Source organism: Aphidius gifuensis, linkage group LG5 (genome assembly GCF_014905175.1).
Source record: "Aphidius gifuensis isolate YNYX2018 linkage group LG5, ASM1490517v1, whole genome shotgun sequence".
Taxonomy (NCBI): domain Eukaryota; kingdom Metazoa; phylum Arthropoda; class Insecta; order Hymenoptera; family Braconidae; genus Aphidius; species Aphidius gifuensis.
Window position 1 is genome coordinate 13,960,922 of NC_057792.1, and position 110,863 is coordinate 14,071,784.

A 110,863-nucleotide genomic window follows, 5' to 3' on the forward strand; every position below is an offset into this window, starting at 1 on the left:
TCATTTTATTTTTATCACCGTTATTAAAACAAATTTGTTATTAAAAAAAAATTTATTTATATTTTTGTTTCTGATTTTAGTATTTCCCAATAAAAAAAATATATTTTATATGTGTGTATGTATTTATTTCAATGTATTATTTATGTATTTGTTTTTGTGTAAAAAAAAAATTTATCAATTCATATATATATATATAAAATTTTATTTTTCATTTTATTAGGAATATTTATTTCGATTATTAGTAATTTTTTTGTTTATAAATTTTTTGTTATTTGTTCTTTTTATTTTATTTATATTTTTTTTTTTATCTATATTTCTTTCGTGTATTAATTATTAGCAATTTTCCCTTCAACAAATTTATACCAGGTTTATAATATTTTAGATTCGATTTTAATCTCGCCCTATCTGGTCTACGTTCCCCCTTAAATTTTTCTACAATATTAATTTCTAATTTACCTTTGTCAAATACTTTATTTTTAAACTTCATCATATCCGACTTTAATTTTTCATCATATGTTTTCATTAGGTCATCTTGGGACTCATTCGCTTTAATATCTAATTTCTTCAGACTCATATTATTTTTCATTTTATTCTTTTTATTATTTTCATTAATTTTATTTAAATCAATTTCATTTAATACATCATCGGTTTTTCCATACGGTTTAATTATTACACTCTCAATATTATTATTATCTTCGCAATTTATTTTTTTATCATTAACTTCAAAATTATTTTTATCATTATTAGAACTTTTTTTATCAACGTAATCATTATTAACATTTTTCTCGATTTTATTCGCGTGTACGCGTATATTTTTATTATTTTTGACAGTAACTTCGTCATTTATTTCATTATTACTTAAACATCTAGTTTCATTATTTTTCGACACAAAATCGTCATTAAAATTATCATCAATAAAATCTTTGTCATTATCCGACTCATTATTATATTCATCATTTAAATCATCATTATTTTTATTATCACTTAAATTATTAAACAAAAATATTTCGTCATTATCGCGGAAAATCTTTGTTTGATTACGTTCATTATCAGTTTCTTCAATAAATTTAATTTTTTCGTTAACTTCTTTTGCATTAGTAATATTTATATTTCGCGTAACAATATTTAAATCTTTTTTTTCATTTATTTCAATTTTATTATTATTATTCGATGAGTCTTCCGATACAGATATTTCATCTATAAAATTTACTCTTTTTATTTCATTAACATTATCATTTTTATTTCCATTATTATCAAGTTTAGTATTAAATTTTACTTTTTCAGTTCGCACGATAGGTTCATAATAATTATCAACAGTATCTTTTGACGTTGATGGTATTGGATTAATTATGATATTATTATTTTCAAATTTATTTTCTTTATTTTCAATTTCAGTAATAGAATTATATATTTCATTTATGTCTGATTTTAAAATTAATTTGACTGTATTATTTGATCTGATTGAGGTATTGGCCATTCTTGTTTTCCTCCCTCTAGGTCCACCGGCCCATCCCCGTTTTTTTGAGCTTGGCGTTCAAGACATTTTCTCTGAGCATTTTGTAATTTAAAACAATGATTCATATCATGATTTGGTCTTTGGCAAAAACCACAAACTAAATTATTATTTGTTTTATTATAATCTTTTTCATCTTGATTAATATCATATGACATAAAGCCATTATCATTATAAACATTTTTATTCAAATTTTTATTATCAATTGAATCATTTATTGGCGCATAAGAATTATTAAAATCATAAAAATCATAATTATCATTGCAGGAATTTTGTAAATAATCATTTGTTGAATTTTCATATGAATTATAGTATGAATTATTAATATTATTATTATTGTTCTCGACTGGATTCGAACCAAAGATCTCGGGTAAATTTACATTTGAATTTTTTTGCGTATTTAAATTAATATTTTGACTTGAAACGATGGGTTCGTTTACTTCATAATTATTAAAATTGTTATTAAAATTATTATTATTATTTCTTGAAAAATTATTATGGTATCTTTGATTTGAAAAATTACACGAAAAATTATTATTTGATTCAACGACTACTTCCGACGGGTTCTCGATTTTATTTGCTTGCACGGTTTTAATTTCTTTTAATTTTCTAAGCTTTAAACTGTCAATATATTCATTATAAATTTTTTTAGTAATATTCCACACTTTCAAAAAATCTGTAGTGTCTATATTTTTACATTCAACTCTCAAACATACCTCAGGCAATAACCCTTTAATAAATTGACGTATAGTTTTTTCCTCAATTTTAGATTTACTCATTGTTCCAAAACCATCATTATTACCCTCATTACAATCGATTAAATCATTATATAATTTTAGTACTCTACTTCCATACTCATCCACATTCTCATTGTCATTCATTAATACGATAGATAATTCATTCCAAACTGACTCAAAACTTTTTCCCGTGTATGTAACTGTACGGAGCAATCTTTCTAGCTCGTCAAGAGATGAAAATTCTGTGTTAGCAATTAGACTGATTTTAGGATCTGTAATTTTATTTTTGATAGAAAGCATAAAAGCTTGTGTCCATTGTGGATCTAGAAGTTTCAAGGCTGATCGACAACTATTAATAAATCCGCGAATAGAATTTGTTTTTCCGTCATAATTAGGAATTACGTCAAGAGCATCCCGTAAAGAACATTTACCGACTATATTTGTTTCAACTGGCTCTAATATTTTTACTGTTTGATTGTTATGATTTATTACAGAATGTATTGGTCCATTTAATTGTGAATTTGGGCGTTCAATTTTTAAATTAGAATTTACACGATTATTATTAATAAAATCTGGAATAAAATTGTCTCCACTTTTTTGATTAAAATTTTCCGTAAATGAAATAAGACAGTCATTTTTAATTTGCAATTCTTTTTTCAAGGTCTCGTTCTCACGTTGCAGCTGATTAATTGTCTCACTCAAAACATTCTCTCTCTCACTTGACATATAAAAATTAAATGTTTCACGGTCATTCTCTAATCTCTCAAGTTGCTGACGACACTCATTCTTTTCCTCATTCAAAGTACTATTTCTATCTTTTAAAATTTTTACTTCCTGGTTCAAACCATTCACTCTTCTTTTCTCACCACTTAAACGTTTTGTTAAATTTAAAATTTCATTTGACATTTGTTCATTATCAGTAATAACAAGATCAGCAGCGACTTTTATTTTATCAACCGTATTAACCATATTATCTCCCCATTCAGCATGTTGCTTTATTTTTTTAATAGTTTCTCTAGTATTAGTATATTCAATTCCATCTGCATTTTTTTCTACATCAAATATTTCTAAAGTAGGAATTATTTCTAAAAATTCGCTAGCGCATGACCGTATTTCGGTAAGCAAAGTTCTTAAATTTTCCCCATCAATTTTTCTCCCCCGCATTGCTTCAGCGTGTAGGTCTATTTCTTCATAAATAAGAGAGAAGGGCGATCCCGCCCCTGACCGATATGATGACATTTTTCGCTAAGAATTATTTCCGACGGACAAAAGAAATGATAGAAAAAAAATTCAATTCGATAAAATATTTTTTTAAAAATTAATGCATATAAAATTTGACGCAATTTAATATAAAATTCAAGTTTGTTTGTTCATGTAAAAAGTAAAAATATAAAAGAGACATATTTATATTGATAAAAAAAATAGTGACTCCTGCGACGAAGTAAAAAAAATTTAATAAAATTTATAGACATATATATGAATATTTTTATTTTCTTTATGTAAAAAAAAATTATGTAAGTGTATAGTGTACCCCAAAATATTTTATACCTCAAAAAAAAAAAAAAATTTAATCCGCACTGAGTTTAAAAATCTACGTTGCACATTACTAATATCCCACTTCTGACACCAATTTTGTTACGTACCAAGTTGAAAAATTAAAATTTAACTATGAAATAACAAGAAAAAGAAAGAATATGTAAAATTAAAATTAAATAACCAAATAATCATAGAATAATTAAAATAAATCAACTTGGTATTTCACGTTAAAATTAAAGATCCTCTTATTTTGTTATTCCCTACAGGGTAACGGGTTAGGAGGGAATGTGTATGATTGTAGATGTACCTTGATGTAAGAATAATCCGAAACAATTGTTGAGAGCGTGTCAATCTGGATGGTCCCCTGTTGATGTTTGTAGTCTCGAATAATCCAAACGGTAAAATAAACTCGAAGCACAGAAAACAACACCCCGGAGAAATGTCACAGTCAATAATTTTTATATAGGATTAGGGAAGGTTAAATAACACAGAAATTAATAATTTATCACAAGAATTAATTAGTTTATTAATTCACTCGAAAAATGTTATTTATTTAAAACGTAAAAGTTCACTTGATTTTATTTAATTTTTATCAGATGTAATTGATTTAATTTTAATTTTAATTTTTAATTTTTAATTTAGTTTCAATGATTTGAATAGAACGAAAGTTGTCGCAAGAGTGACGCTCCTTAAAATTAAAAATAAAATTATTCCCATAAAAATTTAATTATTAGGTAGGGATGAAAAGTGGTGCCATTTCTTGAACCAATGAAATGCAATGGTTCCCATAGTAGTCAGCATATTGTAATTGTTTAAACATTTAATAAATAATAATTTAGCAACTTCAACGGATGTGGCATCTCGCGTTGCAGAGGTGACTTTGAAAACTGCTTACCAAAATTTATATAAAAAAAAGAAAAAAAAATAAATTGTTTTATAAAAAATGCAAAATTTGAATTTAATTCCGTGTGAAAATAATAAAAAAAAAATAAAAAGAAAAATTTTATTGCTTGCTCGGCATCCGTTGAATTTATTAAATGATTATTTATTATCGATTATTAACTATACAAATACCAAGACGTAACAATAGTCATATTCTTATTTATATTTTAATAGCTATCTGTCATAAGAATTCTGGCTTCGAGGTAAAGTTTAACATTTATTTTTTATTTTTTATTTCATTAAAATTTTAGTTAAATTTTCAAAAAAATCAACTCGGGGGGGGGGGAGTGAAAGAAATTTTTATAAAATTTGAACAAATTTAACAAGTTTGCCCAATTTTTATAAAATTTTTATAAAATAATTTTATAAAATGATTTTATAAAAATTTTATAAAAATTTTATAAAATATTTCCGTGGAGGAATGTCAAGTATTCATGGTGTAATTTTTTCGGTCAAATAAATTATCAAATATATAAACAAAAAGATTAAATTGTTTAAATAATTATCAATTTTTTTTTTTTTTCAAACTTTAATAATTTTTTGAAAGTCACGGCATATAAACTTGTATACAACTATCTATGTTTGTATACAACCATTTTTGAATTTGATCTATAAATTCCATATATGGTTGTATACAACTGTATACAACTTTATAAATTTGTATACAGAAAATGGCGATACACAACTGTATGAGTTTGTATACAATCATACATGGTTGTATTTGGTTGTATATGGTTGTATACAAACTGTTTTTTCTGGGTAAATAAAATGAAATAGTTTACACAAATGAATTTTTTTTCTTTTGGTATTTCCAGGATCACTGAACTTAACTAAATATACAGGTTGAATTTTGGATCAATTGCTCAATTATTTAGAAAAATATGACGAGTTAAACTTGAAGAAGCAAGTTTTTTTTTTAACTCATTAAATAACGCAAAAAAAAAAAAAACTTATCGATGAAAAAAGATAGGTACTCTTATTTTTCATATGGTTTTATTTTTTTTGTTTTTTGAGCGTTTATAAATTTTCATATCAGCGACGTCGCCATATTTTGGGCTTCGAGCATGCAGTCGGTTATTGCATCCGGACCCTTAATTAACGGAACATAATTTTTTTATTTAGCCCTTATTATTATTATTATTCTTTGAAAATAATTGTTTCATATATGTATATCTAAATAATGTCATGTAATTTGAATTCATAACTATAATTGTTAAGGCAAATAAGTTTAACCCTTCGTAAGACGCAGTTTGGCACTCAGCATACGTTCTTTAATATTGAAATATCACTGCTATTTTCGATTACGCTACAAGAGACTTATTTTTCGATGTTTTGGGTTTTCTTGACATCGTTATGGGTAGTTTGGGTTTTTATTTCGGATTTTTTTTTCTATTTTTATTTGTTTGCAAACTATGGTTCTAGTATATTAGAAAAAAAAAATAGTGTTTTAACCATTTTTCACTAAAGTGATGATTTTTTTACCTACCGAGTAACGTATGGCCTACCGTGAAATGGAATTTTTTTTAATTCAATAAACAAATCAATAAATAATTATATAAATAAATAAAATCATTTTTTTTTTTTTTAAATTTTCTGAATTTTCTCATGAATATATAGTTAAAAAAAAATAAAAATATTATAATCAAATGATAATTCATTCGAAAAAAAAAAAAAAAAAAAGTACTCGATACTAAAGTATCGAGTACTATTTTTGGCCGATGCATCAATTTTCCGATTCTTAAAAAAAAAAGTATCGATACTCCGATTCCGATACTTTTTTCAAGAATCGAAGACCACTACTAATGTTGACTTATAATACTTTTTTTTTTTCCTAAACTAAATATCTAAAGACGGGGATCGAACCGAAAACCTATGGGGCGGGAGACGAACGCGTTTTCCGATTGACCGCGAGATCGAATATAGAAATCGAAAATTAATTCTGATACATAAAGAACTTTGGAATTGACAGAAATATTAATTTTTTTATTCAAATAATAACTTGTTACTATTTAATTAATTAATTTGTTAACATATTTTCTTTCAAATAAATGATATTCATGTACAATTATTTAATGAATTAAAAAATAAAGTTTAATATTTTTTTTTTAAAAAAATCTCGGTTCGATCCCGTCTTTAGATATTTAGTTTAGGAAAAAAAAAATCAATCAATCACCTGAAAATTGATTGAATTAAGGTATAACTTGCCAAAATTTTTGGGGGCATGTCCTAAATATACTGCCTATGCTTTTACATGGATAGTTTTTGCGTTGCCAACCCCAAATAACTAAAAAAATGGATCTTTCTCGGTCGTTTGTGGCTTATTAATAATACTTTTTACTAGAGAATCTTATCATTTCGTCTATTTTATTGCATAATAAATCATATTCTTGTAATTTAAACAATTTTAATTAGTTTTTATTTTCTTGTGATGACCCCGGCAATAGTGCTTTTTTTGTCAGTTTGCAACACTGATCTTGACGCCATCTTAATATCTATTTCATGAATGCATGTGTGTGTATGCTGTGTAAAAGCTAAACATGGATGCTAAATTTTGCTAAATTTGTTGTTTAAATTTTCCCGCTTCAATGCGCTGTTGCCAGAGCCTCAATACTTGTTCTCATAAAATTGCTAAAAATCGTGTTTTTAGCTTATATTTTTATTAATTACGTGAGATTTAGTCTTATAAGCCCATTTCATCCTGATATCAAAAAATTCCTTATTTTTTCTTTTATTATCTATTAGTTTTTGGGATAGGTGAGACCAAAACAAGTATTGTTTTGTTAAGTTCGTAGATATTTTCTAACACCTCCTCCCATAAGAGCCCATGTTTAACCTCTCTAAATTATGTCAACTTTGAATAATTATTAAAAAAAAAAAAGTATTATAACATAAAAACTGAATTGACAAAAAGATGCATTATTATTTCATTTATCTAAATTATTAATTTCATGAGCCTCAGACTATTTTTCATTTTGGCAAGTTATACCTTAACAACAAAATAAATAATTAACTACGAAAAAAAATAAATTTTTTTTTTTTTAATTTTTTTTTTTCACATTTTCAACATATCATTAGTTTGATTAGAAAAATAAATCGTTTGTATCAAAGGAAAAAATTAATTCCTTGAAAACGCTTTTTTGCTTGTAACAAATTATAATTTATTTAATTCATTACTTTTATTGTTTATATTAAATCATCTGTCATTTGACACAAACATTACATCGTTTTAAATGACGATTTTTTTTTTACAAACAGCCACCGTTTGAATAAAAACACCACGTGGCATAACTTTAGAAGTTTATTTCTTAAAAAATACCCCTTGCCGTTCGAAACAAGAATGTAGTCTATTATAGGGAACGTAGTAGTGTTAGTGTCAAGGCGTGGTGGGGATACTTTTTAGAAGTTTTTTCTTGATGAAAACGATCTATCGTTCGACACAAAACGCCATTTGTATGAAATAAACAAACTTCGATTATTTCAAGACTTTTTTCTTTCTCCTTACAAAACAATTATAATTTATAAAAAAAAAAAATTATTTCTTCCTTCAAAAATTTTTTTGCCAAGAAGTTTATTTCTAAATGTCAGAAGTTTTTTTTCTCAGTGTAGACGAGTAAATTTGAAAAAAAAAAATTAACTTTTTTATCCTAATAGGATTGTGGTCCGGATTGGATCAGGTAAGCCCTATTAGTTATTTCTTTAGGTAAACCTACGTTATCTTGTTTAGTATCGGAAAAGATTACCCTATTTAGGTTCTCTTAAGGTATAATGATCTAGTCCGGATCAGAATTTAATCAAGTTTCCAGTGAGGTCGTTTAGATGATAATCATGCAGGACAGCCGCCTTACTTAAGAAGATGATAGTTTTTTCAGTAAAAAACTTCATGATTTCAGCTTGGGTTCGAACGATGAATATATCCACATTTAATTCTTCATATTATTTCTAATAATAATTTGCTGTTTACATACATATCTTGTCATGGTACAATATTTGAATTCATTAATTTTGACACAGAAATCCGATTGATTATTCATGGTCGAAAATTCCTTTCAATATTGTTTTACGTTTTTAGTCACAAACCAAGAAGTTTGTTGAGATGCGTGTGTTGATACATATGAGGTTGGAGCAACGACTGACCAAAAGGCATAGAGTGAGCTGGTGTCTTAAAGTTATGTAGAGGTGATTCATTTTGGTAAACACATCTATTTGATAATTCTTCACTTTCTTCAGGTACTGAACATGCTACAACTCCACTTTTGAGACCACCGGGATCTAGTTTGATGCTTTTCTGTTCAAGCTCCAAACGTTTTTTTATTTGCTTTCTGTTTTTTGCTCTCCGATTTAGAGATGCCGCGATACGATACGATACGATAATTGGCGGATTAAAATTCGTATCGTGTCGTCTAAAAATTCGACAAAAAATCAGATTATCGTGTCGTCTTATTATCGTATCGTCATAGGCGTTGTCGTATCGTATCGTGCGTTATCGACATTATCGACGATATTTTTTTTTTCGAGTATAAGTTACAGTGAAATTTTCAAATATTTTTGACATAGAAAAACATTATAAAAACAGGAAGAATCATCTTAAGGACAATAAGTAAATGACATGGCTGATCTGAGTAAAAATTATCATGCTAAAAGTTTATTACGTTTAAATTCATGGTTTAAAAGCTCATTGGCAAATGATATTGAAGGAAAACTTGAAAAACAAATAAAAAAAAATATATTATAGCACATGCAACAACGTTTTATATAATTTATATAAAATTATTATATCAATTATCATATTATTATAATTTATATTAATTTCATATTGTTAGATTAATATATCCAATGTTATATGTTGCAGTAATCTATTTTTTCTTTAATTTAACATTTTGTGGAGTTTAACAATACGAGAATTTTGGTTTGGTTTAAATGTATATTTTTTCCGACATTATCGCGATAACACGATAATTTTATCGGTTATCGTCAGTCAAATATCGTATCGTGTCGTGACGACGATACGATAAAAAATAGCATTATCGTATCGTTGTCGTCATTATCGTATCGTCTTGTCGCGATATTATCGATTATCGCGGCATCTCTACGGCGATTTTAAAACCAAATTTTAACCTGCAACATACATGGCAATAAATAGCAACAATTAAATATGAAATATGAACTCCGAAAAATTGTCAGCAATATGCGAAAGAAACATTTTATAAAGTTACTTTCCAAATTGATAACAGTATCATTTGGAAACTTCACATTACCGCAAATAAGTGCATGTGATTAGATGAAAAAGAAAAATTAGATTTATACAATAAAAAATCATTGATGTACACACTCCTCGCTGTTGAAAGTTTCAAGAGGATCGTATTTTTCTCTGAAAAGGATATACAACATGAGTGATTTTGATTTTATAAAGTTTGAGATGAAAGAAAATTACATTATTCCTCTTTTTGCTTTTCATTGTCTTCAAAAAAACGGTTCTTTCATTTTTTTACAAGACTTAAAAGCTCGTGTGGAGAATACAACATATAATATCTATCAACTTGCAAAAATGGCCCAGGGCCCGATGTACAACTGTTAACCATGATATTATGATGCCAGTGATGGCAAGCGGATTAATTGCCATACATCAGCCAATGCATGACTGCCAATCATGAAAACACAACGATAGAACGTTTTTTTGCTGAGTATATCTTATAATTATCCCATGCTCGGCTACCGAAATGGGTCACTCATGATACCCAGGTAGAAATCTAAGTCGATTTCCGACGGTCAACATCCAGCGGACATCGAAAATCAAGCTCGGATCGACGTCGAAATGTTACGCGAAAAACGCTCGATTGAACGTCGATCCAGAGGGAGCTCTGATACAATTCTGTAAGTAAGATTGAGAGACAAAGGGTTCTCATTGAGAACTTTCATATCAATTCAAATGAACAATTTAATTTATTATAATAATGATAATATGAGAATTAATTTAGAAATTTAATCTTGTCTAATCTGGGCTAATTTATGCATTTATTATTGTTAGATTTTTGATAAATAATTATTCTTTATTACTGCAATAGAATTTTATTGTTGATTTATTCATTTATTACGATTGATTTTATTCCTTGGTATTTCAATTTATTAAAATGAATTGTATTCATTTTATTTGTCAAATCAGTTATTGAAATACTAAGAAAAAGAAGTAGCAGAGGGAAAGATGTAGCTAAGAAATGAATGTTGCCAAAGAATTATGTTTTAAGGAAATAATAAAGCTTGAACAATAATTTTTTGGCAACCTCAATTCCTTAGCTACATCTTTTCCTTAGCTACCACTTTTCCTTGGACATTTTAATTCATTAAATGAATAATATACAAGCAATTTTATTTTTAAAAAATAAAAATGTCCAAAGAAAAGCAGTGGCTAAGGAAAAGATGTAGCTAAGGAATTGAGGTTGCCAAAGAATTATGTTTTAAGGAAATAATGTTGCTTAAAATATAATTTTATAGCTACATTTTATCTACATCTTAGCTACTTTTCCTTTGACATTTTAATTTATTGAGTAAATAATATACATGTAATTTTATTTTTAAAAAATAAAAATGTCCAAGAAAAAGCAGTAGCTAAGGAATTGAGGTTGCCAAAGAATTATGTTTTAAGGAAATAATGTTGCATAAAATATAATTTTTTGGCAACCTTAATTCCTTAGCTACATCTTTCCCTTAGCTACTGCTTTCCTTTAGACATTTTTATTTTTTAAAAATAAAATTGCATGTATATTATTTATTCATCAAATTAAAATGTCAAAGGAAAAGTAGTAGCTAAGAATAAGATGTAGCTAAGGAATTAAGGTTGCCAAAAAATTTTATTTCGAGCAACATTATTTCCTTAAATTATAATTCTTTGGCAACCTCAATTCCTTACCTACATCTTTCCCTTAGCTACTGCTTTCCTTTGGACATTTTTATTTTTTAAAAATAAAATTACATGTATATTATTTACTCAATAAATTAAAATGTTAAAGGAAAAGCAGTAGCTAAGGAAAAGATGTAGATAAGGAAAAGATGTAGCTAAGGAATTAAGGTTGCCAAAAAATTATAATTTAAGGAAATAATGTTGCTCAAAATATAATTCTTTGGCAACCTCAATTCCTTAGCTACATCTTTTCCTTAACTGCTGCTTTTCCTTGGACATTATGTTTTCTTACATAAATATATTACATCTAATTTACTTCAAAAAATAAAGTTGTCTAAAAAAAAGGAGTAGCTAGAAAAAAGATGTAGCAAAAAAATAAATGTCGCTTACCGCATAATTTTTCTGGCTACATTAATTTCCTAGCTACATCTTTTCCTTAGCTACTGCTTTTCCTTGGACAATATTTTTTTTTAGCTACATCTTTTCCTTAGTTACTGCTTTCTATAATTTACAATAAAACGTTATAAAACAATTAAATAATAACATTTTTAAGTTTTTTTCCAACTTTTTTTTTTTAGCCTCGTTTTAGTCTCGTTTCGACGTCAAATCGAGGCTAAAAACCGGTTACGCCGAGACTGAATAGAAAAATACTTTAAAATTCATTAATTATGTTGTTTTATAAATAATAATTATTCGGTTATCTATAATTTACAATAAAACCATATAAAACAATTGACTAATAATATTTTTAAGTTTTTTTCTAAATTTTTTTTTTTAGCCTCGTTTTAGTCTCGTTTCAACGTCGAATCGAGGCTAAAAACCGGTTACGCCGAGACTGAATAGAAAAATACCTTAAAATTCATTAATTATGTTGTTTTATAAATAATAATTATTCGTTTATCTATAATTTACAATAAAACTATAGGTATAAAACCAATAAATAATAACATTTTTGAGTTTTTCTTCAACTTTTTTTTTTCGAGCCTAGTTTTAGTCTCGTTTCGACGTCGAATAGCAAAACATTCCGACATCGAATAGAGCTCGCTTCCGACGTCGATCCGAGCGTGAGGCTAAGAATTGAGCCTCGATCGATGTCGATTCGAGGCTGAATTTCTACCTGGGTAAAATTAATACAATTTATTTTTAATAAATTCAAATACTAACGGACAAATTAATATAAATAAATCAATAAATAATAAAATTCCTTCGCAATAATAGTGAATTACAGCTATTCCTCAAATATTAATCAATAATAGACGGATAAAATAATCAATCGGACAACAAATTCATAAATTAATTATTATATTAACGTTAATTAGTTATTCAACTTACTATGAAAGTTCTTTCAATGAGAACCTCTTGCCCTTAATTTGGCAGTCAATCAAATAAAACAAAATATACAATATATAAAACAAAATATATAATATAAAAATATACAATATATAAAACAAAATATACAAAGTATACAATAAAACCTGCGCAACTTAGTATCAAATTTCCATTTTTCTTTATAAAATAATTTGAATAATAAAACGTAGACACTTTATACTTCAAATTTAACAAAAGATATGCTTGCTTGCTTTTTTTTTATATATATTATTACTATTATTTATAATAAATCTATTTTTTATTTATAATTATTCGGGGTCATAGCCCCAAAGTAAGGTATCATTCCCACAATTTTGATCAAGAGCTCGTTTATCATCAGCCCAGCTGAGTACAATTTTACTGTGTACAATTGTCCCCACTTGATGATCTTAACTTCTGATTAAATGTTGATTTTTTTTAATATTTGATGATCAAAACGACATGACATGTAATTATCAAAATTTATATCTTTTAAAACTGACCCTTATACACCTTTTGCTTTTTTGTAAAATTTGTCGATATCATGATCTTTGAGTTTTTTTTTTAATATAGTTGTAGTAAAAATCATAAATCCTAATTTTTGATAGGTCTAATATTGTATACCTGAATGAATTGTTTTATTAAAAATTTTTTTAACTCTTGATATTACAATAATTTCAATGTCACCTTTATAAATCGAACAACTGTGAAAATTTGGTTTTGCAATCAATGATTTGGCTCTGTAGTGACCCTTCCATTTTGTCACCAATTTAACATCTTTTTCCTTTCTCACATTTCCTTTTTCATTATTCTACTATACACACTGTTATTCATTCATTTGAAAAAATTTTTACCAAAATCAGTGGTTGCTTGCTGACGCATACCAGTATTAAGATCTATATATTTTTTCAGTCATGGGCTTCGTTTAAATTTTAATACTAGATGAATTTTATTTAACTTCATGCCAAACTCTAAATATGATTTCAATTTTCTATAATGTATCACATAATTTCTCTCGTCATGGTAAATCTTTATGATAATGATGTAAATATTTTGGATACTCTGAATCAATCTCTAATATATAGGGATCTGAACTATGGGCGGGGTTTAGTAGCACCTACACACACTCACCGTGTCCGTGTGCCACCCTGGGGTGCGTTCCGTAGAGGACCGCGGTCTACCAAAAATAGGCGTGGTTTATCATGGTGAATTTAATTTCGTTGTAGTGTCAGCACTGCTATGTATTAGAAAACGTAAACAAACATAAGCAAACGTAAACACCGAAAAATATGATTAACGTATTATAAAGAAAAAAATAATTTGGCATCAAAAAAAAAATTGTCAATTAAAATAGTAGGTGTATATTGTTGTTATCTCAATTATTTAGCCTGTAAATTGTATTTCTTTTCAAAGTTAATGCTTCAAAACCTATCATAACTCAAATGTAAGGTTAGGACAGCACTTATATTTTTGTTATCTTTCAAGATCTTAAACTGGCTGATGTTGCTGTTCATTTTCAACAAAAACAACAATTACTACCTACATCAGTCAATAGATAATGTGTTTGAAGTGGAATTTTTCTTTTCATTTTGTTAACTGTTATTAACAAATTTATTGTTTTAATAATTTTATTCAGTACAAAATTCAGTAAGCACCACATCCACAACATTAACAATACATACATAGAAAGGTGTAAAAAAAAGTATACATGAGACTGGTTATTTTTTAGGGATTCCTAGGGAGATTTTTAATTTTTATGGATTCACTCTGATTATGGCCAAAAAAGACCGCGGTCCCCCTACGGAACGCACCCCTGGCGCATTCCAAATGGTTTTTGGCGCTCTATTTGAATAATAAATACAGTATTATTTGAGTGTTATATTTTTATCATATTATTATCGATCATTTTTGATAAATCTTTCTACAATAACAGACGATCTACTGTTTTCAAGTTTTTGTTTTTGATTACGTATTTATTGGACTTTAAAAATCTATGAAATATTGAATTAAAATTTTTTCCAGTAAGATTGATAGAAATCTCTACTGAACATATTCCGGGAAAAAATAGTCTGTATCTGGTTAGATCTGTATGGCCAGATCTGATTAGATTCCCCATAGGGCGTGATCTACAGAAATCCCGGGGAATATGCCTAGATCTGATCTTATTTTCATTATGGTAAATATTTGTTGTATAGTATTTATAAAAAATTTCTAGTGAATAAGAGAAAACATTGCAAAGAAGTAAAATATAATTTTTCATAGATTTCTACTGTTGCATTTGTTCATAACAATGATAAACAAATTATTATTATTGTTATAAAAATGCATTAGTAGAAATCTATGAAAAATATTTACACTCTTTATTTTCTTATTCAATAGATATATTTTTTTTTAAATACTGTGCAACAAATATTTATTGTGAAAAAATTGTTTAAACTTATAACTTTTAACTTTATAATTTTTAACTGCAGCTCTTTGTATTTTCACAGTAAAAATTTGTTGCACAGTATTTATAAAAAAAATCCATTAGATAAAAAAACATTTCAATGAAGTAAAAAATATATAATTTTTTATGGATTTCTACTGATGCATTTGTTCATAACAAATTATTATTGTTATAAAAATGCATCAGTATAGTTCCACAAAAAATATATTTTACATATTCAAATGACTTTTAATTGATTAATATAATTAATATAAATTATAAAATTATGATTAAAATACTATGCAACAAATATTTATTATGAAAAAATTGTTTAAACTTTAACTTTATGATTTTTTTTTCACTGCAGCTCTTTTTATTTTTTCATCACAAAAATACCTCATCATCAACATCATAATCATCTGAAAATAAAAAATAAAATTAGTAAAAAAAATAGAATGCTAAAATAATATAAAAATTAAAAAATTACCATTGTCACGTGGAGGATTCATTGCTTCTGCAAATTCCTACGCAGCTGTCTCTTTACTGCAGCAGGCAACATCTAACCATCCTCTCCAAATTCATCATCACCGTCCTCTTCCACATTGAATCCTCTAAAAATGTATAATAAAATTAATTAAATAACCCATAAATTAAAAATAAACAACCTCCAACTAATAAATAAAATAAAGCGAATGAAAGAAAATAGAATCAATAAAGTATAAATAAAAAGATAGGTTAAACCATGTGCGAATCATGCAATCACACGCACATGTTTAACGAAAAAAAAAATATATATATCATAAAGAAAAACACATAACTAATTTATTAATAAAATAAATAAAAATTAAAATGAAAAGATAATTAATACAAATTAATAAGAAAAAAAGATAAATAAAATAGAATATAAAAAGATCAAAAAAAGATGTTAAACCATGTGCGAATCATGCAATCACACGCATGTTTAGTAAAAAAAAATATATATAATAAAGAAAAACAACACCACTAATTTATTAATAAAATTTATTTAATTAATCAATTTATTTTTTCTATTATTTATTGTTTTTGTATTTATTTATTTATTTATTGGTCAAGGTTTTTACGATAACATTTTTCTTTAGTGAACGTGTGCTTGAGAAATTGCATCACTCAAGCACGTGTTCTCACTAATCTTTTTTTTTTTGTTCTTATTAATTTGTATTCTATTGTCTTTTCTTTTAATTTAATTTATTCTATTTATTTTATTAATAAATTAGTGGTGTTGTTTTTCTTTTATTATATATTTTTTTTTTCGTTAAACATGTGCGTGTGATTGCATGATTCGCACATGGTTTAACCTATCTTTTTTGATCTTTTTTATATTCTATTTTATTTATCTTTTTTTCTTATTAATTTGTATTCAATTATCTTTTCATTTAATTTTATTTATTTTATTAATAAATTAGTGGTGTGGTTTTTCTTTTATTATATATATATTTTTTTTTTTTTTTCGTTAAACATGTGCGTGTGATTGCATGATTCGCACATGGTTTAACCTATCTTTTTATTTATACTTTATTGATTCTATTTTCTTTCATTCGCTTTTATTTTATTTATTAGTTGGAGGTTGTTTATTTTTTTAATTTATGGGTTATTTAATTAATTTTATTATACATTTTTAGAGGGATTCAATGTGGAAGAGGACGGTGATGATGAATTTGGAGAGGATGGTTAGGATGTTGCCTGCTGCAGTAAAAAGACAGCTGCGTAGGGAATTTGCAGAAGCAATGAATCCTCCACGTGACAATGGTAATTTTTTTTTTAATTTTTATATTATTTTAGCATTCTATTTTTTTTTTTTTACTAATTTTATTTTTTTATTTTCAGATGATTATGATGCTGATGATGAGGTAATTTTTTTTTTTTTTTGTGATGAAAAAATAAAAAGAGCTGCAGTGAAAAAAAAATCATAAAGTTAAAGTTTAAACAATTTTTTCATAATAAATATTTGTTGCATAGTATTTTAATCATAATTTTATAATTTATATTAATTATATTAATCAATTAAAAGTCATTTGAATATGTAAAATATATTTTTTGTGGAACTATACTGATGCATTTTTATAACAATAATAATTTGTTATGAACAAATGCATCAGTAGAAATCCATAAAAAATTATATATTTTTTACTTCATTGAAATGTTTTTTTATCTAATGGATTTTTTTTATAAATACTGTGCAACAAATTTTTACTGTGAAAATACAAAGAGCTGCAGTTAAAAATTATAAAGTTAAAAGTTATAAGTTTAAACAATTTTTTCACAATAAATATTTGTTGCACAGTATTTAAAAAAAAATATATCTATTGAATAAGAAAAAAACATTGCAAAGAAGTAAAATATAATTTTTCATAGATTTCTACTAATGCATTTTTATAACAATAATAATAATTTGTTTATCATTGTTATGAACAAATGCAACAGTAGAAATCTATGAAAAATTATATTTTACTTCTTTGCAATGTTTTCTCTTATTCACTAGAAATTTTTTATAAATACTATACAACAAATATTTACCATAATGAAAATAAAAAGATTTATTTATTTTTACAGAATGATGGTGATGATGAGAATGATGAGTCACTGATGGATTTTGAGGATGAATCTAGTGATGAAGATTCCAATGATAATGATAATAACGAGTTGTCAGATCTGGAGGTAATCATCATAAATATTTTTTAATTATTTTAAACTAATTATAAATTTTTTTTTGATTTTTAATCATTTTTTTTATTTTTTTAGGATGGAACCAGTGATGATGATGATGATAATGATGATGATGATAATGATGATGATAATGATGATAATAATGATGATGATAATGATGATGATAATGTTAATGATGATGATGATGTAACGATGCCTCCGGTAGATAATAGAATGGAACCATTATATTGTAATTTTTTTTAATTAATTTTTTTTTTTTTCGTTTAAAATTAATGAATCTTTTAATTAATTGTTTTATTTTTCTTTTTTTAGTAATTAAGGATACTCGTGATCAGCCTTATGAAGATGACTTGTTGAGCGATAATGATGATGATGCTGATACAGTAATTTTGGAAGAAGAGGAGCTGATTGGGAGGTTAGGGGATTGTGACTTTTACAATTGCTGCTACAGCCCGCTTGAGATGACCCGAAGAGGTCGAATCTGTCGTGATCCGATGTGGACTAGAAATTATGTATTTTTCGAAAAAGAAATTAAATAAATAAATGATTTTCCAATTTTAAGTATGTTGTTTTTCTCATTAATCCATATCCTATTTTTTTTTTATTTTCACATTTTTTTCTTGTTTCCGATTCATTATTTTTTTATCATTTTTCGTTTTCAGTCACATTAATTATTTTTATTGTTTCCGATTCATTATTTTTTTATCATTTTTTTATTTTTATTATTCATTATTTTTTTTTTTTTTTCAGTCACATTAATTATTTTTTATTGTTAAATATTTTTTTTTCAAGTAAATTTTCCTTTCCAAATATATTAGTTTAAATCATTTTTGTAAGTATGAATAGTAATCATTGAAAATGACGCTGTGTCGCTAAGAGTTAATGAAAAAATGAAATGGTGGCGCTAGTGTGATGATGTCGCTAGTGGTCATGAAAAAGTGAGGAAAAAGCTAAATAATCGTCAGTACATCTAGCTCATTCCTTTAACACATATCATTGTGATCTGCTGCCAGGACAATTTAGTCAAATAAAAATATCAGGTGAGTCTTAACCACAATTCAATAATCAATAAGTATTTTCATAATCATTAGATATTTTATAAAATTTCTTAATAAACTAACAGTAGATTTTCACTAGCTATCAATCTACATAAATATTTTTTGCATCTGATTAATATTTTTCTAAAAAAAAAATAACCTCAAAAAAAAATTTTTTTTTTAGTAATCCATCATTATCTTGTCAATTTTTGTTTAATTTTCGAAAGTTTTATGTTAATTATTCTCAGATTTTCACTAGCTATCAATCTACATAAATATTTTTTGCATCTGATTAATATTTTTCTAAAAAAAAAATAACCTTGAAAAAAAATTTTTTTTTAGTAATCCATCATTATCTTGTCAATTTTTGTTTAATTTTCGAAAGTTTTAAGTTAATTATTCTTAGATTTTCACTAGCTATCAATCTACATATGTAAATATTTTTTGCTGAATTAAATGGATCTGGTTGGAAACTGCATGAAATCCTCCATCTTGAAATCCAAATAAATGATTACATACCACTGCAAGGTGGTAATTCATCTTTCGTTGAAATGCCATCATGGATACTGAAAACTCACTCAGTTGTAAACGTCAAAAATTCTGATAATTTTTGTTTCCTATGGTCAGTTTTAGCATGTTTATACAAAGTGCCAAAAAATGGTGAGCGTGTGAGTCATTATACGAAACATCTTGATAAAATAAATTCTAGCGGAATAACTTTCCCAATAACATGGGAAAAAATCAAAGTTTTTGAAAAACAAAATAAGTTGAAAATTAATATTTATGGTATAGATGATGATGATGATGATGATGATGATGATGATGATGATGATGATGAAAGTGATAATGATAATGAGAAAAAAAATAAAAAACGTAGAAAAGAAAGAGTTGTACCATATTATATAAGCAAAAATGAATCAGATAGGGAAACGATTCATCTTTTAATGGTTGAGAGAGAAGTAGAAGTGGAAGACGATTATGATGATGATGATGATGATATTGTTGTTGTTAATAATTTCAATTCACGAAAAAATTTGGTACAATATCATTTTGCATGGATCAAAAACTTATCGAGATTAGTGAGCTCACAAATTTCTAAACATAATGGGAAGAAAATAATTTGTGATTGTTGCTTATGTCATTTTCAATCTCAAAAATCAAGGGATAATCATGAAAAACTTTGCAGTGAAAAATGTAAAAGTGCAATGAGATTACCGACTGCACAAAATAATATTTTACAATTTAAAAGTTATAAACATCAATTAACGGTACCGTTTATAATTTATGGTGATTTAGAATGTCTATTGAAAAAAGTGCAGAGTGAAGAACTTCAAAAAAATCAAATTTATCAAAAACATGTTCCAAGTAGTGCAGCATATTATTTAAAGTGTAGTTATGATGACTCACTTTCCAAGTTCAATCTTCATAAAGGTAAAAATTCAATTGAATGGTTTATTACAGAGCTTGAACAAATTGCTCATCAAGTCAATAAAATAATAGATGATATTAAACCAATGTCTCTCACACGAGATGAAGAATTACAATTTTTGAATGCTAAAAAATGTCATATTTGTGATAAAAATTTCACGAAAAATGACGTAAGAGTAAGAGATCATTCGCATTGGACTTCAGAATACCGAGGTGCCGCCCATCAAATATGCAATATAAATTATCAAGAATCATGTATCATTCCTGTAGTATTTCACAATCTCACAGGCTATGATGCACATTTCATCATCAAAAAACTGAAAAACCAGGTCCGAGGTAAAATTGATATACTTGGAATCAACAAAGAAAGGTATATTTCATTCACAAAATCTGTCAAAGGTACCCGCATAAAATTCAGATTCATCGACTCATATAGATTTATGGCTAGTTCCATAGATTCATTATCAAATAATCTAGATGATAATAAAAAATCAATAACGAAAAGTCTCTGTAAAAATGATGATGAATTCAATTTAATTACAAAGAAGGGAGTATTTCCATATGATTATCTTGATAAATGGGAAAAATTTGATGATACAACACTTCCATCGAAAGATCAATTTTATTCAAAATTGAATGAAGAAAATATTTCAGATGAAGCATATGCACATGCTCTGAATGTTTGGCAAAAGTTCAAAATAAAAACACTTGGGGAATATTCTGATTTATATTTACAAACTGATGTTGCCCTTTTAGCTGATGTTTTTGAAAGCTTCAGAGCTGATTGTTTAAATACATATAAGTTAGATCCAGCACATTATTATACACTACCTGGACTTAGTTTTAGTGCAATGTTGAGATATACTCAGATTGAACTAGAATTGTTGACAGATCCTGAAATGATGTTGTTTATTGAGCAAGGTATAAGAGGTGGTTTATCACAAGTCTCAAATCGATATGGAAAAGCAAATAATCGATATATGGGCAGTGAATATAATCCTGAGGAAGAAGAGTCATTTTTAATGTACTTTGATTTAAATAATATGTATGGAGCAGCAATGAGAGAATATCTTCCAACTTGTAAATTTGAATGGATTGATAACTTTGATATTTCAATATTAAATTCAACTGCTGATAACTCGAAATATGGATACATTCTTGAAGTTGATTTAGATTATCCTGCAAGTTTGCATCATCACCATAAAGATTTTCCACTAGCACCAGTACGCGAAAAACCACCTCTAGAAACCAGTAAAACTCCAAAATTATTGGCAACTCTAGATAATAAAAAAAATTATGTTATCCATTACCGGAATTTAAAACAATATTGTTCTTTGGGGATGATTATTACTAAAGTTCATCGTGTTTTAAAATTCGAACAAAGTGCATGGCTCAAATCTTATATTGATCTTAATACTGAGTTACGAAAGAAAGCCCGTAGTGCATTTGAAAAAGATCTTAGAAAATTATTCATCAATGCAATTTATGGTAAAACACTAGAGTCTGTAAGAACTCGTAAATCCATAAAACTTGTAGAAAAATATGGTGGTAGAGGTGGAGCAAGATATTATATCTCAAAGCCAAACTTTCACAGTCATTTAATCATTGATGATTTTGTAATAATTGAGATGAAACCAACAAGCATACTTTTCAATAAACCAATTTATCTTGGATTTTCTATTTTGGAAATGTCAAAAACATATATGTATGATTTCCATTATAATTTCATAAAACCAAAATATGAAGATAAAGTCAAGTATTTATATGGTGATACTGATTCTGCTGTTTACCACATATTTAGTCATAATCCATATGATTTGATACGTAATAATCCTGATAAATTTGATACATCTGATTATCCTGAAAATAATCAATATGGAATTCAATTAAAAAATAAAAAAGTTATTGGTATTATGAAAGATGAGAATAACGGAAAAATAATGAAAGAATTCATTGGTTTACGAAGTAAATTATACTCATATGTTATAGCGAATGAAAATAATTCATTAAAAAATCGTGTTCATATGAGAGCAAAGGGTGTAAAAAGATCAACTGTGAGGCAAATAACTTTTAATGATTATGAAAATTGTTTAATTAATCATGTTATTTTAAAAAAGCAACAAAATATCATAACATCTCATAAACATGAAGTAACGATAAGAATAACTGAAAAAAATTGCTCTCAGCTGGGAAGATGATGAACGTCACGTAATTGATGATGAGACTAACACTTTGCCTTGGGGTTATATACCTGTTGAACGCATGTGTTTGAGTAAAAGTATATATAAAAGAAAATATGTATGATGTAAATAAAAGTTGTATAAATGTTTTTAATAAAAAAATAATTGTAAGAAAATAAATACGCATTGCTTTTTTATTTATTAGTTTATTGATTATCTATCCACTGATTATGACTATTGTCAAGTCCAAGATATTTTACATACATTTTATTCCCTCGTCTTTTCAAGACTTTTTCAATCAAATAAATGTCAGAGTGTCGAACTTTTTGTAGCTCTTCAGTATAAAAGCTTCCTTGTATTGGATTTCCTTGATAGTCTTTAAGCTTATACGTTACAGGTGATGTTTTATCAATTTTAGTAATTGTGAATATTTCGTTTGTCCAATTTGGTTTATATCCTTTATCAAAGACATGCTTATATTTACTTATTCTTACATGTTGATTAAATTTAAATTTGATTTTAACATGACAATGATTTAAACTTTTAAATACAGTTTGTTTTAATATTTTAATATTTTTACCAACAACTTCAATTGGTTTCATTTTCATTGTGCGATGTTTTGTATTATATTTTTTAATTAATTCTGGCAGCAATTTCAACCATTTATAATTTCCTTGCATGCTAAATTCAAAAAACATTATGTTTTTTAGTGTTCTATTGAATCGTTCAACTATTGATGCTTTTAAATGAGTAAATGTTGAATACATATGAACATTATATTTTTTTAACATTGTTTTGAATGTTGAATTATAAAATTCTTTTCCTTGATCCACATAAAGATTTTTGCATATTCGACCTTTTTTGAATATTGATTCCATTGCTGCTGTTACCTCTTTTCCAGATTTATTTTTGAGTCCAACAGCCCAGCTGAATTTTGAGAAAATATCAATGACTGTTAAAATATAATTATATCCAGAATTGATCTTTGAATGTTCAATCATTTCAACAAGATCAGCTTGCCACGTTTCATCCTTATCACGAATATCAACTTTACGCCGTACAAAATTTTTTCTTGCTGGAGCGTGTAACTCACGCACAACGTCTCTTTTATAATCAGTCATAGTTCACTGACGGATGTATACAGACTGATTTTTTATATTAATATATTAATCCACATTCTCTCAACTCTTCAATAATTGACATGATCTCATTATCATGATTCGGATTACCAGCTGCTCTTGATGCTACTAATAATCGTAATCGATCAACAAGTTCATTCGGATCGTCCCAATAGATATAATTGACTCTACTTGGATTTTTTTTTCTAAGAGTCATAACCGTTGGTAATAATCCAGTACCATAATGCTCATTATCATTATTCTTATGAGGTGCAATAAAATCAATGTATTTTCGAGATGCTGAATTTTTTATTGGCATATTAGATCTATGATATTGATGATGTGCATTTGTATTATTAATAATTTCATTATAATTTTTTTCATCAATATCAGTGATAGTTCTTCTGTCTGTTGACTTCATAAATAATAATTCCATTAATCCAGGTGTTATTTTGTATGGTGTATCAAAAATATTTAATTCATCATCGTTAAAGAAAATTTTCGCATTTCCAATTTTGTAGTCAGATTTTACTTTTTTTACACCATAATCTTTATCCCACTGTATACTATTGATTTTTCCTAAGTAATCATCTATTAATTCTTTATTTGATTCTTCCACAAATGTTTCCTCACCTTCATCAGCAGTATCATATTCACCTTCTTGTTCATAAATTGATTCTTCAATATCAGAAGTACTATAATTATCCTCATGTGTTGAATTATTTTTTTTATCATTCGTTTTTTTTTTCATATGGAAATAATTTATCATCATCAATTAATGATTTTTTGCTAACCGTTGTTGTTGGCAGTTGTGCAGCTAATTTGTTGAGCGGTGTGACAACAGGTTTAAGATATTCATTAGCAGCATCTGATATATTTTCTTTCCCTAATTTTATCAATTGATATTTTTTCCGAATAACGTCTTGTACTTTTTCAATTTCACTTAAAAATTTTGATTCATCAACTAGTTCTTGCTCACAAAGAGGCATGTTGATCCTTTGCGATTTTACAATTAACTGAGAAAATTTAACAAATTGTTTTGTTATTTATAGTTATAAAGCAGTCAAAATTTTTTCTATATCTCCCTTTATCTATATCTCTATCTTTATCGATACACAGGAAGCAATATTTTTCTTTCCAACAATCCACACACATCTGCCGGAATTTACTATACTCCATATCAATATTAACGTAATCGTGATGTATATGCTTTAAATTTGTATCATCTTGTGAGAAGACTATTAAAAAATTGATATTATCACGTATTAAATGTTTTGGTATTCGTGCATATGATTGACATAAATAAAAAGAATCAACAGCTTTGTGCCTTCCCATACAAAAAAATGCTTTTATATGATCCTGCTTTTCAGTTGCAACATCATCAAATATAAACAAAGAATTTGGTTTTGCTTAGTCAACTGGTACAACTTGATCGTTGTCTGAAAATTTATAATTTATTTCTTCAAGTGGTTCTAGTAACTTTTCTAAATATTGATATTTCGGTTGGTATAATGATTTACTGTAAATATAAATATTTGCAAATCGTAAACCATTTGGATCAACAATTAAACTCATTAAAGCGTTCGTTTTACCACAATTACTTCCTCCAATTATCGCACATCTTATTGTATTTGGTAGTAAATCACCATGACGTTTTTCTATTAAACCATTACCACTTTTTGATGTAATTATATCAAAGTTTATAACTGGTAATTTTAGAGCTCGTTTCTGGTATTCCTTCGTGATGAGCACTGAGCTCAAATCATATAAATTCAACCGTTTTATACCAAAGCAAATCAGTCTGTTATAAGCTATGATTGAGCTTACATCAAAAAAGAAAAAGAACAAAAAACGTTGTGGAAAAGGAATACTCAATAAAATAATCAACAAGTTACCATTTGAACTTCATCTGCCTGGTTATTCATATTGTGGACCAGGTACCAAGTTAGAAAAACGTTTAGCAAGAGGTGACCCTGGAATTAATCCTTTGGACGCAGCCTGTAAAAATCACGATATTGCATATTCGAAAAATCGCAACGACATCAAGGCAAGAAACGCAGCTGATGATATTTTAGCTCGTGAAGCAGCTAAACGTATTTTTTCGAAAGACGCAAGTTTAAGTGAGAGAGCAGCAGCTACATTCGTTACTGGAGCAATGAAAGTAAAATCAAAATTTGGCATGGGTTGTGTTACTGAAAAAAAGAAAAAGAAATGTACGAGAAAAAAAAAACCATTATCTTCGTTGAAAAATAGAAAAATAAAAAAAAAGACTGGAGGAAAATTAATAAAAAATAAAAAAAAACGTGCAGTTAAAAAAAAGAAAATAACAAAAAAGAAAATATCATTTTCAAAAATCGTACAAGCAGCAAAACAAGCAATGAAGGGATCAAATAATTCATCAGTTGCAATTAAATCAGCAATAAACGGTGCGAGAGCAGCTATTTAAAAAAATGGTGGCAAGAAAGCTATTACAGTACCTAGAGTTTTACCAGTTGCTAAACATATCGGTGGTGCTCTACCGCTTTTAATCCCGATTTTCTCAGCTATATCAGCATTAGGTGGGTTAGTTGGTGGAGCATCTGGTGTTGTCAAAGCTATCAATGCAGTAAAGACAAGTAAAGAACAATTAAATGAAAATAAGCGACACAATAAAATGATGGAATCAATTGCAATAGAAAAAGGACTTTATTTAACACCACATAAAAGCGGTATGGGACTTTATCTCTCTCCAAAAAACTTCAACTGATGCTACCACAAAGAGCTTTAACTGACGGTGATTTATTAAAATTTGCTAAACAATCAAAAATTGCTAATTTCCGTGGAGTTTTTATGCGAAATGATATGCCAAAAGATGGACCATGGGAACAAGAGTGTGGAATCATCAATTTAGATGATAAGAGGAATCCTGGAACACATTGGGTAGCATATAAAAAACTCAATAAAAATTCAGCAATATACTTTGATAGTTTTGGCAACTTACAACCACCGAAAGATCTTGTCAGTTATCTTAATGTTGGTAGCATCACTTATAATCATAAACGTTATCAAGATTGGAATACGTATAATTGTGGGCATTTATGTCTCGCATTTCTCACAGGAAAACTATAAAAGCGGAAGAAAAGAAAATTTCTAATCAGTTATTTATCGACCTTGACAATGAACGAAACGTTCACTTTAACTCTCACCGGTAAATCTTCAGTCTTAGAAACTGATTACTTTCCACCAATACAATTATCAAGTGAAAAAAATTATTCATTAGCACTAATTTCATTTCTATCATTTAATTCATTGCCAAATATCGATCATGAAAATAATATAATTTCATATTTTAACGGTTTTGATAAAATTGAAATACCAACTGGAAGTTATGAAATAGATGATTTAGCTGCTTACTTAGAAGAATATGGAATCAAAATTACATATAATAAAAATACTTTACATTCATATATAACAAGTGAAAGAGATATTGATTTTGTAAAACCAAAATCACCAGCACGTTTACTAGGATTTACAGCTAGACTATTGAGGGCAGATACAAAATATGAATCAAACTACCCGATTAATATTTTAAAAGTGAATACATTGAGAATCGAGTACAACATTACAACAGGAGCTTACGTGAATCAACAAAAAGTTCATACAATATATAACTTTTTTCCTGCTGTACCACCTGGTTATAAAATAATTGAAGTACCAGCTAATCCAATCTCTTTACCAATTACTGTTAAAACAATTGATCATTTACAACTAAAAATTGTTGATCAAAACGGAAAATTAGTAAATTTCCGTGGTGAAACAATAACCATTACGTTACACGTAAAATCATAGGAATGGGAATTTGCTTCAATTCACGCGCTATAAAACGTGGGGCATCGTATAAAAGCAGCACATCATGGACACCTCCAGTCAGTCTGAATCGAGCAGTCAAGAAGTTGACACCTCAGACTATAAATTACTTGCAGAGTCTAGGTCTAAAAGTAAAAAAAAATTTTGGAACTTTAATTGGATAAATATAACTTGTCTTAATTGTTTTACACGTCAAAATGAGTGATGAAAATATTTTCGATATAAACGCGCCAGTTCAATTTAACAATGAAATATCCAACTATGAGCTACATGCTCATCAGTCATTTGGATCAACCAGCTTCGATAATAGTGATGAAATAAGAATATCAATACAGAATCAAGATTTGTTTGTTCTACCATCAAAAAGCTATATACGTATGAGTGGAAAATTAACGCAACAACATGCTGCTGCAAATGCAAAAGATCCACTCGCCCATATTTTTTCTTTAACGTTAGTAAATAATGCTATGTGTTTTTTGTTTGATGAAATGCGTTATGAATTAAATGGAGTTTTAATTGATAAATCAAAGAATGTTGGTATAACATCTACAATGAAAAATTATTTGTCATTAAGTTCAAGAATGAATTATGAAAATACAGGGTGGATAAATCAAAATGGTATGAAATTGATAAATGATGATGGATATTTTGATATATGCGTTCCATTAAATATAATTTTTGGCTTTGCTGAAGATTATCAAAAAATAATTGTCAATGCGAAACATGAACTCATTATGATACGATCACGTTCAAATTTGAATGCGATCGTACGAGATAATGAGAGAGTTCCTGATATGCCAGAATTTGATTTAAAACTTACAAAAATTGAATGGCTTGTACCGTATATAATGTTATCAAACAAAAATAAAATTGATATAATGAAATATATACAAAAAGATCCTGTCATTTCTATTGGATTTAGAAGTTGGGACTTATATGAGTATCCATTGCTGCCACAAACAACTCATCATATATGGACAGTGAAAACTGCAACTCCACTGGAAAAGCCACGTTATGTTATTCTCGGTTTTCAATCAAATAGAAAAAATGATTGGCAAAAAGATGTAACACATTTTGATCATTGTAAAATAACAAATGTTAAACTTTATCTTAATTCTCATATTTTTCCTTATGAGAATTTGAATCTTGATATTGAAAAAAATCAATTTGCTTTATTATATGATATGTATGCTAATTTTGCAGAGTCTTACTATGGCTCAAAAATAGATTTAGTAACAAAAGATAATTTTATTAAAAAATCTCCATTAATTGTTATTGATTGTAGTAAACAAAATGAGTTTTTGAAGACTGGTGCTGTAGATGTACGCTTGGAATTTAAATCAAAAGAAAATTTTCCTCAAGGAACGACAGCATATTGCTTAATTTTACATGATAAAATAATTGAATATAGACCAATAAGTGGAATAGTACATAAGTTAACATAAATTAATTGTAACCTATGGTTTTAATTAAATAAAAAACAAACGAAAATAATTCGATTTAGTGTATTTATTTATTTATTTATTCACATTTCCTCATCATCATCGAAATCACGTAGATCATATGTACTATCATCTAATATTACATCTTGGTTATTTTTACCATCAAGAACCATGGTTAGTGTTCCTTTCTTGACAGCATTTTCTAGCTCCTTAAATTCTTGATCATCTTGATTAAAATGTGTAGCAAATCTTTTTGGTAGATATGCATAATTTTCATTGATGATTTCAACTGTTAGCGCTGGACCATACTTTGATGTTGGAAATCTCGCTACTTTAGTAATTTTATAAACTACTTTTCTTTTCAAATCTTTCAATGATTTGCGTTCGTTAGCTTTTTGAAGTTTTTTTGCTTTTGCAAAACCCATTTTTAATATCTGTAAATGGAAAAGTTATTTTTTAGTTAACAAAATACATAATTGAAAAACATTGAAAGTATTGATAAGTTAATAAAAATTTATAAATATATGGTAAAACTTACTTGTTGGTTTCTAAGACTGGGCGCACTACAGCTGATGGACTGAACGATGAGTGATACTTAGTCTCTGTGCACGAGAATATATACTAAATCTCAGGTCCCCCACCAACGAAAAAGTTCCCTTTCCTCTTTTCACTAAGAGTGGGGGAACGTTGTGATTGCACGGAAAAAAATTTACATTTTTTTTTAATAGAATAGCATAGCAATTTTTGCGTTGTGTTACAGTAAGCTGGTACCATAAGAGCATCATATTAAAAATCGAGATGGAACATAGCAATTTTCATTGAAGAACGCCACCTATACTGGCCATGCGACCTTCCACGGTGTAACATAGTAATTTTTAAAATGGTCAAACGCAAAATTTGCTTTGTTTATAAACGCTCAAAAAAAATATTAGAAATAAATATTTTTCTTTGTTTTTTTTTTTTACAATAAATACGTAGACTTAAAAAATCGGCCAGGCTCAGGATTTGAACTCTGTACCTTTCGAGTACAAACTCTACTCGGCATCCGTTGCGCCACGATAACGCACGTGAAAATAAAAATTTATTTGTTTTACATCAACAATCGGAAAATAAGCAAAGTCACGCCTGCGCAGTCGACTAAAAAGTGGGGGCAGTTGACATTTCTGAGTCCGTCATCAATTTTGCTATGCCCCATCGTAATTTTAAATATGTTGCTTTGTATTTGTTAGTGACAACTACAGGAATTCCAAGAAAGTCAAATATTTACTATGCTACATTGTAAATTTTCAGAGGATCATTTTAATTTTTTCCACAACAACAGAGTAAGTTTTATAAATATACAAAGCAAAAAAAAACAAAATATTTTTTGCTATGCTACATTGTAATTTTGAGGCTGGATTATTTTAAATTTTAAATTTGGTTTCTGTAAAAATTTCTTTATGCGTTGTAACTTTTTCATCGGGAAATAGCAAAAAAAAAAACATGAGAAATTGCTATGCTACATTTTAATTTTTCAAGACTAGTATTGTTTTTTTTCGTTAAAATGATATTAAATATTTCAATAGTCAAAAGATAGTTCTTTGGTAATGTGGCAGCATAGTAAAATTTGGTGAAAATTTTTCTCCGTGTGGTTAATATTTTGTGGGAGAAGGGAAAAACAGGTTATGCTTATCCCTACTATAAGTTTTTTAAGAGTGGGGGAACGTTGTGATTGGTTGATATTTTGTGGGGGAAGGAAAACCAGGTGATGCTTATCCCGACTAAAATTTTTTTCTTCTTAGAAAATAGTTTTTACTTTCTATTATTCTAATCTCTTAATCTTTTAATCCTTTAATCTTTTTTCTGGAATTTATAACAATAGATGTGAAAAATATTCTTTTGAGAAAAGCTAATAATTCCTGTTTGAACATGTTTCAGTATATTTTCTAAAATTTAATCCATTGTTGTCAGATGATTCATCAATTTTTATAACAATGAAATCTAGTCAGTATTTTTTTTTTTTCCTGTTCAAACATGTTAAAACTTGTTGAAACTTGTTTCTATTATTTTATTATACAAACTAAATCTTTATTTTTTTATATCTTATATTTAAAGGAAGGAAGGATAATTCTAAAAAAATTAACAACTTTTAAAAATTTGGTTTTGCATCATTTATTCATGAATAAAATTTAATTCTCCATTATCAGTTCCTTCTTTACATTTTAAACAATCTTTTTCTAGTACATAATAAGATATTCCAACTTCATCTTCACAATCATTTTGTATTGGATGTTTTTTACATCGTTTTAATTTTGAAATTGTTGGATTTGAACGTTGTTCTACTGATAATTTTTCCCAAATTTCATCAATTTGATGTGATGCAAATTTTATAATAGCCATCACTGGAAGTGCAGCAATATCTTTTTGTGTCAAGTTATATTTTCAACTGCACAAAAATGTAAAATGGATTTTTTCATGTTGGCTCTTGTTGAAAATTTTTTAATATACCAGTATTTGTATCTCTGTGCATTTTCATATGCACATTTATAAGAACTGCATAAAGGATGTGAATTCACATGTCGTATTGCTGGATATTCCATCTCTACGATTTTTATATCTGGACATCCTAGGTCTTCCAAATTGAAAATTGTCATTGGATTAAAACGTAAAATAAATGTTAACCATTTTTTTTTATCTTCACCTTTGACAAATAAAAAATTAAACTTTCCAACTAATTCTTCAATGATTATTGTTGATACGTTATTATATTGATCACAACCAGCTTCCCAAGATATCCCATGATAATTGTTTTCACAATTATTCACAGTTTTTTTATATTCTTCTGTTAGATGTGATTTTTCACAAGGTGGTTTGAATATTTTTATAGTTGGTGAAGATCTTGAATTTATAGGTTGGATAACTAACTCTTTTACAACAAATAAACCTTGAGGTTCTTGAAATCCTTGAAAATCAATGAATGCTGACATTTTGTTTTAATATATTAACTCAACTCAACTCGACTGTATAGTGACCAGTTCTGAACTGATGATATTCCTTTTATACCTCTGGATATCCACTCCCCTCTTTTTCCATCCCTTCCACTTCCTATTTACCCCCTCCACAACTTATTTTATAAACATCAAATAGATGATGAAATAATGGAATTATTTACAATACTTTCTGTAATTTGTCTTGATGATGCAAGAGCTAACCTATAAAATGATTGGTCCTCAGTTCAAACCATCATCAAGACAAATTTTTTTTTTTTTTAATTCCATCAACATTGTTTTTTTATATGAATAAAAAAAAAAAAAAAAAAAAAAAATATTCCTTCGAGCCGGATTCGAACCAGCGACCTCTGGGTGTCTCTCATATTTTAATCAAACCAATTACAGTCCATCGCTTCTACCAACTGAGCTATCGAAGGCAATTTAGTTTTTCATTAAATATTTGAAGGAAAAGATGTAGCTAAGGAATTAATGTTGCCAAAAAATTATGTTTCAAGGAAATAATTCCTTAGTCACATTAATTCCTTAGCTACATCTTTCCCTTAGCTACTGCTTTTCCTTGGACATTTTTTATTTATTCTATAACAGAAACCTTCTCTCAGTGTATGAGATCACTGACTGAGAAATTACTCGTTAGTTGTTTAAGTTATTTAACAAATAAAATTAATGCAATTAATTTTTCCAAATAAAAATACCAAGGAAAAGCAGTAGCTAAGCTTTTTTAATATTTATTAAAAAAAAAAAAAAAAATGTAAATGGTAAGCTACATTGATTTCTTAGCTACTGCTTTTATTTGGAGATTTTTATTTTTAAAAAATAAAATTCCATGTATTTTATTTATTAAAAAAATAAAATACCCAAGGTCAACATTCATTCCTTATAGCTACATCTTTTTCTATTTAACACTAAAAAATCAAAGCAATTTTCTTTTTATTTATTAATATAAAAATATTAACGCTTAAATGATAGTAAATATCGTAAAAAGCTTTTAAAACCGTCTTTTATAAGTAAACGCAATATTGTAAGTAAGTTGAGAACCGTTGGAAGCCGCTTTTATTCCGGTATTGTACGAGTATTGTACAAGCATTGCTTACAACCCTTGTGCGAGAGTTGTACAATGCTTGTAACTTTCAACAAGTCTTGTGTGAGTCTTGTACAAGTATTGTATACATGGTTTGTACATTGCTCGTACAAGCAGAATACACGGGAGCGATAAACCAAATCAAAAACCATCGTTGTACATACATTGTACAAGCCTTGTAACCACGCTCGTACAAGGCTTGAACGAGTATTGTAATCGATCTCAGCGATTCAGTCTGTTAACACAGCCTTGTACAAGACTTGTTCAAACCTTGTATACAAGTATCGTTCAAGCCACGTCTACAAGGCTTGAATAAGCCATGTATTTTTGGACAAAACAAGCCTCGAACAAGTCTGTTTTACACGGGACAATTCCGTCAGGGCCACATATTCGACTTCCAACAGCATGCCAGATTCTGCCAGATTCTGTCAGCCACATATTTGATTTCCAACAGTCTGCCAGATTCTGCCAGCCTCATATTTGACTATTAAACAGTCTGCCAGATTCTGCCAGTTCAATTGATAAATATTGTTTTTTTTTCAATAAATTGTTTTTTTTTTGAATTAATACAACTGATTAGGAGACATCAAGTCGTCATCGAACTATTAGTACGTTATAATTTATTCTTTTATAGCTCATTTATCATTATTTTACGTTAGTTGTTATTCAACGATTCTCACATGTGCTCACGTCAGAGTTCATTCACATATATAGGAACTGAGATTATGATACTTATAAAAATTTATAAAAACATATTCAAGTTTAAAAAAAAAATGCAACGCTTCGAGATTGAAGTTTCTTGATACCTTACCGTGATGTTTGTAATAACCACAATAATTCGTCCAGAATTTTTTTTTTTTTTAGAATTTTTTCGTAAAAATAGTCTGGCAGATTCTTACAGATTCATACAGATTCTGGCAGATTCTGGCAGATTATGACAGATTCTGGCAGATTATAGCAGATTCTTACAGATTCTGGCAGATTCTTACAGATTTAGACTGGTTTTTGGAACAACTGTCAGATTCTTGCAGATTCTGCCAGATTCTTACAGATTCTTACAGATTTAGACCGGTTTTTGGAACAACTGCCAGATTATTCTGCCAGATTCTGCCAGTTTTTTTTCACCAGGGTAGTTTTTTGATCATGACTCAAATCAGATAAGAGTCTATCAATACTGCTTTGCTATTAAATCTGAATAAGTCAATGAATTGCAATTTTACAATAGTTTTATCTACTTTCTTTGTAAATGAGATATATTTTTCTTTGTTAATTGGTAAAATGTGTATTTGACCCTCGCATATCTTGCAAAACCCTTGTTTTAAAAAATGTGAGTCATAACCTGATCAATTGTGCATGACTACAGGTATATTGTGAGACCTTCACTGAGAGAAATATTAACTAAGAATTACAAACGTAAAAGAAAAAATTACAAAATAAATAGTAAAAACTGCGTTCCCCCGTCATTTATAAGAATTATTCGTATATTGATAGATAATTTTTACAATAAAATTATGTAAAAAATCTGGCCATTGACTATATACAATACTAAGCCATAAAATTTACACAATTTTATTGTAATTTCTGTTTAAAAAAATGACTAAATTCACGACACTCACAAGTAAATTTTAAGGCGTGTGGCCACTAGCATAGTTTTTCGAACAAGTTCTATGCCATAGTCCATTTATTACCAGAAACAACTGACTTTTTCAGTGATAACTGGGAATAATCTAGATGTTTCTGGTAATAAATGGACTATGGCATAGAACTTGTTCGAAAAACTATGCTAGTGGCCACACGCCTTTAGCAGGCTGAGAATTTACCCACTACCGGTTTTAGAATTTACTGAATTTTATTATAAATTTTATTTAAAAGTTGGACATTTTTTGTGTTAAGTTCGGCAGTTTGTGCTAGATTCACGGAGAATATCAATCAATTCCCGGCAACATTTTTTCTTTTCTGTTTACACGCTCAAAACTCGAAAACTAATTGTTAAATAGAAAAAAGTTATTCTTGATAAATTGTTTAGAAATAAATAACCAATAATAAACCTCGCTTAACCCCATACCTAGCTTCAACAGATAAGGCTGTAGAAATGCTTGAAATTACATGACAGTTCAATCATTTGTTCAATCGGTCGGCCATCTTTGTGTTATTTCGCCCCACAAACAGAATTTTTACAAAGCTATATAGTAAAAAATATTTAAGTCTATGCTAACTTTTATATGTGTACATGATAATTTTTATTATATATATAAGAATATTTATTAAATTGTGCAGTATTTTTCATTCAAACATTTAATTAACTCATAACTCATAATCTAAGAGATTAATCAAAAAAAGTAATTCTTCATAAATTGTTTAGAATTGAATTTTCAATAATAAACTTCACTCAACCCCATGTCTATCTCCAATGGATAACGATGTATAGAGGCTTGAAGTAACCTAGCAATTTTTTGACATTTTACACATTTTACATAATTTTATTGTAGAATTCCGACTCTCGCGGCCAGTCCCAGAATTAAAACAAAAATTACAAAGTACTATAGTAATTTCTATTCAACCATGATTTTAATTTTTAGTTAAAATTTCTCTCAGTGTTGTATAATTAATATTACACCTGGCATGGTCTGGGCTACGATATTGATGATTCTTCAGCAACATCACATGATTCTAGAATTAAATGCTTGAAAATTGTAAATTTTTGATTTCAACAAAAAACAAAACAGCCAATGAATTTGTTTGCTTAATTTTATTTATGATATTTTAAAATAACATACAAGTAAAACGTTGATTATAAAGAAGCTCAATGTATTGTCATCATTTGTCGAATCCATTTAATATGTAAGGATTCACTACTGTGAAGATCATTGGCTCATCAAGTTTATAAGACTTCAATGAGACAATTCCAACAATAACTCTATATCTTATCAATGAACTGCCACCGTCCCCCTGTAATCATGAATGATAATTATTCCCTAGCGGATAGCTCGACTCTCCAATGTAGCACTCAGTCGACAGCCATTCGACAGCATATATAAAACGTAATTCACGAGCACCGGATACTCAAAATGAGTTGGAAAAATATGAAATAAATATGAAATTATAATGAGAATAACTTAAACGGACTGAAACCTTGACTAGTACATGTATTCGATATTAAATAAAAGATTAAATTATACACGGTAGAGAGGTTAGATTGCGTGATTCGCATTTCTACTGGAGTCAGAAAGCTGTCGAGCCTCAGACCATTCATCGGTAATTGACTCGGTCATTATTACCGAGATATTTAGTCACTAAATCGACAGGCTTTCGACACCGAATTAAGAGCTGTCTAATTTTTTCATTTTTCATTGTTTTAAATTGTTTAAACAGTATAATGGACTTTATTAATGATAAATTTTTATTTTTTTTATAAAAAAATTGATAAAAAATATAAAAAAACTTGTAAAAATTTGAAAAAAAAAATTTTTTTTTTGTTTATAAATTTTACAAGTTTTTTTATATTTTTTATTAATTTTTTTATAAAAAAAATACAAATTTATCGATAATAAAGTACATTATAATCCCGAGAAAAACGAGTTATATATAAGTATATATAGTTATATATAGTTATATATAGTTATATATAGAGATATACTGCCACTTTCTGTATATACCTGTATATAGTTATATATAACATTATTTATATATATCTATATATATATATATATAACTATAGATATATGTATACTCGGGAAAAAAGGTTTATATATATAATTATATATAATTATATATAGTTATATATATTTATATATAGTTGTATATAATTATATGAAGATCTGTGACACATTATATTATATATAAAAAATTTTTTACGTAGGCGAAGCCTATAGTATTAAATTCATACACGTTTTTTTTAAAATGATCATATCTTGTAAAGTAATAAAGGTAGAAGGATCGTATTAGGACCAAATTATTCGTCTATGAAAATACTAAAACCAGGGACTTACTAAAAGTAATTTTAATTGTTAGTTAATTTATTATTAACAAAAAACGATCACCGTGTAATTTTCAAAGTCAAATAATAAGAAAAACTAAGAAATCATTGATGCGATTTTTTGTCAAGATATTAAGAATGACGGAATTTATAATAATTAAGTTGAAAATTGTTTTTAATGTCGTTGGAAGATTGTTAATAAACAAAAAAACAAAATTGCTGTTTTTTTATGTTTTGCATAACTCTTTAAAATTTTAACTTACAAGCTTTGTTTATATCAAATTAATTATTGATACTTTTAGATGTTCTCTTGATAAAATTTGCTCTGATCATTCGTTAATTAGATATCAGCAATTGTTTATAACAATCACTATCAGCCTTATACAGCGTCGAAAAATAGTAACGAAGGAGTGATTTTAGCGATTTTTATCAAGACAGGGTGGCTCTCAGGAATTTAATATCAAATTTTTTGAGCTTAATAAAACTTTTTTATGTTAATTTGTTCAAAAGTTATCCGAAATATAAACAATTACCGATTTTTATTTAAACATTTTCTTCTCAAAAGAGTTTAAAGCGCATGCGTAAAACTTTCTTTGCTGTGGTTACAATTTGCTTGATCGATAAAATAGTTATTTATATTACCATGTTATTAAAAAGAAAAAAAAAAAACTACCATGGACAAATTTTTATAAATAAAAGTAATAAACAAAATGGTTCTAAAAAAGATTTGTTTAGTTAAAAAAAAAGTAAATTGAACGATTTATTTTTTTTATATTTGTATTGGTTTCTTTTTTGAACGAATCTAATAAAATTATTAATTACAAGTGGTATAACCTCAAATTTTTTTCATCTGTATTTTGATTTATGTACATAATTTGACAGGTGAAAAACAGCGCGAAAAAAACAAAAAATATTTAATCATATAATTTAAAATTATTAATAAAAAAAAAAACTAAAATGAATTTGGAATAATCAAGAGGAACCACACGGGCTTTCGCCGGAGTTTTGAAAATTTTCAATTTTCAATAGAACGAATCCGTTACTAAAATTTTTTTTTTATTTTGTTAATTAACTGAAGAGCGATGCGCAACTTTGACAATTTGGTTGTAATCGCGGCTGTTTTTTTTTTTATTTTTTTTAAACCTAACACATGAGAGGATTCGAACCCTTGACCAGCGCAAACACGAATTCTTAATCTAACGTTTTCCCACTGAGCCACGAGCGCAACTACATGATGGTATGAAAATTTCTGTCCTCATAAAGCATGACTCTTCTTATTTAATATCAGACATGACTTATGTTAGTCCAAAAACGTAAAGTGGACAATTTTTTTTTATATGAAATTAAGGTTTAATTTGGACTTTATATATAATGATATAGAACTAGGTATAATTATATATAATTATATGTTCTTATATATAACTATGTATAATTTTACATAATTGTATGTCCTTATATACAACTATATACAACTATATATAATTATATATGATAGTATATAATTATATATAGTTATATATAACTCATTTTTCTCAGGATAGATTTCTGAATATCCATACAAAGTTATATATAACAGTATATATTTATGCATACTTATATGAAGTTATATATAAATATATATAATTATATATAGTAATATATACTTATATATAATTATATATAGTTATATATAACTTATTTTTCTCAGGATAGATTTCTGAATATCCATACAAAGTTATATATAACAGTATATATTTATGCATACTTATATGAAGTTATATATAGATATATAAAATTATATATAGTTATATATACTTATATATAATTATATATAGTTATATACAGTTATATATAACTATATATAGTTATATATATATAGTTATATATAACTCGTTTTCCTCGGGATGTTTAAACAATTTAAAACAATAAAAAATGAGCAAATTAGGCACCTCTCCATTCGGTGTCGAAAGCTTGTCGAAATGCTGTCGAAACGCGATCGAAACGGTGTCGAGACAGAGTCAACCGGCATATAGTGATATAAAATTGAAAAAAAATTATTTTGGCGATTGTTTGGGTGCGTGAACCTGGCCTGCATAACTCCTAGAAAAATTATCTAGGATACTCATTAGAAGCGTCTTGATTTGTACTAATTTGTACCACCATTGATTTAATTTGTACCTCAAAATTGAAGGGTCCAGAAAGGGTTAAAAATCGACTTCTTTTCTAGATGACTTAGGGGGGAAAAAAAAATTGCTACAGACGCAGAATAATTTGTACTAATTTGTACCACCAAGCCCGGAATTTGTACCTCAAAAATAACAACAAAAAAAAATTATTTACTCCAAAATGATAATTTACAATTGCATATCTACCTTAATTATTGAGGTACAAAATTATTTAATCAGGTTTGGTCACGTTCTGTTTCTTTTAAAATAAAAATTATTGAAAAATATTAATTTTTAAAGACGCCATGCAATTGTTAATAAAAATATTTGATAAACAATTGCATGGCGTCTTTAAAAATCAATATTTTTCAATAATTTTTTTTTTATTTTAAAGAGCAGAACGTGAGCCAAGTTGTACCGATAAAATTGAAATTTGTACCTCAATAATAATAATAAAGAAACGAGTTACTCCAAAATATCAATGTACAATACTTTATTATTATTATTGAGGTACAAATTTTAATTAAATCGGTACAAATTAGCTCTTGATTTGTTCTTTAAAATAAAAAAGAAATTATTAAAAAATATTAATTTTTAAAGGCACCATGCAATTGTTAATAAAAATATTTGATAAACAATTGCATGGCGTCTTTAAAAATCAATATTTTTCAATAATTTTTTCTTTATTTTAAAGAGCAGAACGTGAGCCAATTTGTACCGATAAAATTAAAATTTGTACCTCAATAATAATAACAAAAAAACTAGTTACTCCAAAATATCATACTACAACACTTTATTATTATTATTGAGGTACAAATTCTAATTTTATCGGTACAAATTAGCTCTTGATTTATTCTTTAAAATAAACAAAAAATTATTAAAAAATATTGATTTTTAAAGACGCCATGCAATTGTTTATCAAATATTTTTATTAACAATTGCATGGCGTCTTTAAAAATTAATATTTTTCAATAATTTTTTTTTTATTTTAAAGAGCAGAACGTGAGCCAATTTGTACCGATTAAATGAGAATTTGTACCTCAATAATTAAGGTAGATATGCAATTGTAAATTATCATTTTGGAGTAAATAATTTTTTTTTGTTGTTATTTTTGAGGTACAAATTCCGGGCTTGGTGGTACAAATTAGTACAAATCATTCTGCATCTGTAGCAATTTTTTTTTTCCCCCTAAGTCATCTAGAAAAAAAGTCGATTTTTAACCCTTTCTGGACCCTTTAATTTTGAGGTACAAATGAAATCAATGGTGGTACAAATTAGTACAAATCAAGACGCTTCTAATGAGTATCCTAGATAATTTTTCTAGGAGTTATGCAGGCCAGGTTCACGCACCCCGATTGTTTATACTTTAAATGCTTAATCATACTGTTTTATTATGTTTTTTACATGCAATTGTTATTAACAATTAATTTAAAAATTATAAACAAAAAAAAATTATTTTTTTTTAATTTTTACAAGTTTTTTTATATTTTCTATTATTTTTTTATAAAAAAAATGCAAATTTATCATTAATAAAGTCCATTATACTGTTTAAACAATTTAAAACAATGAAAAATGAATAAATTAGACAGCTCTCAATTCGGTGTCGAAAGCCTGTCGATTTAGTGACAAAATATCTCGGTAATATTCGAGTCCTTTCAACCTAACCTCTCTACCGTATGTAATATAAACTCTTATTTAATATTAAATACATATACTAGTCAAGGTTTTCTTCAGTTTAAGTTGTTGTCATTATAATCTTATATTTATTTTATATTTTCCCAATTCATTTTGATTATCCGGCGCTCGTGGATTACGTTTTATATATGCTGTCGAATGGCTGTCCGGCTTGGGGACGTGAGCGCCGAAAAGGTTCTGTCCAACCTGAGTAAACTTATAAATATAAAAGTCCCTGATCGTGGAATTTTGCGCATGCGCGAAGGTTACAACGAGTGTGATAAGTCGCAAAGTTTTTAAAACGAAAATGCCGTTAGCCAATAATTATAAAATAATGAATGAATAATTAAAGTCTATAAAAATTTACACGGCTAATAAGTTTAATGAAAACGTTTATCATAGTCGTCACGATTAGTTTTACAATATGATTTTGTTAACTTACTACATGATGTTTCTTACACAGTCTGTTTTTACAATCGTAATTAATTCTTGTTTATCGATAAAATTGTTTATTTATCAACAAAGTACCCAATCAATTCGTTTACAAGAATTCCGAATGAAGGGAACTCGTTGGTTTTACTATTTACTATTCTCAATCGTTGTAAGAAAATAAGTTATGTAGATATAGTCATTTTTATTCGTACATAATTAATATTAAACTGAATTGTTATCGTTGCTCTAGTGGTTTTTTTTTCGTTTTGAATTTTCTTAAATTCATTTTCATGGAAAATCTCAAAATTTTAAACTACCCCTGGTAGAAATATTTCTCCGCCGTTACTCCGGCTTTTTCCGGCTTTCTCCGGCATTACTCCGTTTTTGGCCCATTTCCGGAGAAACTACTCCGGCATGAGGTTGGTGGCGGAGAAATTACTCCAGCATGAAATTGATGGCGGAGAAATTATTCCGGCATGAGGTTGATGGCGGAGAAATTACTCCGGCATGAGATTGGTGGTGGGAAAATTACTCCGGCATGGGATCGATGGTGGGGAAATTACTCCGGCATGAGATTGATGGCGGATAAATTTTTCCGGCATGGGATTGATGGCGGAAAAAATATTACAATTGTTATTAATAAATACTATTTTTGAGCAGACAAACTAGAAGTATTTTTCATCGGTTGAACATTTTTATAATATGACAATCTATTCTTTTGTGTTCTTTTGGTTCATGGAGAACCACATCCAACCCCGCACATACACATGCTTTATAAAAAAAAAAAATTGTCAAGTTCGCTCACACATTTATAATCTAATCCTCGCCGAGTCGCCGGACGGCTGCCAGAAATACCACCTCTACTGCTCACCATCGCTACTCATATACATGTGTGCGCCACTGTAGCATAGCAGTGGAAGCAACGTAGATTGTTTTTATTCATTATCTTGTTAAAAGAAAAAAGTTGTAGTGTTGTGCCCTAGTATATAAGGCAATGGAAAATCATATCAATAAACAAATAAAATAATAAAAAAAGCCATATTGTGCCCAGGGCTAATATTAAAACACTCAGAATAAATGAATTCTGCTTGGATAAATTTGTGGTTCAGCAAAATGGTAGCAGCCGACTCACCAACGGACGACAGTCTTTATCCAATTGCAGTTCTGATCGATGACTTATAAAATGCAAATTTACAAGTAAGTACAATAATTATTATTTTTCAAATATTACCAAAGTTTTTTATGTTTGAAAAAAAAAAAATAACTCGATCTTAGTCAGCAAGTGTTTGTAACAATGAGGTTATAACTGGAGCGGTTTTTTTTGAAGTGAAACTTCTTTACGGAGGGTAGCAAAAAAATTCGAGGCCCTGCTAGCGTTACGCGCTCGCGTATACTCTGGCGTATATTCTGGCGTTTATATTCTCGCGTTTACTCTCCCGTATACTTTCTACTATACTCTCTGCTATACCGGCAAGCATTATACATGCACTATATATAGCGTATAAACTCGGAGCGTCAGTGAGCGTCAGCTTCTATGTGTGTATGCGTGTGCGACTTTTTGTTTGTTTATTTATTTAAATATTATTAAACAGTTCAACTGAGTTTAATACTTAAATAATTGATTTTTGAAAAAAATTCATTTGAACGTATCAAGCAATAGTTATCTCGCGGGTTTAAAGAATCATTATTATAATAACAATAAAATTATTATAAATATATATAAATGATAATATTATAACAACAATAATTTTGATAATATTACCAATTATTCACAATAGTATTAATATCAATAATAATATCTATAATAATAATATTTTGAATATCAATACTAATAATTATCAATATTTATATATGAATGTTATTGTCAATATTATTATTCATATTATTAATATCACTGATATTATTATAAATCGATAATATTATTGTTATTATTACTAATATTATATTGATATTATTATTATCGATGATTGTTTGAAATTATTATTTTATTTATACTATGGTTATATATGAATAATATTATGATTAACAATAATATCAATATAATATTAGTAATAATATCGATAGTATCAATTATATCGTCGCATTAAAGAATGAAGGGCGTAAGTGCCAAAAACGTCAATTTTAAAGGAAAAAGGGCGTAAGTGCAAATTTATAAATTTTCGGGTTTTTCATCTAATTTTAATACTTAAAAAAAAGCGAGAATGGGCGTAACAACCTTTGATAAAGGATAAAGAGCGTATGTCCAAGGATTTACGCCTTTTTTCCCGTTATCAAAATAATTTTTGATAAAAGATTAAGGGCATACTTTCAATTTTATTTGAAATTCATTTAATGGCAGGATTCTTTAAATTATTGATTGTTTACTGATAATTATACATAATTTATTATCAATGAGAAAAACATAAAAATAATTACAAATCTTCATCTTTTATTAAAAATGATTTTGAGAATGAGAGAAAGGCGTAAGTCCCTGAACATACGCACTTTTTTTTTTTCTTTAAGCCTTAAAATTGGATGCAAAGCCCGAAAATTTATAAATTCGCACTCACGCCCTTTTTCTTTTAGAAAAAAAAAATTCCTAAAAATGGCACTTACGCCCTTTTTCCATTAATGTGACGATATAAATAATAAAATTTATAATAATAATATTCGAAATATAAATACTAATAATTATTATTAACTAATAATATTTATATTTGAATATTATTGTCAGTATTAATATTATTATTATTATTATTATTATTAATATTCAGCGTGACATTACTTTGAAAGAAGTTTCACTTCCCCCGCGCGTACTCGCAACACGCTAATTTTTTTTTTTATATTAATTTCATCATATCAGTTGACTTAAAATTTGTTTAAAATGTAAATATGATGAACATTTTATTTTATTACAATTAATGAATATATTTTTATTTTATAGCTGCGATTAAATTCAATCAAAAAACTTTCAACGATTGCCTTGGCACTTTGTGCTGAACTATGAGTTGATACATTTTGTTCCATTGGTACAACGTTTGGCATCTGGTGATTGGTTTACGTCAAGAACATCGACATGTGGTTTAATAAGTGTATCTTATCCACGTGTAAGTACAGCAACAATAGCTGAATTAAGAAATCATTTTTGTAATTTATGTCAAGATGATACACTAATGGGGCGACGTTCAGCATCATCAAAATTGGGAGAATTTGCGAAAGTTGTTGAAATTGAGTATTTAAAATCTGATTCAATTCTAATGTTTGTTATACTTGCACGAGATGAACAAGATTCTGTTCGTTTATTAGCTGTTGATGCATGTGTTAGTATATTGCAACATTATTACAACGAGAAGATGTTGAACAACGTGTTATGCCAAAATTACGTCAATGTGCTGCTGATTTATCATGGCGTGTACATTATATGATTGATGATAAATTTATAGATCTTGGAAAAGCAGTTAATTATAAACGTACCACATTCCGAAAATATAATTTTAGTTTTTCTGAGTCATTAAATGTGATGGTTAGTTTAAATAAATATATTTGATAAAATTGATGAACATATAACATTTCTACATTGTTTTTTAGTAATCTCATGCCGAATTAATTACTCCGGCATTAATGTTATGCCGGAGTAATTATTCTGGCATAAGATGAATGCTGAAGAAAATGCTTCGGCATAAAACTAGTGGCGGACTAATTTTTCCGACATTACTTTCATGCCGGAGTATTTCAATATCATGGCGGAATAATTTTTCCGCCGTCAATCTCATGCCGGAATAATTTTGTCGGCATGAAGTTAATGTCGGAAAAATGAATCCACCACTAGTTTTATGCCGGAGTTTTTTCTCCTTCACTGATCTAATGCCGAAATAATTTCTCCTTCACTGATCCCATGCCAGAATAATTTCTCCGGCACGAATCCTATGCCGGGATAATTCCTCCGCCATCAATCCCATGCCGGAATAATTTTGCTGGCATTAATCCCATGCCGGAACAATTTCTACGGCATGAATCTCATGCCGGAATAATTTCTCCGCCATCAATTCCATGCCGGAGTAATTTTTCCGCCATCAACTTCATGCCGGAATAATTTCTCCGCCATCAACCTCATGCCGGAATAATTTCTCCGCCATAAATTTCATGCCGGAGTAATTTTTCCACCATCAACTTCATGCCGGAATAATTTCTCCGCCATCAACCTCATGCCGGAATAGTTTCTCCGCCATCAATTTCATGCCGGAGTAATTTTTCCGCCATCAACTTCATGCCGGAATAATTTCTCCGGCACGAATCTCATGCCGGAGTAATTTCTCCGCCATCAATTCCATGCCGGAGTAATTTTTCCGCCATCAACCTCATGCCGGAGTAATTTTTCCGCCATCAACCTCATGCCGGAGTAATTTCTCCGGAAATGGCCAAAAAACGGAGAAATGCCGGAGTAATGCCGGAATAATGCCGGAGTAATGCCGGAGTAATATTTCCACCAGGGACAATTTACGAATATAGGTAATGTATCGATTAAATAAGCTCTCCCTATGAAAAAATAACCGAAAAGAAAATGTTTTCCATACTATCATTATCTTCAAATTGTATTGTGTTAAAATTCAAATTTCCAATAGAAAAAATTCTTTACCAATTTATATAATAAAAATTTTAAAAAAAAGTATTGAATATTGCAAAGGAGTATTCAAGTTTTCTCTTCAATACACGAAACACGGACTCATTTCAGAATTTTTTTTTCATACTGAAAATTTATAGTACACCATCAATTTTGCAAAAAAATATGTATTTACATGACTAATGATCCATATTATTTGTATCCAACTGGGTCTATAGGGATCTGACCTATGGGCGGGGTTTAGTAGCACGCACACACACTTACTGTGTCCGTGAGCCAATATGGCGCATTCGGGATCGTTTTTGGCGTTTTATTTGAATAACAAACAGGTTACCGGTTAAATTGTTATCATGTTATACACAAGAAAGAGTTACTATTTAAGTTGAATGTAATTTTTGAGAAATAAGTTTATGATAATATAAAGGCTAAAACATTAGCGTAAGCAAGCAAAGCGTAATGTAATGTTAATGTTATAAGCTTTTGGGCACAGTGCATATCAACAAGTAAACCAAAAGAAAAACCTCATGATATCAATGGAGTAATTAAAAAAAATGGTAAAATTATTTCTGTCAAGTGTTCATGTGTAGCTGGTTTAGGTGAAAAATGTAAACATTCAGTAGCAGCTTTGTTGTTTATTTATAATATAATCGTGTTTAAATTATTTTTGATAAGCAGCGTAGTTAAAAATTCATTTTTCAGATCTGATAATTTAAGTATTCTTTCGTGTACTGATAAGAAATGTTCATGGAAAACACAAGAATATAATCATGCTATTGAAAATTTAAAACCAGTACCAATGACAGCTCATGCATGTCCTACCAGACCATTAAATAAACGTAAGAGTTTGACTGATCAAACAAATATTGATGACAAATTAAATTCAATAACAAGAAATAAAAAGAAAAACAAAGACAATAATATAAAAGTTAATGAACTGACAGATCAACAGTTGGAAGATATAAATATGAAATTATTGATTGATTTACCCAAATCATCACTGGTTAAAGATATATTTGGTCGTCATGATCCAGTTCAACATGTAGAAAAATCAATTGATTTAACACAAAGTGAAAAAGACATGATAATGAGAATATTTTCCAATCAAACAAGTGAATTAATGGAAAATATTAAAAATATAAAGTCATCAGTTGAACCAGATCCTTGCTGCATAAAAATATTGCAAGAATTGGCAAAAGACGTGCCAGAATTATGTTCCCAAACCGTTGCTACCATACTTTTCATGGCGTGAAGTCAGCATGTTGCAGAATAACTGATCAATTTGTCTTTATTTTAGTACAAAAAGTCATAATCAACAATGGTCACAAAAGTTTGTCAAGTTATTTTATCCAAAATCATTTTCATCAAAGTATACAAAACATGGTATAGAAACAGAACCTGAAGCACGTACTGAATTTGTAAAACAAACCCAAATGAAGGTGACTGAGATTGGGCTCGTGGTCTCACAACAAATGCCTGCTTTTGCATATTCACCAGATGGTATTGTTGACAATCCAACAACTGGTAAACTTGAACTATTGGAAATCAAATGCCCTTATAAGGGCAAGAGTAAAAATATCAGTGTTGCTGTTGAAAGTCAAGTTGGATCTGGTAAAATTTTTTCTAAGATAAATAATGGAAAATACATATGGAGAAAGAGTCATGCCTACTATGCACAAATGCAACTAGGCATGGCTGTATTGAACGTGGAAATTACAAATTTTGTTATTTATTGCTCCAAGGACAAGTCGATGGTAATTTTTAAAGCACCAATTGATGAACCATATCTTCGTAATATTTTACCTATTTTAAAAAACATTTATTATACATATTTATTACCTGAAATATGTATGAAAAGAAAGAATAATATCAAAGAAAATAATATAGTAAACTAAAATGTTATCATGTTTATATTTTTGTCAGCAAATTTTTAGCATCATACATGATTATTTATATAAATTTTATATATAAATATATAAATTTATTTATTATTATGTGATCAAATAGATAAATTATATATCTTATTATATCTATGTTTCTTCTCAGGTTTTTTTTTCATTTGTTAAAGATAATAAAAGAATTATTTAAATTACATCATTTCTTAATTAGAAAATTGTTTTTAACATGACAACACATGTATGGTATTTTTTTAAAAATATTACCATGATTTTATAATTACAATTTATAAAAAATAAAAAAAAAATTAAAAAGAATATCAATTGTATTCATTCCAGACACTTATACCATTTTTTTATCATTCGATGTCTTAATTCAATGATACAATTTAATTATGAAATTAGTTATATACAATTATAGTGTTTATTTATTTAACACATGAACATTCTTTCTGTCCTTAATGACCCATAAATTTATCATCACTTAATATTGGTGATGACAAATTAACAGTTGCACAAATTACTGAAAAAATTTCATCAATATTTTCTCGTAAATGAGAAGGTAAAATTGACCCAAGAATATCAAAATTTTTAATTCTTTGATTCGACCTTTCAATATGTACTCTAGCAGTTGCAATTCTTGATGTTAAAATAGCCTCTTCTGATGAAAATTGTTTTTTTTCTTTCAAAAATGGAGGTCTTATGAGTTTAATATTTTTTTGTAAACAAATTTCATCAATGAGGAATCCCTTATCCACCATTACTGCATCTCCAGGCTTCAACAAGTTCATAATCCCACTCTCTTGGAAAATATCACAATCTGTTGCTCTTCCTCCATATGCTTTACTAATAAACGTAATTGTACCAGATGGACTTACTCCTGTCATAAACTTAAATGTATAAAATTTTAATGTAAACGTAAGTAACTTCATACATATTATTAGGGAATTTGCATATGTATCTCAGTACAGTCGACTATAACAATAACATCTTCAAAATTTTCAAAACATTTAGGTATATTTCTTGAGTTTTGTTCCCTTGAAGGCCAACGAATAGCGATCCTTGGTAAACACTTGCTCAATATACAAATCATTTTTTTAAATACTCGTTGACAATGCCTTTCTGAATAAGCTTTAAATATTAAAGACAATAAAGCATATGATGCATTATGCTTCAGTTTCATGTAAGTCATAATTATTTGCTCCCTGGTGCTCATCCTCTTATTTTTATGCCAATTAGAACTTCCTACAATACGTTCAACAACTTCAACAATAAAATTAAGAATAGGGAATGATTCAATACCGGTCGCAGTACTCAGCTCAGCATCAGTATTAAGACTAAAAAGAGGAGAGACCAAACCAGTGTTTACTTGAACTCCAATATGTCGACTGTAACTGGTGTTGATTGACATGTCTAATACTTCATCGTTTTCATCAAGTGAAGTAACAGAACCTGATGTACATGACAAATTAAGCACATCATTAGTATCACCATCATTATCATTATTACATGAAGAAGAAGAAGTAGACAAGTTACAACTGGAAGAACCACTTGATTCCATTGAATTATCAAACATGTTGACCTCATTTGCATCACCAAGAGATGGAGAATAATTTGATTCCATTGATCTATCAACGTTATTAACCCACTGCATTGAGGTGTCAACTCTTTTTTTTTTCTTTAATTCTGAGCATGTTCTAATAATTTTCTCTTTTATACTCATGTCTTTTTCATGATTCAATTCAGCAATATTCTCATATATTTCAACAATATAATCAAGTAAGAAAAATGATTCTATACCAGTTACATCTTTTAGTTCAGCATCAGTACGACACATGAATGAATTTGGTATATTTTGACATTCATAATCTTGGTCAGTTATATCAGTAGAATTTAACTTCACTGACAAATCAATAACATCATTATAACAAGGTGGTGAATTTATTTGGTCAGTATTATCATCATGAGATGGTGATTCTGGATGAAGTGGTGAATTTAAAGATAATTTTTCATCATCATTTTCCAGAGAAGATGAGCTTTCATCTAAAGATGATGAATGTGATGATAGTTGTTGTACATCATTATACTCATTAAGCATCACAGGATCTGGCAAATTACACGATGGTATAGCTGTTTTTTTTAATTGGCTTTGTGATGAAGGAATATCTACACAACAAAAAAATCAAATATAATAATTACTTTACATAATTACTTCTGTTTATTTTTCTAAATGTTAGGTTAACCATCACAATTAAAATGTCAAACTCTTAAAAATATTATAATTACCTGGTAAAATGTAGTCAGCTTTTGCAAAATGTAAAGAACATACTCTTGTTGAGCTGATTACTTTTGTTATTTTCAATAAATTTTTCCACACTGAAAAACGATCTACTGTTTTTAAGTTTTTGTTTTTGATAAGGTATTTATTGGGCTTTGGAAAACGATGAAACCTTAAATTAAAATTTTTTTCAGCACTACTAAAACAATCCTCTACTGAACATAGATAATTTTTTTTTTTTATACGCTCTGGAAAAATACCAGCCTCGACATTCATTCTTCAATTATTAATTTATTTACTAGTTTATTTATATTATTCAATCTATATACGTATTTTGACACTTGGCTATTGACTGTATGTAGTATACTATTATTATTATTATTTGGATTCAGAAATAGTTTACTATTCGGCCACCAGATGCCATGGTGAATAGGTCAGAACCCTATACAACTATAGCAGGTATCACTTATTGACGATTTTGAGTAATATACACAATATTATACTTTCCGATTCTTCCTACAAACGAATCATTTGACTGACGTCTGTTGATAATATAGAATCTATAACTTTTCATGTGTGAGTGTGTGACGTCACCACTATTTCTTCTACCACGGCGATAGCTACCGTGAATTTAGATGCATATTATTTAAATTAATAAATTTAGTATTGCAAGATGAATTTTTATAATTAACATTTTAGTATGATAACGTATGATAATGTTTTTAAATTTAAAATAAGGTGATTTATGCCTAAGCTAATTTGAAATAAAAAATTCTATGTTTCTATAAGAGCATTTATTGGAAAGAATAATTGATTAGCAGGATAATCGAAAAATAAATGTAATAATTATATACTGATGAGTGAATTATGCATTAAACATTCTATCAAATAATTTACAAATAATAAATCGTTGTTGTTGTTGTATTTATTATATTTTTACAATGGTTTCGTATTTTATTTGTTATTTTAAGTGACTTATTTAACAAAAGTAACTTAAGTCCCTTGTGTTATTTGTCATTACCAAAGCCAGGATGTTCGTCGGCGAAACTGGTCGGCTGAGGGTGCCATGGTTACTAGTAACTTAGTTTGTTTATTTTGGTTTATTTAAAAAAAAAAAACAGATATACGAGTTTAATTAGTACGAATGAATTATGGCCGGTTGTTTTTTTTTTTTTTTTTTCATAAATTTTATTAACTCCGAGAGATGTCGTTAAATGTCTTTTATTTCACAGTCAATAATATATTTTATCAAATAAATTCAAATATAGATATATAACCCTGGTTGATAAAATGTTCGGACTTAATTTTTTTTTTTTATTTAGACAGAAATTTAAACATTTGTTTAAACATTTAATCCAACATTTTTTTAAACAATAAATTTAACATTCTTTTAAACAATAAAACCTTTACCTGAAAATAATCCATTTTTTGGATTAAAAAAATACATATTAAAAAATACACTTTTTCATAGAACTTTTTCTAGAACTTTTTTGAGAATTTTTTCTAGAAGTATTTTGAGAACTTTTTTTAGAACTTTATTTAGAACTATTTTGAGAACTATTATGAGAACTTTTTTTAGAATTTTTTTGAGAATTTTTTCTAGAACTTTTCTTAGAACTTTATTTAGAACTATTATGAGAACTTTTTTTAGAATTTTTTTGAGAACTTTTTTTAGAACTTTTTTGAGAATTTTTTCTAGAACTTTTTCTAGAAATATTTTAAGGACTTTTTTGAGAATTTTTTCTAGAAATATTTTGAGAACTTTTTCTAGAATTTTTTGTAGAAATTTTCTTAGAACTTTTTCTAGAATTTTTTTGAGAACTATTATGAGAACTTTTTTAAGAACTTTTTCTAGAACTTTATTTAGAATTTTTTCTAGAACTTTTTTGAGAATTTTTTCTAGAACTTTTTTTAGAAATATTTTAAGGACTTTTTTGAGAATTTTTTCTAGAAATATTTTGAGAACTTTTTTTAGAACTTTTTCTAGAATTTTTTGTCGAAATTTTCTTAGAACTTTTTCTAGTAAAAGTAGTAGTGTAATTTTTGTTTAAAAAGTCTTTGAAATTTTTGTTGAATTTATTGTTTAAATAACATTATTTTTACACTAATAAAAATATTAAAAATTAACACTCTTTTATTTTAACAGAAAATATAGTTTAAAAAAGTTATTTTTTTATAAAGCGTTGTTAAATTAAATTATTTAAATACTTACTTTTTTTTTCTTGATATAAATTCTAAAAAATATGCATAAATAAATTAAACACAAAAAAAAAAAATTAAGTCCGAACATTTTATCAACCAGGGTTATATATCTACATTTGAATTCATTTTATCAATATGATATATATTTGAATGTGAAATAAAAGACATTTGATGACATCTCTCGGAGTTAATAAAATTTATGAAAAAAAAAAAAAAACGGCCATAGTTTATTCGTACTAATTGAACTTGTAAGTGTTTTTTTTTTTTTAAATAAACAAACTAAGTTACTAGTAACCATGGCACCCTCAGCCGACCAGTTTCGCCGACGAACATCCTGGCTTTGGTCATTACATACAAATAATAATATCCAAGTATTTAATTTAATAAGTTTCATGTAATTATTATTTAAAATTTTGTTTATATCTTGAATTTTTATTCAAATTGTGACTTTGTGATGAATTTGGTGAATCATTTTAAATCTTCACATATCTATTTCTGATGTTGATGATTGTATTATTGCTTCTTTACCACCAAGTTCTTGAAGTTCAGCAATACGTCCAGTCATTTTATCAATATCAGTATCGGCTTTATTTTAACTTGCTGACATACTACTTTGTGGTGTATCTCTAAATGACGTATCCTCAACCATATTTACACTTTGATTATCCAATGATTCATTGTGTAGCATCAAAAGTTCATCAATATCTGATGAATCTGTTTGATTTGTGTCAGAGATTCTTCCTCTTGATACTTTCTATCTTGCCAACTAAATAACAAAAACAACGATAATAATAATAATAATTTTAACAAAGTAAGATAAAGATAACATTAACATATTAATAACAGAAACTTGTTAATTTTATCTCAAGTGTACTCATTTAAAATGATTTTATATTTAACTCGAACTTATTTTTTGAAATTTAAACAATAAATTACATGTGCTGCTTGGAATTAGCAAATTAATAGCACAGTATATTATTATTGTTAAGATTTTATAAATTAATTGATAATAATAAACATAATAAAATGAAAAAAAAAATATCTTAATAAATTAATTATTTACCATTTCTCTGCCGGCATCGAAAGAAGCTTTTTTTTTTTTTTATCTTTTTCTCATGACTGTCCATGGAGTTTTATTAATAAATACATACGACATATTAATAATTTTTCAACTTTTAATAAATCCACATCAGTTACACCAAGGCATGATGTACGATTTGACACAAATGCAACATAATTTGCTGGTGACCAATTGTTACAACATATACCATCATCATTATTATGTTGATTTAATTTTATTTCACAATTTAATGTAAAATATTTATTTTTTCGTAACATTGCATCAATATGACACTGTGCTAATACACCCTCTAATGACCATAAATTTTTGTCATCATTATCTGTACCAATGACAACTCTTTACATAATTACTATTTGGTGAATTACAAAAATATACATCATCAAGAAGATTTGTTTTATGCTCATTTATATTTACGATTGTATTTTTGTTATTTAATTTTATCAACTCTTCCCATTGATCATTATTTTTTTTTGATAATGCATTTTTACCAAATTTATTTATCAACTCATCGACAAATTTATCTTTCAACTTTTTGAGGCATCTAAAATATTTAAATTTATTAATAACAATTTGACGTTATTTATTATTAAAACAAGGTCAAACATTTGTAATTAGTATTTAATTTTACTACCTTCGATAAATTGTATTTGTTCGAAATTTAGCAATGTCTAAACTAGGAGCATGAGGTCGATGAATAATAAAAGCATCTGGCAAAACAATATACCTGTCAAATAAATATTTAATATAAAATAAAATTAAACAAATTTTATAAATACATAATTAATGTTTCAAAAACAAAAAAAACTTACTTATATCCAAGATCAGTCAAATGAGTTATAAATGAAACTTTGTTCTATCCGAAACCAATAAATCTTTGATTAAATTTTGGTGCTGTTTTAGATACAACAACGTAAGGCTCCCAAGTGACTTCATAAGGCACAACTGCCGTCTTCTAATTGCTGTAATTCGTTGCAGTATGACCTCATTCAAAAAAATATAAATGAGTTCGATAAACAATCGATGAGCCCATTGTAAATTTTGTACAATCATTAAATTTATTTGTCTGATAAGAAAAAAATATAACAATGAAATTCTTTTAAATTAATTCCTATAGATAGATTTCGTTTTTTTAAATTTAATTATTTTTTTTCATATCATTTTACTCACATTGTTGTCAACTTTTATTTCAGAACATTGAAATAATTGTCGTCGTAACAAGTTACCATCCATTTCAAGAAAAACTTTGTGCATTCTATTAAAATCAATTGCATGCTTATTTTGTACTTCCTGTTTACGAGGTGAATTCCAATGTAATATCTAAAATAAAAACAATTGTTAATGAAATTTCAATTTTAATTTATTGTATATTAATTTTATTTTATTTGTCTTTTTTACTTTAATTTGTTTTGAATTTTTGTAGCAAGTTTCACTTTGTGTATGATCACTCAATTGTACATTCCAAACACAATCCAAAGTAACAACAATATCACTATGTTTTTTAATAACTGAATTCATAATATCTTGATCAGCTAATACTGTTTCATGAACTTCCATTAATACTTGTTTTGTTATTCGTGTCCAAATTTTATTAAAATTAAATTCTCGCAATTTTTTGAGATTCGTCAACATAACACCAGTATTAAAACCACGTCCAATTGCGAGCCAAATTGATTGTCCATATGATAATTTTTTAATATACCAATTGCTTTGATTTTCTACTAATCCAAGCATATTATTATTTTTAAAATTATCAAATTCATCCCAGAGTAATGATATATCAGCGAGAACAGTTATGTCTGTGTCAAGTGCCAATACTTTATCCTGGCTCAATAGATCCGGAAATATTAATTTTAATAATCCATAAACACCAGAATAATGCTTGTTTGGTATCCATATCTCAGCTGAATGTAGTGATACTTTAACTTTCAAATAATAAAATTAGATTAAAAAAATTTTAATTGCATTAATAATTCAATCATACTAATTTTTACAAATATAGAATAAATTATTTTCAAATTGATGATAATTATAATTCTAATGTAATAAATGAATTTAAAATTTAAAAGTTAATTTTATTAACTTTATTTTTAAAATTAAATAAAAATTTGAACTTTTGTTCGACTAAAATTTACGAAATTTATCACAATTTCGTTTTTAATTATTGAAATAGTATTTTATAAAATTTTAATTGCATTAAGTATCAATACTTTAACTAACTTTATGAATTTAATGTAATTATTTGTCAATCATCAGGTCACATGTCAATTATATAATTTAAATATATACATACCTTCTGGTAAATTCTAGGTATCGAATAATGTTTTTAATGTTCTCAGTGATATTTCATCGACAAGTAGCTGAAAATGAATTGGTTTTGATTTATAAAATATTATTGATTTGACAACTGTCACCAACCATGGCAATATGAACGACATCACATTTTTTCTACAAATAAAATTTCATTATAATATTACTCCAAGTATCTAAAATAAAAATCAAAATTTAATACTTACATTATATTGACTATTGACAAGTTGATCTTTGGCTTGATGTATACCATCAACAAATACATTTGGTATACTTAATGTTTCTTTGGATAATTTTAATTCAGCCTCTCTTGCTGATAAATAAAACTGCTTTTAAATTAATAAAATTAAACATATTATAATTGAAAATTGAAAACTTACCATTAATAATTTTATATAAATAAAAATCACATAATAATAGTGAAATTATTAATAAATATTTCATCCATAATCGAGACATTGTAATACGCCATACAAGTCTATTGATTTTGGTAGTAAATGACATACCATTCCAGTGAGCATCTTTATTAAATATTAAAATCAATTGATAATTAATCGTTGTGTTATTAATACATTTATTAATTTATAAATAATTTTATAGTAATACTTACAATGTTCATTTATTTTATTGTGTTGTTTATCTCCAGTGTCAGTATGTCAACAAAACAAAATATCTCTATAAATCAACAAGTTTTATTGTTAAACTGTATCATTATATTATTTATACAATGGCAATCTTATTATGATAAATAATAGTTGTTAAAAAATATATCTTTGTTAATAATATTAATTGTATAAACACTGAATTTAACCCAATTTAACCATAACCTCAAGCAGTCACCAGTTACCAGTCACCACCTAGACCAACTTGGTTTAACTTATTAAATTATGTCTCTCTCTTTTTCTCAATATTATGATAATAATTTACATCAACTATTTTTCTTATCATTTATAAGACAATTATTTATTGGGAAACGCACAATTCACCACGACGTCTGGTGGTAAATTTCTGGAAACTATTTCATACACCCATTCATATGTGGTATACACAGTATATATGCTAAATTAATAAACGAATAATATTTTTACAAATTGTTTAAAAGGTCTGGTACAAAATTTTCCGCAAAATTGATTAAAAAAAATAAAAAACAAGACTTTACGTTTCTGGGTGCAACAGTAATTCCAGGAGAAATAGAGATCTGAGTTTCTATGCATTTTCGAGGTTAGACAAACAACAACCTGTCAAAGTAAAATCACATTTTGATAATATATCAAGTGGCAAACACATGATACTCATCACTTGAATCAATTTTTCCACCAATACTCGTAATATGTTCCGCATATATAATACGATTTTCTTCAAGGGAATTTCGTGAGGAATTCGTTTTTCGTGCCCATGAAAGTATATACTCAATAGTTAATAACATTTTTTTAATAAACAATAAAATTCAATGTTAATGGGATATACTTGGGTGTGTGTATTTAGTTTCTTTTTTTGCCAACTGCTTACAGCGATTGGCCACGCCCACAGTGCGTTTCCCAATATATCAATTTTCAATTTTTATACATGCCCATTTCTGATTATCAACACAATATATCAGCTGTTCGGATATATCGCCGAGTATGATCAAGTATGATGCAATTAGTGTTAGGAGTATTCTTCCAACCTAGAAAAATATAATCTCGGTGTTGAAAATGTATGTTTAAACCAGATAATAAATGCTCCAAAAAATATTATTAATAACAATAACCTAATACTCGAAAAATATTAATTAATTAATAAATTAGCAACAAATAAATTGGTGTAGAAATTTTTTTTTATTTAAAGAAATTTGTACAAAGTATTTTTCACATAATTCTCAATTAATTTTTGATATTTTTATATTACAACAAAAGCATTCACTTGAACAAACAACAAATGACTAAATAATAATGCTAAAAAGAATTTATATAACTAAATAAAACAAACTTAAATGAAGTAGATAATTAAATAACTAAATACTATCGTCTTTGATTATTATGAACATATTTTGATGATGAACTATTTGATTGTAATTTAGCTAGTGGTGGCATTAGATCAGAATCATCAACAAATCTTTTTTTAAGTATAAAATCAAGTAAAAATTCAGTTGTAATTGGATCTCTAATAGTTTCACAAACAGACTTTGCTGTTTCATATGAATTTGGAAATGATTTATCAGTTCTTTCACGCATAAGTACCCATTGTCCATTTTTATATTTACATTCAATAATTTTATTATCAAGTTCTTTAATTGTTTTATTAATTTTAATTTGTGCAAATGGTATTGATTGTGAACCAACAAATAATTGTCCAATTTTTTTATTAACAATACCGAGACCACTTTCCTCAACAATTTTAAGTTTAAAATCAACTGAATTTAATGATGGTGGTTTCCATTTTAATACTTTATCTGATTGTCCTGGACGATATGGTTCTTTTGATGGTTGAAATATAAGACCATCTGGTTCATGTCCTAATTGTTGTGAAAATTTATTACTTAATAAACGATCAGCTCGCATAACTGACCAGAATTCTTTTAAACGTATTGAAAATGGTTCTTCTTCTCTTATTAATTTACGTTCACTTATTGCTCTATGACGACCAGCCATAACTTTATATTTTATTATATCATAACGATCAGGATAAAAGGCTAATTGTGAAACATCTATTTTGTCATACATAATTATATCATGAGCCAGATAACGAGGATATTTTTTACCACCAACACGATCAATTACCATTTCCTAATTAACAAAAAGAAAAAAAACATATTTATATTTACTTTGTTTATCATATGAATAAAATTTTAAATTATTTATAATTACCCCATCAAGAAGTGTATCATTAAGTAATCTATGTGTTTCTTTGTAATGTGGAAATTTAATAACATCTATTTTAAAAACACTATTGTCACGATCAATAAAAAATGATTCACCATTTGCTTGTATCAACAGCATATATCTGTAAATAAATATAAAAGTTATTAATAAAAATAACTTATCATTTGTTTTTAAAATTAATTTACCTTGTTCCATCAGCTTTCCATGATACTCTGTAAGGTTTTTCATTTAGCAATTTTATATTATTAAGTCCCATTGATACTGGTTGTGAGCCTGGAAATCCAGATTTTGTCCATTTACATATATCTTGTACTCTTTTTTGTACATGTGATAATTTTGATCTATCTGATAATGGTGATACACCAGAAACACCATTTATAAATACTGGATTTTTATGTTTAAATTCAGTTTTACGACGTTTTGCTGGAGGTAGATTACTACCACCACCACCATTACATCCATTATCATCATCACAATCATCATTGTCATTATTTATTCCATTGTCATCATCGTCATTACTATCATATTCAAAACACCAATCTGGTTTTGGTGGTGGAGGTGGTGGTGTTGCACCTTCTCCATAACGTTAATATAATTCTTCAATATAATCATTTTTATAAATACCTGGTGGTCTTGCTATTGAAAATTTTGCCATTACAACATCAAGACTATTATAATCAGTTTCAACCAAATAACTTATTATTAAAAAACCAGTTCTATTAAAACCATGTGTACAATTTCTTTCCAATGGATGTTGTGATATAAATTGTTTACATTCTTCTATAAATTTACGTGTTGTTTGTACATCTGGCGTTTCACCATGTCCACGACATGGTAATTTCAGGTACTTACAGCCATATGATTCAATAACTTTTTTGTCATAAAAACGTGATGTATTTGTCAAGTCAATCCATGAACCGAGTTTACATTTATTTTTTTTTGCACTGTTAAATAAAAAATCAACACTAAAACGACATGCTTCAGATACTTCATCATCAAAATCTTGTGATAATGGTGTTTTGAAGGCTAAAAATTTATCATGAATAAGATGTTCTGCTCTTCTTGGACAATTTAACCAACGTTCTGGTATTGGATCTTTTATTGGACTGAGTGCTACATTGGAGAGTCGAATCCCGATCGAATAGGTGTCGACGCATCCGCTAGGGTTTATAAATTATAAAACAAATATATTTGTATAAAAAATACCCTGGTAAAATGATCCTTAATTGGATCCATTGATGTTGCACAACGTTGATTTTCATGAATACCACCATAGTTTTCATAAAGTTTTAGGCATGATTGGCTTGATAGTTCATGAACTTCAATTTTTTTAAGATACCGTGAAGGTTCATACGATGTTTCGAGACTTCCTCCCCATCCACTAATTCTAACATACTTATTCTTTGAAGATAGCCATACTTCTTTATAATTCCAACCGAATAAAATTGGTGTTGACAACTGAAAATGAGTATAATAAAATATAAAAATGATTGTTAAAAAAATTTTTAATGACAGTAACAAACCCTCAGTATGGCAATGTCATTTATTCAAAAATTTTTAGCATCATATTGTGGATGTATAATGACAAATTGTACTCTATTTATTTGACTGGAACCAGATTCTAATAAATCAGCAGTACCAGAAAAAACGTCAAGATTACCAAATATAACTAAATTATCCAACATTAAACAGCTGGCACTTGTGATTACGTGATTTTCACTCAAGATTGCACCACCACATATGTGATATGAATTACGTTGAATTGATACAACAGATGGTTTGTCTTGAATCCTACAAAATGCTCCTCCTTCAATTTTACTTGGTCCTGCATTTACTGCTGCAATAGAATTTTTTTAATTAAAATAAACTTGGAATTTGAAATTTTTTTATATAATAATTTTAGTTGTTACCAGTAATATACAAGATAATTAAATTTACAATCAGAATAATAAAATTCATTGTAGCTTTAATCCAACAATTCTTTGTAGAATATTAAAATCAATTGTGGAATATTTTGTCTAAATTTTAATCTTATACTTATTCATCTATTTACCAAGTTTTTTTTTTTTATCAGAATCCATTCCACCTAATAACCAGCAAATATATTTGCTTAGGTGGTGATCAGAGTAAATAATGTCATTGTAATTTATGATGATCAAAAAATAAAACCATCTTTTTAAATTCAAATAATGTTGCTATGAAAAATATCATTTGATAATTGTTTTAATTTTAATTTAATATTACTTTGTACAACTTTAAAATAATTGTACCATTTATTATCAAAAAGAAATATAAAATTATTCTAAATTAATTTTAATATCAAGGAATAAAATAAAAACAAGTTAATATATGAGAAAAATTATTAATTTTTATTAAATACTATTGAGTATGTAACTTATAATTACAATCACAACATTTTTTTTTTTTTTTCAAAAGTTGTATCACACTCAATTAAAAAATGCAAAAGAGAAAAAAAAAAAAGAGTACATGGTACATTTATAATAATAATAATAGTGTAATATTTAGAGTCTAAGAGACAGTCATTGGTTTTTTTTTTAATGGAGAATATAATACTGAATCAAGTATTTATTTTTTTCCATTTTGGGGAGCATCCTTCTTGTCCTTGACAGCTTCTTGTTTTTTTTCAGCTTCACGAATGGCTGGTTTACCAGTGTGTTCAATCTTGATGCTTCGTTCATTTTCAACAGCAAGTTCAGCTTTTTTTGGTGCTGTTATTGTGAGTACACCATCTGATGACAATGATGAAGAAACTTGAGCAAGATCACATTGTTCTGGAATCAAATATTTACGTTGGAATTGACGTGAAATCCAGCCATGCTCATCTTGTTTTTCTTCATGTTTAGCTTCAACAGTGACAAATTTGTCAACGACCTTGACATTGATCTCTTCAGGCTATAAAAAAACAATACAAAAACAAATATGTATTAGTACCAATGTATAATCAACAAAATAAACATTTAATTTAAAAAAAAAAAATTAATTAATCATAAAATAATCAAGTTACCTTAAATTGCTGAACATCAAGGATAACTTGGAACTTGTCCTTGTCAGGTTTGACTGTTGATGTTGCTGATTCAGCATTGCGAAGAAGTTCAGCCCATGGACGAAGATAATTAGATGGACGAGCCAAGACATGATGTCTTCTTGGTGTTGGAGCCACGTAACGATGAAACATTTGTGGTGTCATCAACTGATCATGATTCAATCCAACTCCAAAATCTTGATCAAAAATATGATGAGGATGATCCAAATCTTCCCACCAGTTTGAGAATAACATTGGTACGAGAGACATCTTGATAAATTAACTTTCTTTAAATTAACTTGAACTTGATACTGTTTTAAAGATTAAAATAATCTTTTGATTTTTTTTTTTTAACAATTTGTTAATGGCACAAATTTATTAATTAAATTGTCACTTTTTTAATCTCACTTTTATTTTTACTTAAAGATTGATTGATTTTTTAATGATTTTGTTATTATTTAAAAATAATAGCGTTGGTTTTTTATTTAATTCGATGTGAATACTTTGGTTGCTTTTATTCGACTGATGCCAGTTCATTCGCGGTGCTCGTATTTATACAACTTTCTCGCCGGCCGGTGCGCATCTAGAAAACAACAGACAATTCCAGAAAATTCTCATATTAAAAAATACAATTTCTTATTAAAATATATAAAAAATCTATTAAATTATTATTGAAATAATTAATAAATATATTCAACTATTATTCGGCAATTTTATTATCATTTTATTATTAATATTTTTAATTTTTAATTAATTATTTCGATGTAGAAATTTCTAGACATTTCTCGATGTCGAATTTGCGAGACGTAAATAAGCCATTGTTCTCTCCCCTTTAAAAAGGTGTATAAAAAATTGCAATGCCTTATTTTTTATCGTTTTATTTATTTAATAAATAAAATTATTTATTTATTGTCTTTTTAAAAAATAATTAATTATAGATTAATTAAATTAAAACAAACATCTTGAAAATTTTTTTTTTTTCTTTTTTAAAATAATTTAATAAATAAATTTTATTATTGTTCTGATTATTTTTTAACAAATAAAATTGCTTAATTTAATTAACTTTTATGTGAATTAATTTATCATTATTATTTTTTTATTTTAAGATCAATAAAATTATGACAGTAACAACGAAAATTCGGGAATATTCCTATCAATTTCTAAGAACATTCTCGTTGATTCTTTTTTTTTTCCTGTTTTTTTTTTTTATAATAATTAATTAATTTACATGAAAAATTGGATATATTTATTATTTCAAACGTAAGATCTATAAATAAAAATTAAAAATCATATCATACCATTTACAGTTATTAAAAAATATTATTATTATTTTGTTTTTGTTATTATTTACTTTCCATTTCATTTGACATCCAACAGATGGATTGTTTACATTCTCTCTCTCTCCAAAAAATAAAAAAAAATATTACTACTATTTATTTACTTGATTATACGTAATCTTTGCTAAAAAATGTTCAATTTAATAATAAAAAATAATCGTCAAATTTATTAATTAATTAGCTGACTTATTATTATTATTATTTTTTTGTTATTTTAGTTAAAAATTTGAGGTTATGATGTCATACGTATGTTGACATTTCAATGTGACTCATCAACCATATGTTTACATGTATTTTTTAATAATGATTCTTATCATTATGTGTCATTAAAATCATGAGATAAATTATACTGTCACACATTGTCAGTTTTTAATTAATTTTTAAGAAAATATTGTTGATAATTTAAAACCAGTGAAATTAAATTATATTTAATATTTGTTATTGTTTATTAAGTAAAATTTAAAAAGTTTATAAAAAATGGAGAGTAATCCAAATTATGTTGATAATGTTTATACTGAAATTGTTCAACGTTTATCAAAAAAACAAAAATTCTCATATGGAGTTGGTCATGTATTGAATGACATTTGTGCTTCAATGTGGTTTTCATATTTACTTGTATTTTTTCATTTTGTTTTGGGATTTGATCCAGTGTTATCTGGTATGTTAATGTTGATTGGACAAGTTGCTGATGCATTTGCAACACCATTTGTTGGATTACAATCAGATAGAATTGATGATTTTTGGTTGTGCAGATATGGAAAAAGAAAAACATGGCATTTAACTGGTAATTTAATGAAAAATTATTTATCTCTATGATTGATATTTATCCTAATACATTTGTATAAATTAATGATAAATTTTATATTTTTTCAGGAACAATATGTGTTGTTTTATCATTTCCATTTATATTTTCAAAATGTATACATTGTGGTGATGCCAGTCAATGGTCACAACTTGTTTATTATTCAGCATTTGTTATTATATTTCAAATTGGTTGGGCATCTGTTCAAATATCACATCTTGCTTTGATACCAGATTTAACACCAACTGAACATGAACGAACTGAATTAACAGCAATAAGGTAAACAATTTATTACTAAGTCCATTTAAATTGTCAATTAATTTATATATTAATTTACAGATATACATTTACAGTATTTTCAAATGTTTTTGTTTACATAATTGTATGGGCAATATTACATTTGACAAGTGACACTTCATCAACAAGCCAAATTGGTCCACATGATGCTAATAAATTTTTTCAAGTTGTTATGATTGGACTAACTGTTGGAATAATTTCATCAGGTGTTTTTCATATATTTGTCAAAGAAATACCACACTCAACATCTGGTCCAATTACGATTAATCATAGATCAGTATCATCATTTTTTAATGATCAAAAATTTTATCTTGTTGCTGGTGTTTATATGACAACAAGATTATTTGTTAATATTGCACAAATTTGTGTACCACTTTATCTTCATGAAAGTTTAAAAATGCCAGCAACAGCACTTGCAGTTATACCATTGATTATGTATTTAAGTAGTTTAAAAATGTCTCTGATTATTGAAAGAATTAATACTAAATTAGGAAGAAAAATAGCATACTTGATTGGATTTATTCAGGGTGCATCAGCATGTATTTGGATTTTTTTTGGAGAAGGACAAAGCTTTACAAATTATTTTATTTATCCATGCTCATTATTGTTAGGTAATTATTGACATATGATTTTTTTTAATTGTAATTTTTAAATGTTAATCAAGACAATGTTAATTAGGTGCTGGTGGCTCGGTGATGCTTGTCACAAGTCTTGGTATAACTGCTGATTTAATTGGTAAAAATACTCAGAGTGGAGCATTTGTTTATGGAGCCATGAGTTTTACTGATAAGATGGCAAATGGTGTGGCTATTCTACTCATTCAATACCTGTAAATATTAGCTACTTTTTTATACTCTATGTTTATATTTAAATATAAAAATTATTTATTGATTTGAATTAATTTTAGACGATGCCCAGCTGACTGTACATTTTATTATCGTAATGTTGTGAGTCTTGTTTGTGGTGGTTCTGCAGTGTTGGGTTTAATCATGATTCTTTGTATTAAAAATAATGAATCGGACAATCAAGGTAATTAATTTTTTACTCCAATAATTTACATTTTTAAACATCATTTAAATTGAATACTTAAAATATTATTATTATTTAATTTTAATATTTTAGATACCTCAGAATATCGAGGTATAGAAAGAGACACAACATATGATTCTGAAATATCAACACCAACATCAGCAATTGGTGTTAATTTCAATTAAAAAAATTTAATTATTTTTATAATAAAATCTCAAACATCACACTTGTTAAAAAATTCAATATAAATAAACAAATATTATCTAAATAAAAAATAAAAAAATATAGCTATTTAATTTTTACATATTTATTTCATGAAGAAATAAATTTTAAAAAATAATTTAAATCCTCATAATATAGAGAATAAAAGACTTGGATAATTTGTGTAGCGTGGGAAGTTTGGATATGAAGGTATGATGGTACGGTGCCTGTTCGTCAAAAGTACGGATGACCTGGATGCACGCGATATTATGTACCAGTCTCTGTGAACATCTAGCATAAAGCAGATTTAAATTTCCTTGGATTAACTTGAAAATTCAGTCTGGCATCAAATAAGATTGGCTATTGCATATTGCGTGTGTTGACTTGACTCGTTACTATAGTAATCAGGATATTTCGATTACATATACATGCAAACTCAGTGTCGTTGTACACCCTTTTATATAAATTTTTTATATTTTTTTTTTGTTCATTTATTTTCTCCCTAAAAAGATTGATTTTTATATTGAAGTCTATATGTAGTTGTAGGATCAAGTTTCATGTCATTATGAAAACGGCATGCTAGCGACTAACTACACACGAAATTCAGGATGTGTTGATATTTCATCACCATCATCAGTCTATTCAGTACGTCCAAAATTTAACATTAAATTATATCATCATAAACCAACAAAAATTAATTATTCACAAATTGATAATGCTGCTGCAATTGGACGACCAAAACGTTTTAAAATTCGGTAAGTTATTATTTTTAAATTGAAATCAATTTATTTAATTGTTAATTATTTGTATTTTTATTTTAGAAGATTAAATTCTATTGGACATACAATGGATTTATTAAAAAAACAAAAAATTCCTGATTACACTGATACAGCCTACAAAGAAGCTGTTTCGAAATTAAAATATTTATTGGCTGAATCATATACTCCAAGAACATCTAGGTATGTAAAGTCAAAAAAAAATAAATTCCATACTAATATTGATGTTAAAAACATTTGTAAAATATTACAGAAGAATTTATCAGGATAAAAATATTTATCCAAGAAGTACATCGAGAAATCGAGGATTATTGAATGACATTGATTTACAAAGTGTCATTAGTGATAATACAACATTACCAGATAAAAATAATCAACAAAGTACATCAATATTAACACAAGTTGATGATTCATCAGCTCCATCACGTGAATTAAAGACATTGATTATGCGTCAAGAAGAATATATTGAACAACTTGAACAAGAATCACGTTATTGTAAAGATGAATTAAAAAATTTACTTGGTAAAATACGTAATGTTGTTGCTGAAAATGAATTATTACATGATAAAAATAAAATGGCATTATTGAAAAGTTTTTTAAATGAACATAATAATGATAATAACAATGAAAATATTGATAATAAAAAATTAATACAAAAAAATTCATTAACAAAAATTAAATCACGTGATAATTTATTATTTGATTGTGGATCATCAAAAATAATATTTGAATCAAGAATAAGTGAATTAGAAGCACAATTAACACAATGTAAAATTGAATTAAAAAAAGCACTTGAAGATATTAATACTAAAAATATTAGTGATAAAAATACATCAATAAATCGTGAAAATAATGATACAATTGAACAAGTTATACGTGAAAAATGTGAGTTAACAAATAAAATTGATGATTTAACTAAAAATTTAAAATTATCACGTGAACGTGAAGCTGAAGCAAATCAAAAAATTAAAAATGCAATTGAAAATAAACAACAAATTGAATATGAAAAAAGTCAAGCTGAAATGGAAGTTCGTAGATTAAAAGATGATCTAGAAAGACAACGTCATAAAATACGTGAAGTTGGACAAGAAAATTGTCGTAAATTAGCTGAAGAAAGACATGAAGTTGAACGTAGATATGGACAACAAGTTGAACAGTTATCAGCTGATGTTGCAACTCATTGGGATGTTGCATCGAAATCACAATTAGAAATCGAAAAACAAAGAAGAGAAATATTCGATTTAAAACGTGAACTTGGACAAAAACAAGCAATCATTGATGATTTAAAAAAAGAATTATTATCAAAAATATCAAACCTTCAAAATGATATTTATCAGGTGACAACAGAAAAAGATTCATTGGAGCAAGAATTAGCAACAGCAAAATTAGCTGCTGATAGAAGTGAACGTCATGCAAGACAAGAACAAAGTCGTTATCAAAGTGAAATTAATTCTTACAAGCAAAGAATTGAAAGAGCTGATGCTGATATTGTTCATTGTCGTCGTGAAAATTTACGTTTATCAGAACAAATAGCATCACTTGAAAAAGAGGTAAATAATAATTTAAAAAACAATTAAAGCTTTAAATTATTATTAATTATTTTTTCAACTTTATAGCTTAGTATGAGTAAAATGATACGAACAACAGATACACCATCAGTTATAATTTCAACCCAATCAAAAACAGCTGAAAATGAAATGTCTGGTTTAATTAAAAATATGGAAGTCAAACATGGTATGATATATATTAAATTGTTGCCTGTGTTGGGTATATTGTCCCCCAATTTAATCAAGTAAAATTAACAATATTTTTTATTGATAATAATTTTTTCATTCAATTTATTTTTGTTACAAATTAATTTGATATTTGTGTGTGGGAAATTGGCATGTTGACAATGTGCTTAACATGGGCATTTAAGAAAATTAAAAAAGAAAAAATAAATATAAATAAAAAAACAGGGAATTAAAATGTTTCTCAGCTGCTACTGTGGGTGGTCTAGAAAACGCTCTCAGCAGACAAGCGATGCTCGTCTCACGATTGACTGCTGAATGCCAAATTCTCACACAACGTTTGGAAGCAAACAACCTCATGCACAAGTAATTCATATATAAATGGAAAAAACAAACAAACAAATACAAAAATTAAATTAGAAAGATAAAAAAAAAAAAAAAAGAGATAAAAAAAATGAATGAATATTCGGCTATTCTGTGTTGACAGAGGATCCAGTCGAGGTGGTAGATGATGGTGCTACAATAAACTCGATGAATTTACATAAAAAAAAGAAGCGTACAGTCAAGGTTGATCTTAAACTTGAAATAAAACCAAAAAAGAAGTCTGTTGGATTTGAAATGGTATTTCCTCTATCAGCACAGTAATAGCAGTAATTTTATAGTTAAAGAAAAATTGATAATTAAATAATTTAGATGAAAAAAAATTATATAGAAACGTATTTAGAATTAAATTTATATAGGAAAATGTAGCTTATAATTTTTGTGATGATTTTTCCAGGGAACAGATGGGCAACCTCCAAACCAACATAGAATATCTGTCGACTAAAATACGTGAAACATTTGCTCAACAACAAAAAGGTTTTTATAATAAAAAAAATTAATAATAATTATTTATTTTGATAATTAATAATATTTATATTTAATAGCACAAGAAAGCTACGTTTCAGAAACAGATAATTCATCAGCACAAATTGAAAATCCATCAAGCACCACAAAATCAACAGATAATCAACTAAAAAATTCACAAGAAAATAATGAAAATACAGATATAAATCAGGCAAATTATGAACAAGATAATAATCAAAATTACGAAACGTATCCAAATGATTATAATGAACAAAATTATACACAATATGAGCAATATGATCCATCAATGTATCAAGAAAATACTCAACCAGTTACCAATGAAGATGGAAATAATTATCAAAATTCACAGTATGATAATTATCCAACAAATTATAATGTTGATGATAATGTTGATAATTCACAAGCTCCTAGTCAATCACAAAATGATCAGCAACAATATGATGATCAACAAAAATTATAAACTCACCAAAAAAATAAATAAAAAACATTGTATCGTTATAATTAAATATCAATATATAAAAATAAAATTAAAAAATAATTTAAAAAATCATTGTTAATATTTTTTAAACTAATTAACTTTTTTTTTTGTTGTTAAAACTACCCTGGCTAAATTTTTCTTCGATATTTTTACATTTTTCTCTGAATTTCTCCGGAGAAAAAAATCGAAGAAAATCAGAGGAATCATTATCGCTGGAGTACCCTTCAACATTGCTCTTGAATTTACCATATCATATTTATTTTTATTTTTATATAAATATAAAATGCGCGCTTGCGCTTCCCTTATCATGATTTAAACTATTTTTTTTCTTGTACAAATTGAGTATTTCAGTCAGTGCTGGTGCTCAGTTGCATTAAAATGGACGGTGGTGGTGCTTACGGTGGTGGAAAAGCTGGAGCTCCATTCGACCCAATTACCTTTGTACAAAGGCCCCAGGTTATATTAAAAGGAGCATGTTTAGTAAGTTTTATTTTACAATATCTGTCCAAAAAAAAAATCAGCATAATTTACAATTAATTATTATTATTTAAATTATTATATTAATAATTTTAATATGTGTGCGCGTTAGAAACATCGATTTGAAGGTTTCGTGGTTTACACCCTCCTACACCCTCGGATATTCTTGTTGGGGTTGTTCTATTGATTTTTCAAAAATTAACACAACTCATCATCTGTATAATATAAATAAAATTATTATTATTAACATTAATAAATTTAAAATTATATTTTCTATATTGGTTAATTAAAAATTAATTGATTTTGATTTTTTTTGCTTTTCCAATGACATTGAGAAAGGAAATAGTAACAATGTAATATTTAAGGCGATCGGAAGATCGATACTTTGTGTGTTTAGAGGGAGGAGTTGGGGACATAAATTTATTTTTATTTTTTTTTTTTTGATGTCTCAATACAGCACAAATGAATATTAAAATCAATTTATTGTGATTAAATTTTTTTTATCATCTATTTATAGTAACAATGTCAAAGTTAAATTAAAAATATATTTCCATGAAGAAAAATATTTTTTTATTTCGATTTCCATTGACAAGATGATGCATTTTTTTTTTTTTATATTTAGCTATAGCTATAGATGTATGTCCAGGAATTATTGATAATTAATTGTTTAAACTTTGACTAAATTTACAGAGAAAAAATATATTTATAATTTGAATTTTTGTTATTGAAATGTAAGTCCTTTTTTTTTTTTTTTTCTAGCTATTTTCAGTAATTATATTTGGCTGCATGAGCAGCAAAGGATCCAGGCCAGATCCAGTTGATGGAAAAGATCGTTGTCTTTTAAATAATGACTCAACTGCATGTAGTTATGGATCTGGAATTGGTCTTTTAGGATTTTTGGCATGTATTGGTTTACTTGGAGGTGAATATTTATTTGAACAAATGTCATCAGTTAAAACACGAAAACACTTTGTCCTTGGAGATCTTGGGTAAGTTTATATAATAATATAAATTCAAAAAAAATTAATTAAACAATAAATAAATAAATATATATCCTATTTTTAGATTTTCTGGATTATGGTCATTTTTAAATTTCATTGGATTTTTTTATTTATCAAGTGCGTGGAGAAATAGTCCACGTCCAATTGATGATTATGGTACTAGCAGTATTAATTGTGCAATATTTTTCGCATTTTTAGCTATTTTCACCTGGGTAAGAATTGAAACATTATTAATTACAATTAAATTATTTATCACAAAATAAAAGAGTGACCTTTTAACAAATAAAATATGAGTCAATCGATTTTATTTTTTGAAATTTAAATCAGGCAATCAACATATTTCTATTATTTTTTTTTTTTAAATATAGGTCACTTGTGTAATAAATATTTAACAATTTTTTAAATAGGCTGGAAATGCATGGTTTGCATATCTAAGATTTAAACAAGGCACTGATTCAGCATTTGCAACGAGTTATGAAGCTGATCAAGTTGGAAGTGCTGGATACACAAGTTATCCAGATGCAAATGAATCAGCTTATCAAGAACAATCATTTCCACAGCAACAGCAACAACAACAACAACAGCAACGAGGTGAATATCAAGCTCCAACATATTAAAAAAAATAAATTACCATAATTTATAAATAAAAAAAAATATATTCATTTTAATAAATTTAAATTAATACTGCGAGATAAATAAAATAATAATCTTGCTAATTAATTTGGCAATTTAATTTACAACAATTTAAGAAAAATATTATAATAATTTGACAAAAATAGATATAGTTTTTATTATTATATTGTTGGTATTCATCATCGTTATTCCAAAATAGTATTATTAGTCAAAAAAATTCAAGCATCCTGCTTTTGTATAATAATTTATAAATAAAAAAATTTAAGCAGGCCTCTGATACAACTAGTTTATTCAAAAAGAAAAATAGTTAACTGACACAAATCCAAAAAAAAAATATACAAAATTGGATCAATAAAAGTTGCAATTATCATATACATATTAAACTTTTTTTTTTTTGAATATATTTAATCAGTAATAAATTATAATATAAAAAAAAAAATATCTGGATTATTAATTCGAGTTTGAGTAATTTGAGAATAAATAAAAAATAAAAAATTTATCTTGGTATAAATATAATGTTTTAAATGTTTAGAAAAATAAATTATTATTGTAGGATAAATTTTGATTGTAGCTAAAAAACAAAACAATATATAAAGTTCATTATTTTTTTTGTTTATGCGTGTTGAATAATCATTGATTAACGCCAAAGAAAAAATATATATACAATAAAAATTAATAAATAAAAACCATTGTAATCTATCATGTTTAAGTGTGACAGTGTTCGTAATTAGTAAAAATAAAATATTATTAAAAAAAAAAAGAAATAAAAAACAAAGAATATTGTAATTTTAATAATAAATTTCTTTCAATTTAAATATTAAAATTGCAATATTTTTTTGGGGGAACAAATATATAAAATATTTGGCATTTACATAATGTCATTGTACCTGAGTTTTATTTAATTAATTTAATGAAAAAAAAAAATCATTAAATAATTTACTTTTATTTTCAAATTTCACACAAATATATTTTTTTTTAACTCATTTTTTTTGTTGATAAATTATTAAATAAATAAATAATCATGTGGTAGTTATCAAATATAAACAATATATTATTATAAACAACTAATTAAGATAGAAAAATTAATTGTTTATAGACGTAATTAACAGCAGCTTTAATTATTTAATCAATTACTTTCAAATTAAATTAAAAATGTTTAAAATGTCATATGCGTTTTATTGATAAAAAAAAAAAAACGTTCTAAATAAATAAACAATTTATTTAATTATAATCCTGACACAATTTAAATATTGTTTATTAAATATTGTATTAATTAAAAAGAAAAAAAAGATATACCTATATTTTAAAATTTCATTTTGTTAATTTTGTCACACTCGAATTGTAAATTTGTTATAAAAAAAATAAATACAATATTTAAGAAAAAATATTGTTATTTATAAATGTTTGATAATTATTTGCATTAAATAATTACACAGCATGTGTTAAATGACTATGAATGAATGCGTGACTGAATGCTTTCATATCCATCCCAGAGAACATCATGAGCAAGAGTTTGTCGATTTGTAATGTGATTAGAAGTTTCATGTCCAGCTGGTTCACGTATACCAAGTAAAATTCTATTGATACGATCATGAATTGGATATTCACCAAGTAAACAAATGGCTCCACGTACCAAATAACCAGTATTAACTAAACGTATACATGTATATTCATCACTTGATTCAACAAGTCTTTCACTTAAACTGTAATTATGTTTATATGCCGTAACAAGTTGAACAAAATTGCCAGCACCATTAAAATTACATGTTGCAACTGGATAAGGTTTTCTACGATATTTTTCCATTTTATATTTTAATATTGACATCATTTCTTTAAATCTTTGATAATCATCAGCGAATAATTTTCTATCGTATTTATCTGGTATTATTTCATCTGGATTAATTAATAAATAATCATCATTAAATTTTGCACCAGGTATTGGATTATTAGCAATAAATTCTTTACGTATATCTAATGAAGTCGTTGGATCACTTAATGCAATAACTGTATCACGTAAATTATTAATTGTAATAACATATGGATCCGGTATGATTTTTTCTCGACCAGATAAATGACATTTAACTCTTTTTGGTTCATATATTACTGGACGAAATTTGGTACCTTTAAAATCAAAATAACCACTTGAATTAATAAGATCAGCAACTGGTAAAAATGATAAATTTTCAAATTCCGTAGCAATATCAATATTTGTATAATAATTTTGTATAGAAACATTACGTATACATGAATCAATAAAACCAAAATTAATAGCTAATGATTTTGACATTTGTAAATGATGTTGTGCTAATGCGACACGATAACAATTATAAACAGTACATTCTGATCTTTCAACTGATTTTGGATAACATACTTTAACTGATCTAAAACAATTATCAGTTAATAAACCAATACCACGTGTTGTTATTGGTATTAATGGTACTTGTTCTTGTCCAATATGTTTTGTACCACATGATAATAAATTACGTGGTACAAGTTCATGACTCCAATCTAAATAACTACGAAATTCATGACCAAGTGGTTGACGTATACCAAATATTCTTTCATCAATACGATTATGAATTGGATATTCACCTAATAAACTCAATGCACCACGTAATAAATATGGACTTTCAATATAACGTATTGTTCTAAATAAATGTCCATTATCTGGATCATATAATTCTGGTCTTAATGATATTTTATGTTTATATACTGTTACAAGTTGTGCACATGTACCAGTACCATTAAATGAACATTCACCAATTAATTTTAATAAATTACGTGATAACTGTAGTTCTTCAATCATTGTTTGAAAACATTTTTCATCTTCAAAAAATTTAATTTTATCATAATCATGTGGTATAATATCATCTGGATTTGTTAGCAAATAATTATCATTAAATTTTGCACCTGGTATTGGATTACTTGTTATAAAATCTTGACGTATTTTAATATCAGTATTTGGATCACTTAATGCAACAACTGTATCACGCAAATTATTAAATGTTATAACATATGGATCTGGTATAAATTTACGTTTTTGTTTACTTGGCTTGCATGATTCGTCTGGTGATGATGATACCTCATCACTTAATGCTGATGGATCATATATTATTGGTTGATATGATGTACCACATAGTGTAAATGGACCAGTTGAATTTATTAATTCAGCAATTGGTATAAATGCATGTGTTATATATTGTACACGTTCTTTTATTCCAAGATCATTAAAATAATTAAATTGAGGATTTGTACTACGATATATGTTTGTTAAATATTCTTGAGGTGATTTATGCTCCGATTCACACATTTGATTTTGATGCTGCGCCAATGCTATTCTATATGATTGATATATTGTAAAATTTACAACTGATTTTGGACATTGTTTTGATAATATTTTGTATGATTGGTTTGTTAGTAAACCAATACCACGTGTTGTTATTGGAATTGCAACAACTGCTTTTTTTGGTTGTAAATCCATTGTTTTTTCTTTACAATTATTCATTCGTATATTTTTTTTTTTATTATTAAATAATGTTAATTCTTTTTTTATAACACAAATGTTGACTATATTTTTACACACTCTTTAAAAATCCTATATTATTTTTAATTTTAATTATAATTTTTTAACATTTAAATTAAAATGATTTAATTTACTTATTGATTTACTATATAGTACGATTTGAATTGTTTATTTATTTATTTTTATTTATTTATCATTATCACGATAAACAGCTTATGCTATATATTTTTTTTCTCTTTTTATTTTTCAAGATGAACGCCACAAGCTAAAGACATTTTCTACTTTATCATTTTCGCTAATTATTATTATATTGAATTATTAAAAAATTATTTCGATTAGCGAAATGTATTGAAATATGGTGTACAACAATAGACACCATAATTATCAAACAGCTGTCATAATTTTATAATTTATTAATTGTTTAATAGCTCTCAAAGTAGTTTTATTTTAAAGCGAAAAAGTAAATAAATAAATAAATAATAAACACGTGAACACGTCAATTAATTAATTTATTGGTTATTCACACACATTTCCGGCATAAATCTAGCTTGTTACTTGGTTACTCGTGTCAACCAAATATGGTGAGTAAAGCTTAAATATTGTTTATTAATAAATAATTACAATGTTCTACTTGATTTAGAATTGAAATTTACATGTTATATTGTATCATTATTCAGGGTACCGAGAGAAAAGGAACATTCAAGGTTGAATACCTCCAGAAAATAGAGCAAGAAGTTCAAGCTAAATGGGAAGCTGATAAAGTTTATGAAGAAGATGCACCAGTTGAACCAAAAAAATCTGATGATGATAAATTTTTAGCAACATTTCCATTTCCATATATGAATGGTCGACTTCATTTAGGACACACATTTTCATTGTCAAAATGCGAGGTAATAATACAATTAATTATAAATATTAGCAGATTTTTTTAATGGTTTTCATAATTATTTATAGTTTGCTGTACGTTACAATCGTTTGTTGGGAAAAAAAGTACTTTTTCCATTTGGTTTTCATTGTACTGGAATGCCAATAAAAGCTTGTGCTGATAAGCTTAAACGTGAAATGGAAGTTTATGGTTATCCACCATTATTTACTGAACAAGTTGAAGAAATAACTGAAGCTGTTGATGACATTGTAATGAAAGATAAAAGTAAAGGAAAAAAAAGTAAAGCTGTTGCAAAAACAGGTAATGCTAAATATCAATGGCAAATAATGCAAAGTATGGGTTTAAAAGATGAAGAAATAAAAAATTTTGCTGATGAAAATTATTGGCTTGATTATTTTCCACCACTTGCTGTTGAAGATTTAAAATCAATTGGTCTTCATGTTGATTGGCGTCGTACATTTATAACAACTGATGCAAATCCATTTTTCGATTCATTTGTTAAATGGCAATTTATTCATTTAAAATCACGTAATAAAATTGCATATGGTAAACGTTATACAATATTTTCACCAAAAGATAATCAACCATGTATGGATCATGATAGATCATCAGGTGAGGGTGTTGGTCCACAAGAATATACACTTGTTAAAATGAAACTACAAAAGCCATATCCAAGTGTATTGAATATTGTTGAAGATAAAAATATTTATTTAATTGCTGCAACCTTAAGACCAGAAACAATGTATGGTCAAACAAATTGTTGGATACATCCAGATATTAAATATATTGTTTATTCAATTGTAAATGGTGATATATTTATATCAACTGAAAGAGCAGCTAGAAATTTATCTTATCAAGGTTTTACTGAAGTTGAAGGTAAAATAAATATTATTGTAAAAATTACTGGACAAGATATTATGGGTCAAGCATTATCAGCACCATTAACAAGTCATGAAATAATTTATACACTTCCAATGCTTACAATAAAAGAAGACAAAGGTACTGGTATTGTAACATCAGTACCAAGTGATTCACCTGATGATTATGCTGCACTTGTTGATCTTAAAAAAAAACAACCATTAAGAGAAAAATATGGTATTAAAGATGACATGGTATTGCCATATGAACCAATATCAATACTTGAAATACCAGAATATGGTAATCTTGCTGCTGTATTTGTTTATGATAAATTAAAAATTCAATCTCAAAATGATAAAGATAAATTATTAGAAGCCAAAGAAATGGTTTATCTTAAAGGTTTTTATGAAGGTGTATTACTTGTTGGTGAATATAAAGGAAAAAAAATTCAAGATGTTAAAAAAAATATACAAAAACAATTAATTGATGATAAACATGCTGTTATATATTATGAGCCAGAAAAAAAAATTATATCAAGATCAAATGATGAGTGTGTTGTAGCACTATGTAATCAATGGTACTTAGATTATGGTGAAGAGAGCTGGAAAAAACAAGCTGAACAAGCATTATCTAATCTTGAAACATTTCATGATGAAGTTAGAAAAAATTTTAATGCAAGTCTTGATTGGTTACATGAGCATGCATGCTCAAGAACATATGGTCTTGGTACAAAGCTACCATGGGATGAATCATGGCTCATTGAATCTCTATCTGATTCAACAATTTACATGGCATATTATACAATTGCACATTTAATACAAGGTGGTACATTTAAAGGTGAAAAACCAAATGCACTTGATATTAAAGCTGATGAATTAACACCAGAAGTATGGGATTATATATTTTTTAATGATGCAAAATATCCAAATACTTCAATTAAAAAAGAATCACTTGATTTAATGCGTCATGAATTTCAATATTGGTATCCAGTTGATATACGTGTTTCTGGTAAAGATTTAGTACAAAATCATTTGACATATTTTATTTATAATCATACAGCAATTTGGCCAAATCAACCAAATCTTTGGCCAAAAGGAATACGTGCTAATGGACATTTATTATTAAATTCAGCTAAAATGTCAAAATCAGATGGTAATTTTTTGACTTTAAGTGATGCAACTAAAAAATTTTCAGCTGATGGTATGCGTTTATGTCTTGCTGATTCTGGTGATTCAGTTGAAGATGCAAATTTTGTTGAAAAAATGGCTGATGCTGGTATTTTACGTTTATTTACATTTATTGAATGGGTCAAAGAGGTACTTGCAACAGAAAGTACATTCCGTAAATCACAACCAGATACATTTAATGATAAAGTATTTATGAGTGAAATGAATTTAAAAATTCGTGAAACTGGTGATAATTACAGTAAAATGTTGTATAAAGAAGCACTTAGAACTGGATTTTTTGAATTGCAAACAGCTAGAGATAAGTATTTACAATTGAGTGCACTTGATGGTGTTAATTGGAGTTTAATAATGCAATACATTGAACTACAAACAATATTAATTGGTCCAATTTGTCCTCATGTTGCTGAACACGTACGTGGTATTATTGGTAAAAATTCAATTCTTGATGCACGTTGGCCAGAAGTTGGAGCAATTGATGAAACAATTATTGAATCATCACAGTATCTTATGGATGCAGCACATTCATTCAGGATTATGTTAAAAAATCATTGTGCTCCTAAAAAATCTGGTAAAGGAAAAGGTGATGTGACACCTGTTGTTAAACCAACAACTGGAACTATTTGGGTTGCTAAAACTTTTCCAACATGGCAAGCAATTGTCTTGACAACAATGAAAGAATTATGGAATAGTGATACTAAAACACTTCCAGAAAATAAAATAATTGCTGGTGAATTGGGAAAAAAAAATGAATTGAAAAAATATATGAAAAGAGTTATGCCATTTGTTCAAATGACAAGAGAAAAATTAGACGCTTTTGGCATAAGTGCATTTAATTTGACACTTGCTTTTGATGAAATTGGTGTTTTAAATGGAAGTAAGGATTATCTAAAGAGTACACTTGATGTTGAACAACTTGTTATTAGTTATTCTGATGAAGCACCAGAAAAAACTAAAGAAGAATGTTGTCCTGGTTCTCCTTTCATCAGTTTTACATAAAAACTTACAAAAATATACATTAAAAAAAATTTTTTTATCATTCAAATAGATGATTAAATAAATTTTTTAATGTCTCTAATTTTGTATAAGTACTGTAAATGTTTTTTTTGTATTTACAAATAAAGCTTTTAATATCATGAATTAATGAATTATTTTTTATTTTATTTATATTCACATCTTCAAGATACGTATGGTTCTAGTATTGAGTAGATTCGATGACATAAATCACCAACATCCAGCTCACAATAAAGATCAAACAAACTGTTTTTTAATTTCTCACATATTTTTAAATTAATTTGTTTAACTCGATGAGCGGTAGCAACATAAATTGACTTATGATTTGGTGATATTTCCATGGCTTTTATCTCCTCATCTTCAGGACTTACTTGAAATTTATCTCGTAATTCTGTTTTAATTTTTTTCCCCTCAGTCCATTGAAAAATGTTATAAACTTCACCTCGACCTGCAAAAAAAATAATAATTAATAATGAGTTACAAATTAATTATTTAAAAGTATATTTACTTGTTCCAGCATAAATAATTATGAACTCAACATCAATGCCACAAACACTTTTAGTAATTTTATCAACAACAATTTTTGTCAGATAAGATTGTTCGTTTCTTAATTCAAAAATTGGTCCACCCATTACTGGCTGAATCACTGTGTTCATGATTAAATAATCTCCAGTTGTATTATGATAATTTGATAAATCTTGTTGACAAAGTTTTGGTCTTGCTTGAGGAATATCAACTGGATCTGAGGTAGCATTACCTCTATACTCTACTTTCATAAATTCACCATCGAATGCCTTGTTGATATCATCAATATGAAATATACAAATTCCTGAATTAAAGGTTGTCCTAAAATTATCATCAACTTTTAATGTTGAAAATATGCCATAAAAAAATGTATCATTTTTTTGTACTTTGTAAATGCTGTCTGTAAAAAAATAATTAACGAAATTAATCGAAAGTAAAATGGTTGATTTGTATATTTTTCTATCAAATTTAAATTACTCATCGTTTCAAATGATGGGCAGTTGAGCCTAGCTTTGGCATATGTAGTCCAGGTACGTGGTTTATTTAATGATCCATTATCATTTTTACATACTCTTGCTACTCGAAAATATATTCTTTCTTCTGGATCTATATCAGATTCTCCTCCTTTAATATAATTATCAAAAAAATAAATAAACTAACAAAAAAAAAATAGCATATTAAAAAAATTATTAACAATTAATTTATTTTTATTCAAAAAAAATGATTCTTACTGTGCTCTTCTGTAGACTTTCTGTCAATAGTTAATATTTTTTTTTTCTCATCAATATTCCCAGATTCTTGAAAAAAAAACAAAACTTGGTCATCAACATCAAATGATCCTACATAATCGTCATTGCCTTAAATTTGGAAAAAAATAATTATCAAGCAATTTTATCAAAGAATATAATGTATATAAATAATTACCATGTGGCCATATACGTTGATAATTTTGTGACGTTTGGATATCAATTGGATCCAATACACTATTATTTGTAATTTTAAAATTTGTTCGAAATATAGATGGTGAATGATAGTCGCTTTTATTATATTGAGGTACACCAGAATAAAAAGAAATTTTATTTGGATCCATCAATGCGGTTGCTTTACGAGTCTTGGCTTCACTACATTTAAGTGAGAAAGGTGATTTCCACTTGATGCCTTCATTTAATCTGACTTTAAAATTTTTCTACAAGTAAATTTATTAATTATAAAAATTTAATTATTAAATCAACATACATAATTTTAGCAATTATTTTCTTTAGTTTTATTTTTAAACTTACATGAATAATCCAATTTGTTGATGAATAATTTTTTACTCCACAAATAAATAATCTATTCATTCCAAACGGCTGAATTATTTTTATGTCAGTGTCATTAAAATCGTGCTGTAATTATATATATGTTAAAAGAAAAATAATATTTAAATCATCAAAAATTAGCACTTGGTATTTTAATTAAAATTATTTAAAAAAATTTTCTTACGTGAGTATTGGTACTGGTAATATCCGTTAAATTTAATTTAAAAATACGACCCCTTTAGATTAAATAAATACATAATTATTTATTTAGAAAATAATAATAATCCACAAATATAATATGGATTACTAAAAATTAAAAAAAAAACATAATACCTTCCACCAACAAAAAGACTATTGTTTTTGTTGTCCAAATAAAATATTGGATGTTCAATAGAATGCATATTAAACTCACGAACATATTCTTTTTTTTTAAAAAAAACAAAGGCACAATTATTAATAGTTATATTATAAAAAAAAAACATTATCAAATTGACTATTTTTAGCTATACCTTTTGGAAGTATTTTATAAGTTTCAAGAGCTACTTCACCACTGACTAGAATATTAAAAAACTTGAGGACTAGTGTATCATGAGTACAAGTTATTTTTATTATTACAAATGTTATTTCAATATTAAAAATACAGATAAAATTTTTTCCAGGCTATAAAATAGATAATAAAACACGAAAAACATCTAAATCAAAAGCAACACGCTTAGCAAATGAGTCTAAAGAAGTAGTTTATAATGACTAAATTTCGATTTGAACCACCCAAACTCACCAGTGTCATCTTGACTCAATGAATCAGCTAAAATATTCAAGATAATAAACCCAAATAATATCACACTGATTGTTGTGATCTCACATCGATTTTTCAACATTTTAATTTTTAATACTAATTACAAGACTCAATTTGAATTTTCTGATTTACTAAATTCAATTTATTTTATATTCAACAAAGAAATAATTTTATTTGTAAAATATTCTCATTAAAACTTGATATATTTGTTAAATGTCTTTGATATTAAAATACTCGATGACTACTGTTTTATAACTATCAATAATAACGAATCAACTAATGACACGATTTTATCACATGTTATTATTATTTTAAGAAAAAAAATATAATAGAAATATCATTGGTCATTTACTAATTTATATTTATACATAAACTTAAATTAGTTTTTATTTTTAAATTTATTTCCTATTCGCATTGATGATATTGGATATCGAAAAAAAAATATTAGGTCGTTATAAATAGAAAAAAAAAATATTGTCTTCATAAAATGATGGTATAATATTGTCGCTGAAATATTTATCTCTCTATAATTTTTTTGGTATATAAATTGATAATTTTTATGAATATTTAATTGTTATTAATTCGTCATTTTATACTAAACATTTTTATCATTGTTTTTATTTTTTTTTATACTTAAATCTTATACATGATGGATTTAATAAAAAACCATAAACAAAGGAAATTAAATTTATAACAATATATTGTCATGAAAATGTTTATAAAATTTTGCACGTTTTGCGAAATTTATAAATTGCTAAATATTTGATAGCTATCCCCACTGTTAACTCACAGAATTTCAGTAAATTGCAGTATGTGCAAAAAAATATAAATCAAGAATTTCTTTGACTTATTTTTCATTTTTAAATAATTTTTTTTTCAACAGACTTAAATTATTATTAAATTATAAAAGTATGAATTCATATATAATTTATGGTTTATTAATATTCACAGTAACTATTTCGTTGATCAATGGAGCAGCTCTCAACACTTCTGAAATACTTCCAAATGGTATTTGATTATTTTTTTTTTTTAAATTGATAATTAATATTAATAATTATATTTTGTTTTTTTGTGTTTTATTTTTTTTTCTAAAGAATATGTTCATGAGTTCAAGGATCATTCTATTGAACATCCAATATTTTATTTGGACTACGAAAACAAAAATCTTTTTGTTGGAGGAGGGTATTATTTTTTTTTTTTTAATTTATGTTCGTCGATTATTATTATTTATTTAATGTATTTATTCAATTTGAAGGGGTCATATTTTAAAATTAAAGCTGGCGGATATTACAAGTACCAACAAGCACGTAAGAAATTTTTTAAATAATTTTAATTAAAAGACCAAGTGGCAATTTTTGATTATTTAAATATTATTTTTCTTTTAACATTATATATATAATTACAGCACGATTTTAATGACACTGACATAAAAATAATTCAGCCATTTGGAATAAATAGATTATTTATTTGTGGAGTAAAAAATGATTTATCAACAAATTGGATTATTCATGTAAGTTTAAAAATAAAATTAAAGAAAATAATGATTAATTATGTATGTTGATTTGATAATTGAATTTTTATAATTAATTAAATTACTTGTAGAAAGATTTTCAATTAAGTTTAGATGAAAGCATCAAGTGGAACTCACCTTTTTCGCTTAAATGTAGTGGAGCCAGAACAAAAGCAACAGCAATGATGATCGCTCCAAATGGAACTACACTTTATTCTGGTGTACCTGAAACTATCAAAGGCGACTATGATTCATCATCTATATTTCGAACAAATTTTAAAATTACAAATAATAGTGTATTGGATCCAATTGATATTCAAACGTCACAAAATCATCATCGTATTCGGCCACATGGTAATTATTCATACGCATTAGTTTCTATGAGAAAATTACTTGCTAATTATTCAAATCAAATTTAAGGTAATGAAGATTATATAGAATCATTTGATGTTGGTGACCAAGTTTTATTTTTTTTTCAAGAATCTGGGAATATTGATGAGAAAAAAAAAATATTAATTATTGATGAAAAGTCTACAATAGAACACAGTAAGAAGTATTTTTTCAGACGAAAAAAAATAAATTGTTAATAATTTTTTTAACATGATATGTATTTTTTTTTTATTCTGTTAGTTTATTTAATTTTGTAATAAATAATAATTATATTTAAGGACACAGGTTTGATATAGATCCAGCAGCAACAATATATTTTCGAGTAGCAAGAGTATGTAAAAATGATAATGGATCATTAAATAAACCACGTACCTGGACTACATATGCCAAAGCTAGACTAAACTGTCCATCATTCGAAACAATGAGTAATTTAAATTTATAATAGAATAGAAAAATAGATAATCAAATATTTTACTTTCAATTAATTTCGTTAATTATTTTTTTTACAGACAGCATTTACAAAGTACATGAAGATGATACATTTTTTTATGGCACATTTTCAACATTAAAAGTTGATGATAATTTTAGTACCAGCTTCGACTCAGGAATTTGTATATTTCATATTGATGAAATCAACAAGGCATTTGATGGTGAATTTATGAAAGTAGAGTATAGAGGTAATGCTACCTCAGATCCAGTTGATATTCCTCAAGCAAGACCAAAACTTTGTCAACAAGATTTATCAAATTATCATAATACAACTGGAGATTATTTAATCATGAACACAGTGATTCAGCCAGTAATGGGTGGACCAATTTTTGAATTAAGAAACGAACAATCACATCTGACAAAAATTGTTGTTGATAAAATTACTAAAAGTGTTTGTGGCATTGATGTTGAGTTCACAATTATTTATGCTGGAACAAGTAAATATACTTTTAAATAATTAATTTGTTACTCATTATTAATTATTATTTTTTTTTTTTTGCAGGTCGAGGTGAAGTTTATAAAATAGTTCAATGGACAGAAAATGGAATAATTAAATCAGAATTACGAGACAAATTCCAAGTAACTCCTGAAGATGAAGAGATAGAGGCCATGGAAATATCATCAAATCATCAGTCAATTTATGTTGCTTCACGTAATCGAGTTAAACAAATTAATCTAAAAATGTGTGAGAGATTAAAAAACAGTCCAATTGATCCTTATTGTGAATTGGATAGTGATGAAAATAATTGCAAGCCTATAGAACCAAGGTTATTTATTTTTTATTAATTGATTTATTTAATAAATCATTGATTCTATTTGTAGATATAATGTTATTTTTTTTTTAGCCCTGTTTATGTTGAAATTACTACAAGCAATGTTGAAAGTAGCCCAAGCCATGTTGATGTCACCCCAAATAGATGTAATGAGTCCAGTTGCACACAGGTTGATGATCTGAACTCTGTTGGTTGTTATATCAATGGATACATAAAACAATTAGTTTGTCAAACTTTAGAATTAATTGAATTTGTTAGAAATAATTCTAACTCGACCTGTATCATCAAATTTACTTGAGAGATGTCCAACGCCAGTTTTAGAATATAATTGTGAGGATAAGCCCTATCTTTTATGCATAAAAAAAAAAAAAAAATACGGTGCCAACCCTAAGGAAATCGAATTAAAAAAATAACTAGTGTCCAAAAAATTATAAATATTTAAAATAAGTATTGTAAAAAAATTAGAATTTGTGCATTATTATTTAAATAATAAATAAGAAAAAAATGTGTACAAATTCAAATTAATATTATCTGGCTTTATTAAATACTTGTACAAAATTATATGCTGTTTAATTCAGATAATTTGTCTAGATTTAATCCCATTTTTCAGCAGATGAACCTCCCCAGTTTTGGGAAGCTGATACAGCTGGTGCAGCAGTTTCAGCTGGAGCAGACCAATCTTCTGATGGAACAACTGGAGCTTGTACAACTGGTGCTACTGGTGCAGAATCATCAGCCCAATTTTCAGCTGCTGGAACAACAACTTCAGATTCATTACCCCATCCTTGTTCAACTGGTTCAGCAACATATTCTTTTTGTGGTGGAGCTGCAATTTCTTTAATTTCTTCTTCTTTTTCAACCTGAAATTCATATAAAACAATTGTATAAATATTATTGGTATAATAAATTAAAAATCTTTTCATTGGAAAATGTGAATTAATTAAATTTTTGTTTTTATCAGAAAAGATTAAGCCATATGTACCAACAGTTTTAATTCTGGACATAATTTGTATCATCATATTAAAATATTATTAGCTATTTAAAAACTTGGGTGATAAATTAATAAAAGCAAAAAGTAACTCACCTCTTCTGGGTCTCTGTAGAAGTACAAATCAACGACAACGTTCCATTTGGTTTCACGTGCAATTGATCCACGAAGACGAAGAACTTCACGAGCCAAGAACCACCACATTAAACCAATGCTGTGATGTGATTTGGTGTTGCATGGAATAGCAATGTCAACAAAACGAAGTGGACTGTCTGTGTTGCAGAAAGCAATAACAGGAATGTTGACATAGCTAGCTTCAGTGATTGGTTGATGATCGGTGACTGGGTCATTGATGATCAACAATCTTGGTTCTCTGAATGCAGCCTATGTAAAAAAAAAAAACAAACAACAAAATTAGTCATACAATTTACAAAAAATATTCATCTACTATAAAATTAAATTATACAAAAATTCAGCAAAGATTAAGCCATTAAATTCAACACAATTTATTATGAATATGATTTGTCATCATTGTAGTTGTAGTTCTGGTGGAATTTAATTGTAATTTTTTTTCTCTATTTACCTGGATCTGATTGGTGAATGCACCAGGAGTGAAACGTCCAGCAATACCAGTTGCACCAGTGTGTGCTGCGAATTTAAGAACAGCACGTTGAGCACGAGCCCATGAACTGATGGCAAATACCTCAGCTGGATGTTCAATGGCAACAATAGCACGAGCAGCCAATTGAATTTTTTCCCATGTACGACGGAGATTAATAATGCTCACACCAGCACCATCAATACGTCTTTTGTAGACATATTGTTCCATTTGGTAGTTGACATTTTCACTACCAATGTGGGTCTTGGCGGCCAACATCTTGACGACATCTTCTTCTTTAAGCTGTAAAGCCTCGATTCCTCCCGACATCTTAACGTTGAGTTTGAGTTACGTAATACAACCTGGATAAATAATAAAATATAATAAAATTAATTATCAATTAAATATTAATATTCATGAAAAACCACGTTTTCGGCAATATTTATGATAAATTTTAGGTTATTATAATAATCATAATAGTAACAACAACACGAGTTTAAAAAATATAATCAAAATATATATAAAAAATTGGATTTTTTTTAATTAATATAATTAGAAAAAATTTAGTTTAATATTTAAATAATTTTTAGTTAATTAGGGATTTAATAAATATTAATAATAAATTAAAATAAAATCGAAACCCACGTTTTGTAATGCCACTTAGGAGTTTCCACAAGGAAAAAGAATGATTGGTAGACGTCTAGCGTAGACGTGCTTTTTGAAAATCCGTTTTAGGCGCTGCTTAATGCGGAATAAATCATAAAACTTTTCGCAAGTCATATTTATCAACAATCGACAATGGAGTCAACAAAGTTGTGTATTTTACATCACAGATGGTTTTTTTTTTTGTCACCATCCATGATTGTCCATGAATCATGATCCATGAACCGGCTCCAATGTGTTAAATAATTATACATACATATGTACATAATTGTTGAATTACATACCTATACATAATACATGTGCATTTATATTATTAAAAAATAAAAAACTACTGATAAAAAAAACAGTATATTAATTAAAACGCAAATAGATAACGTACATTCTTATCAGAATAAAATATAACCAAAAAATTTTCATCAATAAAAATCTTGTTTAAATTTTTGTATAAAAAATCAAATTAAAACCGGTGAAAAATGTCGGCTTTTTTATCAACAAAATTACTTAAATCTGCAAGAATTCTTAATAAAAATTCACACATTAGTGTGTTATCAAATAGATATCTTAATTTACTTGAATATCAGAGTAAAGAATTGCTAAAAGACAGCGGTGTGTCAGTACAAAATTTCACAATAATTGATGACATGAAAAAAGCCAATACAGCCTTGGAAAAATTTCGTAGGTTTATTTTCTATATTATTTAGCAAATTTAAAAACAATTAATTAATAATTATCATTTTAATTTTACAGGTGTTGATGAGTATGTTATAAAAGCCCAAGTATTAGCTGGTGGACGTGGTAAAGGATGGTTTGACAATGGCTTCAAAGGTGGTGTTCATCTAACAAAAGAGTAATTATTAATTTGTTTTAAAAATACACAAGATATCTAGGTATTAAATATTTCTAGCTAATTTAATTTTAATTACAGTCCTAAAAAAGTATTGGACATAACAAAACAAATGTTGGGTCATCGTTTGATAACAAAACAAACTCAAAAAGATGGTATACTTGTACAAAAAATAATGGTTGCTGAATCAGTTGACATAAAACGTGAAACATATGTTTGTATATTGATGGATCGTAGTTATAATGGACCAGTATTAATAGCATCACCAGCTGGTGGTATGGATATCGAAACAGTTGCTGATAAAACACCAGAATTAATTAAAAAAATACCACTTGATATTTATAATGGTATTGATGATAGTATAGCTAATGAAGTTGCTGAATTTATTGGCTTTAAAGATGATAATATAAAAGAAAAAGCAATTTATGAATTGAAAAATTTATGGAAATTATTTGTTGATATTGATGCATTACAAATTGAAATAAATCCACTTGTTGAAACAGCTAATAAACAAGTTGTTTCTGTTGATGCTAAAATATCATTTGATGACAATGCTGAATTTCGTCAAAAAGATATATTTCAACTTGAAGATGTTACTGAAAAAGATCCACGTGAAGTTGATGCATCTAAATTTCATTTGAATTACATCAGCATGAATGGAAATATTGGATGTTTAGGTAATTTATCATCAATCATTAATCAAATTAAATATTAAAAAATCATTTCTAATTATTAAATTTAATTTTAAATAGTTAATGGTGCTGGTTTGGCAATGGCAACAATGGACATAATCAAAATGAATGGAGGTGAACCAGCAAATTTTCTAGATGTTGGTGGTAGTGTTACTGAGGATCAAGTATTCCAAGCTTTTCGTATTGTTGCTGAAGGTAAAATACAATATACAAATTAAAATAAATAATTGAAAATTAATTTATAAATATTTATCAACAGATCCAAAAGCAAAAGCAATATTTGTAAATATATTTGGTGGAATTGTAAATTGTGCAACAATTGCTAAAGGTATGGTAAGTGCTGCTGAAAAATTGGGAATAAATAAACCAGTTATTGTTAGACTTCAAGGAACAAATATGGATGAAGCAAGAAATATATTAAAAAAATCAGGTTTATCATTTACCATGGAAAATGATCTTGATGAAGCTGCCAAAAAAGTTGTTAAATCAATTAATTAATAAATACTAGGGCTATTATTATGACAATCATTTAAATGTCAAATTAATATTAAGTAAGTTTACGACAACTTTTTATTGGCACAATTAATTGTTACATGTTTATTACTATATACATTTTTTTTTCTTATTTTATTTCTTAAATAAAATTCCAAACAAATACGTGGTAATTAAAAAATTTACCTGTTATAAATATTTTACCTTTTTTTAAAAAACCAAATATAGATATAAATTCCCTCATGATTACAGTGTCAATTAAAGGATTTTTGGCCTCACCTAGTTTTATTTAACTTGGATTGAACAAATGGTCCCAAGATAAAATAAAAAAAAATTTTTATAAAGAAAATAAATGATGACTCGTTCTATATTTCGTAATAATGTTTACGTTTGGAAGTTTGAAGGCCACGGATTACTCTCAGCATAAATAGAACACACGTATATATCATTTTAATATGTGAAAAAAGAAAAATGATACTTTAAAAATAGTTTGTTGTTATTTAAAATGTTATTTGTAATTAATTTTTATATTGTATATTATTTTTGATAATTTGTTAATCAAGTTATTTTATTTTTTTCAAGATAAATTAGTTGTTTTATTTTAAAGACAAGATGTTAAATAAGAAATCAGTAGCCCAGTATGGTCAACACTTGACTTGTTAAAACCATTCAAAGGTAGAAAGAAAAAAAATATATAAAAATTTTTTTTTAGTTAAATGTGTAAGTATGTGTGTAACGAGAGTACGATCAAGACTTCCATATACGGTTCGACATTTGAGACTTGCTATTGAAGGTAAAATTCATGTGGTTTACATTTTTTTTAAAAAATTATTTCTTTAATTTTAATGGGTTATCAGGTCAATTGATTCAAAAAAAAAATCATCAATAATTTTTCTATTTGATATATTTTTATCATGTTTTAAAAAATAATAAAAAAAAAAATTAAAAATTTGTTTTTTCTATTTTTATAATTAATTTATTTTATCTATTTTAGTTTTTTTTTTTAATTGAAAATAATATCATATATTTGTATGATAAGAATTGGTTTATTTTATAAGATTTTTTTTATATTTAAAAATTATTTTGTTGGTTTTATATATAGACTTGATACGTGTGTGTTATTTTTCTCCTACATTTTTTTTTTCTTAAGATTATCAAAAGTCAAATGCTTTTAAATTAGTATGTGTATATAGTTTTTTTTGGGGTAAAATAAGCAGTGGGAGAAATTACGACGATGCGGGGTGTCACACATAAGAAATGTAAAGCATCGAATAAACTATTCTTGGAGGGACTTACTCACACTCAAATCAGCTTTTGACTTTGCATCTTCAGAAAGTGTTAACAGCCACTTGAGAGCTGGACACCGGATCGATATTTATTTGTAAGTTATTTATCTAAATTATCATTAATATATTAACAAAAAAAAATAATAATTCATTTATTTAAATTTAGCTTTAAATCGAAATATTTCGATTCGAATTTTATTTTTTCTTGGAGAGTAATCATTTGTAAGATTAGAATTTAATTTGAAAAAAAAACAACTTAACAAAGTAGAATATAATGAGCTTAAAAATTTACAAATATTAATTAATTTATTTAATAATTTTTTGTTTATTAAAAAAATTTATTTCGATGATAGAAATAAAAATTATTTTTTTGTAATTTTAGTAAACATATATGACAGTTGACATTTAAAATATTTTTGAATAATAATAGTGTAATATATATAAAATGTATTTTTAGATTTTTCTTTTTCTTTTTTTCGTATGAGAAAATAAAAAATTGAGAAAGAAAAAAAAATATTTGGCTCACACAAATGTCAAGCGTATAATTTTCCAAGTTATTCTCATAGTTTTACAGACCTGAAAATAATTCAAATATTCATTTTTAAAAATAACTTGGCATCGCTTCTCCTACATTACACCAGTCTGGTACTATTAATTCAATTTTTTCGAAATAATATCATATCAAATTTTTAATAAATTACATCCCCTTAATTTAACAAAAAAACAAACTAATTTTATTTATTGTTTCAGCAATTTTATCAGAAAAAAAAAAAACTAAAAGTAGATTTTTACAAAAGATCCAGAGAATTTCGTGTATGCGAATGAAATAAATTTTTAGAAAATAAATAAATAATAAAAAAATTTACATCAAGGGAGTAAAAAAAAATTAAAAATAAATAAGAGGGACTGAGGCCCAAAAAAAAAAGAAAGAAGGCACAAAAATATTTAAGCCGGTTTTCGTTACAACTGGCAAAAGTGAATTTAAAGAAGAAATAAATAAAAAAAATTTATATAAAAATAAATAAAAAAGAAGAAGAATAAACAGTGAAAAAGTTTGCTGTCAGACAACTAAACACTGTCTAGTCTCAGTCTCAAGAAAACACTTGCTCGATTCACATCTACATTTATTGCATAAAAAAAATTTAAAAAATAAAAAAGTAAAAATTTAAATATAATTTCTACAAGTGTATTTGTGAGTTTATTTTGTGAGGTGATATTAATTATTGTGTAATAAAGTGTGTGTTTATTAACACTGTAATAATTTGAATAATTTTTAAAAATGTCGGAAAATGAAAAAAGTAAATATTCAAATCCCAATGGGGAAGAGGAAGATTTATTTGAGCGGGAACTTGCTGAAGATGCTGTATGGAAAAAAATACAACAAAATACATTTACAAGATGGGCTAATAAACATTTAAAATGTATTGATAGATTTATTGATGATTTAGAAAATGATTTGTCTGATGGTTTACAGCTTATTAATTTAATTGAAGTATTGGCACAAAAAAAATTACCAAAGCATAATAAAAAACCAAGTTTTCGTTCACAAAAACTTGAAAATGTTGCTGTTTCATTGAAATTTTTGGAAAATCAAGGAATACGAATTGTCAATATTGGTAAGTTTAAAATATTTTCCCCAAACAAACCAACAATAATATTAGAATATAAAAAATCATTTAACATTCTAAATTTAATTCTTGGTATTTTTTTTTTTTTTTTATCAAATTTAAGTTACAATCACGTATAGTGATGATAATTTTGTATTAATCCCGATGACATATTGTAAATTTTTTTAACCTTGAGCTGTATCCGGCAAACAAGTTTTCAAGTCACATAATTAAAAAAATATAATTTATAATCTAATAGGAATTTTTAAACAAATATACACATAAATTTTATTGCTCATAATAATGTTTAAATTATAAAAAAAAATAATAAAACAATGACAAATTTTAAAGAGAAGAGAGTCTTGACCTTGGTCATCTTGATGTTTAACACTTGAACTAAATTTGTCAAATTATTCAATTATTTACTTTCATCTTTATTCAATAAAATTATAAATTTAAAAAATATACTTAAATTAAATTAATATCTAAATTATGGGTAATTTTAAATAATAATTTTCCTTTCTTTTTTCACACAATAATGCTGGCCTTGTTGTGTTATGCATCATTCATGTTGATGATGTCAATAACATTCTAAAAATACATCATTACGTTTTTTATTTCTTGATATTTTTTTTGCTGGAATTTCTCCAGTAATTGTTGCTGGACAATTTACAGGTATAGATTATTTTTATTTTGTAGAAAACAACAGTATCTTCTCGTAGAAAAACAAAAAATAATTTAACTTTACGTCATGATTAAATTAGATAATTTAAAAACAAGAGAATTAGAAAAACTTGGTCAGTATGGACTTGATAGTAACTTGATAAAAATCCATTGTAATATTGAGTTAGAAAAAAAAAATAGTCAAAAGACTTTCTTCCAAGTCAATTAGCTCTTTGCCCCTCTATAGAAAATTACATTGACCTTGTCTTAAAATCCTGAATGTTAATTTTATTTAGTCAAAAAACTATCGTTATTAAATTTTCTACAATAAATTCTCAAGAAGTGATCTCATCTTAGTTATCTGGAATTTTAAAGAGGCGAGACTACTGTAGATTATGATTTTTTTTTTTTTTCTATTTCTTCTTTTTTTTTTACTACTGGTGATTTTTCTTTTCGATTAATATTATTGTTATTATTACCAAGATATAACACGTCGAAATTTCGATGACTCAGATTATAAAAATACCTAAAAATAAATTTATTTTTTTTCTCAAATGAAAAGACAAAATGAAAATTAAATTTTTAAATTATATAAATTTTATTTTTCATTTTTAATTACGTCATTTGACTGGCAATTGTTTAAAATTTATTTACAATATTATTATTAAATGATTACTCATTATCGCGTAATTAAAAAAAAAATAATTTAAAAATAATTTAGTTTACGATTAAGTGTGATTTTTTAATTTCTCATTCAAGGCTTTTCTTATCTTTTAAATGAATGAACAAATAAAATATAAATTTTTAATTTATTTTCAAGTTTAAAATAATAATTTTGTTTATTTTCAATTTTGCATATCATTAGCCTCAATTACAAAACTACAATATATTTTTAAATATGTAAAAAAAAAAAAAAAAAAAAAACAAATAAATCTTGGTTAAAATTTTTTTTATTTTTAAAAAATAAATATTTGAATGTAATTTTGATTTTTTATATTGATAAATCCTTGTTGATTCAGATTCAACAAGTGTGATTCATTTTGATGAAATAAAAAAAGTAAAAATATAAAAAAAAATACTGATTTTAATTATTTTTTTTTGTTGAAGACGTGTTTAAGATGGAAATGGTAATCGATATGTTTATGATTCATCAAGATTGTATACACATATATAATTTTAAGTGGCCGAATGAGTACATATTCTATTTTAATAGACACAGTGGCTTGATGTCTCATGTCTCGTCTATAGCCACCCACTTATTTTCTTTCTAAAATATTTTTTTAAATTTATGTTATCATAAATTTCTTGAAAAAAAAAATGTATGACTATCATAAATTGCAACAAATGATGATGTAATTTCAACACAACAAGCCTTGATTTGTTATTTATGATTTATAAATAAATAAATAATGTAAAAATATTATTAAATAATTACAGATTCATCGGATATTGTTGATAGTAAATTGAAGCTTATTCTTGGTTTAATCTGGACACTTATTCTTCATTATTCAATTTCAATGCCAAATTGGGAGTTTGATAATAGTGAAGGTGGTAAAAATGTAACACCAAAACAAAGATTAATGAATTGGATACAATCAAAAGTACCAGAAATACCACTTCATAATTTTACATCTGATTGGAATAATGGTAAAGCTGTTGGTGCACTTGTTGATGCTGTTGCACCAGGTCTTTGTCCAGATTGGCAAAAATGGGATCCAAAAGATGCTGTACAAAATGCTGCTGAAGCCATGGGTCTTGCTGATGATTGGCTTAATATTCCACAGGTTTGTTTCTTTCATTTAGTCATCAAAATTTTTTTTATTATTCAATTTTACTGGGATGAATCATTAAGTTAATGGATTTTAAAAATCTCCTTTTTAAGAATTTTTAAAAAGGCACTTTTCGCAATAATTTTAAAAATAAAAATATAGTTAAATAATTTTTTTGCATTTAATATTTCAACAATATTCAATTACATTTTAAAAAAAAAATAAAAATAACTAATTTATTTTTTTTATTTTTAAAAAGTAGAACAGACGAAAAATTTCTTTTTTTTTCTGACAAAATTTATACTTGATGATAGCTATTTTTAAAACCTTTTTTTTTTCAAGAATTTTTTTCAATTTAAAACATAAACAAAATATAATAATAATAAACGATTGTCTTGTTGAAAAATTTATAATTCTTGTTTTTTTAAACAGCTCATCAGCCCAGAAGAGATGGTTAATCCAAATGTCGATGAACTTTCTATGATGACATATTTGTCTCAATATCCACATGCTAAATTGAAGCCAGGTGCACCACTTCGTCCACGTACAAATCCCAACAGGTAAGCTACAAATGACCAATTAATTCAATTACAATTCAAACAATCATTTAAAATAAAAAAAAAAAAAAGAATAATATTATTTATAAAATGAAAATAAATAATAAATTTATTTCATTTCTTGGTCGCAGCGTGCCACCACCACGGTAAGTTCCAAAATGCAGATCTCATCATTAAATTAATAATAATAATTAAAACAAAAAAAAAAAAAAATATATACAAATAATTAATATATTTAATGGGTTTATTAATTAATAAAAATGGTGAAGCGCAATAATTATTAAAAACAAAAAAAAAACCTGAAAAAATATTTACAAATAATAATTGGTGCCTCCGTATGAAAAATTAAAAAAAACAAAAAACCAATAATATTATTAATAATGATAATTATTTATTTAAAACTTTGCAGGTGTGTTGTAACATTAGATAATGGCTTGATGCTTTTAAAAATGTTTGAAAAGCGTCATTAGATATTTTTTAATTATTTTTTTTTCTACTAAAATGTAAAGAAAAAAATTATGCCAATAACACTAGTAGATCTGGTTGATGATGTTTTGGTTTTAAATTTAACAAAAAAAATATAAATAATATACTAATTTATATTTTGAATGATTTAGTGTTCGTGCATATGGTCCAGGTATCGAGCCAAAAGGTCCAATTGTTGATGCACCAGCAAATTTCACTGTTGAAACATTTTCAGCTGGTAAAGGCGATGTGACTGTAACTGTTGAAGACAGTAAAAATAATAAATTACCAGTTGACATACGTTTTAATAATGACAGAAATTTAACATACTCTGTATCATATACACCTAAAAATGAAGGTGCACATAAAGTTCATGTACTTTATGGTGGACGAGAAATTCCAAAAAGTCCATATACTGTACAAGTTGATAGTTTACCTGGTGATCCAAGTAAAGTAACAGCAAGTGGACCTGGTTTACAGCGTGATGGTGTTATTGTTAAACGTCAAACTTACTTTGAAATATTTACTAAAGATGCTGGACGTGGTGTACCAGAAGTTATTATTCTTGATCCAAATGTATGTATTAATATTTTTAATATTAAATAATAAAATAATATTTTAATAAATGATTAATCATGTTTTTTAAATAGAGTTCAAAAACAACAGTGCCAGTACAATTACGTCAAACATCACCAGATGTATGGCGTTGTGATTATTCATCAACAATGACTGGTCTACATTCAGTAAATGTTTTTTTTGCTGGTAAATTAATACCAAAAAGTCCAATGGGTGTTAATATATCATTAGAATCAGATGCTAAAAAATGTCGTGCATATGGTAGAGGTATACAACCATCAGGTGTACGTGTTAAAGATTGTGCTGATTTTATTGTAACAACAAAAGATGCTGGTGAAGGTACACCAGAAGCAAGATGTATTGGACCTGGTGGTTTAAATGTAACAACAAAAATGACAAAAATTGATAATAATGAATATAAATTTGATTATACACCAATAAAAGAAGGACGTCATATGGTTATGGTAACATATGGTGGTAAAGAAATACCAAAATCACCATTTGAAGTTAATGTTGGTCCATATAAAGTATCAGCAATACGTGTTTATGGACCAGGTCTTACTGGTGGTATTGTTAATCATCTTGCTAAATTTACTGTTGATACAAATGGTGAAACAGGTGCACTTGGTTTTTCAATTGAAGGACCATCAAAAGCTAAAATTGATTGTCATGATAATGGTGATGGTACTGCTGATGTAACATTTTTACCAACAGCACCAGGACCATATGCTGTACATATATTATGTGATAATGAAGATATTCCATTATCACCATATATATCAATGATTAAACCAGATGGTGGTTTTCATCCAGATAAAGTTGAAGTTAGTGGTCCAGGTATACAAGCTGAAGGTGTTAATCGTGATAAACAAACAAATTTTACAATTGATTCACGTAAAGCTGGTAAACCAGCACCAGTTGAAGTTGAAATACAAGATGCACTTGGTAGAAATGTACCAGTTAAACTTGATAATAAAAAAGATGGTATTGTACAAGCAAATTATTCACCAACATCTGGTGCACAACATGTTGTTATGGTTAATTATGGTGGTGTTGCAACTAAAAAATCACCATACAGAGTTAAAGTATCATCACCATTAAATCCATCAGCAGTTGCTGCATTTGGTCCTGGTCTTGATAATGGTGTTAAAACAAATATACCAACACATTTTAATATTGATTGTCGTGAAGCTGGTGATGGTGAACTTGAAGTTGATATGACTGGTCCAGATGGTAAAAATTTACCATTAACATTAACATCAAATGAAGATGGTACTTATACTGTTGATTATTCAGCACCACAACAAGGTCCCTATAAAGTTGATATGACTTATGGTGGTCTTAAAGTTCCACAATGTCCATTGAAGGTAATTTATTTTTTATTTATATATTTTTGTATATGATTTTTCATTGATTGAATTTTGTAGGTTCACGTTCAACCAAGTGTCGATGTCAGTAAAATCAAAGTTGATGGACTTGAAAGTAGTGAGTATTTTTATTTTTTAAATTATTATTATTATTACTATATTATTTAATTTATTTTTTTTGCTGAAATAATTTAACTTTTTTGATAGCTGATATTATTATTTTTTAATTACAAAAGTAATAATTTATTTTTTGAGAGAGAGAGAGAGAGAGAGAGAGAGGGGTACACAAAAATTGGGTAGTTGATTTATGAATAATTTTGGCTAACGAGATTTTTAAAACAAACATTTATCAAACTGTGATGATTATTTTCTTTAAATTATTATAAAATTATATTATCATCATTTTTATATTTTTTAATGTGTGATTTCTGTGTTTGAAATATAAAATTATTGGATAATTGCCAGCTATACTTAAAATAATTCAATGGATAATGAGATTTCGAAATACGTATTTGATATATCAAGTATTTGCGTTACATTGTTTACAATATTCCCAGTTTAATGATTTGAATCTAAGCAAGAATTTTAAATTGTTTATTTAGTTTTTTTTCATATATATTTATGAATTCAATTTATTAACTCGCTGGTTTTTTTATTTTTCTTGCTAAAAATTGGGTCACATTTCGGTGGTATCATTTCGTGTTTATTTTCAGAATTCATGAAAATTCCACAGTACGTATTACGTAGTAGCCTCACTCAAATTTTATCTAAAAATATTTTTAAAAGACATCTTAAAAAACTCAGTTTTAAAATGAAAAAAAAAATAATAATCTTTATAGCCAAATAAATTCAAAAATACTTACAATAAACAAAGAATTGTTTTAAAATTCAAAAAGAAAAAAAAACAAACTCTAGAATAAAAATAAAAATAAAAAAAACAAATTAATTACTTATCCCAATTTTTGAATTAATTATGCGAATAATAGTACACCTCACTAATAAACAATTAATAATAATAAAATGCTATTGAGAAAAAACAAAAATAATAATAAAAAACTAGCTTTAAAAAGAAAAAAGAAAAAAAAAAACCAAAAAATGCCTCCTACAGCTGCACCAATCAACAGTCTTCAGCAGTTTCGTGTGATAACTCAAGGATCAACTGATAAACCAGCTGATATTGATATAAAAATAATATCACCATGTGGAAATATTGTTAATACACAAATAATACCAACTCACAATGGTTATCTTGTTAGTTTTACACCAATTGAACTTGGTGATTATGCAATAAATATAAATTTTGGTGGTGAAAAATTATTATCATCACCATATCATGTTAATTGTGTAATTGGTAGTGATCCATCAAAAGTACGTGCATATGGTCCTGGTCTTGATCATGGTACTGTTGATAAACCAGCTGAATTTATAATTGATACACGTGGTGCTGGACAAGGTGGTCTTGGTATAACATGTATTGGACCATGTGAAGCTGCAATCAATTGTCGTGATAATGGTGATGGTACATGTTCAGTTGCATATTTACCAACTGAATCTGGTGATTATACTATTAATATTACATTCAATGAAACACATGTTTATGGCTCACCATTTCAAGCCATCATTGTGCCTTCTTATGATATCAACAAAATCAAGGTCACTGGAAATGGCATACAGCCCTATGGTTAGAAGACGCGTGGAACCTTATTTTTTCTCTTTTTTATTTTTTTTTAAATTTATTTTTCCCTTAAATTTATTCATTTTTTTTTTTAGATGCCTGTATATAAATCAGTACAGCATGTTTTATTTATTTTTATTTAAAAATCCCACTTGTCCTTCCTGCTTCAATCTTTTTCTTAACTAATTATTTTTATTATTTACAAATTAATTAATTATTTTTTTCGTCAAGATATATTTTATTTGTTGATGTTGTTGTGTATTTTTATTTTGTTTTTTTACAGTGTTTGTGTGAATAATTTGTTTAATGCATTTATGTATTTTTTATTTTTATCAATGATTATTTATTTATTTGGTTTTTTATATTAATTTGCTTATAGGTCCAGCTGTTAATACTCCTCAACAATTTACAATTGATACACGTGCTATTCCAAAACCAAAAGGTGCACCAATTGATAATAGTGTAACTTGTAAAATAACAAATCCAAGTGGTTTGAAAACTGATAAAGTTATAACACCTCAAAATGATGGAACAATTAAAGTTGCATATACACCATTTGAAGAAGGACCACATAAAGTTGATGTACTTTATGATAATTTACCAGTACCTGGTTCACCATTTCCTGTTAATGTTAAAACAGTTTGTAAACCAGAAAAATGCAAGGCTTATGGTCCAGGATTGGATAAAGGATATGTCAATAGAACAAATACATTTACAGTTGAAACAACTGGTGAGTTAATTTGTCAAGATGAAATTTTGTCACGGTAAATATATTTGATAATAAAAATAACAATGTTTTTGTGTTTGCTTTTCTTCTAGATGCTGGAACTGGTGGATTGGGTCTTGCAATTGAGGGTCCAAGTGAAGCACAAATGTCATGCAAAGATAACTGTGATGGTACATGTACAGTTGATTATATTCCAACTGAAGCTGGTGATTATGATGTTGCAATTAAATTTGATGACAAAAATATACCAGGTAAATATTTAATTAAACAAAAAAACCAATAATCATTAAATCGCTATTATTTATTTAAAATTTATATATTTAATTAGGTTCACCATTTAAAATATCAGTTGTCGATGAACCAGAATCAAATGGTATTGGTATTTATGGTCCTGGTTTACAACCAGATAAAATATTTGATGGTGTACCAGCACAATTTGTTGTTGATACATCAAAAGCCGAACTTGCACAATTAAATGTTAAACTTAAGACTGACAAAGGTATTATGAAAAAACCAACAATTAAACATCGTGGTGATGGTATTTATGATGTATCATATATACCACCAGCAGCTGGTGCTAATATTGAAGTTGGTGTCTTGTATGGTGGTAAAGATGTACCTGGTAGTCCATATAAATTTAAAGTTAATCCAGCTGTTGATGCTAGTAAAGTTAAATTATCTGGACCAGGTGTAGCACCACAAACAACAGCATCATTTCCAGCTGAATTTATTGTTGATACATCAAAAGCTGGATATGGTGATCTTGAAGTTCAAGTTCTTGTATGTATATTTCATATTTATTTGTTTATTTATATTTTTATTAAATAATTATTATTAATTTTAATACTTTTTTTAGGGACCAGATCAACAACCAAGAAAAGTTAATGTTCAAAATATTGATGATGGAAAATACAAAGCAACATATGTACCTGATGATTGTGGTCGTTACAAGGTTAATGTTAAATATGGCGGTAAAGAAGTACCTGGAAGTCCAGTTAATGTACAAAGTGTATCAACTGGTCAAGCTGATCGTTGTAAAATTAAAGAAGGTATACAAAAAACAGTTGCACCTGGTGAAGATTATTGTATAAATGTTGATACTGGTGATGCTGGTAATGGTGCACTTACTTGTAGAATTCGTTCAACATCTGGAAGGTAATTTAATATATTTTATTTATTCATTTATTTTGTTAACGATCCAATAAAATAAGTATTACAATCATAAAAATAAAATTTATAGATTAATGAAATTTTAACGAGTTGTACTTGTTATTTTTTAAAAATATATGTCCTCGGTTTTAGTTTATTTCTATCTATAAACAAATTTGTCATGATCAAGTACATGAAAAATTTGAGTGTTATTAAATGATGTTCAATGAATAGATGTTTTAAAATCACATGATCAAGATGAAAATAAAAAGTAAAATTTTGTCAACATAAGAAATGTGTTGATGACAATTTTCAATATAGTTTTTCTTGTTTTGATGAAAGATATAAGTGTAACAATACAATTTGGCAAAATAATGTAATTCTTAACATTTCACACTTGCTAAATAAATTTATTGGCAATTTTCCCAATTCTCATTTGCATCAAGAACTTTCTATCTAATTATTTCTTTTTCTATTTAATCATTTTTCTATTATTAAGATTTAATTTGTTTTTCATTTGCAGTGAAGTCGTTGATATTGACATCGAAGACAAAGGCGATGGCAGTGTCGATGTTATATACAATGTTGAAGATGCTGGTGATTATACACTCAGCGTTAAATTTGGCGGTCAGCCTGTGCCAAATGGTTTCTACACGTTCAAGGTAAATTTCGTTTTTACATTTATTCAATATTTTTTTGGATTCTATATTCAACACGTGTTATACAAATTACATGACACTTATTATTCAATGTCTAAAATTTAATTAAACTTGATATTTTATAATACTACTAATTTTCATATTAATCTTGATTTAATTTCGTCATATATTGTTACTTTGTTTCTTTGTAAATTTAACAAACAATATTTCGTCAATTTTCTTTTTGTAAATTAATTTTAAAATAATTTTAAAACACATGTTAAAATAGCTAGTTTTTTTTTAAAACTTAAATTTCAATTAATCACTGTCTTTTGAGTATTTTTTAAAAATAATAAAATCTAATTTAAAGAATTTTTTTCGAATATATTTAGAAAGCAATAAGTTAAGACAAACTCGTAGGTGATAATTAATTTTTCATTTCCTGAAGCAAGAGAAAAATAAGATTAAAAAATAAACAACGAAAATTAGTTTTTATTAAATTATAAAAATTAAATTATGGATAATGCAGGTGGGTGGTTTTATAGATAATTGGTGGGGATGATTTGTTAAATGTGATGTCTAACTATAGAGACCAACACATTTATGATATTGTCGCTAGACTTCCAGCAATACAGTTCATTTTGAATAGTCGTTCGGAATCCATCACTCTTGAATAAATTAAGTAATAATTTAATTTGACATTATTTATTAATATACACATGCCAATTTGATAATGGACAATAAAACATCATCATTTTAATTATCCAAAAAAAATATATAAACTTAGAACGAGTGTTGTATTTTTGAAGAAAAAAAAAAAACAGTTTTCATTAATTTAAAAATTGTTTAATTAATTTTTTTTTAATTCTGTGAAATTGGTGGTTGAAAAAGCAATAAGGTATCTATTTTTAACTGATAAAAAAAATAAAAACAACTTGATGAAAATGAAATTTAATATGGTCACGAGTCTTGTACCCCTGTGACTATTTTCATCATCAAAAATCCCGCTGAATATCTCAAATATAAATGTATATAAAAGTCGGTGGGTGGACATAAAAAAATTTAAATTATTTGGTTTTTAAATTTAATACAGTTTAATAAATTTAATTTTTAAAATAATAATTTATATAAATTATATAAAAGGTTTTTTTTTATTTAGAAAATATACCAAATGATTTATTTTTATTTTTTTTTTTTTTGAAATAGTAAATTTTAATAATTTATTAGTTGATTTATAACATGATAGATATACTTTCAAATTTGAAAAATTATTAACAGCTGGTATACTTAATTTTAATCATAACTAATTTATTTTTATGTTGCGATTATTTCGTTGAGATAAATAAAATAAAGTTGACATAAATTTTTGAATCGCGATGACCGAGACGCATCATTTTTTTTTTTTTCTCATTGTACTATTTTTTCATCATGTTTATTTGTAAATAATAATCAAAAAAGATATTTATTTTTGGTGGGGTTGAGTCGAAAAATCTATTATTATGGTAGCTTAAAATTTTCGGATTATTGTCATACGAGTTTTAGTCGAACTGTCGTAGAAAACAGTCGGGTATTTTTTTAAATTCAAAATTATTTATCATCCAAAGTAAGCTTGACAAAATAAAAACTAAAAACTATTTTTACATTATTATTATTAACATTGAATTTTGTAAACAATTTTTTGTTTTTAAATTTTTTAATTATAGAAAATATAATTTTTACGTGACCGGAAGTATATATGATAAAAATAAATTACTAAATATTTTATAAATTGAAAAATATTTGAAATTATTTAAAGATTAATAAAAATAGCAAAAAAAAAAAAATTAAATAAAATATTTAATTGTATAAACAAACTAATGATTTATTTATTTTTTTGTTCAAATTAAATTACAGGCATCTGAGGAGTATCGTGAAACAAGTACTCACAAAGTTCAACGTCGTTCAAAATCTCATACTCATCAAGAAGAAAGTGTTGTTCAACATACAAGCAGTAAAAGAGTACAAAAAACATATTCAACTGAACGTAGTACAACATCATCATCATACAGTACAATCAGTTTAACAAATATACCACTACCATCATCATCAACAACTGACGGAACAGTTACATGTAAGTACATCGTAACTAAAACATCTGAAATAAATCAATAAACAAAAATAAAAAAATCAATTAAACGTAGTACCTCATTAGTAAACTAACACATATTAACAAATAAAATTTAAAAAAATATAATTAAATCAACTAAATTATTTCATCTTTTCTTTTATTTATTTATTTACTTTTTTTTTTTTTGAATCTATTAAATCATCTCAATCAGCAAGCACTAAAATACTACCAGGTTTATCAATTTTTCATGTCTAAAATATTTCTTTTTTTTTTTACAAAAAAAATATATATAATTTCAATTCCAACATGAATCACTGACAAAATATTATACACACATAAAATCTTCGCCAAAAATATTACGTCTTAAAAACGAAATATATACTGTTTAGAAAAAAAAAAAAAAAAAATACATTGAGATGATTTCGTAATTTCGTAACACCGTAACGTCCTCGACGTTTCGTGTTTTTCGTGTTTTATTAATATTGGCTGATTAAGTATCAGCGCGTGTCCCTAATAAAGTTATTTATTTTTCTTTTTTATATATAATAATAATTAATAAATATAAATTAATTATATGAATAAATAATAAAAACAATATTTAAAATGAAATAAAATGTATTTTAATAAAATAATTATAATAAAAAGAGTGAAGAAAAATTTAATCAAGTCTTCATCTTTTTTCAGTATGAAAAATATAAAATAGACGGATGAATGGCAGGATGGATGAGTGGTTATTATTATTTTTTAATAATCATACTTTTTTTTTTTTGAAAATATATACAGGTACAGATAGTAACGTGCTAATTGACATTTATTAATTAATCGAAATTTATGATTTCGAAAATGTCGAAAAATAATTTTAATATTTCCTTTGGCTCTTGATCCAATCCTTGATGAAATTTTTATTATTTTTTATCATTTATTTATTTATTTATTTATTTATTTATTTTTTTATTCATCTTAAAGAATCTTTTTTTAATTTTTTTTTAAATTTACAAATGTATCATTAATTTATTTTTATTACTATACGGAAATGTAAAATTATGTGAGCAGTTTTTTTATATGAAAAAAAAAACATGAAAAATTTTTAGTAGAGTATTTTTATAAATATATATTTTTGTTTTTTTTATTTTATATTTTTTTAAAGCTTCATTTAGCTAATCTTAGCGTGGGATGATTATTACATGTGTCCTCGAGTTTCCTTCCCTCTCTTTTTGATATTTTATACTTTGTAGAGATGTTTTAATATCACACACATATATTTGAAGAAAAATATATTCGGGGAAAAATATGTCACATTAATATATGTAGTTTATTAAAATATATCTCCACTAAAAATTATCTCACTGGAAAATAATTTAGTTGCCAGGAATAGTAAAATTCAGATAGTTACGATCGTCGTCAGTCTTGCTCGAGATGTATCACTGATCAGATTCATCGGTTAAAATCCCTGGACATTGAAAGAAATTCAACATAAAAATCAAATCTAAATCTACAATTATTAATTATTCTGGTGTAATTATAAATTTTAATTTTTAAATAATAATAAAAAAAAAAACAAACGAAAAATAAATAATCAATTGTGATTGTAATTATTGAAATGATTTGGGACGATCAAATCGAAGAAATTGAAACATCCTGGCAGGAAATATCAACGTATTACAAAGAGTGGCTTAAAGACATAACTTGCAGTGAAATTGATCATAAAGAAAATTCAATTTGTTATACATTAATTACATCAGATGTTTGTAAAAATTATTTAACTGAAGACGACAATAAACCAGGACCTGGTCTTAATTTTTTTCCCTTGATATTTCAAAGTCTTTACTACATTGAAACAAGAAAAGGTTCATTGAAAAATAGAAAAAAAAAAAATCATTATTATCATTTTAAAAAAATTACATTATATATATTTTTTTTTATTTTTTTTTTTTTTCAATTAATAAAAATTTATCGGTTTAATTTTAGCTGAAGTCAAGATGCCAAGTGGAAATGTGGACAAGCCAGTGATTGAGGACAATCATGATGGCACTGTTTCAATAAAATATGATCCAAAAGAAGAGGGTCTTCATGAAGTTTATGTTAAATACAATGGTGAACATGTACAAGGTAAATAATAAATAAATAAATAAATAAATAATCAATAACAAATAGAAATAAAAATAAAAAAATAAAATGTATAATTAATTAATGACAGGCTCACCATATAAATTTCACGTTGATTCATTGAGTAGTGGTTATGTAACTGCATATGGTCCTGGTTTAATATATGGTGTATGTGGTGAACCAGCAAATTTTACAATATCAACAAAAGGTGCTGGTGCTGGTGGTCTATCATTGGCTGTTGAAGGACCAAGTAAAGCTGATATATCATGTCATGATAATAAAGATGGTACAGTATCAGTATCATATTTACCAACATCACCTGGTGAATATAAAGTATCAGTTAAATTTGGTGATAAACCAATAAAAGGAAGTCCATATATTGCTAAAATAACTGGTGAAGGACGTAAAAGAAATCAAATATCAGTTGGTTCATCAAGTGAAGTACAATTACCTGGTAAAGTTAGTGATGCTGATATACGTTCATTAAATGCATCAATAACAGCACCAAGTGGTCTTGAAGAACCATGTTTTTTAAAAAAAATGCCAAGTGGTAATATATGTGTATCATTTACACCGCGTGAATCTGGTGAACATATTGTTGCTGTTAAAAAAATGGGTACACATATACAAAATTCACCATTTAAAATTGATGTTAAAGAACGTGAAGTTGGTGATGCTAAAAAAGTTAAAGTTACTGGTAAAGCATTAAGTGAAGGTAAAACACATGTTGATAATACATTTACAATTGATACAAGAAATTCTGGTTTTGGTGGTTTATCATTATCAATGGAAGGACCATCAAAAGCTGAAATACAATGTAAAGATAATACAGATGGTACATTAAATATATCATATAAACCAACTGAACCTGGTTATTATATTATGAATCTTAAATTTGCTGATCATCATGTTGATAATTCACCATTTACAATAAAAGTTAGTGGTGAAGGTAGTAATAGACAACGTGAAAAAATACAACATAAACGTGAAGCTGTACCAATAACTGAAGTTGGTAATAAATGTAAATTAACATTTAAAATGCCTGGTATAACATGTTTTGATTTATCATCAACTGTAACATCACCTGGTGGTGTTACTGAAGATGCAGAAATTAAAGAAGTTGAAGATGGTCTTTATGCTGTTGAATTTATACCAAAAGAACTTGGTGTACATACTGTATCAGTACGTTACAAGGATTTACATATACCTGGTTCACCATTTTCATTTACTGTTGGACCATTAAAAGATGGTGGCGCACATAGAGTACATGCTGGTGGTCCTGGTTTAATACGTGGTGAACAAGGTGAACCATGTGAATTTAATATATGGACTAGAGAAGCTGGTGCTGGTACACTTGCTGTATCAATTGAGGTAAATTTATTAATTTATTTTACACATGTTCATTTGATGTAATATCTATTTATTTATTCATTTTTATAATTCAACTTTTAGGGACCAAGCAAAGCACTTATTGATTTTAAAGATCGTAAAGATGGCAGTTGCTATGTTAGCTATTCTGTCACTGAACCAGGTAAATTTATATTTTATTTTTTCAATAAATTTATTTCATGTTTTTTTTCTTATTTATAATAAGTATATAAATAAATAAAAAAATTTCTTTTGCTGGCAAGAAACAAGGCCCCTCCTACATATTTCTAAATATACAAATATATTTTTAATTTTTACACGAAATTTCTGGATATTTTTTCTTTCAAAGATCCATGAATAATAAAAAATTTTAAAGAAAAATAAAAAAAAAAGAAGAAATTTAATAGTGTTACTGTTGACACTGTGAATACAAGACTGATATTTAAATGTTGTTCAATTGTCGTTCTACGATTTATGAATTTTTTGTTTATTGTGATTTTATTATTGGGATTATTCTGTGTTTTTTAATAATATTTTTCATGTTGTAATTAATTTTTTTTTCAATTCATTTAATATGAATAAATTTGTTGTTAATAAAAATCCACTTGATCAGTCCAACAATTACAACAATGGTGCTGATAGAAAAAAAAATTAAATAGATTAATTAAATTGTCAATTGATAATGTAATTTAATTATTTAATTCATCAGGTGATTATCGTGTTGGAATAAAATTCAATGATCAGCATATCCCAGATTCTCCTCATCTTGTTTACATTTCACCAGCTGCTGGTGATGCTCACAAACTAGAGGTAGCACAATTTCCAACAAACAATATACAACCTGATAAACCAACAACTTTCCTTGTTCGTAATAATGGTGCCAAGGGACAACTTGATGGCAAGGTAAATTAATTTTTCCATCATTTATATTTAAAAATTTTCATTAATTTCGTTTCTTATTTATCTTATTATTTTTATTTCAACACTATTATATTTAGATAAATATTTATTTTTCATTTATCCGAGGTCATATTTATTCTCTCTTACGTAAACATATGTGTACCCAAAAATATAATATGTTGCAAAAATATATATCATCATGTTGACTTGTGATATTTTGAGTGTTTCTGATGTGGCACAATTTTTTTTTTTTTCTCTTTTTTCTCAATTTAAAACTCCAGGATGTTTCTAATCGGTGTAAAAATTTTTAATGAATAATATTCATGTAAATAGATCTCTATTGATGCATAAATATATAATTTATATTGATAAATAATTTAATTTAATATTATTTATAACATGAAAAAATATTTATTTACAATTTTTTATTTCTATTTTTAGTATTTATTTATAGAAAATTAAATTTATATTTATATTTTATGTAGATTGTATCACCAAGTGGTGTTGAAGATGATTGCTTCATTCAAGCAATTGATTCTGAAGAATATTCAGTAAGATTTATGCCACGTGAAAATGGAATTCACAATATTCATTTGAAATTTAATGGGTATGTTGATAAAGCCAATTGATAAATTTATTTGTCTCTTCTTTTAATTGTTGATAATTAATAATAATAAATTAATTTTTTTTTCTTTAACAATAGAGTTCATATAAATGGATCTCCATTGGTTTTAAAAGTTGGTAAAATTGATGCTGATCCAGCAGCAGTACATGCATATGGAAATGGATTAAAAGATGTTAAAACTGGACAAAAAACTGATTTTATTGTTGACACATGTAATGCTGGACAAGGTGCACTTACTGTGACTGTTGATGGTCCAAGTAAAGTTGCAATGGATTGTACTGAAGTTGAAGAAGGTTACAAAGTTAGATATACACCACTTGTACCTGGTGATTATTACATCAGTGTTAAATACAATTCACATCATATTGTTGGTTCACCATTTAAAATAACATGCACTGGTAAATTAATTTATTATTTAAATTATAAATTAACATATTTTTTATTGATTATTATATTATTTATTTCAGGAACTGATTTGGCTGAAAGAGGAGCACAAGAAACAAGTTTTGTATGTGTTGAAACAGTTCAAAAATTTTCAAAAGCTAAACAGGCAGGACCTGTTTTACCTTGTTTTAAATCAGATGCAACAAAAGTAACAAGCAAAGGAATGGGATTGAAAAAAGCATATCTTGGAAAACAAAATCAATTTACAGTAAATGCTGGTGATGCAGGTAAATTACTGTTTATAAAATGAATAAATATAAATCATGTGTTAATTGTTAAAGAGAATTAATTTAATAATATAAATTTTATTATTTTCTAGGTAACAATTTATTGTTTGTTGGTATTTATGGACCTAAAGGACCTTGTGATGAAGTTTATGTTAAACATACTGGACGCAATAATTACAATGTCAGTTATATTGTTCGTGAACGTGGTGAATATATTGCACTTGTTAAATGGGGAGAGGTAATAATAAAATTTCATTTTAATATTTTGCTAATTTATTTAAGATTTTTTTTTACTAATCTTGTTTTATTTTTCTTTCAATCAAGGATCATGTCCCAGGATCTCCATTCAAAATTGAGGTTTAATAAATAAAACAACAATAATTATAAAAAATGAATAATACTAAAGAAAAAAAAAAAACAATATAAGTGAGCGTGAAACAAGAAAACAAAAAAATTTTATCAATTATCGTATTGAAAATTATTATATTTCAGTTTTAAAATATTTAATTTTATGCAATTTTTCATATTGACAAGATAATTATGATTAAATATCCTATGAATATAAACTTCAAATAATATCCAATACATGTAATATAAGTCAATAAACGCATTAAATAAAAAGATAAAAAAAAAAAAACCATCAAAACAACACTTACATATAATATATATATAATAAAATAAATTAAGGAACTACTAAAAATAAAAATCTTGTAAGTAAATTTTGTTTATTATACTTTTATTAATATATTTTCTTGGTGAAAAATATATATGTATTTTTTTTTTGGTGCATGTGATGGAGCTATGAATGATTTTCGAAATTTGATAAAATGTCGTTGCTAAATTTCTACAGAGACTGGATCAAACTGGAGTAATAAAAAAAGCTGTTAGATTTACCTAGATGACTTGGACATCTGAAGACTTGACGATTTAATTTATATTTTACATTTTCATCTAAAATATTTTTTTTTAAACATAACAGAAATTTAAAAATTCGAAATTGTTATTATTTTTTTTATTTTATTTTTTTATAAAATGTAATTTGATTTTTTTTTTCTCCTTTTTGTATTTCAAGATACAAAATAGTAAAATGAAAAAAAATGTAGCAATTTATTTATTCTTTCTAAAGTTTAGATAGAAAATCTGTTTTTTTTTTTGAAATAAAAAGAAAAGCTGATAGAAAAATAAAGTATACAATACCAAAAACGGAAAAAGGTAGAAAAAGGTAATCGATCAATGTCCAACAGATAACATTTATCTACTCTTTTTCGTAATAGTTACAGATGACCGCAAAAATTGCACAAGGTTCTTGAGAAATTGGATTTTCTTTTGGTTTCATAAATACATACAGTTCCTATAAATCATTCTTGACTTTGTTTCAACAATAAAAAATATTTTTAAACCAACATATATATCAAATTCTGTTTTTTTACAATCAAATAAATAAATTACATTGTTTAAAAATAAAATACAACAAATAGATATAGTAAATTAAAAAGACTTTGAAATTGAAAAGAATTGTTTAAAGCGTCTAATTGATAAATATATTTTTTTATATTTTCATCATTGATCAATCATTAAACAATCAAGAAGAAAATTGCCATGAGAATTTTTTCCAAGACATTTTATTTGAGCTGATTAACTTGATAGCTAAAAATATTTTTTTTTAAATTCAAACTCCAAAGCAACATGCAATTTTTATTATAAATAAATAAATAAATAAATAAAAAGAAAATTCAAATCATACTTTAA

At 26.6% G+C, this 110,863-nt stretch overlaps 12 protein-coding genes, 1 long non-coding RNA gene and 1 pseudogene across 20 annotated transcripts; 8 read left to right on the forward strand and 6 right to left on the reverse strand.

Annotated features, from left to right (window-relative positions):
* Positions 1-42,057: 42,057 nt before the first annotated feature.
* On the forward strand, positions 42,058-44,986 carry LOC122857685. The gene is made up of 2 exons (XR_006374256.1): positions 42,058-42,640; positions 44,367-44,986. It is a non-coding gene; the product is annotated as an uncharacterized LOC122857685 (long non-coding RNA).
* Positions 44,987-48,212: 3,226 nt separating this feature from the next.
* LOC122857647 lies at positions 48,213-50,551 on the reverse strand. The gene is given in 3 exon segments (XM_044159916.1): positions 48,213-48,878; positions 48,881-50,101; positions 50,222-50,551. Coding segments are annotated over 3 exon segments (1,974 nt in total). The 5' UTR covers positions 50,490-50,551; the 3' UTR covers positions 48,213-48,393.
* Positions 50,552-53,969: 3,418 nt separating this feature from the next.
* Positions 53,970-57,578, reverse strand: LOC122857664 (LARGE xylosyl- and glucuronyltransferase 1-like). Its single transcript, XM_044159941.1, is given in 9 exon segments — positions 53,970-54,037; positions 54,128-54,220; positions 54,306-54,559; positions 54,664-54,813; positions 54,892-55,418; positions 55,787-55,941; positions 56,010-56,129; positions 56,184-56,324; positions 56,414-57,578. Coding segments are annotated over 5 exon segments (972 nt in total). The 5' UTR covers positions 56,069-56,129; positions 56,184-56,324; positions 56,414-57,578; the 3' UTR covers positions 53,970-54,037; positions 54,128-54,220; positions 54,306-54,478.
* On the reverse strand, positions 57,571-60,745 carry LOC122856442 (annotated as a pseudogene).
* Positions 60,746-61,012: 267 nt separating this feature from the next.
* On the reverse strand, positions 61,013-62,249 carry LOC122857677 (protein lethal(2)essential for life-like). The gene is made up of 2 exons (XM_044159962.1): positions 61,690-62,249; positions 61,013-61,577 (listed from the first exon to the last, which is right to left on the reverse strand). The coding sequence occupies exons 1-2, from the start codon at positions 61,975-61,977 to the stop codon at positions 61,251-61,253; spliced, it is 615 nt and encodes a 204-aa protein (XP_044015897.1). The 5' UTR covers positions 61,978-62,249; the 3' UTR covers positions 61,013-61,250.
* Positions 62,250-63,011: 762 nt separating this feature from the next.
* LOC122857654 (major facilitator superfamily domain-containing protein 12-like) lies at positions 63,012-65,450 on the forward strand. Its single transcript, XM_044159928.1, has 6 exons — positions 63,012-63,828; positions 63,918-64,125; positions 64,186-64,754; positions 64,822-64,972; positions 65,051-65,172; positions 65,266-65,450. The coding sequence occupies exons 1-6, from the start codon at positions 63,522-63,524 to the stop codon at positions 65,355-65,357; spliced, it is 1,449 nt and encodes a 482-aa protein (XP_044015863.1). The 5' UTR covers positions 63,012-63,521; the 3' UTR covers positions 65,358-65,450.
* A 6-nt stretch (positions 65,451-65,456) lies between these two features.
* Positions 65,457-69,293, forward strand: LOC122857644 (serologically defined colon cancer antigen 8 homolog). 3 transcript variants are annotated; one of them, XM_044159911.1, is made up of 7 exons: positions 65,457-66,128; positions 66,195-66,332; positions 66,403-67,699; positions 67,766-67,883; positions 68,367-68,500; positions 68,658-68,737; positions 68,806-68,917. In XM_044159911.1, exons 1-6 carry the CDS (start codon positions 65,950-65,952, stop codon positions 68,703-68,705), a joined length of 1,914 nt encoding a protein of 637 aa, XP_044015846.1. In that variant the 5' UTR covers positions 65,457-65,949; the 3' UTR covers positions 68,706-68,737; positions 68,806-68,917. The 3 variants fall into 3 exon arrangements, with proteins under 3 accessions (XP_044015846.1, XP_044015847.1, XP_044015845.1); XM_044159910.1 differs by lacking the exon at positions 68,367-68,500 and adding an exon at positions 68,128-68,245 and having other exon boundaries at positions 65,461-66,128; positions 68,806-69,293; XM_044159912.1 differs by lacking the exon at positions 68,367-68,500 and having other exon boundaries at positions 65,460-66,128.
* A 264-nt stretch (positions 69,294-69,557) lies between these two features.
* On the forward strand, positions 69,558-72,720 carry LOC122857673 (synaptogyrin). The gene is made up of 4 exons (XM_044159953.1): positions 69,558-69,704; positions 70,461-70,690; positions 70,767-70,914; positions 71,110-72,720. The coding sequence occupies exons 1-4, from the start codon at positions 69,603-69,605 to the stop codon at positions 71,317-71,319; spliced, it is 690 nt and encodes a 229-aa protein (XP_044015888.1). The 5' UTR covers positions 69,558-69,602; the 3' UTR covers positions 71,320-72,720.
* Positions 72,721-75,168: 2,448 nt separating this feature from the next.
* On the forward strand, positions 75,169-78,929 carry LOC122857639 (leucine--tRNA ligase, cytoplasmic). The gene is made up of 3 exons (XM_044159905.1): positions 75,169-75,439; positions 75,536-75,748; positions 75,813-78,929. The coding sequence occupies exons 1-3, from the start codon at positions 75,437-75,439 to the stop codon at positions 78,783-78,785; spliced, it is 3,189 nt and encodes a 1,062-aa protein (XP_044015840.1). The 5' UTR covers positions 75,169-75,436; the 3' UTR covers positions 78,786-78,929.
* Positions 78,930-79,634: 705 nt separating this feature from the next.
* LOC122856443 (semaphorin-2A-like) lies at positions 79,635-81,024 on the reverse strand. Its single transcript, XM_044158110.1, has 8 exons — positions 80,957-81,024; positions 80,808-80,859; positions 80,606-80,710; positions 80,250-80,511; positions 80,057-80,182; positions 79,803-79,949; positions 79,712-79,725; positions 79,635-79,646 (listed from the first exon to the last, which is right to left on the reverse strand). Exons 1-8 carry the CDS (start codon positions 81,022-81,024, stop codon positions 79,635-79,637), a joined length of 786 nt encoding a protein of 261 aa, XP_044014045.1.
* An 882-nt stretch (positions 81,025-81,906) lies between these two features.
* LOC122856444 (semaphorin-2A-like) lies at positions 81,907-84,879 on the forward strand. The gene is made up of 7 exons (XM_044158111.1): positions 81,907-81,912; positions 82,825-82,929; positions 83,022-83,283; positions 83,598-83,744; positions 83,892-84,245; positions 84,311-84,575; positions 84,654-84,879. The coding sequence occupies exons 1-7, from the start codon at positions 81,907-81,909 to the stop codon at positions 84,877-84,879; spliced, it is 1,365 nt and encodes a 454-aa protein (XP_044014046.1).
* A 223-nt stretch (positions 84,880-85,102) lies between these two features.
* LOC122857668 (40S ribosomal protein SA-like) lies at positions 85,103-86,908 on the reverse strand. Its single transcript, XM_044159946.1, has 4 exons — positions 86,813-86,908; positions 86,153-86,529; positions 85,666-85,953; positions 85,103-85,441 (listed from the first exon to the last, which is right to left on the reverse strand). The coding sequence occupies exons 2-4, from the start codon at positions 86,495-86,497 to the stop codon at positions 85,175-85,177; spliced, it is 900 nt and encodes a 299-aa protein (XP_044015881.1). The 5' UTR covers positions 86,498-86,529; positions 86,813-86,908; the 3' UTR covers positions 85,103-85,174.
* A 136-nt stretch (positions 86,909-87,044) lies between these two features.
* Positions 87,045-90,990, forward strand: LOC122857659 (succinate--CoA ligase [GDP-forming] subunit beta, mitochondrial). The gene is made up of 6 exons (XM_044159936.1): positions 87,045-87,505; positions 87,578-87,677; positions 87,756-88,351; positions 88,427-88,561; positions 88,626-90,239; positions 90,895-90,990. The coding sequence occupies exons 1-5, from the start codon at positions 87,304-87,306 to the stop codon at positions 88,862-88,864; spliced, it is 1,272 nt and encodes a 423-aa protein (XP_044015871.1). The 5' UTR covers positions 87,045-87,303; the 3' UTR covers positions 88,865-90,239; positions 90,895-90,990.
* Positions 90,895-109,535, forward strand: LOC122857636 (filamin-A). 6 transcript variants are annotated; one of them, XM_044159896.1, is made up of 23 exons: positions 91,206-91,760; positions 93,852-94,198; positions 94,616-94,743; positions 94,872-94,886; positions 95,358-95,781; positions 95,856-97,148; positions 97,209-97,266; positions 98,257-98,829; positions 99,203-99,553; positions 99,643-99,801; positions 99,879-100,330; positions 100,407-100,705; positions 101,223-101,361; positions 103,231-103,447; positions 105,413-105,553; positions 105,642-106,921; positions 107,003-107,081; positions 107,628-107,821; positions 108,304-108,425; positions 108,522-108,841; positions 108,911-109,114; positions 109,207-109,352; positions 109,439-109,535. In XM_044159896.1, exons 1-23 carry the CDS (start codon positions 91,424-91,426, stop codon positions 109,475-109,477), a joined length of 7,317 nt encoding a protein of 2,438 aa, XP_044015831.1. In that variant the 5' UTR covers positions 91,206-91,423; the 3' UTR covers positions 109,478-109,535. The 6 variants fall into 6 exon arrangements, with proteins under 6 accessions (XP_044015832.1, XP_044015834.1, XP_044015831.1 ...); XM_044159897.1 differs by lacking the exon at positions 94,872-94,886 and having other exon boundaries at positions 90,895-91,760; XM_044159898.1 differs by lacking the exon at positions 98,257-98,829.
* The last annotated feature ends 1,328 nt before the right edge of the window (positions 109,536-110,863 follow it).

Excerpts from the sequence above, each read along its gene's own strand:
- LOC122857654 (XM_044159928.1), top strand. The coding sequence starts at position 63,522 with ATGGAGAGTAATCCAAATTATGTTGATAATGTTTATACTGAAATTGTT. Across the intron at positions 64,126-64,185 it reads ACTGAATTAACAGCAATAAG|ATATACATTTACAGTATTTT; the intron begins GTAAACAATTTA and ends ATTAATTTACAG. Across the intron at positions 64,973-65,050 it reads ATTCTACTCATTCAATACCT|ACGATGCCCAGCTGACTGTA; the intron begins GTAAATATTAGC and ends AATTAATTTTAG.
- LOC122856444 (XM_044158111.1), top strand. Across the intron at positions 83,284-83,597 it reads TCATCGTATTCGGCCACATG|GACACAGGTTTGATATAGAT; the intron begins GTAATTATTCAT and ends ATTATATTTAAG. Across the intron at positions 83,745-83,891 it reads TCCATCATTCGAAACAATGA|TTGATGATAATTTTAGTACC; the intron begins GTAATTTAAATT and ends CAACATTAAAAG.
- LOC122857636 (XM_044159896.1), top strand. The coding sequence starts at position 91,424 with ATGTCGGAAAATGAAAAAAGTAAATATTCAAATCCCAATGGGGAAGAG. Across the intron at positions 103,448-105,412 it reads AACTGACGGAACAGTTACAT|CTGAAGTCAAGATGCCAAGT; the intron begins GTAAGTACATCG and ends GTTTAATTTTAG. Across the intron at positions 107,082-107,627 it reads CTATTCTGTCACTGAACCAG|GTGATTATCGTGTTGGAATA; the intron begins GTAAATTTATAT and ends TTAATTCATCAG.
- LOC122857668 (XM_044159946.1), bottom strand. The coding sequence starts at position 86,497 with ATGTCGGGAGGAATCGAGGCTTTACAGCTTAAAGAAGAAGATGTCGTC. Across the intron at positions 85,954-86,152 it reads CATTCACCAATCAGATCCAG|GCTGCATTCAGAGAACCAAG; the intron begins GTAAATAGAGAA and ends TTTTTTACATAG. Across the intron at positions 85,442-85,665 it reads TCTACAGAGACCCAGAAGAG|GTTGAAAAAGAAGAAGAAAT; the intron begins GTGAGTTACTTT and ends TATGAATTTCAG.
- LOC122857659 (XM_044159936.1), top strand. The coding sequence starts at position 87,304 with ATGTCGGCTTTTTTATCAACAAAATTACTTAAATCTGCAAGAATTCTT. Across the intron at positions 87,678-87,755 it reads GGTGTTCATCTAACAAAAGA|TCCTAAAAAAGTATTGGACA; the intron begins GTAATTATTAAT and ends TTTTAATTACAG. Across the intron at positions 88,352-88,426 it reads TGGAAATATTGGATGTTTAG|TTAATGGTGCTGGTTTGGCA; the intron begins GTAATTTATCAT and ends AATTTTAAATAG.
- LOC122857639 (XM_044159905.1), top strand. Across the intron at positions 75,749-75,812 it reads TTTCATTGTCAAAATGCGAG|TTTGCTGTACGTTACAATCG; the intron begins GTAATAATACAA and ends AATTATTTATAG.
- LOC122857644 (XM_044159910.1), top strand. The coding sequence starts at position 65,950 with ATGCTAGCGACTAACTACACACGAAATTCAGGATGTGTTGATATTTCA. Across the intron at positions 68,246-68,657 it reads GCAAACAACCTCATGCACAA|GGAACAGATGGGCAACCTCC; the intron begins GTAATTCATATA and ends TGATTTTTCCAG. Across the intron at positions 68,738-68,805 it reads ATTTGCTCAACAACAAAAAG|CACAAGAAAGCTACGTTTCA; the intron begins GTTTTTATAATA and ends TATATTTAATAG.
- LOC122857677 (XM_044159962.1), bottom strand. The coding sequence starts at position 61,977 with ATGTCTCTCGTACCAATGTTATTCTCAAACTGGTGGGAAGATTTGGAT. Across the intron at positions 61,578-61,689 it reads TTGATGTTCAGCAATTTAAG|CCTGAAGAGATCAATGTCAA; the intron begins GTAACTTGATTA and ends GTTTTTTTATAG.
- LOC122857673 (XM_044159953.1), top strand. The coding sequence starts at position 69,603 with ATGGACGGTGGTGGTGCTTACGGTGGTGGAAAAGCTGGAGCTCCATTC. Across the intron at positions 69,705-70,460 it reads TATTAAAAGGAGCATGTTTA|CTATTTTCAGTAATTATATT; the intron begins GTAAGTTTTATT and ends TTTTTTTTCTAG. Across the intron at positions 70,691-70,766 it reads TTTGTCCTTGGAGATCTTGG|ATTTTCTGGATTATGGTCAT; the intron begins GTAAGTTTATAT and ends TCCTATTTTTAG.
- LOC122856443 (XM_044158110.1), bottom strand. The coding sequence starts at position 81,024 with ATGCATTCTATTGAACATCCAATATTTTATTTGGACAACAAAAACAAT. Across the intron at positions 80,711-80,807 it reads TTACCAGTACCAATACTCAC|CACGATTTTAATGACACTGA; the intron begins GTAAGAAAATTT and ends ATATAATTACAG. Across the intron at positions 79,950-80,056 it reads AAAGTCTACAGAAGAGCACA|GAGGAGAATCTGATATAGAT; the intron begins GTAAGAATCATT and ends ATTATATTAAAG.